Source organism: Cupressus sempervirens, chromosome 9, assembly GCF_028749045.1.
Source record: "Cupressus sempervirens isolate cs-2001-9-10 chromosome 9, ASM2874904v1, whole genome shotgun sequence".
Classification (NCBI taxonomy): domain Eukaryota; kingdom Viridiplantae; phylum Streptophyta; class Pinopsida; order Cupressales; family Cupressaceae; genus Cupressus; species Cupressus sempervirens.
In genome coordinates this window covers 103859515-104003693 of record NC_143126.1, presented here as the reverse complement: position 1 = coordinate 104003693, position 144179 = coordinate 103859515, and positions in this window count along the sequence as shown.

Sequence of the window (144179 nt, the reverse complement as noted above, 5' to 3'; positions counted from 1 at the left end):
TCCCTTAAATAGACTTTCCTAGAATTCATCAACGGTTGAGATCGATTTCAATCAACGGTCAGTATTAAAGGTGAAGTTCAGTCATAAAGGGAGATTTTTAAATTAAAGAGAGTTAACAAATTTAATTTTAGTAAAATAAGGAGTTAACTTATTCAATTTGATTAGAAAAAGGAGTTAACTGATTTAACTCATTTTTTATCAATAGTGAATTTTAAATTTCCTTTTTTGAACTGAAGAGAGATTTTGTTGAGATATTTAATTTAATAAAATGATATATGCTCTCATAGTTACTTTTTCTATTTAATTAAATAATCTTTAATTAATGAGGGACACTTTTCTTATTTAATTAAATAACTTCATTTAATTAATTAGGAATGGCTTCTCATTTAATTAAATAACTTTGTTTAATTAATTAGAAGTAAGTACTCCATTTAATTAAATAATTTCGTTTAATTATTTCAATTTTTTTTGAAACTAGTCAACTCAAGTCAACTGTGGTTAAATCTGGTCAACTTTTTGTCAAACTTGATCTTTGCGTATGTGAATATGAACAAATGTGAGTATGAATTCCAGCAAAAATTCGATGCAAATTCTCGTTTAACCTTTCAAAAAGAAGAGATGAGGGTCTCTTAAATAGACTTTCCTGAAATTCATCAACGGTTGAGATCGATTTCAATCAATGGTCAGGATTAAATTTGAAGTTCAATCATAAAGGGAGATTTCAAAATTAAAGGAAGTTAACAGATTTAATTTGAGTAAAATAAGGAGTTAACTGATTCAATTTGAGTAGAAAAAGGAGTTAACTGATTTAACTAATTTTTGATCAATAGTGAACCAAAAATTTTCCTTTTTGAACTAAAGAGAGATTTTGTTGAGATATTTAATTTAATAAAATGAGATATTCTCTCATAATTACTTTTTCTAATTAATTAAATAATCTTTAATTAATTAGAGACACTTTTCTTATTTAATTAAATAACTTTGTTTAATTAATTAGAAGTAAGTACTCCATTTAATTAAATAATTTTATTTAATTATTTTAAAATTCTTTTCGAAACTAGTCAACTCAAGTCAACCTTGGTTAAATCTAGTCAACTTTTGGTCCAACTTGATCTTTGCGTATGTGAATACCAGACAATGTGAGTATGAATTCCAGCAACAATTCGATGAAAATTCTCATTCAACCTTTCAAAATGAAGAGATGAGGGTCTCTTAAATAGACTTTCCTGGAATTCATCAATCGTTGGGATCGATTTCAATCAACGGTCAGGATTAAAGGTGAAGTTTAGTTATAAAGGAAGATTTCCAAATTAAAAGAAGTTAACAGATTTAATTTGAGTAAAATAAGGAGTTAACTGATTCAATTTGAGTAGAAAAAGGAGTTAACTAATTTAACTCATTTTTGATCAATAGTGAACTAAAAATTTCCCTTTTTGAACTGAAGAGAGATTTTGTTGAGATATTTAATTTATTAAAATGAGATATGCTCTCATAATTACTTTTTCGATTTAATTAAATAATCTTTAATTAATTAGAGACACTTTTCTTATTTAATTAAATAACTTCATTTAATTAATTAGGAATGGCTTCTCATTTAATTAAATAACTTTATTTAATTAATTAGAAGTAAGTACTCCATTTAATAAAATAATTTTGTTTAATTTTTTCAAAATTCTTTTCGAAAGTAGTCAACTCAAGTCAATCGTTGTTAAATCTAGTCAACTTTTGGTCAAACTTGATCTTTGCGTAGGTGAATATGAGCAAATGTGAGTATGAATTCCAGCAACAATTCGATGCAAATTCTCATTCAACCTTTCAAAATTAAGAGATGAGGGTCTCTTAAATGGACTTTCCTGGAATTCATCAATGGTTGAGTTCGATTTCAATCTACGGTCAGGATTAAAGTTGAAGCTCAGTCATCAAGGGAGATTTGCAAATTAAATGGAGTTAACAAATTTAATTTGAGTAAAATAAGGAGTTAACTGATTCAATTTGAGTAGAAAAAGGAGTTAACTGGTGTAGTTCCTACCCTCGTTCACATCTTTTCTGGACATTGTTATTATCTTCGGACTATGATAGACTAGTTTTATGTTGATGGATTAATGGTATTGTTTTGACACTATCAGACATTATGTTATGGATTCAGTGGTTATATGATGAGATCATTTAGATTTTACATTTCATGCGTACATGATGATCATTATACTTTTTTCGGTTATTATTGATGATTAGATCGATGGTTTATTATCTTATTTGTTTTATTGTGGATACTTACCCATACTTGCATGTGTATGGTGTGTGTGTTTTCTTATTGTATGGCATTTCTGATGTGGTTAGGGAAGGGAGTCGTAGTCACCTGCCTAGTTGGGATCTACACAATGCACCACTTCCTGCCATTGTCTGTTTAGCTTAGCATTATATATATTGTATGTAGATGCATAGTTTTCTTGCAAGTTGCAGGTATCGGGTACCGACTTTCCTGAATTGCCAGGATGAGCGTACCCTATTATACTATCTCAATGATAAGAGAAGGGAGGTAAATTCTCAAGTCCAAATCCCAAACCTTTAAACCAATTGTCCTAGTGAGGTAGGACAAGTATCTAGATATTTTACCCACCAAAGGTGTCAGATGACATGATTTGTGATTTTTAACCCTTTAGACTGATTTTGAGTGATTTTCTCTATGATGGGTTTTCATATTTTATCTTGGAGGTCTATGGTGAATTTTCTATTAATTAAGTCTTAATAAATGGATTTAATTAATAAATTAATTATTTGAGAAGATTAATATAAAATATCATGTTATTTGATATTTTGATTGTAATTAATTAAATGTGAATTATTGAGAAAAATGAATTAAATAAAATAAAATTAGAAATTAAAATTAATAATAATAATAAAATAATAATAAAGTAATAAATAAATAATAATAATAAAAGTTATAAAGTTAAAATGAAAGTTATAAATATTTAAATAAAAATTATATAAAAATTAATTGGAGTTATAAGCTTGCATGGGAATTAACACACTTCTCTATTTCTCAAGTGTCAACAACATGGGGGTTAGTGCATCAAGTAAGCACATGGTGTCTACAACCCTAAGGCTCATCTTGAAGGTTGGAAAAAACCCATGATTAGTTGGTGACACCTTCCAGCTATTTCTAGAAGCATTCTAGATGTTTCTTGAAAGCTCTTTATATTCAAGCATTCATAAAAGCTTAGACATAGCATTTGGAGAGCAATTGGAGCATTGGAGGACTCGAGCATTCTGAAGAAGGGAGGAGCTTGCTCTGCGGATTTTCTGAGGAAGAGCGATTTAGCATCAAAATCCGAGTAGATTCTTGTGATTTTACTTATGCTATTTTTGCATCATGCATTCCTTGTCTTCTTCGTGTCTTCCATATGTCTTCTGAGAAGTTTCATATTTATATGCATTCTCAATGTGGGTAGATTAATTTAATTGGAGAACTTTATATCCATTCTATAATGCAAATATCTTATTCTTAATTGTAGATATAATCTTTGTGAAAAACATACATGGTTATATATTCAGATCTGCATACATATACATATATATAAATATATATTTATATATATATGCATATGTATACATTTATTATGGATCTATTATAAAATTTGAATATACACACACACACACACACATGTGTGTGTGTGTGTGTGCGTGTGTGTATATACCTATGTATATTTATATATAATGCATCGAATTGAGCGATTGATTAAATCGCAGTGGAAAATTTATTAATTCGCATCACAATTTGTATCTCATGGAACAAAGTTTATATATTATATGTTGTGGGCACATTTCATACCCCGTGCCGGTGGAAGGCAGAGGCATGTCGTCACAGGTCTGTGGCGACAGGGGTACTACGTACCGGCTGTCGGCGCAGTGCCTGCGATTGCATGTACTGCGTACCACAGCAAGAGTTGGGGGGTTTTAATTGATGTTTATGTTATGCAAAAAAAAAATAATAATAATGTTTATGTTAAAATGTTTATATATAGTCGATTTCTCATTACTATGTAATATGAAGTCAATTGAAAATTGTTAATTCGATTTTATGAAAACACACACACACACACACACACACACACACACACACACACACACACACACACATATATATATATGTATGTAATATGTAAATATGTTATTCAAGTTATTATTTGATAATGACTTATATTGATGGTTTTTTTTCATAAAGGTGACTCTTTAATAATTTTCAACTATTTAATAATTTAAATGTTTTAAATTATTAAATAAGGAATTGATAGTTGAGTGGGGGATGTATCAAACAAATGTTATTAATTGGAAAATGGATACTTTTAGTTCTAATAAGGAAACTTTTATTTATCCAAAAACAATATATGTGTTCACCATTCATTCTTTAGACTTGGTAACTTAAACTGAGATCTCCACATTTAAATTCAAGTTGTAAAACCAAAACATGTGTTTACATCGCTTATTCTTTATGCTATTGTTATGGGTTTTTGGTTGACTAGTGTTGACCAGTATAGGATGTCTACCAGAGGCTTGGAGGTTATGTGATTGTGGTGACATGATGATGTTTTAATCTTGATCTTTATAAATCCAACCATGGTTATGTGATGGAATGCTCTATGTATTGGTTGTGATTCCTTATTTTTATAGTTGAGATTCTTATGTATGAGACACTTGACTTAACCATTATTTTTTGTCATCGATCAGTTATCCTTGGTTATTTTTCTAGTTGCCATGATGGGCTGTAATGTGGATTTATTTTGATGATGTCATGATTTGACTTGTTTGACTCAACCATTTTTGAAGTCTTCGATCAATTTGATTGAGATATATATATTTTGGTTATTGAGAACCATTGGATACTTTTGATTATCAGTGATACTTCAGTTGCCAATAGAGAGCTGTTGTGTTCATGATTTTCTATGGATGTTAGCTCATGGAGATTTGATGCTTTTGTGCATATTTGATGCTTTTTTTATGGATTATCTTTTTTGATTTTGTGATTTATGATTCCATGAGCATTAGGGTAGGAAATCTGCATGTAGTGACAGGAAGTGGCTTGCAATGGGGGTCGGGGCCCTAAGAGGCTGCCAGGGTAACTCATTGTAAGTTGGATTAATAAGTGATAACATTCACACCTAATACTAACTGAATGAACCTAAAAAGATAAGTGTTTTGTTCTCACCCATGTGTCGAGTGCTTGTACAAGCTAGGATGGGAGTAGTGAGATGCATGGTTGCGACCTTGCATTCTGTAGTATGCGTTGTTAGTATGAGAGGATACTAGTGGCTACATGAAATCAGTATGGACCGGTGGAGTTTAGCTAACTGCCAAGGTAAGTTGTATGTGATAATTGCGATGACACTTTCCCACTTGCTTAGTAGGTTCCTACATGTCATTGTGTGCCTCTAGAGATTAAATGTCAGATTTTGTGTTTGGAACCTTTGAGTTAGAATACTTTTAGGATTCCTGGACTTATAGAGATATGTGCTATTTGATTTTGATAGCCTTCTTGGGACTTGAGATTATCTCCATAGCACGGTGGGAGTGGACGACTTATGTACCACGCGGTCGAGTGGTAGTGTATTTTCCACTCTTATCATTTTGAAATTCATTGAGACATCGTGGCTGATGCATCCTTCATGATGGTGGATATGTATCTTTTTTCATGGATGATTAGCATATGTTAGATGATGTTATCTTATGCTTTTATTTGCATGCTAGATTACTTCTACATATGATATTGTATTTATTAGGAGTGACATTCATACTATGTAATACTGATGATCTCTTCAGTGATTTGGAATGTTATGCATGGAGGGTTGGCTAGGATCCACGATGGTCTAATGATACTATTGACGGTTGGGAGGAACCGTGCACTTAGTTTATTATGTTTGATCTTTATGATGGATGTATATGTTCTCTATTATGTTGTATCATGTGATTATCTCTACTTTGATATATCATGGATTAGAATAGGATGATGTACCTTATTCTATGTATGTATATTTTTGAGCTTTGCATGTATAGTGGATGAATGAGCATTTGAAATGTAATGTGTAAACATTAGACTTATCATTATTATTTCATGAGGATGTTGTACCAGATGGATTCATGTATGTAATTCAATGTTAAGGGATCTTAAAGAATGTAATCTGTTATTTATGTTATGTTTACTTTCAGATGGACAATGCTATTGCTTCCATTATTGTGCATAAGTTATATGTGATGTTTAGTATCATGAAAAAAAAATTTATTTCTAAAACTTAGTGAAATTCTAAGTTAATTCTTTGGATCCCTTGGCGGGGCATTACATTTGGTATCAGAGCCTGAGTTTCTACATTGGGAGCTCTAGGTATTTTGGAACAACTAGAACTTCAAACTATTAAGTATAACTTTCCAAACTTGATCTAGGTGAATTGAAATAGAACTCAAACTGTTACATGAGTATTTTTCATACTTCAACACTTAGTTTCAAAACTGGAAATTTTCCTTAAACCTAGACATAGAATTGAACTTAGTACCTTGTACTATTGTAGGATGGTATCTGGGACTAGGTCTTCTATTAGAGGCCATGGTAGAGGTCGTGGTCATGGCAGAACTATTAGTGTCCATGAGTCTGCCCATGAGGGATCGACTCATGTAGAGAGCAGGGAAGAGCACTCTAGTAGGCAGCAGGAAGAGAGCCATAGAGAGGACCAAGCTGAGTCTAAAGAGGTCAGTTTGAGGTAGATGATGTAGACTATTCTAGAATGTCTACCTCCTGTTCAAAAATAGCCCAAAGTGCATCAGATAGAACAAGAGCATAGACCCAGATCTAGAAGTCCTCGAAAGGAATGTCAGAGGTCCATTGTGTCCAATCAGATGAAGGATCTTTCAAGATCCAAGGTTAAACCTTTCAATGAACAAGGTTCTGGTTATGTGGCCGAGCAGTGGCTTATTTCTCTCGACAAGTTTTTTGCCATCCAGGAGTTCAACAGAAATGTTAAGGCAAGGTTTGCGATCACTAATTTAGAGAATTTTGGGGCCACTTGGTGGACGATTGAGGATAAGAAGTTGGGTATCGATATGAGCAGTGTTACATGGGAGTTATTCCTAGAGAGTTTTCGTGAATGATTCCTACCAGAGGAATGGAAACAACAAAGGGCTGATGAATTTCATAAACTCAGACAGTACACTTTGTCAGTGACCGAGTATGAGCGTAATTTTTATGAGCTCATGTCTTTTTTAGGGTTCAGTGAAAATTCAGCTCAATTGACACAACATTTTATTAGGGGTTTGAATAACCATATTATTGGGGGAGTTAAGATGTTTGAGCCAAAAACCCTCAAGGATGCGGTGCATTGAGCTATCCTTGTTGAGAAAAGTGTCAAGCTTGGTCAAGGTGGTTTTGTAGGAGCGCCAACGGCATCAGGATCTAAAAGCAACTACAATTCAGGTGGTAACAAGAAGTTTTCTTTCTCTAAGGGGAAATAGTATCAATAGCAGTCTCAACAGACACATCAATAGAAGGGCTCAAATTCTCAAGCTCAAGGCAGTGGCAAAGGTTCTAACAGCAAGAATAACCACAATGCTCAGCGCAATAAACAGAATCAGACCAATTAGCCAGCTCAGAGTAGCCAATCTTTTGTTAGCAGGACCAGTCGCCAACAATCTAATGTACCACCTATGGGAAGAGGTTCTGGCAGAAATACGAAATGTTTTTCATGTGGTCAGATTTGACATTATGCAGCTCAGTGTCCACAGTGAACACCTCAATTTTTAGGACCTAGAACTACAGTTTTAGAGCCTATAGTGGATGATGTAGGTAGAGCTCATAGAGTTTTTGTAGCAGTTGACCACCGTCAGGTAGATCATCAAGGAACAGTGGTTCAAAACACAGGTGCTATTAGAGGTATATCTCTTTCAGTATTGTTTGATTTAGGAGCTACAAATTCATTTATTTCACCATCTATAGTTTCTAAGTGTAAGTTGGATGTGGTGAAGCAAGACCATGGTTGGCAAGTGGAACTAGCGTCAGGCATTAAGGTTTCCACATATTCTGTAGTTCATAAGTGTGGGCTTAGTTTAGGAAGCTTCGATACAGCAATGGATCTTCGAGTCATACCCCTTGGTTCCTATGATGTGGTTCTAGGCATGGACTGGCTTGGATCTCATAGAGTTAGTATAGATTGCAGGAAGAAGATTATTATGTTCCAAGATGACCAAGGGAATGATGTGCAGATAGTTGGGATACCGAGGCCTATATCTCTGCAGACAATTTTTGCTATGCAATTGAAGCGAAGTTTTCATAAGGGATGTTAGATATTTGTTGTTATGGTAAATGATCTTGATGGAGAAGATCCCATGAGGGAGACTTTGGATCAGCTGATTTTGAAGGAGTATGTAGATGTTTTTCCAAGAGAGATTCCAGGCATGCCTCTGAAGAGAGGACATTGATTTTAGTATTGATCTAATTCCTGGAGTGGAGCCTATCTCTAAAGCTCCTTATTGCATGACTAATCATGAATTAGGTGAGCTACATCTTCAGCTAGAGGAACTTCTAGCCAAAGGGAGCATTCCACCTAGTGTATCACCATGGGGAGCTCCAGTGCTCTTTGTGAAGAAGAAAGATGGTTCTTTGCGCCTTTGTATTGACTATAGACAGTTGAATAAGGTGACTATTAAGAACAGGTATCCTTTCCTAAGATTGATGACTTATTTGATCAAATCAAGGGAGCTACAATATTCTCCAAGATTGACCTTAAGTCAGGATACCACCAACTTCACATTAAGGAAGCAGATATTCACAAGACTGCTTTTCAAACTCGTTATGGGCATTATGAGTTCACAGTGGTACCTTTTGGATTGACTAATGCTCCATCGATTTTCATGAGTTTGATGAATGGTGTGTTTCGATCTTATCTGGACAGGTTTGTACTCATGTTTTTTGATGACATATTGATATATTCTAGGACTCAACAGGAGCATGAGGAACACCTATGATTGGTTTTGCAGTGTTTAAGGGACAATCAGCTTTATGCTAATGCGGCTAAGTGTGAATTCTTCAAAATAGAGATTCAGTATTTAGGGCATGTTATTTTAGGTGATGGTATTTTAGTGGATCCTGCAAAGATTTAGGTGATAATAGATTGGCCGACACCGACTAATGTGTCAGAGATTCATAATTTCATGGATTTAGCTGGTTATTATTGCAGATTTGTCCAGAACTTCTCTCGGATAGCACATCCTATCACTTCTCTTCAAAGGAAAGGAAAGAATTTCGTATGGACAGAGAAATGTGAGGAAGCTTTCCAGAAGCTCAAGGAGCTTTTGACCAGTGTACCGATTCTAGTTGTACCTGATCCAGAAGTTGATTTCATGGTATGTACAGATGCTTCTCTTGAATGGATTGGGGTAGTATTAATGTAGAATGGACGGGTGATTGCATATGAATCACACAAGCTCAAGGATCAAGAGTTAAATTACCCTACAAATGATCTTTAGTTAGCAGCAGTAGTTCATGCCTTGACAAGGTGGAGACATTTCTTGTTGGAGCACAGACTTGAGCTACATAGTGATCATCATAGTCTTCAGTACATTTTTACTCAGCCTAATTTGAATGCTCGCCAGAGGCGATGGATGGAGTTTCTATGCGAGTATGATTTTGAGGTTAAGTGCATTCAGGGTAAGGAGAATGTGGTGGCAGATGCTTTGAGTCACAGGAGACATGTGTTATCATCGATGGCTCTTAGTGTGGATTTGAGGAGTCAGATTCTTCAGGCACTTCCTATGGATTCCTAGTATTAGGAAGTGTGCAGAGAGATTGATTCAAGAAGATCTTTGGAAGGAAAGTTTGCCAGTTATGTTCAAGAATTAGATGGTCTTTTGAGACATCTGGGGAGGATTTATGTGCCATTTTCGGATTAGCTTCGCACCTTGATACTGGCAGAAGCCCATCGTACACCTTACTTAGCACATCCAGGTGTCAAGAAGATGCATGCTGATTTGAGACATTTGTTCTTTTGGTCTGGGATGAAGTGAGATATTGCTGATTTTGTGGCTAGGTGCCTTGAGTGTCAGAGAGTTAAGGCAGAACATCAGCACCCGGCTGGACTTTTGCAGCCTAATCTCATTCCTTCTTGGAAGTGGGATATCATCTCCATGGATTTCATTGTGGGATTACCTATGACAGTTTGACGTCATGATGTTATCACGGTCACTGTTGATAAGTTGACTAAGGTGGCACATTTTTCATCGATTAGGTCTTCCTACACAATAACTTCTCTAGCTAATGTCTTTATGCATGATATTGTGATATTACATGGTATTCCTAGAAAGATCATTTTTGATAGAGATCCTATATTCACATCTGCATTCTGGACATCGCTGCAACATGAGCTTGGAGCGTAGTTAAACTTCAGTTTGGCATATCATCTAGAGACTAATAGTTAGACAGAGAGGGTGAATCAGGTTTTGGAGGATATGTTATGGATGTATGTGATGGATAGGCACACACATTGAGAGGATTATATCTACCTAGTGGAGTTTTCTTACAACAATGGATATCATAGTTCTATTGGTATGGCACCATTTCAGGCATTATATGGGAATCCTTGTCATACACCATTGAGTTGGGACAATCTTGAAAATCGCATCCTATTGGGTCCTGAGATGCTTCACGATATGGAGCAACAGGTAGTGCATATTCGTGAGCATTTGACTACAGCACAGGATAGGCAGAAGAAGTATGTCGATGCTCATAGGACAGATAAATAGTTTGCTATGGTAGATAAGGTTTTGTTGAGAGTACGACCGCGAAAGAGTCTGATCTGATATGAAAAGGGTTCTAAGCTAGCACCTCGCTTTGTGGGACCATTCGAGATTCTAGAGAGGATTGGCCCAGTTGCTTATCGTCTTGCTCTACTGCCCAACCTAGCTCGCATTCACGATGTTTTCCATGTTTCAGTGCTTCAGCAGTATATACCTGATATTGTACATGTTCCTGATTGGAATGCATTGCAGGTAGAGGAGGGGCAGCTGGCTTTGGAGCCGATTCGTATTTTAGAGTAGTGGGAGTTGACCCTTAGGGGTCGAACCATCGAGCAGGTAAGGGTCCAATGGGATCCTACTAATGATTCCTCAGCTACTTGGGAGGATGCAACTAGATTGAGGGAGTTATATCCCCACTTGTTTTTAGGCTTCCAGGAGTAAGCCTAACCCAAGGGGGGGTGGATGTAGTGCCTACGCTCATTCACATCTTTTCTGGACATTGTTGTTATTATCAGACTTTAATAGACTAGTTACCCCATACTTGCATACTTGCATGTGTATGGTGTGAGTGCTTTCTTATTGTATGGCGTTTCTGATGTGGTTAAGGAAGGGAGTCGTAGTCACCTGCTTAGTCAAGATCTACACGATGTACCACTTCTTGCCATTGTCTGTTTAGCTTAGCATTATATATATTGTATGTACATGCATGGTTTTTCTGTAGGTTGCAGGTATCGCGTATCGACTTCCCTAAATTGCCAGGTTGAGTGTACCCTATTATACTATCTCAATGATAAGAGAAGGGAGATAAATTCTCAAGTCCAAATCCCAAACCTTTAAACCAATTGTCCTAGTGAGGTAGGACAAGTATCTAGATATTTTACCCACCGAATGTGTTGGATGACATGATTCGTGATTTTTAACCCTTTAGACTGATTTTGAGTGATTTTCTCTATGATGGGTTTTCATATTTTATATTGGAGGTCTATGGTGAAGTTTCTATTAATTAAGTCTTAATAAATGAATTTAATTAATAAATTAATTATTTGAGAATATTAATATAAAATATCATGTTATTTGATATTTTGATTGTAATTAATTAAATGTGAATTATTGAGAAAAATGAATTAAATAAAAGAAAATTAGAAATTAAAATTAATAATAATAATAAAATAATAATAAAGTAATAAATAAATAATAATAATAAAAGTTATAAAGTTAAAATGAAAGTTATAAATATTTAAATAAAAATTATATAAAAAGTAATTGGAGTTATAAGCTTGCATGGGAATTAACGCACTTCTCTATTTCTTAAGTGTCAACAACACGGGGGTTAGTGCATCAATTAAGCACATGGTGTCTACAACCCTAAGGCTCATCTTGAAGGTTGGAAAAGACCCATGCTTAGTTGGTGACACCTTCCAGCTATTTCTAGAAGCATTCTAGATGTTTCCTGAAAGCTCTTTATATTCAGGCATTCATAGAAGCTTAGACATAGCGTTTGGAGAGCAATTGGAGCATTGGAGGACTCGAGCATTCTAAAGAAGGGAGGAGCTTGCTCTGCAAATTTTCTAAGGAAGAGCGATTTAGCATCAAAATTTGGGTAGATTCTTGTGATTTTACTTATGCTATTTTTGCATCATGCATTCCCTGTCTTCTTCGTGTCTTCCATATGTCTTCTGAGAAGTTTCATATTTATATGCATTCTCAATGTGGGTAGATTAATTTAATTGGAGAACTTTATATGCATTCTATAATGCAAATATCTTATTCTTAATTGGAGATATAATTTTTGTGAAAAAATACATGGTTATATATTCAGATCTGCATACATATACATATATATAAATATATATTTATATATATGCATATGTATACATTTATTATGGATCTATTATAAAATTTGAATATATACATACATACATATATATATATTGATATATATATATATATATATATATATATATGTATGTATGTATGTATGTATGTATGTATATTTATATATAATGCATCGAATTGAGCAATTGATTAAATCGTAGTGGAAAATTTATTAGTTCGCATCGCGATTTGTATCACATGGAACAGAGTATATATATTATATGCCGTGGGCACATTTCATGCCCTGCGCCGGCGGAAGGCAGAGGCCTGCCGTCACAAGTCTGTGGCGACAGGGATACTACATACCCGCTGTTAGCACAGTGTCTACGACCGTAGGTACTGCATACTGCAGCAAGAGTTGGGGGGGTTTTAATTGATGTTTATGTTATGCAAAAAAAAAAAAAATAACATTTATGTTAAAACATTTATATACAGTCGATTTCTCATTACTATGTAATATGAAGTCAATCGAAAATTGTTAATTTGATTTTATGAAAATGTATTTACATATATATGTATGTATATATATATTTATATATATATATATATATATATGTATATATGTATATGTGTATATGTAATATGTAAATATGTTATTTAAGTTATTATTTGATAATGACTTATATTGATGGTTTATTTTCATAAATGTGACTCTTTAATAATTTTCAACTATTTAATAATTTAAATGTTTTAAATTATTAAATAAGGAATTTATAGTTGAGTGGGGGATGTATCAAACAAATGTTATTAATTGGAAAATAGATTTTTTTAGTTCTAATAAGGAAACTTTTAATTATCCAAAAACAATATGTGTGTTCTCCATTCATTCTTCAGACTTGGTAACTTAAACTGAGATCTCCACATTTAAATTCAAGTTGTAAAACCAAAACATGTGTTTACATCGTGTATTCTTTATGCTATTGTTTTGGGTTTCGGGTTGACTAGTGTTGACCAGTATAGGACGTCTACCAGAGGCTTGGAGGTTATGTGATTGTGGTGACATGATGATGTTTTAATCTTGATCTTTATAAACCCAACCATGGTTATGTGATGGAATGCTCTATGTATTGGTTGTGATTACTGATTTTTATAGTTGAGATTCTTATGTATGAGACACTTGACTTAACCATTATTTTTGGTCATCAATAAGTTATCCTTGGTTATTTTTTTAGTCGCCATGATGGGACTGTAATGTGGATTTATTTTGATGATGTCATGATGTGACATGTTTGACTCAACCATTTTTGGAGTCTTCGATCGATTTGATTGAGATATATATATTTTGGTTATTGAGAACCATTGGATACTTTTGATTGTTAGTGATACTTTAGTTGCCAATAGAGAGCTGTTGTGTTCATGATTTTCTATGGATGTTAGCTCATGGAGATTTGATGCTTTTGTGCATATTTGATGATTTCATTATGGATTATCTTTTGTGATTTTGTGATTTATGATTCCATGAGCATTAGGGTAGGATATCTGCATGTAGTGATGGGAAGTGGCTTGCAATGGGGGCCGGGGCCCTAAGAGGCTTCCAGGGTAACTCATTGTAAGTTGGATTAATAAGTGATAACATTCACAGCTAATACTAACTGAATGAACCTGAAAAGATAAGTGTTTTGTTCTCGCCCATGCCTTGAGTGCTTGTACAGGCTAGGATGGGAGTAGTGAGATGCATGGTTGCGACCTTGCATTCCATAGGATGCCTCGTCAGTATGAGAGGATACTAGTGGCCGCATGAAATCAGTATGGACCCATGGAGTTTAGCTAACTACCAAGGTAACTTGTACATAATAATTGTGATGACACTTTCCCGCTTGCATAGTAGGTTCCTACATGTCATTGTGTGCCTCTAGAGATTAGATGTCAGATTTTGTGTTTGGAACCTTTGAGTTAGAATACTTTCAGGATTCCTAGACTTATAGAGATATGTGCTATGTGATTTTGATAGCCTGGTTGGGACTTGAGATGATCTCCTTAGCACGGTGGGAGTGGACCACTTATGTACCACGCGGTCGGGTGGTAGTGTATTTTCCACTCTTATCATTTTGAGATTCATTGAGACATCGTGGCTGATGCGTCCTTCATGATGGTGGATATGTATCCTTTTTCATTGATGATTAGCATATGTTAGATGATGTTATCTTATGCTTTTATTTGCATGCTAGATTAATTCTACATATGATATTGTATTTATTAGGAGTGACATTTCTACTATGTAATACCGATGATCTCTTCGGTGGTTTGGAATGTTACACACGGAGGGTTGGCTAGGATCCACGATGGTCTAATAATGCTATTGACGGTTGGGAGGAACCATGCACTTAGTTTATTATGTTTGATCTTTATGATGGATGTATATGTTCTCTATGATGTTGTATCATGTGATTATCTCTACTTTGATGTATCATGGATTAGAATAGGATGATGTACCTTATTCTGCATATGTATATTTTTGAGCTTGTCATGTATAGTGGATGAATGAGCATTTGAAATGTAATGTGTAAACATTGGACTTATCATTATTATTTCATGAGGATGTTGCACTAGATGTATTCATGTATGTAATTCAATGTTAAGGGATCCCTTCGCGGGGCATTACAACTGATTTAACTCATTTTTTATCAATAGTGAACTAAAAATTTCCATTTTTGAACTGAAGAGAGATTTTTTTGAGATATTTAATTTAATAAAATGAGATATGCTCTCATAATTACTTTTTCTATTTAATTAAATAATCTTTAATTAATTAGAGACACTTTTCTTATTTAATTATGTCATGCCCTTAATTTACCCTAAATGTACATTAAGCACAATTTTTTTTTTTAAATTATTATTATTATTATTCTTAATTAATTAATTTCATAAGCCTAAATAACCTCCAAAAGACATATGTGTGTTACAACTATATCATCACCGAGTTGGACATCCCTCTGACATCTCCTGGCCCAGGGTTTGGAAAGAGAATACTCATACCTACTACTTCAATCTGTACTCCACATTTCAAAGTTATCTTTACTAATTTTTCATATGAGTTAACATTTCTTCAATGCATGTAACCCTTGATTAACCATGCATTAGAACTATCATCAACTTTGATGCCAACTATGCTACTCTAGGCAATCGATTCAAATAACAATATATACATAATTAACACTTTTCTAGAGTATTTAAAATGTTCCCAAAATCAATGGGTGTATATTTTTATTTTTTCAACTTACATCTTTCATTGACATAGTTATTAAGATTGAATTATCTATTTATTATTTATATTATATCTCTAATGCATGTGACATCACATTTTAATATTAGGGTCAATACCTACTACAATTGAAATTGTAGTGAAAAGAATGATCAATTCATTTATATAAACATATATCATAAAAGAATGATTTTATAAGATTATCTATCCTTACTAATACTAAGGTAACAATATGAATGCATATGAACATATTAACTATCCATCTATCTAAAATACCCTATTAGTCATAGTCCATTAACTTGACCCCACTCACATTTCTTTTAAGAAGATGAAATACTTTTTCTCTAGCAAAGTTCTAAATCACCCTACTACCCACATGCTACTACCCCATAATCTTCTTCACTTACCCATAGACCAAGCAAATTCCTTGGGTTTCTCTCCATGGTGGACTCACTTACCAAATTTTTGGCCAAGACAAAGAATAGTCGCCTTTTCCATGAGTCAAATCCTATTAATTTTGAGGTAGAAGATATGCATTTCGAATTCCCATGTTAAATCGACTTGCTACTTGGTCCCATATTGTTGGCAGCATGGAGTTTATCCTAGTCTTAATTAGGTGGGTGAAGAAAGACATATAAAATGCCATAACTTCTTCCAAGGCAAATCAAGGCGTCAAGGACAAAATGGAAGCCATTCCCTCTTGTCATAATTATGTCATAAACTTGTACGGTACTCCCATATAATATTTGAACGAACAAAGCACCTAGGGAATAGGTGGATGAAATAATTCTTGGTCATGTCAGAGAAATTGAATATCTTGGTCTCCATAGTATATTAATTTTTTTTCTTATTCACCAACCCATGCTAGCCTAGGGTAGATAATATAGTAGGTTGTTTGTCACGCTATGTCTTGTTTAAAATATTACTTGGTGCTAGTTTAGGTTTGTTTAACATGAGCATTGTATATATATTTTTTTAAAAAGTTTCTTTTGATTTGATAGCGTGTTGACTCGAGTTATGTGTCTCATATGAGGTCCCTTCTAATGCAATTAATATGATGGTTAGTTTATTATGTTAAAATATGCTTTATAGGTTATAGGGTCCTAGGAGTCTAAGGAATACTCTTGAATATTTTAATGTCTGTATTAAGAGAAGAGATTTATTTTACTTTCTCATACATTTTCCAGAGGATAAAATGTGCACCTACAGCAAGCTTATGTCTTAAGTCTTGTATATTTTATATCATCACTTGATTTTCTTCTTCTGTAATCTAGGATATTCAAGGTAAGTTATTGCAAGGATAATTAGGAGATAATTATAAACTAAGTATAGTTTTAAAATTGTGATTCATTTAGCATTCAAAACATTAACTTAATCCAATAACTCAACATTTCATGACAAGACTTTATATGAAGATATCTGGATTATCCCTATCTATAATTATGAAATTTAGAAACCATTTTCTCAACATTATCTTCTTATGTAGATCTAGATTTGAATGTACATTCACAATTGGTAAACAATGGAACTAAAATGATAATAGCAATCCACTAGGATAATCCTTCCTATTAATATTATCTCTTCTATGATATCAAATTTCTTTTGCATTCCACTCAAGAGCATCAAGTAATTTGGATCTCTGATTGGTGTTATCATCCAATAAAACAACAATATTATTACAATGAATTATCTTCAGTGATACCCTCATGATACACAAAAAGGTGGTGAAGTCAACATATCATAATATACACAATGGAAAATACTTTTACTACACATGAGCACTCACAACCTTTCCATTGACAATCAAACCAAGATAGTAGCTTTCTCTTACAATACATTTAGGCTCACATAACAAAATGGAGTTTTTATCTCTATCTCATCTCAATGCAATATTGTCTTCTCCTCCTATGCACATGGAAGATAACAAGGACTCCAAGTTTCCAAGATTTTTCTCTATGAACTTGCAAATGCATCACAACAAAACAACAAGGACCATGGTTGCTTTCCACCCAACCATAGGCCTCAAAGAGACCACCCCCGCGCTAGGGGAACAAGGCTCAAAAAAAATCCACATACACACTTGTAAGAAACATATACACCACATAACAACACTGCAAGAAATCCCATCCCAAGGATATTTCACAAAGGCTCACCATTGGAACCTTGAACATAGGGTGAAGGTGGAAACACAAGGAGGTTTACCATTTCATATCATATTTTCCATAAAACTCATGCCCTTTGAGGGCTAAATCAACAAAATACAAGGCCCTTTCGGTGCTTCATAAACATCTTCCACCACACACACTACCAACACAACATCCTCCACCAGACACAACCAACAACTTTAGCTTCCTACAAATGCATACTTCAGTTACTTCCTTCCTCACCATTTTTTTTCTTTTTTTTTTTTCTTATCCTCCCCCAAGGAAAAATATGAATATGACAATGGTATACAATGGAGCCCATACTCCAAGGTCCTCAACTATGCAATCCAACTGCTGCCCATTCACCCTTGACTTCTCTTCCCTTCCCACAAGGGTGAGTGTAAGTCCCACACCCATAAGAACACTCAAGAAAAACAAGAAAATAAAACCAAGTAGCAATAAAACAAAAGATTTTCAAGAGCACATCACATTATCACAACACAATATCAACACCCATAATGCAACAAGGAAATAGAGGAAATCCAAACCTCATACTCACAACACTCCACACAATACAACAAGATGCACAATGGTGTCACACTAATCTACATGGAATGAACACCATTCAAACACTCACATGAATGCTACTCCAGAATGCTATGCAATGCATACTCCATTGATAAACTCCACACTTGTAGATTGGCTTAACCATGCTAAAAGAAAGAAAAAGGAAAGGAAGCAAGCTTGAGATACCAACCTTGGTCCAAGCTAGGGTAATGATAGTTGCAATAGAGCTCTCCTCCTCTCCCTCCAAAACCTAACTGTCTCTAAAATTAGAGAGTGGCCAAGTGGTTTCTCATTTAGCCATACCTCTATATATATATATCCTTCTCATTTTCGGATTCCATAAAGAATGTCATTTTCATGGGGTCTCCTAGGTCCACTAGACACCCTAGAGGTCATTAATAGCTCCATAGCCTATAGTACTAACATGGGTGGGGTTAATTTTAATCCCAACTTACCTTAAAGTTACTTTATGACCCTCCCAAAGCTAGGTGATTCAAATTTCAAATTCTCCAAGGTGATGACCTTGTCCTTTTACTGACTAAGGCAATAATCAAATTCCTCAATTGAGGCATTTATCACAGAATAAGGTGGCTAGATGATCCATTGACAAATAACATGTCATATCACATAACAAGCACAAGTGTCAAGTGACACACACAAAATATCACATTATATTAAAAAAAATGACTTGTTTTACAATAATACATGAACTAGGCTACTACGCACACATACAATTCACATATACGAAATAAAACACATTACAATTAGGTTTGAATCTTTTCCACTGATTCAACCTTGGTTATTTCATGTTTGTAGTAGTTTGAGCCTTAATTCCCCTTTAACCCATGGTCAAATTCCTGCACACTAAACTCAAGCATCATTAGTCCAAGAAAATCATATAAGCATATGTAAAATAAATCATTATCTCATTCAACATTAGACTTGCATATATTTCATCATCTCAAATTAACTTTCCCTTTCTTAATCATTTCAAATATAACCTTCAAAATATTAAAATATCAAAACTTACATATCACATTCGACATTTGAGTTACATACTTCATTACTTATAATTACATTACTTCTTCTAACAATTTCCATGTAAAATGTTCAAAATGCTATAAAACTAAACTTTACTTATCAACATAACATGGTCAATTTAATATTTTGAATAACTTCATATTCTATGACAAGATGCTGAATCCATAACTATTAAATCCCTAGGTATGCGGTTTAGATCTCGATGCATAACAAAATTTATCTTTTAACTCTAATTTCCACTTCAACATTACCTTCTTATATTACAAGCATTTCTACCATTCAAATTCAATTAAACCAATGTCAATAGCTTACAACATGAAATAGAATCATTAAATGCATCAATTAGGTCATAATATGCAGAGGTAATTATGGATCATCAAAATGCAAATATTAAAATGACATAACCATACAGTCTTAAAAGTGTATCAAACATAGGATTAAAATCACCGTAATGCAATTATCTCATTGGTACTATGATGAATTGGGTGAGGCCTCACAAATTAAATAACTTCATTTAATTAATTAGGAATGGCTTCTTATTTAATTAAATAACTTTATTTAATTAATTAGAAGTAAGTACTCCATTTAATTAAATAATTTCGTTTCATTATTTCAAAATTCTTTTCAAAACTAGTCAACTCAAGTCAACCGTGGTTAAATTTGGTCAACTTTTGGTCAAACATGATCTTTGCGTATGTGAATATGAGCAAATGTGAGAATGAATTCCAATAACAATTCGATGCAAATTCTCATTCAACCTTTCAAAATGAAGAGATGAGGGTCTCTTAAATAGAATTTCCTTGAATTCATCAACGGTTGAGATCGATTTCAATCAACGGTCAGGATTAAAGGTGAAGTTCAGTCATAAAGGGAGATTTCTAAATTAAAGGGAGTTAACAGATTTAATTTGAGTAAAATAAGGAGTTAACTGATTAAATTTGAGTAGAAAAAGGAGTTAACTAATTTAACTCATTTTTGATCAATAGTGAACTGGAAATTTCCCTTTTTTAACTGAAGAGAGATTTTGTTGAAATATTTAATTTAATGAAACGAGATATGCTCTCATAATTACTTTTTTTATTTAATTAAATAATCTTTAATTAATTAGAGACACTTTTCTTACTTAATTAAATAACTTCATTTAATTAATTAGGAATGGCTTATCATTTATTTAAATAACTTTGTTTAATTAATTAGAAGTAAGTACTCCATTTAATTAAATAATTTCGTTTAATTATTTCAAAATTCTTTTCGAAAATAGTCAACTCAAGTCAACTGTGGTTAAATTTGGTCAACTTTTGATCAAACTTGATCTTTGCATATGTGCATATGAGCAAATGTGAGTATGAATTCTAGCATCAAATCGATGCAAATTTTCATTCAACCTTTCAAAATGAAGAGATGAGGGTCTCTTAAATAGACTTTTCTGAAATTCATCAACGGTTGAGATCAATTTCAATCAACGGTCAAGATTAAAGGTGAAGTTCAGTCATAAAGGGAGATTTCCAAATTAAAGGGAGTTAATAGATTTAATTTGAGTAAAATAAGGAGTTAACTGATTCAATTTGAGCAGAAAAAGGAGTTAATTGATTTAACTAATTTTTGATCAATATTGAACTGAAAATTTCCCTTTTTGAAATGAAGAGAGATTTTGTTGAGATATTTAATTTAATAAAATCAGATATGCTCTCATAATTACTTTTTCTATTTAATTAACTAATCTTTAATTAATTAGAGACACTTCTCTTATTTAGTTAAATAACTTCATTTAATTAATTAGGAATGGCTTCCCATTTAATTAAATAACTTTGTTTAATTAATTAGAAGTAAGTACTCCATTTAATTAAATAATGTCGTTTAATTATCTCAAAATTCTTTTCGAAACTAGTCAACTCAAGTCAATCGTGGTTAAATCTGGTTAACTTTTGGTCAAACTTGATCTTTGCGTATATGAATATGAGAAAATGTGAGTATGAATTCTAGCAACAATTCGATCCAAATTCTCATTCAACCTTTGAAAATGAAGAGATGAGGGTCTCTTAAATAGACTTTCCTGGAATTCATTAATGGTTGAGATCGATTTCAATCAACGGTCAGGATTAAAGGTGAAGTTAGGTCATAAAGGGAGATTTCCAAATTAAAGGGAGTTAAAAGATTTAATTTGAGTGAAATAAGGAGTTAACTGAATCAATTTGAGTAGAAAAAGGTGTTAACTGATTTAACTCATTTTTGATCAATAGTGAACTGGAAATTTCCCATTTTGAACTAAAGAGAGATTTTGTTGAGATATTTAATTTAATAAAATGAGATATGCTCTCATAATTACTTTTTCTATTTAATTAAATAATCTTTAATTAATTAGAGACACTTTTCTTATTTAATTAAATAACTTCATTTAATTAATTAGGAATGGCTTCTCATTTAATTAAATAACTTTGTTTAATTAATTAGAAGTAAGTACATCATTTAATTAAATAATTTTGTTTAATTATTTTAAATTTTTTTTTGAAACTAGTCAACTCAAGTCAACCGTGGTTAAATTTGGTCAACTTATGGTCAAACTTGATCTTTGCGTATGTGAATATGACCAAATGTGAGTATGAATTCCAGCAAAAATTCGATGCAAATTCTCATTCAACCTTTAAAAATGAAGAGATGAGGGTCTCTTAAATAGACTTTCGTGGAATTCATCAATGGTCGAGATCGATTTCAATCAATGGTCAGGATTAAAGGTGAAGTTCAGTCATAAAGGGAGATTTCCAAATTAAATGGAGTTAACAGATTTAATTTGAGTAAAATAAGGAGTTAGATGATTCAATTTGAGTAGAAAAAGGAGTTAACAGATTTAACTCATTTTTGATCAATAGTGAACTGAAATTTTCCCTTTTTGAACTAAAGAAAGATTTTGTTGAGATATTTAATTTAATAAAATGAGATATGCTCTCATAATTACTTTTTCTATTTAATTAAATAATCTTTAAATAATTAGAGACACTTTTCTTATTTAATTAAATAACTTCATTTAATTAATTAGGAATGGCGTCTCATTTAATTAAATAACTTTTTTTAATTAATTAGAAGTAAGTACTCCATTTAATAAAATAATTTCATTTAATTATTTCAAAACAAAATTCGAAACTAGTCAACTCAAGTCAATTGTGGTTAAATCTGCTCAACTTTTGGTCAAACTTGATCTTTGCGAATGTAAATATGAGCAAATGTGAGTATGAATTTTAGCAACAATTCGATGCAAATTCTCATTCAACCTTTCAAAATGAAGAGATGAGGGTCTATTAAATAGCCTTTCTTGGAATTCATCAATGGTTGAGATCGATTTTAATCAACGGTCAGGATTAAAGGTGAAGTTCAGTCATAAAAGGAGATTTCCAAATTAAAGGGAGTTAATAGATTTAATATGACTAAAATAAAGAGTTAACTGATTCAATTTGAGTAGAAAAAGGAGTTAACTGATTTAACTCATTTTTGATCAATAGTGAACTAAAAATTTCTCATTTTGAACTGAAGAGAGATTTTGTTGAGATATTTAATTTAATAAAATGAGATATGCTCTCATAATTACTTTTTCTATTTAATTAAATAATCTTTAATTAATTAGAGACAATTATCTTATTTAATTAAATAACTCCATTTAATTAATTAAAAATGGCTTCTCATTTAATTAAATAATTTTGTTTAATTAATTAGAAGTAAGTACTCCATTTAATTAAATTATTTCGTTTCATTATTTCAAAATTCTTTTCGAAACTAGTCAACACAAGTCAACCGTGGTTAAATCTGGTCAACTTTTGGTCAAACCTGATCTTTGCGTATGTGAATATGAGCAAATGTGAGTATGAATTCCAGCAACAATTCGATGCAAATTCTCATTCAGCCTTTCAAAATGAAGAGATGAGGGTCTCTTAAATAGACTTTCCTTGAATTCATCAACGGTTGAGATCGATTTCAATCAACGGTCAGGATTAAAGGTGAAGTTCAGTCATAAAGGGAGATTTCCAAATTAAAAGGAGTTAACAGATTTAATTTGAGTAAAATAAGAAGTTAACTGATTAAATTTGAGTAGAAAAAGGAGTTAACTAATTTAACTCATTTTTGATCAATAGTAAACTGGAAATTTCTCTTTTTGAACTGAAGAGAGATTTTGTTGAAATATTTAATTTAATAAAGTGAGATATGCTCTCATAATTAGTTTTTTTATTTAATTAAGTAATCTTTAATTAATTAGAGACACTTTTCTTATTTAATTAAACAACTTCATTTAATTAATTAGGAATGGCTTCTCATTTATGTAAATAACTTTGTTTAATTAATTAGAAGTAAGTACTCCATTTAATTAAATAATTTCGTTTAATTATTTCAAAATACTTTTCGAAACTAGTCAACTCAAGTCAATCGTGGTTAAATTTGGTCAACTTTTGATCAAACTTGATCTTTGCATATGTGAATATGAGCAAATGTGAGTATGAATTCTAGTAACAATTCGATGCAAATTTTCATTCAACCTTTCAAAATGAAGAGATGAGGGTCTCTTAAATAGACTTTCCTGGAATTCATCAACGGTTGAGATTGATTTCAATCAACGGTCAAGATTAAAGGTGAAGTTCAGTCATAAAGGGAGATTTTCAAATTAAAGGGAGTTTACAGATTTAATTTGAGTAAAATAAGGAGTTAACTGATTCAATTTGAGTAGAAAAAGGAGTTAATTGATTTAACTCATTTTTGATCAATAGTGAATCGAAAATTTCCCTTTTTGAACTGAAGAGAGATTTTGTTGAGATATTTAGTTTAATAAAATGAGATATGCTTTCATAATTACTTTTTCTATTTAATTAAATAATCTTTAATTCATTAGAGACACTTTTCTTATTTAATTAAATAACTTCATTTCATTAATTGGGAATGGCTTCTCATTTAATTAAATAACTTTGTTTAATTAATTAGAAGTAAGTACTCCATTTAATTAAATAATTTTGTTTAATTATTTTAAAAAAAAATTTCAAAACTAGTCAACTCAAGTCAATCGTGGTTAAATCTGGTCAACTTTTGGTCAAACTTGATCTTTGCGTATGTGAATATGAGCAAATGTGAGTATGAATTTTAGCAACAATTTGATGCAAATTCTCATTCAACCTTTCAAAATGAAGAGATGAGGGTCTCTTAAATAGACTTTCGTGGAATTCACCAATGGTTGAGATCAATTTCAATCAACGGTCAGGATTAAAGGTGAAGTTCAGTCATAAAGGGAGATTTCAAAATTAAATGGAGTTAACTGATTTAATTTGAGTAAAATAAGGAGTTAACTGATTGAATTTGAGTAGAAAAAGGAGTTAACTGATTTAACTCATTTTTTATCAATACTGAACCGAAAATTTCCCTTTTTGAACTGAAGAGAGATTTTGTTGAGATATTTAATTTAATAAAATGAGATATGCTCTCATAATTACTTTTTCTATTTAATTAAATAATCTTTAATTAATTAGACACACTTTTCTTATTTAATTAAATAACTTCATTTAATTAATTAGGAATGGCTTCTCATTTAATTAAATAACTTTGTTTAATTAATTAGAAGTAAGTACTCCATTTAATTAAATAATTTTGTTTAATTATTTCAAATTTTTTTTTGAAACTAGTCAACTCAAGTTAATCGTGGTTAAATCTGGTCAACTTTTGGTCAAACTTGATCTTTGCATATGTGAATATGAGAAAATGTGAGTATGAATTTTAGCAACAATTCGATGCAAATTCTAATTCAACCTTTCAAAATGAAGAGATGAGGGTCTCTTAAATAGCCTTTCCTTGAATTCATCAACAGTTGAGATCGATTTTAATCAACGGTCAGGATTAAAGGTGAAGTTCAGTCATAAAAGGAGATTTCCATATTAAAGGGAGTTAATAGATTTAATATGAGTAAAATAAAGAGTTAACTGATTCAATTTGAGTAAAAAAAGGAGTTAACTGATTTATCTCATTTTTGATCAATAGTGAACTAAAAATTTCCCTTTTTGAACTGAAGAGAGATTTTGTTGAGATATTTAATTTAATAAAATGAGATATGCTCTCATAATTACTTTTTCTATTTAATTAAATAATCTTTAATTAATTAGAGACACTTATCTTATTTAATTAAATAACTCCATTTAGTTAATTAAGAATGGCTTCTAATTTAATTAAATAACTTTGTTTCATTAATTAGAAGTATGTACTCCATTTAATTAAATAATTTCGTTTAATTATTTCAAAATTCTTTTCAAAACTAGTCAACTCAAGTCGACCGTGGTTAAATCTGATCAACTTTTGGTCAAACTTGATCTTCGCGTATGTGAATATGAGCAAATGTGAGTATGAATTCTAACAACAATTCGATGCAAATTCTCATTCATCTTTTCAAAATGAAGAGATGAGAGTCTCTTAAATAGACTTTCCTGAAATTCATCGACGGTTGAGATCGATTTCAATCAACGGTCAGGATTAAAGGTGAAGTTCAGTCATAAAGGGAGATTTCCAAATTAAAGAGAATTAACAAATTTAATTTGAGTTAAATAAGGAGTTAACTAATTCAATTTGAGTAGAAAAAGGAGTTAACTCATTTAACTCATTTTTGATCAAAAGTGAACTTAAAATTTTCCTTTTTGAACTGAAGAGAGATTTTGTTGAGATATTTAATTTAATAAAATGAGATATGCTCTCTTAATTACTTTTTCTATTTAATTAAATAATCTTTAATTAATTAGAGACAGTTTTTTTATTTAATTAAATAACTTCATTTAATTAATTAGGAATGACTTTTCATTAAATTAAATAACTTTGTTTAATTAATTAGAAGTAAGAACTCCATTTAATTAAATAATTTTGTTTAATTATTTTGAAATTCTTTTCAAAACTAGTGAACTCAAGTGAACCATGGTTAAATCTGGTCAAGCTTTGGTCAAACTTGATCTTCGCGTATGTGAATATGAGCAAATGTGAGTATGAATTCCAGCAACAATTCGATACAAATTATCATTCAACTTTTGAAAATGAAGAGGTGAGGGTCTCTTAAATAGACTTTCCTAGAATTCATCAACGGTTGAGGTCGATTTCAATTAACGGTCAGGATTAAAGGGGAAGTTCAGTCATAAAAGGAGATTTCCAAATTAAAGGGAGTTAACAGATTTAATTTGAGTAAAATAAGGAGTTAACTAATTCAATTTGAGTAGAAAAAGGAGTTAACTGATTTAACTAATTTTTGATCAATAGTGAACTGGAAATTTCCCTTTTTGAACTAAAGAAAGATTTTGTTGAGATATTTAATTTAATAAAATGAGATATGCTCTCATAATTACTTTTTCTATTTAATTAAGTAATCTTTAATTAATTAGAGACATTTTTTTTATTTAATTAAATAACTTTATTTAATTAATTAGGAATGACTTCTCATTTAATTAAATAACTTTGTTTAATTAATTAGAAGTAAGTACTCCATTTAATTAAATAATTTCATTTAATTATTTCAAAACTCTTTTTGAAACTTGTCAACTCAAGTCAACTGTGGTTAAATCTGGTCAACTTTTTGTCAAACTTGATCTTTGCGTATGTGAATATGAGCAAATGTGTGTATGAATTCCATCAACAATTTGATGCAAATTCTCATTCAACCTTTCAAAATGAAAAGATGAGGGTCTCTTAAATAGACTTTTGTGGAATTCATCAACGGTTGTGATCGATTTCAATCAACGGTCAGGTTTAAAGGTGAAGTGCAGTCATAAAAGGAGATTTCCAAATAAAAGGAAGTTAACAGATTTAATTTGAGTGAAATAAGGAGTTAACTGATTTAATTTGAGTAGAAAAAGTAGTTAACTGATTTAACTCATTTTTGATGAATAGTGAACTGGAAATTTCCCTTTTTGAACTAAAGAGAGATTTTGTTGAGATATTTAATTTAATAATATGAGATATGCTCTCATAATTACTTTTTCTATTTATTTAAATAATCTTTAATTAATTAGAGACACTTTTCTTATTTAATTAAATGGAGTACTTACTTCTAATTAATTTTAAAAAATTATTTAATTAAATGGAAAGCCATACCTAATTAATTAATGAAGTTATTTAATTAAATAAGAAAAGTTCCTCTAATTAATTAAAGATTATTTAATTAAATAGAAAAAGTAATTATGAGAGCATATCTCATTTTATTAAATTAAATATTTCAAAAAAATCTCTCTTCAGTTCAAAAAGAGAAATTTTCAGTTTACTATTGATAAAAAACGAGTTAAATCAGTTAACTCCTTTTTCTACTCAAATTGAATTAGTTAACTCCTTATTTTACTCAAATTAAATTTGTTAACTCCCTTTAATTTAAAAATTTCCCTTTATGACTGATCTTCACCTTTAATCTTGATCGTTGATTGAAATCGATCTCAACCGTTGATGAATTTTAGGAAAGTCTATTTAAGAGACCCTCATCTCTTCATTTTGAAAGGTTGAATGAGAATTTGCATCGAATTGTTGCTATAATTCATACTCAAATTTGCTCATATTCACATACGCAAAGATCAACTTTGAGCAAAAGTTGACCAGATTTAACCGCAGTTGACTTGAGTTGACTAGTTTCGAAATTTTTTTTGAAATAATTAAATGAAATTATTTAATTAAATGGAGTACTTAATTCTAATTAATTAAACAAAGTTATTTAATTAAATGAGAAGCCATTCCTAATTTATTAAAAGAAGTTATTTAATTAAATAAGAAAAGTGCCTCTAATTAAGTAAAGATTATTTAATTAAATTGAAAAAGTAATTATGAGAGCATATCTCATTTTATTAAATTAAATATCTTAAAAAAATCTCTCTTTAGTTCAAAAAGGGAAATGTCCCATTCATTATTGATAAAAAATGAGTTAAATGAGTTAACTTCTTTTTTTACTCAAATTGAATCAGTTAACTCCTTATTTTACTCAAATTAAATCTGTTAACTCTCTTTAATTTAGAAATCACCCTTTATGACAGAACTTCACATTTAATCCTAACCGTTGATTGAAATTGATCTCAACCGTTGATGAATTCCAGGAAAGTCTATTTAAGAGACCCTCATCTCTTCATTTTGGAAGGTTGAATGAGAATTTGCATCGAATTGTTGCTGAAATTCATACTCACATTTGCTCATATTCATATACGCAAATATCCAATTTGACCAAAAGTTGACCAGATTTAACCACGGTTAACTTGAGTTGACTAATTTTAAAAAGAATTTATAAATAATTAAATGAAATTATTTAATTAAATGGAGTACTTACTTCTAATTAATTAAACAAAGTTATTTAATTAAATGAGAAGCCATTTCTAATTAATTAATTGAAGGTATTTAATTAAATAAGAAAAGTGTCTCTAATTAATTAAAATTTATTTAATTAAATAGAAAAAGTAATTATGAGAGCATATCTCATTTTATTAAATTAAATATCTCAACAAAATCTCTCTTCAATTCAAAAAGAGAAATTTTCAGTTCATTATTGATCAAAATGGAGTTAAATCAGTTAACTCCTTATTCTACTCAAATTGAATCAGTTAACTTCTTATTTTACTCAAATTAAATTTGTTAACTCCATTTAATTTGGAAATCTCCATTTATGACTGAACTTCACCTTTAATCCTGACCGTTGATTGAAATCGATCTCAACCGTTGATGAATTCCAAATAAAGTCTATTTAAGAGAGCCTCATCTCTTCATTTTGAAAGGTTGAATGAAAATTTGCATCAAATTGTTGCTGGAATTCATACTCACATTTGCTCATATTCAGATACGCAAAGATCAAGTTTGACGAAAAGTTGACCAGATTTAACCACGGTTGTCTTGAGTTGACTAGTTTCGAAAAGAATTTTAAAATAATTAAACAAAATTATTTAATTAAATGGAGTACTTAATTCTAATTAATTAAAAAAAGTTATTTAATTAAATGAGAAGTCATTTCTAATTAATTAAATGAAGTTATTTGTAATGCCCCGCCAAGGGATCCAAAGAATTAACCTAGAATTTTCACTAAGTTTAGAAATTTTTTTTTTTCATGATAGTAAACATCACATATAACTTATGCATAATAATAGAAGCAATAGCATTGTCCATCTGAAAGTAAACATAACATAAACAATAGATTACATTCTTTAAGATCCCTTAACATTGAATTACATACATGAATCCATTTAGTACAACATCCTCATGAAATGATAAGTCCAATGTTTATACATTACATTTCAAATGCTCATTCATCCACTGCACATGTCACAGGGTATGACAAGCTCAAAAATATTCACACATAGAATAAGGTACATCATCCTATTCTAATCCATGATACATCAAAATAGAGATAATCACATGATACAACATCATAGAGAACATATACATCCATCATAAAGATCAAACATAATAAAATAAGTGAATGGTTCCTCCCAACTGTCAATAGCATCATTAGACAATCGTGGATCCTAGCCAGCCCTCCGTGCGTAACATTCCAAATCACCGAAGAGATCATCGATATTACATAGTAGGAATGTCACTCCTAATAAATACATCATCATACGTAAAAGTAATTTAACATGCAAATAAAAGCATAAGATAATATCATCTAACATATGTTAATCATCAATGAAAAAGGATACACATCCACCATCATGAAGGATGCATCAGGCACGATGTCTCAATGAATCTCAAAATGATAAGAGTGGAAAATACACTACCACCCGACCGCGTAGTACCTAAGTGGTCCACTCCCACCGTGCTGAGGAGATAATCTCAAGTCCCAAACAAGCTATCAAAATCACATAGCACATATCTCTATAAGACCAGGAATCCTAAAAGTATACTAACTCAAAGGTTCCAAACACAAAATCTGACATCTAATTCCAGAGGCACACAATGACATGTAGGAACCTACTATGCAAGCGAGAAAGTATCACCACAATTATCACGTACAAGTTACCCTGGCAGTTAGCTAAACTCCACGAGTCCATACTGATTTCATGCAACCACTAGTATCCTCTCATACTGACAAGGCATACTACGAAATGCAAATTCGCAACCATGCGTCTCACTACTCCCATCCTAGCCTGTACAAGCACTCAAGGCATGGGCGAGAACAAAACACTTATCTTTTTAGGTTCATTTAGTTAGTATTAGGTGTGAATGTTATCACTTATTAATCCAACTTACAATGAGTTACCTTGGCAGCCTCTTAAGGCCCCTGCCCCCATTGCAAGCCACTTCCCGTCACTACATGCAGATATCCTACCCTAATGCTCATGGACTCATCAATCTCAAAATTACAAAAGATAATCCATAAAATCATCAAATAAAAGCATCAAATCTTCATGAACTAACATCCATAGAAAATCATGAACACAACAGCTCTCTATTGGCAACTAAAGTATCACTGATAATCAAATATCTAATGGTTCTCAATAACCAAAATATATATATCTCAGTCATACTAATCGAAGACTCGAAAAATGGTTGAGTCAAACATGTCACATCATGACATCATCAAAATAAATCCACATTACAGTCCCATCATGGCGACTAGAAAATAACCAAGGATAACTGATCAATGACCAAAATTATGGTTAAGTCAAGTGTCTCATACATAAGAATCTCAACTATAACAATCAATAATCACAACCAATACATAGAGCATTCCATCACATAACCATGGTTGGGTTTATAAAGATCGAGATTAAAATATCATCATGTCACCACAATCACATAACCCCCAAGCCTCTGGTAAATGTCCTATACTGGTCAACACTAGTCAACCCAAAACTCAAAACAGTATCATTAAGAATAGACAATGTAAACACACATTTTGGTTTGGCTAAGTTTGTTGAGAAAAGTCTGATGAAGGATTAGATGTGTTGAAGGAGTTGCAAAGTTGTATTTGATCAGTAAGGATTTAGTCAAGCATAATGCCCATAATGAGTTTGAAAAGAAGTCTTGTGAATATCTGCTTCCTTAACGCAAAGCTGGTTGTATTCTGACTTAAGATCAATCTTGGAGAATATTGTTGCTCCCTTGATCTGATCGAATAATTCATCAATCCTAGGTAATGGATACCTGTTCTTAATAGTCACCTTATTCAACTGTCTATAGTTAATACAAAGGCGCAAAGAACCGCCTTTCTTCTTCACAAAGAGCACTGGAGCTCCCCATGTGATACACTAGGTCAAATGCTCCCTTTGGCCAGAAGTTCCTCTACCTAAAGACATAGCTCACCCAATTCCTGAGTAGTCATCTGATAAGGAGCTTTAGAAATTGGCTCCGCTCCAGGAATCAGATCAATACTAAAGTCAATGTCCCTCTTCGGAGGCATGCCTGGAATCTCACTTGGAAAAACATCTGCGTACTCCTACAAAATTGGGTGATCCAAAGTCTTCCTCATGGAATATTCCTCATCAAGATCATTTACCATAACAACAAATATCTGACATCCCTTACGAAAACTTCGCTTCAATTGCATAGCAGAAATCATCCGCAGAGATATAGGCCTCGGTATCCCAACTATCTGCACATCATTCCCTTGGTCATCCTGGCACATAATAATCTTCTTCCTACAATCTATACTGGCTCTATGAGATCCAAGCCAGTCCATGCTTAAAACCACATCATAGGAACCAAGGGGTATGACTCGAAGATGCACTGCCATATCAAAGCTTCCTAAACTAAGCCCACACTTATGAACTACAGAATCTGTGAAAACCTTATTGCCTGAGGCTAATTCCACTTGCCAACCAGGATCTTGCTTCACCGCATCAAGCTTACACTTAGTAACTATAGATGGTGAAATAAATGAATCTGTAGCTCCTAAATCAAACAATACTACAAGAGATATACCTCTAATAGCTCCTGTGGTCTCAATGACTGTTCCCTGGTGATCTGCCTGGCGCTGCTCAACTACTGCAAAAACTCAATGAGCTCTACCTGGATCACCAACTGTAGGCTCTGAAACTATAGGTCTAGGACCTAAAAACTGAGGTGCTCACTGAGGACACTGGGCTGCATAATGTCCAATCTGACCACATGAAAAGTATTCTGTATTTTTGCCAAAACGTCTTCCCATAGGTGGTACATATTATTGCTGACGAATGTTCCTGCTTACAAAAGACTGGCTACTCTGAGCTGCCTGATTGGTATGGTTCTATTTATTGCATTGAGCATTGTGGTTTTTCTTGGTGTTAGAACCTTTGCCACCACCTTGAGCTTGAGAATTTGAGCCCTTCTATTGCCGTGTCTGTTGAGACTGCTGCTGATACTATTTCCCCTTAGAGAAAGAAAACTTCTTGTTACCACTTGAATTGTAGTTCCTTTTAGATCCTGATTGCTCAACAAGGATAGCTCAATGCACCGCATCCTTGAGGGTTTTTGGCTCAAATACCTTAACTCCCCCAATAATATAGTTATTCAAACCCCTAATAAAATGTTGTGTCAACTGAGCTGAATTTTCACTGAACCCTGAAAAAGGCATAAGCTCATAAAACTTATGCTCATACTCGATCACTGACAAAGTGTACTATCTGAGATTATGAAATTCATTAGCCTTTTTCTGTTTGCATTCCTCTGGTAGAAATCATTCATGGAAAATCTCTAGGAATAACTCCCATGTAGTACTTCTCATATTGATTCCCAACTTCTTCTCCTCTATCGTCCATCAAGTGGCCCCAAAATTCTGTAGATTAGTGATCGCAAACCTTGCCTTAACATTACTGTCAAACTCCTACATGGTAAAAATCCTGTGAAGAGAAATAAGCCACTGCTCGACCACATAACCAGAACCTTGCCCATTGAATGGCTTAACCTTGGATCTTGAAAGATCCTTCATCTGAGTGGACACAATGGGCCTCTAACGATCCTTCCAAGGACTTCTAGATCTGGGTCTATGCTCTTGTTCTGTCTGATGCACTTTAGGCTGTTGTTGAATAGGAGGTAGACATTCTAGAATAGTTTGCATCATCTATCTCAAACTGACCTCTTCAGACTCAGCTTGGTCCTCTCTACGGCTCTCTTCCTACTGCCTACTAGAGTTCTGTTCCCTACTCTCTACATGAGCCGATCCCTCATGGACAGACTCATGGACATCGATAGTTCTGACACAGCCATGACCTCTACCATGGCCTCTAATAGAAGACCTAGTCCCAGATACCATCCTACAACAGTACAAGGTACCAAGTTCAGTTCTATGTCTAGGTTTAAGTAAAATTTCCAATTTTGAAACTAAGTGTTGAAGTAAAAAATAAATACTCAAGTAACAGTTTGAGTCCTATTTTGTTTCAGTTCACCTAGATCAAGTTTAGAAAGTTATACTTAATAGTTCATAGTCCTAGTTGTTCCAAAATACCAAGAGCTCCCAATGTAGAAACTCAGGCTTTGATACCAAATGTAATGCCCCACCAAGGGATCCAAAGAATTAACCTATAATTTTCACTAAGTTTAGAAACAATTTTTTTTTTCATGATAGTAAACATCACATATAACTTATGCATAACAACAGAAGTAATAGCATTGTCCATCTGAAAATAAACATAACATAAACAACAGATTACATTCTTTAAGATCCCTTAATGTTGAATTACATACATGAATCCATCTAGTACAACATTCTCATGAAATGATAAGTCTAATTTTTATACATTACATTTCAAATGCTCATTCATCCACTGTACATGTCCGAGGGTATGAAAAGCTCAAAAATATTCATACATAGAATAAGGTGCATCATCCTATTCTAAGCCATTATACATCAAAATAGAGATAATCACATGATACAACATCGTAGAGAACATATACATCCATCATAAAGATCAAACATAATAAACTAAGTGCACGGTTCTTTACAACAGTCAATAGCATCATTAGACCATCGTGGATCCTAGCCATCCCTCCGTGCATAACATTCCAAATCACCGAAGAGATCATCAATATTATATAGTAGGAATGTCACTCCTAATAAATACATCATCATATGTAGAGCTAATCTAACATGCAAATAAAAGCATAAGATAACATCATCTAACATATGCTAATCATCAATGAAAAGGGATACATATCCACCATCATGAAGGATGCATCAGCCACGATGTCTCAATGAATCTCAAAATGATAAGAGTGGAAAATACACTACCACCGACCCTGTGGTACCTAAGTAGTCCACTCCCACTATGCTGAGGAGATAATCTCAAGTCCCAAACAAGCTATCAAAATCACATAGCACATATCTCTATAAGTCTAGGAATCCTAAAAGTATACTAACTCAAAGGTTCCAAACACAAAATCTGACATCTAATCCCAGAGGCATGCAATGACATGTAGGAACCTACTATGCAAGTGGGAAAGTGTCATCGCAATCATCACGCACAAGTTACCCTGGCAGTTAGCTAAACTCCATGGGTCCATACTGATTTCATGCGACCACTAGTATCCTCTCATATTGACGAGGCATACTACAGAATGCAAGGTCACAACCATGTGTATCACTACTCCCATCCTAGCCTCTACAAGCACTCAAGGCATGGGCGAGAGAAAAACACTTATCTTTTTAGGTTCATTTAGTTAGTATTAGGTGTGAATGTTATCACTTATTAATCCAACTTACAATGAGTTACCCTGGCAACCTCTTAGGGCCTCGACCCCCATTGCAAGGCACTTCCCATCACTAAATGGAGATATACTACCCTAATGCTCATGGACTCATAAATCTCAAAATTACAAAAGATAATCCATAAAATCATCAAATATGCATAAAAGCATCAAATCTCCATGAGCTAACATCCATAGAAAATCATGAACACAACCGCTCTCTATTGGCAACTAAAGTATCACTGATAATCAAATATCCAATGGTTCTCAATAACCAAAAAATATATATCTCAATCATACTGATTGAAGACTCCAAAAACGGTTGAGTCAAACATGTCACATCATCACATCATCAAAATAAATCCACATTACAGTCCCATCATGGCGACTAGAAAATAACCAAGGATAATTGATCGATGACCAAAATAATGGTTAAATCAAGTGTCTCATACATAAGAATCTCAACTATAACAATCAGTAATCACAACCAATACATAGAGCATTCCATCACATAACCATGGTTGGATTTATAAAGATCGAGATTAAAACATCATCATGTCACCACAATCACATAACCTCCAAGCCTCTGGTAAACGTCCTATACTGGTCAACACTAGTCAACCCAAAACCCAAAATAGTAGCATTAAGAATACACAATATAAACACATGTTTTGGTTTGGCTAAGTTCGTTGAGAAAAGTTTGATGAAGGATCAGATGTGTTGAAGGAGCTGCAAAGTTGTATTTGATCAGTAAGGATTCAGTCAAGCATAACAGAGATCTACAATCAGCAAAGATAAGTTGTACCTTATGTTAGGTCACTTCATTGTTGCTTTCTAACCATTGTAATAGTGTATTCAAAATCTCTTAACTAAGTTGGTTTAACAGCCATCCAATAAATCCTCTAACAAGGTGATAATTCAGTTGAATTGTTCTAAAGAGCTCTAGCAAGGCCACTCTTAACAGGGTGATTAAATCCTTTAATAGGGTCACACCTAACAGTGTGTTTTTGTAACCTTTAATAGGGTTGGCTCCTAACAGGGCTCACTTCAGAAGAGTGAAAAATAGTACCTCGTTAGATTGGTGGTTTTTCTCATATTGGGTTTTCATGTTAAATCTGGTTTCTCCTGCGTTCTTAATTGCTAAATTGCTTTGTGCATGATAACATATCAGTTCTTAATATTTGTCATTTGTTGCATTATAAAGTTTCAACATTTTATTAATCAGATCAAGGGTATATTCAGACATCTTAGGAACTGTGGAAAGTTTTTGGAATAATTGATTCACCCCCTCCCCCTCTCAGTTATTCTATTCTCATTTCCAACAATTGGTATCAGAGCTTTTGGTGCTTGCAAGAAAAGATTTCAAGGATCTAAGACAAAGATCAAGATGTCTTACAAAAGAGAAATTCCAAAACTCAACAGAGATAACTTCTCTGCATGGCAAGGATTAATGAGACTTCATCTGGCTACTTTTGGTGATACTGGACTAAAATACCTTGAAGAAAAATATGAAGAACCTCCTTGCACATTGTCCGTCAATGATATTGCTGAAAAGAAGACTCACAACAATATGATGATAGACATAGCATCCCTTCTTAGTTATGAAGAATTTGATGACATTAAGGACTGCACAACTACCTTTGAGATGTGGAACAAGCTAAAAGAGATCTATGGAGGAGATGATAATGTAAGAAGAGCAAAAGCAAAAAGTTTAAGAGGACGATTTGATCAAATGAGGATGAAAGAGGATGAAAATGTTGCAAAGTATGTTGAAAGAGTTAAAGCATGTGTGAGTGCAATCAGAGCATTTGGAGGTGATAGCAAAGGAGAAATAGTTATAAGCAAAGTTCTCAGAACCTTGCTTCCTATTTATGCAATCAGAGTTTCTGCAATTCAGGAAACAAGGTGTGAAGCAAATCATCAGATAAATCTTGAGGCCATAGTTGGAAGACTAACTGCATTTGAACTAGATAACTTTGATAACTATGTTCCAGCCTCCAAAAACATTGAATTAGCATTTCAAGCCAAGCTCTCACTCAAAGCGAAAAAAAAAAAGGAGAAGGAATCTTAGTCAGAAAGTGAAGATGAATCAAGCCAAAGTTCAGATAGTGACCTCGAAGTGATTGAAGCTCTACTAGAAAGGAAATACTCTAGAGGCAGGAGGAAAATACAAAGGTAAAGTTCCTGTAATCTATTTTTCTTGTGAAGAAATTGGTCATATTGCAGCAAGGTGTCCAAATAAGCAAAACAATGATGAAAAGAAAGATTACAAATGGAATGGAAAGAAAGACTTCAAATCATCCAAGAACAAAGGTAAGAAATCACGCTTCATGGCTGAAAATTCTAATTATTCTGATAATAGTGAGGATGAAATTGTTTATATTGCCATTAAGGATGATTCTGATAGTGATGAGGAAGATAAAATGGCACTTGTCTCTCATATAAGTAAGAATGATACATGGATTATAGACAGTGGCTGCTCACATCATATGAATGGTGATAAAACTAAGTTTGATCAGTTTGAAGACTATGATGGTGGCAGTGTAAGGTTTGGTAATAATGAACCTTGTTTCATAAAAGGAAGAGGAAGAATCTTTCTAACCAAAGAACTTGTATGTAATAATTCCTATTGGGTTGAAGGTCTTAAACATAATTTTCTAAGTGTGGCACAGTTACTCAATACTGGATTCAAGGTGGAATTCATGCATGGAAAGGCAAGACTGTTGAATGAGCAAGGAAAGCTGATAGAATCTTGCACCCAAACTAAAGGTAACTTGTTTTATCTAGAACTTGGTGAATGCTCATGTTTTATTGCTCAAATTGAAGAAATTTGGTTATGGCATAAAAGGTTGTGTCATGTCAATTTTGACAACCTAGTAAAAATAAGCAAATTCAAGAAAGTAAGAGGCATTCCTAACATTAAGAAACCTGAGGTTGGTCTGTGCGAGAATTGTCAGATTGGTAAAATGGGTAAGACTAGTTTTAAAAGTAAAAACTATCAGTCTGAAGATATATTAGAAATTGTGCATACTGATTTATGTGGACCCATTGGAATAGAAAGCTATACTGGAGAAAAGTTTTTTATTCTTTTTGTTGATGACTACTCAAGAATGATGACTGTCATGTATCTAAGGAATAAATCAGAAGCATTTGAGAAATTCAAATGGTATTTGGCAAGAGTAGAAAAAGAAACAGGAAAAAGACTAAAATGCTTAAGGTCAGATAGAGTTGGTGAATTCATCTCACTTGAATTCAATAACTTCTGCATTGAAAAAGGTATTAAAAGACAAGTCTCAGCACCAAGAACTCCTGAACAAAATGGAATAGCTGAAAGAAGAAACAGATCCATCATGGATTGTGCAAGAACCCTGATGATAGAAAAGAACATTGCTATCAAATACTGGAAGGAAGCCATTAGCACAGCAGTTCATACCTTAAACCGAGTACAGTTGAAGAAGGACTCATTCAAAACTCCCTATGAATTATGGTATGGCTACAAACCCAATGTAAGTTATCTGAAAGTATTTGGAAGAAAATGTTATATTTTGAAAGAATCTAGAAAAAGAAAATTTGATGTAAAAGGTGATCATTGGAGACAAATCTAAAGGAACCTTGACAAGAAGAAAGAAAAATACTTGTTTACTTGTTGATTTTGAACCTAGAAGCATTAAAGATGCATTGGCAAATGATAGTTGGATTGAGGCAATGAATGAGGAAATAGAACAGATAGAGAAGAACAAGTCATGGACTCTTGTACCCAGGCTTAAAAATAAGAATGTAATTGGAACCAAGTGGGTATTCAGAAACAAGTTGACTAAAGATGGTAAGGTATCCAGAAACAAAGCCAGATTAGTATGCAAAGGATACTCTCAAGAAGAAGGCATAGATTATGGAGAAACCTTTGCTCCTGTTGCAATATTGGAAGGAAGCAGAACCTTACTTGCATATGCTACTCACAAAGGATTTAAAGTTTATCAGTTGGATGTCAAGTCAGCATTCCTCAATGGAATACTAGATGAAGAGGTTTACATTGAACAACCCGAAGGCTTTGTTGATCCAGATAAAAGAAACATGGTCTGCAAATTACACAAGGCACTGTATGGTCTGAAACAAGCCCCTAGAGCATGGTATGAAAGATTGCATAACTATCTTATTCAGATTGGTTTTCAAAGAACTAATGATAATAGTATCTTGTATATAAAGGAAGGAACAGATAATAAGATTGTCCTGGAAGAAATATTTGTAGATGATACTATTTTCACAGGACATGATGATCTTTGCAAAGAATTTTCAGAACAAATGAACAACAAATTTGAAATGTCTATGTTTGGTGAAATAAAATTCTTTGTTGGTCTTCAAATTCAACAAAATAAGAATGGCATCTACATCACTCAATCAAAATACATCAAGGAGATATTGAAAAAGTTTGGTATGGAGGACTGTAAACCTGTTGGAACTCCAATGTGTACTGAATTGAAACTTACCAAAGATGATGAATCCAAAGAGGTAGATCAAACATTATATAGATCTATGATTGAAAAATTGCAATACGTAGTTCATACTAGGCCAGATATTGCCCTTGCAGTTGGTATTATTGCAAGATTTTCAGCAAAGCCAAGAGAAACTCACTTGATGGCAATCAAAAGAATAATGAGATATTTGAAAGGAATTGAAGATTATGGCTTATGGTACAAATTTGGAGGTAATTTGGATTTGAAAGTTTTTACTGATGCTGATTGGGCAGGAAACCTTGATGATAGAAAAAGCACAACTGGAGGAGCATTCTTTCTTGGAAAAAGATTGGTTTCTTGGACAAGCAAAAAGAAGAATTGTACATCCCAATCTACAATAGAGGTAGAGTATGTTGCTGCATCAGTAAACTATTCAAATATTGTTTGGTTTAAGAAATTATTGCAAGGAATGAAGATGGAAATCAAAGAACCAATCGTCATGTTCTGTGACAATACTAGTGCAATCAACATATCTAAGAATCCAGTGATGCATTCCAAGACCAAGCATATTGCAATAAAATATCATTTTGTCAGAGACTTGGTACAAGACAAGGAGATCAGATTGGAATATGTCCATACAAAAGAACAAATTTGCTGACATATTCACAAAGCCTTTACCTAAGGATGCTTTTTTGTATCTCAGAGGTAAGTTAGGGGTCATTCCCCTATCTGAAGTCCACTAGAAATAAGTTCTAGTAATGCATCAACGCATATAGGATTGAAAATCTATCTGTTGATGCAGTTTCATCAGAAATCATTGCATATGAATCAGTACTAAATGTATATTATAAATCACTTAACTTCTATTGTCTTTGGCATGTGTTGTCAAAGAGGGAGAGATTTTACTGTCATATCCTTCTGAAATTTGTGAAGTTTTGAAAAGTTTCCCATGAAGTCCCTTAACAGAGGGAGACTATTGAAAGAGGGAGAAGTCTGTTATCTTGTTGAACTTGTTTTCAAAATTTCATTTCTGTTATGACATGTTGTGTTGCCATCAATTCCAAAGAGGGAGATTGTTGAATATTGTTTTCTTTGATGTCACACAAATGTTATAGTAGTCATTAGTCTCAAGTTCACCGAGCTCAGATAGTCTACAATACAATTTACAGTGCCAACCCAGCTCACTCGGTCATCGAAGGAAATGTGGAAGACAGTGTCAACCGAGCTCACTCGGTCATCAAAGGAAAAGTGGAAGACAGTGTTAACCAAGCTAACTCGATCAACGAAAGAAATGTGAAAAGTCAGTGTTAACCGAATTTCACTCGGTCTCCAAAGGTTAGTTTCCATCGAGCTCACTCGGTCATCAAATGAATCATGGAAAATTCAGTGTTAACCAAGCTTCACTCAGTCTCCAAAGGATAGTTTCCACCAAGCTCACTCGGTCATCAAATGAATCATGGAAAAGTTAGTGTTAACCGAGCTTCACTCGGTCTCCAAAGTTTAGTTTCCAACCGAGCGCACTCGGTTATCTCAAGAAACTCAGTACTTATTGAGTTCTCCCAGTGATTGAAGGATTGTCATGAAGTTCACTGTATCAACCAAGCTCAGTCGGTTACACAAGAATTATTTTTTGAACAAAGTTCACCATGTAGGGTTGGCCAGTATAGGGTTTGCTAATTAATTACTTTTAGCCGACTGTTGTAATTGTTTGTTTTAGTCAGTGATTTGAGCCGACTAAGATAATTTGAAAGGTATATATGGTCATTCAAGTTATGAATTAAAGTGTGTGATTATTAAAAAAAAGGGGGGGAAGTTATGAATGCAAATTATAGTATGAAGAGGTGAATGTTGAGAAAAGTCTGATAAAGGATCAGATGTGTTGAAGGAGCATCAAAGTTGTATTTGATCAGTAAGGATTCAGTCAAGCATAACAGAGATCTACAATCAGCAAAGATAAGTTGTACCTTATGCTAGGTCACTTCATTGTTGTTTTCTAACCATTGTAACAATGTATTCAAAATCTCTTAACTGAGTTGGTTTAACAGCCATTCAATAAATCCTCTAACAAGGTGACAGTTTAGTGGAATTGTTCTAAAGACCTCTAGCAAGGCCACTCCTAATAGGGTGATTAAATCCTTTAACAGGGTCACACCTAACAGTGTGTTTTTGTAACCTTTAACAGGGTTGGCTCCTAACAGGGCTCACTTCAGAAGAGTGAAAAATAGTACCTAGTTACATTGGTGGTTTTTCCCATATTGGGTTTCCACGTTAAATCTGGTGTCTCCTGCATTCTTAATTGCTAAATTGCTTTGTGCATGATAACATATCAGTTCTTAATATTTGTCATTTGCTGCATTATAAAGTTTCAACATTTTATTAATCAGATCAAGGGTATATTCAGACATCTTAGGGACTGTGGAAAGTTTTTGGAATAACTGATTCACCCCCTCCCCCTCTCAGTTACTCTATTCTTATTTCGTACAAAGTTTACAACTTGAATTTAAATGTAGAGATCTCAATTTATGTTTCCAAGTTAAGAGAAAGAATTTGAAGGAACATTTATATATGAATACAAATCCATTCTCTAATTATATTTTCAATCCAAACATTCCCCTTCCAAATCCATTTTTAATAAAACAATTAATTTTAATCATGAGCCCTTGATATATACCAATTAACAAATTCATAATTATAAAACATATAATATACATACTTATATATATATATATATATATTTATTAAAATATATACATATAAATACATATATGAATATATAAATTATTTATCATTTAACAAAATCGATTTAATCAAATTCGATTAATGCCAAATCGAATATGGAAAATATTTTTTTTTTAAAAACAACACACACATTATTAATATAACCGTCGGTACGCAGGACCCTGCGGTTGCAGGGACTACGACATCAGTGGTACTGCATACCACTGCCGTCATAGTACTTGTGACGAGGTATGCTACATCCGCAGTGGGGTGCGGGTCTCGTCCTACCCTGACTCAATGCTTAAAAATGTTTATTCTTTTAACAATTGCTACACGATTTTTCATTTGCCAAAAATGTTTATTAGAACATTTCCACCCACCAGTATGTCATCTAGTTTTTTTAACAAACATATATATATATACACACACACATATATATATAAAGGTATATATATATATATATATATAGAAATAAAATATCACAGCATATGAGCGTATATATATATATATATATACAGAATTAAAATATCACAGCATATGAGCGTATATATATATATATATATATATATATATATATATATATATATAATTGCATATATATATATATATGTATGCATGTATGTATGTATGTATGTATGTATAAACAAATTGACAATATATGAATACAAACTTCAATTTTCAAAATTCCTCCTTAGACCTTTAATCTCCAAAAATTTCCAATAATTAATCTAATGGGTTTGACTTTAAATTTCAACCCTAGCCCCATGTTTTTTAAAAAAATCCATGCATATAAAAACTCTCAAATAAATTAATCTAGCCATATTGAGAATGCACAGTAAATTATGAAATTCTTCAGAAGACATATGGAAGACACGAAGAAGACAGGAAATGCATGATGCAGAAATAACATAAGTAAAAACATAAGAATCTACCCAGATTCTGATGCTAAATCACTCTTCCTCAGAAAACTCGCAAAGAAAGCTCCCTTCTTCAAAACTCTCGAATCCTCCAATGCTCTAATTGCACTCCAAATGCTCTCACTAAGCTTTTAGGAATGCCTGAATATAAAGAACTTTCAGGAAACATCTAGAATGCTTCTAGAAACAACTAGAAGGTGTTATCAATTAAGCATGGGTCTTTTCCAACCTTTTTGATGAGCCATAGGGTTGTAGACACCATGTTCTTAATTGATGCACTAACCTCCGTGTTTTTGACACATGAGAAATAGAGAAGTGCGCTAACTCCCATGCAACCTTATAACTTCAATTCACTTTTTATATAATTTCGATTTAAATATTTATAACTTTCATTTTAATTTTTATAACTTTTATTATTATTAATTATTTATTACTTTATTATTATTTTATTATTATTATTAATTTTAATTTTTTAATTTTCTTTTATTTAACTCATTTTTCCTCAATAATTCACATTTAATTTATTACAATCGTAATATCAAATAACATGATATTTTATATTAATTTTCTCAAATAATTAATTTATTAATTAAATCCATTTATTAAGACTTAATTAATAGACAATTCACCATAGACCTCCAAGATAAAATATGAAAACCCATCATAGAGAAAATCACTCAAAATCAGTCTAAAGGGTTAAAAATCACAAATAATGTCATCCGACACATTCGGTGGGTAAAATATCCAGATACTTGTCCTACCTCACTAGGACAATTGGCTTAAAGGTTTGAGATTTGGATTTGAGAATTTATCTCCCTTCTCTTATCATTGAGATAGTATAATAGGGTATGCTCATCCTGGCAATTCAGGGAAGTTGATACCCGGTACCTGAAACCTATAAAAAAACTATGCATGTACATACAATATATATATATATATATATATATATATATATATATATATATATATATATATATATATATATATATATATATATATATATATATATATATATATAATGCTAAGCTAAATAGACAATGGTAGAAAGTGGTGCATCGTGTAGATCCCGACTAAGCAGGTGACTACGACCCCCTTCCTTAATCACATCAGAAATGCCATACAATATGAAAACACACACACCATACACATGCAAGTATGGGGTAAGTATCCATAATAAAACACATAAGATAATAAACCAACCATCTAATCATCAATAATAACTGAAAACAGTATAATGATCATCATGTATGCATGAAATGTAAAATCTAAATGATCTCATCATATAACCACTTAATCCATAAAATAATGTCTGATAGTGTCAAAACAATACCACTAATCCATCAACATAAAACTAGTCTATTAAAGTCTGATAATAACAACAATGTCCAGAAAAGATGTGAACGAGGGTAGGCACTACATTATTTAATTAAATAAGAAAAGTTTCTCTAATTAATTAAATATTATTTAATTAAATAGAAAAAGTAATTATGAGAGCATATCTAATTTTATTAAATTAAATATCTCAACAAAATCTCTCTTCAGTTCAAAAAGGAAAATTTTCAGTTCACTATTGATCAAAAATGAGTTAAATGAGTTAACTCCTTTTTCTACTCAAATTGAATCAGTTAACTCTTTAGTTTACTCAAATTAAATCTGTTAACTCCCTTTAATTTGGAAATCTCCCTTTATGACTGAACTTCACCTTTAATCCTTACCGTTGATTGAAATCGATTTCAACCATTGATGAATTCTAGGAAAGTCTATTTAAGTGACCCTCATCTCTTCATTTTGAAAGGTTGAATGAGAATTTGCATCGAATTGTTGCTGTAATTCATACTCACATTTGCTCATATTCACATACGCAAAGATCAAGTTTGACCAAAAGCTGACCAAATTTAAACACAGTTGACCTGAGTTGACTAGCTTCGAAAAGAATTTTGAAATAATTAAACGAAATTATTTAATTAAATGGAGTACTTACTTCTAATTAATTCAACAAAGTTATTTAATTAAATGAGAAGCCATTCCTAATTAATTAAATGAAGTTATTTAATTAAATAAGAAAAGTGCCTCTAATTAATTAAAGATTATTTAATTAAATAGAAAAAGTAATTATGAGAGCATATCTCATTTTATTAAATTAAATATCTCAACAGAATCTCTCTTCAGTTCAAAAAGGGAAATTTCCAGTTCACTATTGATCAAAAATGAGTTAAATCAGTTAACTCCTTTTTCTACTCAAATTGAATCAGTTAACTCCTTATTTTATTCAAATTAAATCTGTTAACTCCCTTTAATTTGGAAATCACCCTTTATGACTGAACTTCACCTTTAATCCTGACCGTTGATTGAAATCGATCTCAACTGTTGATGAATTCCAGGAAAGTCTATTTAAGAGACCCTCATCTCTTCATTTTGAAAGGTTGAATGAGAATTTGTATCAAATTTTTTCTGGAATTCATACTCACATTTTCTCATATTCACATACGCAAAGATCAAGTTTGACCAAAAGTTGACCAGATTTAACCACGGTTGACTTGAGTTGACTAGTTTCGAAAAGAAATTTGAAATAATTAAATGAAATTATTTAATTAAATGGAGTACTTGCTTCTAATTAATTAAACAAAGTTATTTAATTAAATGAGAAGCCATTCCTAATTAATTAAATGAAGTTATTTAATTAAATAAGAAAAGTGCCTCTAATTAATTAAAGATTATATAATTAAATAGAAAAAGTAATTATGAGAGCATATCTCTTTTTATTAAATTAAATATCTCAACAAAATTTCTCTTGAGTTCAAAAAGGGAAATTTCCAGTTCACTATTGATCAAAAATAAGTTAAATCAGTTGACTCCTTTTTCTACTCAAATTGAATCAGTTAGCTCGTTATTTTACTCAAATTAAATCTATTAACTCCCTTTAATTTGGAAATCTCCCTTTATGACTGAACTTCACCTTTAATCCTGACCGTTGATTGAAATTGATCTCAACCGTTGATGAATTCCAGGAAAGTCTATTTAAGAGACCCTCATCTCTTCATTTTGAAAGGTTGAATGAGAATCTGCATCGAATTGTTGCTAGAATTCATACTCACATTTGATCATATTCACATACGCAAAGATCAAGTTTGACCAAAAGTTGACCAAATTTAACCACGGTTGACTTGAGTTGACTAGTTTCGAAAAGAATTTTGAAATAATTAAACGAAATTATTTAATTAACTGGAGTACTTGCTTCTAATTAATTAAACAAAGTTATTTAATTAAATGAGAAGCCATTCCTAATTAATTAAATGAAGTTATTTAATTAAATAAGAAAAGTGCCTCTAATTAATTAAAGATTATTTAATTAAATACAAAAAGTAATTATGAGAGCATATCTCTTTTTATTAAATTAAATATCTCAACAAAATCTCTCTTGAGTTCAAAAAGGGAAATTTCCAGTTCACTATTGATCAAAAATGAGTTAAATCAGTTGACTCCTTTTTCTACTCAAATTGAATCAGTTAACTCCTTATTTTACTCAAATTAAATCTGTTAACTCCCTTTAATTTGGAAATCTCAATTTAGGACTGAACTTCACCTTTAATCCTGACCGTTGATTGAAATCGATCTCAACCGTTGATGAATTCCAGGAAAGTCTATTTAAGAGACCCTCATCTCTTCATTTTGAAAGGTTGAATGAGAATTTGCATCGAATTGATGTTGGAATTCATACTCACATTTGTTCATATTCACATACGCAAAGATCAAGTTTGAACAAAAGTTGACCAGATTTAACCACGGTTGACTTGAGTTGACTAGCTTCGAAAATAATTTTGAAATAATTAAACGAAATTATTTAATTAAATGGAGTACTTACTTCTAATTAATTAAAAAAAGTTATTTAATTAAATGAGAAGCCATTCCTAATTAATTAAATGAAGTTATTTAATTAAATAAGAAAAGTGCCTCTAATTAATTAAAGATTATTTAATTAAATAGAAAAAGTAATTATGAGAGCATATGTTATTTTATTAAATTAAATATCTCAACAAAATCTCTCTTCAGTTCAAAAAGGGAAATTTCCAATTCACTATTGATCAAAAATGAGTTAAATCAGTTAACTCCTTTTTCTACTCAAATTGAATCAGTTAACTCCTTATTTTATTCAAATTAAATCTGTTAACTCCATTTAATTTGGTAATCTCCCTTTATGACTGAACTTCACCTTTAATCCTGACCGTTGATTGAAATCGATCTCAACTGTTGATGAATTCCAGGAAAGTCTATTTAAGAGACCCTTATCTCTTCATTTTGAAAGGTTGAGTGAGAATTTGCATCGAATTTTTGCTGGAATTCATACTCACATTTGCTCATAGTCACATACGCAAAGATCAAGTTTGACCAAAAGTTGACCAGATTTAACCACGGTTGACTTGAGTTGACTAGTTTCGAAAAGAATTTTTAAATAATTAAATGAAATTATTTAATTAAATGGTGTACTTGCTTCTAATTATTTAAACAAAGTTATTTAATTAAATGAGAAGCCATTCCTAATTAATTAAATGAAGTTATTTAATTAAATAAAAAAAGTGCCTCTAATTAATTAAAGATTATTTAATTAAATAGAAAAAGTAATTATGAAAGCATATCTCTTTTTATTAAATTAAATATCTCAACAAAATCTCTCTTCAGTTCAAAAAGGGAAATTTCCAGTTCACTATTGATCAAAAATGAGTTAAATCTGTTGACTCCTTTTTCTACTCAAATTGAATCAGTTAAGTCCTTAGTTTACTGAAATTAAATCTGTTAACTCCCTTTAATTTGGAAATCTCCCTTTATGACTGAACTTCACCTTTAATCCTGACCGTTGATTGAATTCGATCTCAACCGTTGATGAATTTTAGGAAAGTCTATCAAAGAGACCCTCATCTCTTCATTTTGAAAGGTTGAATGAGAATTTGCATCAAATTGTTGCTGGAATTCATACTCCTACATTGTGATCACCAAGCTAGTACATTCATTGTTAAGGCCCATTAGTAATACAATTGAATTTGATAAGAATTATTCATCACCTTTTTGAACTCTAAATTTAGGTTCATAATTCCTTGATAAGATTCACAAAGAACAAGAGCAATTTGATTAAGAGGTTTTAAATTTCTTGAATTTAAGTGAAGATGAAAGAATACATACCTTGTTATGATGACTATATATAAAAACTTACAACCTTGCCCTTAGAAGCCTTAAAATTCCCATGTCATATAGAATATTCCATGTAATATCCTTCCTTGCATTGCAAATTAAAAATCATTGTTAATTCATTTTATAATATAACTTTAATAAGTTTGAATATAAAGCATCTATATTATATATGTTAATGCTTTTAAAATTCATCTCTCAACTATAAAAATTTTGGCATTTAATTCTATAGAACTTTGATGCAAGTCGAATCATATAGAAACGATTAAAAATTAAAATTTGCACCCACCTGTTAGCAAGCACAGGGGGTCGACCCATCATGAGGGAGGGCAGAATTAGTTTAAAATCTCCTTCCATTTAATGCACGTCATGTCTTCTCCGTAATTAGCACTGACCTTGCTTCATTTAAAAGAGGGGGGGGGGGAGGGGGGGGGGGGGGGGGCAGGGATGTACTTACTCCTTGTCCCCCATCATCTTCCCCAACGCAAGGTCTTCCCCCTACGTCATGTCTTCCCACGTGGGACGGGGGACAGGCCTGCCACGGACAGGCTTTGGATCCACAAGGAATAGGCCTAGGGTGGGTGGGCATAGCCTGGGGTTAGCGTGGGTAGGCATAACCTGGGGTTAGCGTGGGGTAGGTGCAGTAGAGTCAGGTCTGCGCTGGAGTCTCAATCAACATGCAAGACAGCATGGGGCGACGTGTAGGGTACGTGTATGGACTTAGGGTGGCTAGGGTATAGTTTAGGCTAGGACAGTTTAGTTAGTATATTAGTTGTTTAGTTAGTATGTTAGTTTTCTTAGATGTTAGGTTAACATTATATTTATTAGTATTTGTTTTAGTTTATTTTTGTTTTTAGTTAAATTTATTATTTAAGATTAGATTAAATTGTTTCAATTTTAAGTATAATTAGGATAGTGTAAAATTTAATTTAAGTTAATTTATTTTTAGTAGTCAAGGTTCGTTCTAGCTAATGTTTATGTTTAGTTAAGTTATAGATTGGTCATTTTAAATTAAGAATGGCATTAATCGATAAACTAAAGTGTAATTTGATGGCATTAGGAGGTAATGTATTGATGTAAGAAATGATGTTAATATTAAATAAGTTATTTTAAAAGTTTTAACTTGGAAAATTGAATATAGTAATTTAAACAAATTTGATGTCTCATTAATTAGTTTTATTCTATTACGAGCTTCATTGATTAATTTTAATATAGACTTAAATTGTGATAATTTGAATAAAGCTTAGATTTAAAATATGTATTCATTGAGCATAGTCACCAACCTTAATACTGAACATTAAATTAATTAATTAGATCGATATGAGAATGAAGGAAATAAATTTGAAAATTTAAAATGTAGAAAGTAAAATCGTTAATGTTGTTATCTACTTGGTATGTACATAAAGGTTAGATGGATTCTGGTTTAAAATTTTAAAAAGTAATCTGAATGAAGTTGAAAGAAGTTAATTCACGACATTAAGCCTAGGGCAATGGATTAAAGATGTAACGACAATCAAGATATTCATTTAGTAGTAAGGGCCTAGTTAATTAGACCATCCTTAAGGTTGTAAAAATTGATCACGATTAGTTCCATTATAGTAAAACCCCTAAAACCTTTTTGACCACGTTGTCTTGCTTAATCTTAGTTAATCATAAGAACATTTGTGGACCCCATTATCTTAATTAGTTTTTAAAAAAAAATTGCATTTGTTTTTGTCCTTACTTTTTTGGGCATGACATTTTGGTATCAAAGCCCGTGTTTCAACACTAGGAACCTAAAACCATTATGCTTTTGAACTTAACTAAAAACTTTAATTGTGTAGGATGCCTCCTGTTACACGGAGCAACCGATGAGGTAGAGGTCATAGGGCGAGAGGTGGTAGAGCAAGACAGGAGGATGGACCTCCACCTCCACCACCACCTCCACCTCTGCCACCACCTCCACCTCCACCACCACCAAACCCGAAACAGGACATTATAGATGCACTTTAGACTTTGATCGGTGTAGTTTAGCAAAGTGTAGGACCTGTAGTTCAGCCACATCAGCAGATTCCAGTTGTGGAAGCAGAGGGACCCGGAGGAGGTGGACCCTGAGTTAGAGAGAGGACTAGGAGTCCCCCACTGAGACAATTAGAGGGACAGGGTGAGAACGAGGAAGAGTCAATACACCAGAGAGAACCCCCACATGACAGTCCTCCTAGACATCTAGGAGATGATATCAGGGAATTGATTCGACTTAGACCACCTTTACTTACTAGTTCCACTGAGGGGACAGTAGTAGAGGCATGGTTACAAAGCCTACAGCGGTGCTTTGGATTACGTCCATATGGGAGTAATCTAAAGGCACGACTAGCAGTTCATCAGTTGAGAGGTGATGCCTCCAATTGGTGGCATCAGGAGGAGACCATTGGAGGAGTGAGCATGGATACCCTCACCTGGGAGTCATTCCTAGAGAGGTTCAGGGAGAGGTACCTATTTGAGCATTTCAGGCAGAAGCAGATAGAGGAATTTCATTCACTACATCAGAGGGGTCTCACCGTGGCTCAGTATGAGAGAAAGTTTCTCGAGCTCCTTCCTTATGTCGAGTACATGAAAGATGAGAAACTGTGAGTGCATCGATTTATCATGGGCCTAAATTTTTCACTTCAAGGTCCAGTTCGCATGGCCTTTCCTACCACCTTCAGACAGGTTGTTGAGATGGAACTAGTGGCAGAGGACACTCGAGTTAGACAGGAGTCACGGGATCAGTTTCAGAACTAAAACTCTACCCAACAGAAATCCCCTTGGAAAGGGAATCAGAACTACACAGCAGGGTCCTCTAGGAGCCAACAGCCTCAGCAGCAAAAACCCCAGCAGTAGTAGCAGCAGAAACCCTCACAAGGTTATTAGGGCTCCAAGCCCAAGCAATGGCATTCACAGGGTTTGAGGCAGGATCAAAAAGTGCAGGACCCACAGTCACAGCTAGCGAAGACTCAACAGTCTTCTAGGGGTGGATTCAGTGGATCTAGTAGGTCAGGAGGCCCACAGCAGTCTGGATCATAGGGTGCCCAATCCTATACATGAGGACCATGTTACACTTGTGGTGGCATGGGGCATATTGCTAGAGAGTGTTCTCAGGGACAGTCCTCTAGTGGTCAGAGAGGGGCATTTTCAAAGTTGACAATTGGCGATGTAGGCAGATCCCACAGAGTTTTTGCAGCGGTTGACAACCGCCAAGCCGAGCATCAGGCCACGGTTATTGAGGCTACAAGTAGTATACGAGGTGGCATGGTTACTATTTTATTTGATTTTGGAGCTACTGATTCATTTATATCTCCTTTCATCATGGAGCATTGCGGGCTAGTGGTAGTTAGTTAGGATGTCCATTGGGAGGTAGAGTTAGCCTCAGGAGCTAGAGTGTCAGTTAGTTCCATGGTGCATAGTTGCCCGATTCAGATTGGAGACATGTCCACGATGTCGGATCTATGTATTACCCCTCTAGGTTCTTATGATGTTGTTCTTGGCATGGATTGGCTATATGCCCACAACGCCAAGATGGATTGTTGACAAAAGAGAGTGGAATGTGTGGATGAGTATGGTATCTCTAGAGTGATCCTTGGAGTTAAGAGACCCATATCCTTTCGTATGATTTCCACTATGTAGCTTAGACGGTACATGCGGAGGGGATGTTAGTTGCTCGCTATCACCATTAGCAACAGGGAGGAAGATCCAGAGGGGGAGCCATCCCTTGATGATTTTCCTATTTTGCAAGAGTTTGCAGATGTTTTTCCTTCAGAGCTCCCTAGTAGGCCTCCACCTAGAGCAATGGATTTTCATATTGATCTTGTGCCAGGAGCAGAGCCAGTTTCAAGAGCACCGTATAAGATGACTACTCATGAGCTTAGTGAACTTAAGTTTCAGTTGGAGGAACTCTTAGAGAAGGGGCATATTTGACCTAGTGTGTCACCTTGGGGTGCACCAGTGATCTTTGTTAAGAAGAAGGACGAGTCACTTAGGTTGTGTATTGATTATCAGTAATTGAACAAAGTAACCATCAAGAACTGATACCCTCTTCCTAGGATTGATGACCTCTTTGATCAGTTGCAGGGCACTCGAGTATTTTTGAAGATTGATCTCAAGTCAGGCTATCATCAGTTGAGGATTGTGGATAGTGATATTCCTAAGACTGCATTTCGTACTAGGTATGGTCACTACGAGTTCACTGTGGTACCATTTGGCCTCACGAATGCTCCAGCTGTATTCATGAGCCTCATGAATGGAGTATTTCGTACCTTTTTGGATAAGTTTGTGGTTGTTTTCTTGGATGACATCTTGATATATTCATGTGATGAGAAGGAGCACGAAGAGCACTTGAGACAGGTATTGTAGAAATTGAGGAAGAACCAGTTGTTTGGCAGCTTGTCGAAGTGTGCATTCTTTAGACCTAAGATACATTATTTGGGTCATGTCATATTAGGTGATGGTGTCTCAGTAGAGCCATCGAAGATTAGGGCTATCATGGATTGGATAACACCCACCAGTGTCACTGAGGTGAGGAGCTTTATGGGTCTAGCAGGGTATTATTGATGCTTCATTGCAGGATTCTCCAGATTGGCACACCCCATCACATCTCTTCAAAGGAAGGGAAAGAAGTATGAGTGGATCAAGAAGTGTGATAGAGCTTTTCAAGAGCTCAAGAGAGCTCTCACGAGTTCACCGATTCTTGTAGTACCATACCCATTTGCGGACTTCGTGGTGTGCACTGATGCATCTTTGGATGATATAGGGGTAGTTCTTATGCAGGATGGCTGATCTATTTCCTTCGAGTCTAGGAAGTTCAAGACTCATGAACTCAACTACCCTACTCACGACCTAGAAGTTGTGGTAGTAGTTCATGCCTTAGTGAGGTGGTGACACTTCCTACTGGGTCATAGATTTGAGCTTCATTTTGACCACCAGAGCTTACAGTACATATTCACACAGCCGAACCTTAATGCTAGGCAGAGAAGGTGGATGGAGTTCTTTTGTGAGTACGATTTTGATGTCCATTACATCAAGGGGAAGGAGAATGTAGTTTTAGATGCCTTAAGTAGAAGGTGCCATGAGTTATCATCTATGGCAACTTGTACTGATTTGAGGGTTAGGATTCTTTAGCACTTGCCAGTGGATGAGCTTTATACAGAGGTTAGTCAAGTGGTGCATTCTCAGAGACCCTTAGAAGGGAAGTATTTAGAGTATCCCTTGGAGTCCGACAGACTCTTGCACCATAGAGGACATATGTACGTACCTTCCACTGGGGGAATGTGTGAGTTCGTTATACTTGAGGCTCATAGAGCACCTTATGCAGCGCACCCCGGTGTTAAGAAGTTACATGCAGATTTGAGATAGTTATATTATTGGCCAGGCATGAGAGTGTAGATTGCTAACATAGTTGTGAGATGCCTCGAGTGCTAAAGGGTGAAGGCAGAGCATTGGCATCCTGATGGGCTCCTTCAACCTCACGAGATCGCTAAGTGGAAGTGGGATGTTATATCTATGGACTTTATTGTTGGTCTCCCCTTGTCGTCTCATTGCCATGATGCCATTTTGGTGATAGTTGACACATTGACCAAGGTTGCCCACTTCTCTCCCATGTGTACTATATATACAACACGGAACATAGCACAGGTATTTCTATGGGATATTGTCAGACTTCATGGCGTTCCCTATAAGATCATCTTCGATAGGGATTCCTTGTTCACCTCATCTTTTTCGAGAGAGTTGCAGTTAGCATTGGGCACTACGCTCAATTTTACTACAGTGTACCATCCTCAGACCGATGGGTAGACCAAGTGAGTGAATCAGGTTTTGGAGGACATGTTGCGCATGTACGTGATGGACCATCAGGTCAATTGGGAGGAATACCTACATCTTGTCGAGTTTGCCTATAATAATGGGCACCATTCTTCCATAGGTATGCCACCTTATGAGGCCTTGTACGGAAGACCTTGCAGGACATCGTTGAGTTGGGACAAGATCGAGGAACAAGTATCTATTGCCCGTCAGTTGGTTAAGGAGATGGAGCAGCAGGTGACTCTGATTAGACAATGCTTGAGAGAGGCACAGGATCGACAGAAGAAGTATGCAGATGTGAAGAGGATAGATCGAGAATATTAGATTGGCGATAGAGTTTTCTTGAGGGTGTGGCCACATAAGAGTCCAATTGATTTCGAAAAGGGCTCTAAGTTGGCACCCCGTTTCATTGGACCATTCGAGATCCTAAAGAGGATAGGACCAGTTTCTTACCGTTTAGCCTTGCCACCTAGCCTATCACGCATCCATGATGTGTTTCACATTTCCATACTTAGAGGATACATTTATGATGAGTCTCATATTATAGATTGGGATGCTTTGCAGGTGGAGTCAGACGACTAGTTAGCGCTACAGCCCATCCGTATTATTGCCCGATGGACCCTAGCACTTTGAGGTCGAGAGCTGGACCAGGTTAGAGTTCAGTGGGATTGCTACGATGAGGTTACGGCTTCTTGGGAGGATGCAGCGCATATGTGAGCATAGTACCCTTATATTTTTTATGAACTCTAGGAGGAAGTTCATGCCTAGTGGGGGAGGATGTGAGGCCTCGCCCCGACCCATCCTAGCACCGATGATACATTGTTATTTTCATACTCATGCTTGTTATGTCAGAACATTATTGGATACATTGAACATTGTTAAGCTATTTTTACGATGTGTGATGTTTACTTCAGTTATTTGATTTTGTCATTTAATGCTTCTAAATATGCATAACGATGAAGAAAATGTATGCAACACTAACACATTTGGTTATGCAAGTTGAAAGGTTAAAAATATGAGTAGAATTAGATAAACAACTATTTATTAAGAAATTGATGTTTTTATTCATATAATTCCTCTAATATGTAATTCACATTATGCATGTGGTTTTGGACCTACTGATGTGTGCAATGAGTGTGCAGGAAGAATTAGTCGAAACAACTCAACGGAAAAGCGGAGATAAACTACTTGTTAATTTTGTGCTAACTTTATATTGTAATTCTTTAAAGGTTGTAATTTGATCTTACTATTCTCCCAACCTTTAATTGTTCCAAATAAGCCTTTAAAGGCTTAGAAACATTAAATTTGAGCACCCCTATGGGTAAGGGTATGGGTGGGGGTACTTTCCAACCCTTCAGCCTCCTAGGTTGACTCTTAGGGTCTCCTAAAAACCCTATTATGGGCTGATTTCGAAAATGAGTTGCTTTTTACTTGGGTTAGTGAAACCAAACCTCCATCTTGAGTTACTTGAAGCTTAGTGGATTTAACTCCATTTAATTTTAAAATCTGCCTTTATGACTGAACTTCACCTTTAATCCTGACCGTTGATTGAAATCGATCTCAACCGTTGATGAATTCCAGGAAAGTCTATTTAAGAGACCCTCATCTCTTCATTTTGAAAGGTTGAATGAGAATTTGCATCGAATTGTTGTTGGAATTCATACTCACATTTTCTCATATTCACATATCCAAAGATCAAGTTTGACCAAAAGTTGACCAGATTTAACCACAGTTGACTTGAGTTGACTAGCTTTGAAAAGAATTTTGAAATAATTAAACGAAATTATTTAATTAAATGGAGTACTTACTTCTAATTAATTCAACAAAGTTATTTAATTAACTGAGAAGCCATTCCTAATTAATTAAATCAAGTTATTTAAATAAATAAGAAAAGTGTCTTTAATTAATTAAAGATTATTTAATTAAATAGAAAAAGTAATTATGAGAGCATATCTCATTTTATTAAATTAAATATCTCAACAAAATCTCTCTTCCGTTCAAAAAGGAAAATTTCCAGTTCACTATTAAACAAAAAAGAGTTAAATCAGTTAACTCCTTTTTCTACTCAAATTGAATCAGTTAACTCCTTATTTTACTCAAATTAAATCTGTTAAGTCCCTTTAATTTGGAAATCTCCCTTTATCACCGAACTTCACCATTAATCCTAACCATTGATTGAAATCGATCTCAACCGTTGATGAATTCAAGGAAAGTCTATTTAAGAGACCCTCATCTCTTCATTTTGAAAGGTTGAATGAGAATTTGCATCGAATTGTTGTTGGAATTCATACTCACATTTGCTCATATTCACATACGCAAAGATCAAGTTTGACCAAAAGTTGACCAGATTTAACCATGGTTGACTTGAGTTGACTAGTTTCGAAAAGAATTTTATAATAATTAAACGAAATTATTTAATTAAATGGAGTACTTACTTCTAATTAATTAAACAAAGTTATTTAATTAAATGAGAAGTCATTCCTAATTAATTAAATGGAGTTATTTAATTAAATAAGAAAAGTGCCTCTAATTAATTAAAGATTATTTAATTAAATAGAAAAAGTAATTATGAGAGCATATATCATTTTATTAAATTAAATATCTCAACAAAATCTCTCATCAGTTCAAAAAGGGAAATTTCCAATTCACTATTGATCAAAAATGAGTTAAATGAGTTAACTCTTTTTTCTACTCAAATTGAATTAGTTAACTCCTTATTTTACTCAAATTAAATCTGTTAACTCTCTTTAATTTGGAAATCTTCCTTTATTATTGAACTTCACCTTTAATCTTGACCGTTGATTGAAATTGATCTCAACCGTTGATGAATTCCAGGAAAGTCTATTTAAGAGACCCTCATCTCTTCATTTTGAAAGGTTGAATGAGAATTGCATCGAATTGTTGCTGGAATTCATACTCACATTTGCTCATATTCACATACGCAAAGATCAAGTTTGACCAAAAGTTGACTAGATTTAACCATGGTTGACTTGAGTTGACTAGTTTCGAAAATAATTTTGAAATAATTAAACAAAGTTATTTAATTAAATGAGAAGCCATTCCTAATTAATTAAATGAAGTTATTTAATTAAATAAGAAAAGTGTCCCTAATTAATTAAAGATTATTTAATTAAATAGAAAAAGTAATTATGAGAGAATATCTCCTTTTATTAAATTAAATATCTCAACAAAATCTCTCTTTAGTTCAAAAAGGGAAATTTCCAGTTCACTATTGATCAAAATTGAGTTAAATCAGTTGGCTCCTTTTTCTACTCAAATTGATCACTTAACTCCTTCTTTTACTCAAATTAAATCTGTTAACTCCCTTTAATTTGAAAATCTCCCTTTATGACTGAACTTCACCTTTAATCCTGACTGTTGATTGAAATCGATCTCAACCGTTGATGAATTCTAAGAAAATCTATCAAAGAGACCCTCATCTCTTCATTTTGAAAGGCTGAATGAGAATTTGCATCGAATTGTTGCCAGAATTCACACTCAAATTCACTCATATTCAAATATGCGAAAATTAAGTTTGACCAAAAGTTGACCAGATTTAACCACGGTTGACTTGAGTTGAGTAGTTTCAAAAAGAATTTTGAAATAATTAAACGAAATTGTTTAATTAAATGGAGTACTTACTTCTAATTAATTAAACAAAGTTATTTAATTAAATGAGAAGCCATTCCTAATTAATTAAATGAAGTTATTTAATTAAATAAGAAAAGTGTCTCTAATTAATTAAAGATTATTGAATTAAATAGAAAAAGTAATTATGAGAGCATATCTCATTTTATTAAATTAAATATCTAAACAAAATCTCTCTTCAATTAAGGAAGCGAAATTTTCAGTTCATTATTGATCAAAAATGAGTTAAATAGTTAACTCCTTTTTCTACTCAAATTGAATCAGTTAACTCCTTATTTTACTCAAATTATATCTGTTAACTCCCTTTAATTTGGAAATCTCCCTTTATGATTGAACTTCAACTTTAATCCTGATCATTGATTTAAATTGATGTCAACCATTGATAAATTTCAGAAAAGTTTATTTAAGAGACCCTCAACTCTTCATTTCGAAAGGTTGAATGAGAATTTGCATCGAATTGTTCCTGGAATTCATACTCACACTTGCTCATATTCACATACGCAAAGATCAAGTTTGACCAAAAGTTGACCAGATTTAACCACAGTCTACTTGAGTTGACTAGTTTCGAAAAGAATTATGAAATAATTAAACAAAATTATTTAATTAAATGGAGTAGTTACTTCTAATTAATTCAACAAAGTTATTTAATTAAATGAGAAGCCATTCCTAGTTAATTAAATGAAGTTATTTAATTAAATAAGAAAAGTGTCTCTAATTCATTAAAGATTATTTAATTAAATAGAAAAAGTAACTATGAGAGCATATCTCATTTTATTAAATTAAATATCTCAACAAAATCTCTCTTCAATTCAAAAAGGGAAATTTCCAGTTCACTATTGATCAAAAATGAGTTAAATCAGTTAGCTCATTTTTCTACTCAAATTGAATCAGTTAACTCCTTATTTTACTCAAATTAACTCTGTTAACTCCCTTTTATTTGAAAATCTTCCTTTATGACTGAACTTCACCTTTAATCCTGACCGTTGATTGAAATTGATCTCAACCGTTGATGAATACACAAAGATAAAGTTTGACAAAAAGTTGACCATATTTAATCATGATTGACTTGAGTTGACTAGTTTCGAAAAGAATTTTGAAATAATTAAACGAAATATTTTAATTAAATGGACTACTTACTTCTAATTAATTAAATAAATTTATTTAATTAAATGAGAAGCCATTCCTAATTAATTAAATGAAGTTATTTATTTAAATAAGAAAAAAGTCCCTAATTAATTAAAGATTGTTTAATTAAATAGAAAAAGTAATTATGAGAGCATATCTCATTTTATTAAATTAAATATCTGAACAAAATCTCTCTTCAGTTCAAAAAAGAAAATTTCCAGTTCACTATGGATCAAAATTGAGTTAAATCAGTTGGGTCCTTTTTCTACTCGAATTAAATCAGTTAACTCCTTATTTTACACAAATTAAATCTATTAACTCCTTTTAATTTGGAAATCTTCCTTTATGACTGGACTTCAACTTTAATCCTGACCGTTGATTGAAATCGATCTCAATCGTTCATGAATTCTAAGAAAGTCTATCAAAGAGACCCTCATCTCTTCATTTGAAAGGTTGAATGAGAATTTGCATCGAATTGTTGCAAGAATTCATACTCACATTTGCTCATATTCACATATGCAAAGATTAAGTTTGACTAAAAGTTAAACAAATTTAACCACAATTGACTTGAGTTGACTAGTTTCGAAAATAACATTGAATTAATTAAATGAAATTATTTAATTAAATGGAGTATTTACTTCTAATTAATTAAACAAAGTTATTTAATTAAATGAGAAGCCATTCCTAATTAATTAAATGAAGTTATTTAATTAAATAAGGAAAGTGTCTCAAATTAATAAAAGATTATTTAATTAAATATAAAATCAATTATGAGAGCATATCTAATTTTATTAAATTAAATATCTCAACAAAATCTCTCTTTAGTTCAAAAAGGGAAATTTCCAATTCACTATTGATTAAAAATGAGTTAAATCAGTTAACTCCTTTTTTCATTAAAATTGAATCAGTTAACTCCTTATTTTACTCAAATTAAATCTATTAACTCCCTATAATTTGAAAATCTCCCTTTATGACTGAACTTCACATTTAATCCTGACCGTTGATTGAAATCGATCTCAACCGTTGATGAATTCTAGAAAAGTCTATTTAAGAGACCCTCATCTCTTCATTTTGAAAGGTTGAATGAGAATTTGCATCGAATTGTTGCTAGAATTCATACTCACATTTTCTCATATTCACATACGTAAAGATCAATTTTGACCAAAAGTTGACTAGATTTAACCACAGTTGACTTGAGTTGACTAGTTTTAAAAAAAATTTGAATTAATTTAACAAAATTATTTAATTAAATGGAGTACTTACTTCTAATTAATTAAACAAAGTTATTTAATTAAATGAGAAGCCATTCCTAATTAATTAAATCAAGTTATTTAATTAAATAAGAAAATTTGTCTTTAATTAATTAAAGATTACTTAATTAAATAGAAAAAGTAATTATAAGAGCATATCTCATTTTATTAAGTTAAATATCTCAACAAAATCTCTTTTTAGTTTAAAAAGGGAAATTTTCAGTTCACTATTGATAAAAAATGAGTTAAATCAATTAACTCTTTTTTCTACTCAAATTGAGTCAGTAAACTCCTTATTTTACTCAAATTAAATCTGTTAACTCCCTTTAATTTGAAAATCTCCCCTTATGACTGAACTTCTTCTTTAATCCTGACCGCTGATTGAAATTGATCTCAACCATTGATCAATTCAAGGAAAGTCTATTTAAGAGACCCTCATCTCTTCATTTTGAAAGGTTGAAGGAGAATTTGCATCAAATTGTTGCTGAAATTCATACTCACATTTGCTCATATTCACATACGCAAAGATCAAGTTTGACCAAAAGTTGACCATATTTAAGCATAGTTGACTAGTTTCAAAAAGAATTATAAAATAATTAAACGAAATTATTTACCTAAATGGAGTACTTACTTCTAATTAATTAAATAAAGTTATTTAATTAAATGAGAAGCCATTCCTAATTAATTAAATGAAGTTATTTAATTAAATAAGAAAAGTGTCTCTAATTAATTAAAGATTATTTAATTAAATAGAAAAAGTAATTATGAAAGCATATCTCATTTTATTAAATTAAATATCTCAACAAAATCTCTTTTCAGTTCAAAAAGGGAAATTTCCAGCTCACTATTGATAAAAAATGTGTTAAATCCGTTAACTCCTTTTTCTACTCAAATTGAATCAGTTAACTCCTTATTTTACTCAAATTAAATCCATTAACTCCCTTGAATTTGAAAATCTCCCTTTATGACTAAACTTCACCTTTATTCCTGACCGCTGATTGAAATCGAATTCAATCGTTGATAAATTCCAAAAAAGTCTATTTAAGAGACCCTCATCTCTTCATTTTGAAAGGTTGAATGAGAATTTGCATCAAATTATTGCTGGAATTCATACTCACATTTGCTCATATTCACATATGCAAAGATCAAGTTTGACCAAAAATTGACCAGATTTAACCAGGATTGACTTGAGTTGACTAGTTTCGAAAATAATTTTGAAATAATTAAACAAAATTATTTAACTAAATGGAGTACTTACTTCTAATTAATTAAACAAAGTTATTTAATTAAATGAGAAGCCATTCTTAATTAATTAAATGAACTTATTTAATTAAATAAGAAAGGTGTCTCTAATTAATTAAAAATTACTTGATTAAATAGAAAAAGTAATTATGAGAGCATATTTCATTTTATTAAATTAAATATCTCAACAAAATATCTCTTCAGTTTCAAAAGGAAAATTTTCAGTTCACTATTGATCAAAAATTAGTTAAATTAGTTAACTCTTTTTTTCTACTCAAATTGAATCAGTTAACTCCTTATTTTACTCAAATTAAATCCGTTAACTCCCTTTAATTCAGAAATCTCCTTTATGACTAAACTTCACCTTTAATTTTGACCGTTGATTGAAATCGATCTCAACCGTTGATGAATTTAAGTAAAGTCTATTTAAGAGACCCTCATCTCTTCATTATGAATGGTTGAATGAGAATTTGCATCGAATTATTGCTGGAATTCATACTCACATTTGTTCATATTCACATATGCAAAGATCAAGTTTGACCAAAAGTTGACCAAATTTAACCATGGTTGACTTGAGTTGACTCGTTTCCAAAAGAATTTTGAAATAATTAAACGAAATTATTTAGTTAAATGGGGTAGTTACTTCTAATTAATTAAACAAAGTTATTTAATTAAATGAGAAGCCATTCCTAATTAATTAAATGAAGTTATTTAGTTAAATAAGAAAAGTGTCTGTAATTAATTAAAAATTACTTAATTAAATAGAAAAAGTAATTATGAGAGCATATCTCATTTTACTAAACTAAATATCTCAACAAAATCTCTCTTCAGTTCAAAAATAAATTTTTTTAGTTCACTATTGATCAAAAATGAGTTAAATCAGTTAACTCCTTTTTCTAATCAAATTGAATTAGTTAACTCCTTATTTTACTCAAATTAAATATGTTAACTCTCTTTAATTTAGAAATCTCCCTTTATAACTCAACTTCACATTTAATCCTGACTGTTGATTGAAATCAATCTCAACCATTGATGAATTCCAGAAAAGTCTATTTAAGAGACCCTCATCTCTTCATTTTGAAAGGTTGAATGAGAATTTGCATGAATTGTTGCTGGAATTCATACTCACATTTGCTCATATTCACATACGCAAAGAACAAGTTTGACCAAAAATTGACCAGATTTAACCACGGTTGACTTGAGTTGACTAGTTTTCAATTTTTTTTAAAAATAATTAAACGAAATTATTTAATTAAATGGAATACTTACTTTTAATTAATTAAAAAAAGTTATTTAATTAAATATGAAGCCATTCCTAATTAATTAAATGAAGTTATTTAATTAAATAAGAAAAGTGTCTCTAATTAATTAAAGATTACTTAATTAAATAGAAAAAGTAATTAGGAGAGTATATATCATTTTATTAAATTAAATATCTCAACAAAATCTCTCTTCAGTTCAAAAAAGGAAATTTCCAGTTCACTATTGACCAAAAATGAGTTAAATCAGTTAACTCCTTTTTCTACTCAAATAGAATCAGTTAACTCCTTCTTTTACTCAAATTAAATCTGTTAACTCCCTTTAATTTGAAAATCTCCCTTTATGACTGAACTTCACCTTTAATCCTGACTGCTGATTGAAATCGATCTCAACCATTGATGAATTCCAGAAAAGTCTATTTAAGAGACCCTCATCTCTTCATTTTGAAAGGTTGAATGAGAATTTGCATGAATTGTTGCTGAAATTCATACTCACATTTGCTCATATTCACATACGCAAAGATCAAGTTTGACCAAAAATTGACCAGATTTAACCACGGTTGACTTGAGTTGACTAGTTTTCAAAAAAAAATTTAAATAATTAAACAAAATTATTTAATTAAATGAAGTACTTACTTTTAATTAATTAAAAAAAGTTATTTAATTAAATATGAAGCCATTCCTAATTAATTAAATGAAGTTACTTAATTAAATAAGAAAAGTGTTTCTAATTAATTAAAGATTACTTAATTAAATAGAAAAAGTAATTAGGAGAGTATATATCATTTTATTAAATTAAATATCTCAACAAAATCTCTCTTCAGTTCAAAAAGGGAAATTTCCAGTTCACTATTGATCAAAAATGAGTTAAATCAGGTAACTCATTTTTCTACTCAAATAGAATCAGTTAACTCCTTCTTTTACTCAAATTAAATATGTTAACTCCCTTTAATTTGAAAATCTCCCTTTATGACTGAACTTCACCTTTAATCCTGATCGTTGATTGAAATCGATCTCAACCGTTGATGAATTATAGGAAAGTCTATTTAAGAGACCCTCATCTCTTCATTTTGAAAGGTTGAATGAGAATTTGCATCGAATTGTTGCTAGAATTCATACTCACATTTGTTCATATTCACATACACAAAGATCAAGTTTGACCAAAATTTGACCAGATTTAACCACAGTTGACTTGAGTTGACTAATTTAAAAAAAATTTTTGAAATAATTAAAAAAAATTATTTAAGTAAATGGAGTACTTACTTTTAATTAATTAAACAAAATTATTTAATTAAATGAGAAGCCATTACTAATTAATTAAATGAAGTTATTTAATTAAATAAGAAAATTGTCTATAATTAATTAAAGATTACTTAATTAAATAGAAAAAGTAATTATAAGAGCATATCTCATTTTATTAAATTAAATATCTTAACAAAATCTCTCTTTAGTTTAAAAAGGGAAATTTTCAGTTCACTATTGATCAAAAATGAGTTAAATCAATTAACTCCTTTTTCTACTCAAATTGAGTCAGTTAACTCCTTATTTTACTCAAATTAAATCTGTTAACTCCATTTAATTTTAAAATCTCCCTTTATGACTGAACTTCACCTTTAATCCTGACCGCTGATTGAAATCGATCTCAACTATTGATGAATTCAAGGAAAGTCTATTTAAGAGACCCTCATCTCTTTATTTTGAAAGGTTGAGTGAGAATTTGCATCAAATTTTTGCTGAAATTCATACTCACATTTGCTCATATTCACATACGCAAAGATCAAGTTTGACCAAAAGTTGACCATATTTAACCATAGTTGACTAGTTTTGAAAAGAATTTTAAAATAATTAAACAAAATTATTTAACTAAATGGAGTACTTACTTCTAATTAATTAAACAAAGTTATTTAATTAAATGAGAAGCCATTCCTAATTAATTAAATGAAGTTATTTAATTAAATAAGAAAAATGTCTCTAATTAATTAAAGATTATTTAATTAAATAGAAAAAGTAATTATGAAAGCATATTTCATTTTATTAAATTAAATATCTCAACAAAATCTCTTTTCAGTTGAAAAAGGGAAATTTCTAGCTCACTATTGATAAAAAATGTGTTAACTCCGTTAACTCCTTTTTCTACTCAACTTGAATCAGTTAACTCCTTATTTTACTCAAATTAAATCTGTTAACTCCCTTTAATTTGGAAATCTCCCTTTATGACTAAACTTCACCTTTAATCATGACCGTTGATTCAAATCGAATTCAACTGTTGATGAATTCCAAGAAAGTCTATTTAAGAGACCCTCATCTCTTCATTTTTAATGGTTGAATGAGAATTTGCATCAAATTATTGCTGGAATTCATACTCACATTTTCTCATATTCACATATGCAAATATCAAGTTTGATAAAAAGTTGACCAGATTTAACCACGGTTGACTTGAGTTGACTAGTTTCGAAAACAATTTTGAAATAATTAAACGAAATTATTTAATTAAATGGAGTACTTACTTTTAATTAATTAAACAAAGTTATTTAATTAAATGAGAAGTCATTCTTAATTAATTAAATGAAGTTATTTAATTAAATAAGAAATGTGTCTCTAATTAATTAAAGATTACTTAATTAAATAGAAAAAGTAATTATGAGAGCATATCTCATTTTATTAAATTAAATATCTCAACAAAATCACTCTTTTGTTCAAAAAGTTAAATTTCCAGTTCACTATTGATAAAAAATGAGTTAAATCAGTTAACTCCTTTTTCTACTCAAATTGAATCAGTTAACTCCTTATTTTATTCAAATTAAATCTATTAACTCCCTTTAATTTGGAAATCTCCCTTTATGACTAAACCACACCTTTAATCCTGACCGCTGATCGAGATCGATCTCAACCGTTTATGAATTCTAGGAAAGTCTATTTAAGAGACCCTCATCTCTTCATTTTTAAAGGTTGAATGAGAATTTGCATCGAATTGTTTCTAGAATTCATACTCACATTTTTTCATATTCACATACGCAAATATCAACTTTGACCAAAAGTTGATCAGATTTAACCACGGTTGACATGAGTTGACTATTTTTGAAAAGAATTTTGAAATAATTAAACGAAATTATTTAATTAAATGGAGTACTTAATTCTAATTAATTAAATGAAGTTATTTGTAATTCCCTGTCAAGGGATCCGAAGAATTAACTTAGAATTTTCACTAAGTTTAGAAATAAATTTTTTTTTCATGATAGTAAACATCACATATAACTTATGCATAATAACGGAAGCAATAGCATTGTCCATCTGAAAGTAAACATAACATAAACAATAGATTACATTCTTTAAGATCCCTTAACGTTGAATTACATACATGAATCCATCTAGTAAAACATCCTCATGAAATGATAAGTCCAATGTTTATACATTACATTTCAAATGCTCATTCATCCACTGTACATGTCACGGGGTATGACAAGCTCAAAAATATTCATACATAGAATAAGGTACATCATCCTATTCTAATCCATGATACATCAAAATAGAGATAATCACATGATACAACATCATAGAGAACATATACATCCATCATAAAGATCAAACATAATAAACTAAGTGCACTGTTCCTCCCAACCGTCAATAGCATCATTAGACAATTGCAGATCCTAGCCAACCCTCCATGCGTAACATTCTAAATCACTGAAGAGATCATCGATATTACATAGTAGGAATGTCACTCCTAATAAATACATCATCATACGTAGAAGTAATCTAACATGCAAATAAAAGCATAAGATAACATCATCTAACATATGCTAATCATCAATGAAAAATGATACATATCCACCATCATGAAGGATGCATCAGCTACGATGTCTCAATGAATCTCAAAATGATAAGAGTGGAAAATACACTACCACCCGATCACGTGGTACCTAAGTGGTCCACTCCCACCGTGCTGAGGAGATAATCTCAAGTCCCAAACAAGCTATCAAAATTACATAGCACATATCTCTATAAGTCCAGGAATCCTAAAAGTATACTAACTCAAAGGTTCCAAACACAAAATCTGACATCTAATTCCAGAGGCACACAATGACATGTAGGAACCTACTATGCAAGCGGGAAAGTGTCATCGCAATTATCACGTACAAGTTATCCTAGTAGTTAGCTAAACTCCACAGGTCCATACTAATTTCATGCGACCACTAGTTTCCTCTCATACTGATGAGGCATATTACAGAATGCAAAGTCGCAACCATGTGTCTCACTACTCCCATCCTAGCCTGTACAAGAACTCAAGGCATGGGCGAGAACAAAACACTTATCTTTTAGGTTCATTCAGTTAGTATTAGGTGTGAATGTTATCACTTATTAATCCAACTTACAATGAGTTAACCTGGCAGCCTCTTAGGGCCCCGGCCCCCATTGCAAGCCACTTCCCGTCACTACATGCAGATATCCTACCCTAATATATATATCTCAATCATACTGATCGACGACTCAAAAAATGGTTGAGTCAAACATGTCACATCATGACATCATCAAAATAAATCCACATTACAGTCCCATCATGGCGACTAGAAAATAACCAAGGATAACTGATTGATGACAAAAATAATGGTTAAGTCAAGTGTCTCATACATAAGAATCTCAACTATAACAATCAGTAATCACAACCAATACATAGAGCATTCCATCACATAACCATGGTTAGGTTTATAAAGATCGAGATTAAAACATCATCATGTCACCACAATCACATAACCCCCAAGCCTCTGGTAAACGTCCTATACTGGTCAACACTAGTCAATCCAAAACTCAAAACAGTAGCATTAAGAATACACAATGTAAACACAAGTTTTGGTTTGGCTAAGTTTACAACTTGAATTTAAATGTAGAGATCTCAATTTATGTTTCCAAGTTAAGAGAATGAATTTGAAGGAACATTTATATATGAATACAAATCCATTCTTTAATTATAATTTCAATACAAACGTTCCCCTTCCAAATCCATTTTTAATAAAACAATTAATTTTAATCATGAGCCCTTGATATATACCAATTAACAAATTCATAATTATAAAACATATAATTATATTTACATATTATATACATACTTATATATATATATATATATATATATATATATATATATATATATATATATATATATATATATATATATATATATATATATATATATATATATATATATATATATATATATATATATATATATATATATATATATATATATATATATATATATATATGAATATATAAATTAATTATCATTTAACAAAATTAATTTAATCAAATTCGATTAATGCCAAATCGAATATGGCAAACGTTTTAAAAAAAAAAATAACACACACATTATTAATATAATCGTCGGTACGCAGGACCCTGCGGTTGCAGGGACTGCGGCATCAGTGGTACTGCGTACCACTGCCATCACAGTACCTGCGACGGGGTACGCTACATCCGTAGTGGGGTGCGGGTCTCATCCCACCCCGACTAAATGCTTAAAAATGTTTATTCTTTTAAAAATTGCTACGCAATTTTTCATTTGCAAAAAATGTTTTTTAAAACATTTCTGCCCACAGGTATGTCATCTGATTTTTTTAACAAACATATATATATATATATGTATATATATAGATATATATACATATGTATATAATATATATATATATTATAAATATATGTATATATATCTATATACATATATATGTATATATATATATTATATACATATGTATATATATCTATATATATATATACATATATATATATGTATATGTATATAGATATATATACATATGTATATAATATATATATATATATTATATACATATGTATATATATCTATATACATATATATATATGTATATATATATTATATACATATGTATATATATCTATGTATATATATATATACATATAAAGGTATATGTATATATATATATATATATGTATGTATATATATATATACACACACACACACACACACACATATATATATACATATATATATATATATATATACATACATACATATATATATATATATATATATATATATATATATATATACATACATACATACATATATATATATACATACATATATATATATATATATATATACAGAATTAAAATATCACAGCATATGAGCATTTATATATATATATATATATATATGTATGTATGTATGTATGTATGTATGTATAAAAAAATTGACAATATATGAATACAAATTTCAATTTTCAGAATTCCTCCTTAGACCTTTAATCTCCAAAAATTTTCAATAATTAATCTAATGGGTTTGAGAATAAATTTCAACCCTAGCCCTATGTTTTTTTTTAGATCCATGCATATAAAAACTCTCAAATAAATTAATCTACCCATATTGAGAATGCACAGTAAATTATGAAATTCTTCAGAAGACATATGGAAAACACGAAGAAGACAGGAAATGCATGATGCAAAAGTAGCATAAGTAAAAACACAAGAATTTTCCCAGATTCTGATGCTAAATGGCTCTTCCTCAGAAAACTCGGAAAGCAAGCTTCCTTCTTCAAAATTCTCGAATCCTCCAATGCTCCAATTGCACTCCAAACGCACTCACTAAGCTTCTAGGAATGCCTGAATATAAAGAGCTTTCAGGAAACATCTAGAACGCTTTTAGAAATAGCTAGAAGGTGTCACCAACTAACCATGGGTCTTTTCCAACCTTTTTGATGAGCCATAGGGTTGTAGACACCATGTGCTTAATTGATGCACTAACCTCCGTGTTGTTGACACATGAGAAATAGAGAAGTGCACTAACTCCCATGCAAGCTTATAACTCCAATTCACTTTTTATATAATTTCCATTTAAATATTTATAACTTTCATTTTAATTTTTATAACTTTTATTATTATTATTTATTTATTACTTTATTATTACTTTATTATTATTATTAATTTTAATTTTCTAATTTTCTTTTATTTAATTCATTTTTCCTCAATAATTCACATTTAATTTATTACAATCATAATATCAAATAACATGATATTTTATATTAATTTTCTCAAATAATTAATTTATTAATTAAATCCATTTATTAAGACTTAATTAATAGACAATTCACCATAGACCTCCAAGATAAAATATGAAAACCCATCATAGAGAAAATCACTCAAAATCAGTCTAAAGAGTTAAAAATCACGAATCATGTCATCCGACACATTCAGTGGGTAAAATATCCAGATACTTGTCCTACCTCACTAGGACAATTGGCTTAAAGGTTTGGGATTTGGACTTGAAAATTTATCTCCCTTATCTTATCATTGAGATAGTATAATAGGGTACGCTCATCTTAGCAATTCAGGGAAGTCGATACCCGGTACTTGCAACCTGCAAAAAAATCATGCATGTACATACAATATATATATATATATATATATATATATATATATATATATATATATATATATATATATAATGCTAAGCTAAACACACAATGGCAGGAAGTGGTGCATCGTGTAGATCTCGACTAAGCAGGTGACTATGACTCCCTTCCTTAACCACATCAGAAACTGCATACAATATGAAAATACGTACACCATACACATGCAAGTATGTAGTAAGTATCCATAATAAAACACATAAGATAATAAACCAACCATCTAATCATCAATAATAACTGAAAATAGTATAATGATCATCATGTATGCATGAAATGTAAAACCTAAATGATCTCATCATATAACCACTGAATCCATAACATAATGTCTGATAGTGTCAAAACAATACCACTAATTCATCAACATAAAACTAGTCTATTAAAGTCTAATAATAACAACAATGTCCAAAAAAGATGTGAACGAGGGTAGGCACTACATCCACCCCCCCTTGGGTTAGGCTTACTCCTAGAAGCCTACAAACAAGTAGGGATATAACTCCTTCAATCTAGCTGCATCCTCCCAAGTAGCTGAAGAATCATCAGTAGGGTCCCATTGGACCCTTTCCTGCTTGATGGTTCAACCCCTGAGGGTCAACTCCTGCTGCTCCAGAATACGAACCGGCTCCAAAGCCAACTGCCTATCCTCTACCTACAACGCATTCCAATCAAGAACATGTAAAATATCAAGAATATACTGTCGAAGCACTAAAATATGGAAAACATCATGAATGCGAGATAGGCTGGGTGGTAGAGAAAGACGGTAAGCAACCGGGCCAATCCTCTCTAGAATCTTGAATGGTTTCACAAAATGAGGTGCTAGCTTAGAACCCTTTCCATATCGGATTGGATTCTTTCGCGGTCGCACTCTCAAGAAAATTTTATCACCCATAGCAAACTGCTTATCAATCTTATGAGCATCGGCATACTTCTTTTGCCTATCCTGTGTTGTAGTCAAGTGCTCACGGATACGCACTACCTGTTGCTCCATATCACGAAGCATCTCATGACCCAATAGGATGCGATCCTCAAGACTATCCCAACTCAATGGTGTACGACAAGGACGTCCATATAATGCCTAAAATGGTGCCATACCAATAGAACTATGATATCCATTGTTGTAATTAAACTCCTCTAGGTAGAGATAATCCTCCCAATGTGTCTACCTATCCATCACATACATCTGTAACATATCCTCCAAAACTTGATTCACCCTCTCTGTCTGACCATCAGTCTCTAGATGATATGCCGAACTGAAGTTTAACTGCGCTTGAAGCTCATACTACAACGATGTCCAGAATGCAGATGTGAATACAGGATCCCTCTTAGAAATGATCTTTCTAGGAATACCATGTAATCTCATAATATCACGCATAAAGACATTAGCTAGAGAAGTTGTTGTGTAGGAAGACCTAATCGGTGAAAAATGTGCCACCTTAGTCAATCGATCAATAGTGACCGTGATAGCATCATGACGTCGAACTGTCATAGGTAATCCCACAATGAAATCCATGGAGATGATATCCCACTTCCAAGAAGGAATGAGATTAGGCTGCAAAAGTCTAGCCGGGTGCTGATATTCTGCCTTAACTCTTTGGCACTTAAGGCACCTAGCCACAAAATTAGAAATATCTCACTTCATCCCAGACCAAAAGAACAAATGTCTCAAATCAACATGCATCTTCTTGACACCTGGATGTGCTGAGTAAGGTGTACGATGGACTTTCATGACTCAAAGCATCCGCCACCACATTCTCCTTACCCTAAATGTACTTAACCTCAAAATCATACTCGCATAGAAACTCCATCCATCGCCTCTGGCGAGCATTCAAATTAGGCTGAGTAAAAATGTACTGAAGACTATGATGATCACTATGTAGCTCAAATCTATGCCCTACCAAGAAATGTCTCCACCTTGTCAAAGCATGAACTACTACTGCTAACTCAAGATCATGTGTAGGATATTTTAACTCATGATCCTTGAGCTTGCGTGATTCATACGCAATCACCCATCCATTCTGCATCAATACTGCCCCAATCCCTTCAAGAGAAGCATCTGTACATACCATAAAATCACCTTCTGGATCAAGTACAACTAGAATCGGTACACTAGTCAAAAGCTCCTTGAGCTTCTGAAAAGCTTCTTCGCATTTCTCTATCCATACGAACTTTTTTCCTTTCCTTTGAAGAGAAGTGATAGGATGTGCTATCCTAGAGAAGTTCTGGACAAATCTGCGATAATAATCAGCTAAACCCATGAAACTATGAATCTTTGACACATTAGTTACTTTCGGCCAATCTATTATTGATTGAATCTTTGTAGGATCCACTGAAATACCATCACCTGAAATAACATGCCCTAAATACTAAATCTCTGATTTGAAGAATTCACACTTAGCTGCATTAGCATAAAGCTGATTGTCTCTGAAACACTGCAATACCAACCGCAGGTGTTCCTCATGCTCCTTCTGAGTCTTAGAATATATCAATATGTCATCAAGAAACACGAGTACAAACTTGTCCAGATAAGATCAAAACACACCATTCATCAAACTCATAAAAATTGATGGAGCATTAGTCAATCCAAAAGGTACCACTATGGACTCATAATACCCATAATGAGTTTAAAAAGCAGTCTTGTGAATATCTGCTTCCTTAATGCAAAGTTGGTGGTATCCTGACTTAAGATCAATCTTGGAGAATATTGTAGCTCCCTTGATCTGATCGAATAATTCATCAATCCTAGGTAAAGGATACCTGTTCTTGATAGTCACCTTATTCAACTGTCTATAGTCAATACAAAGGCACAAAGAACCGTCTTTCTTCTTCACAAAGAGTACTGGAGCTCCCCATGGTGATACACTAGGTTGAATGCTCCCTTTGGCCAGAAGTTCCTCTAGCTGAAGACATAGCTCAACCAATTCCTGAGTAGTCATGCGATAAGGAGCTTTAGAAATAGGCTCTGCTCTAGGAATCAGATCAATACTAAAGTCAATGTCCCTCTTCGGAGGAATGCCTAGAATCTCACTTGGAAAAACATCTGCGTACTCCTCCAAAATTGGGTGATCCAAAGTCTTCCTCATGGAATCTTCCTCATCAAGATCATTTACCATAACAAAAAATATTTGACATCCCTTACGAAAACTTCACTTCAATTGCATAGCAAAAATCATCTGTAGAGATATAGGCCTCGGTATCCCAACTATCTGCACATCATTCCCTTGGTCATCCTGGCACATAATAATCTTCTTTCGGCAATCTATACTGGCTATATGAGATCCAAGCCAGTCCATGCCTAAAACCACATCATAGGAACCAAGGGGTATGACTCAAAGATGCACTACCATATCAAAGCTTCCTAAACTAAGCCCACACTTATGAACTATAGAATCTGTGGAAACCTTATTGCCCGAGGCTAATTCCACTTGCCAACAATGATCTTGTTTCACCGCATCCAACTTACACTTAGTAACTATAGATGGTGAAATAAATGAATATGTAGCTCCTTAATCAAACAATACTACAAGAGATATACCTCTAATAGCTCCTGTGGTCTCAACCAGTGTTCCCTGGTGATCTGCCTGACACTGCTCAACTACTGCAAAAACTCTATGAGCTCTACCTGCATCACCAACTGTAGACTCTGAAACTATAGGTCTAGGACCTAAAAACTGAGGTGCTCGCTAAGGACATTGGGCTGCATAATGTCCAATCTGACCACATGAAAAGCATTTCTTATTTCTACCAGAACCTCTTCCCATAGGTGGTACATTTGATTGTTGACAACTATTCTTGCTTCTAAAAGACTGGCTACTATGAGCTGGTTGATTGGTCTAATTTTGTTTATTGCGTTGAGCATTGCGATTGTTCTTAGTGTTAGAACCTTTACCACCACCTTGAGCTTGAGAATTTGAGCCCTTCTATTGCTGTGTCTATTGAGACTGCTGCTGATACTATTTCCCCTTAGAGAAAGAAAACTTCTTGTTACCACCTGAATTGTAGTTGCCTCTAGATCCTAATGCCGCTGGCGCTCCTACAAAACTACCTTGACCAAGGTTGATACTTTGCTCAACAAGGATAGCTCAATGCACCGCATCCTTGAGGGTTTTTGGCTCAAATACCTTAACTCCCCCAATAATACAGTTATTCAAACCCCTAATAAAATGTTGTGTCAACTGAGTTGAATTTTCACTGAACCCTAAAAAAGGCATAAGCTCATAAAACTTATGCTCATACTCGGTCACTGACAAAGTGTACTATCTGAGATTATGAAATTCATCATCCCTTTATTGTTTCCATTCCTTTGGTAGGAATCATTCACAAAAACTCTCTAGGAATAACTCCCATGTAACACTGCTCATATCGATTCCCAAATTCTTCTCCTCTATCGTCCACCAAGTGGCCCCAAAATTTTGTAGATTAGTGATCGCAAACCTTGCCTTAACATTGTTGTCGAACTCCTGCATGGCAAAAATCTTGTCGAGAGAAATAAGCCACTGCTTGGCCACATAACCAGAACCTTGCCCATTGAATGGCTTAACCTTGGATCTTCAAAGATCATTCATCTGAGTGGACACAATGGACCTCTGATGATCCTTTCGAGGACTTCTAGATCTGGGTCTATGCTCTTGTTCTGTCTGATGCACTTTAGGTTGTTCTTGAATAGGAGGTAGATGTTCTAGAATAGTTTGCATCATCTATCTCAAACTGACCTCTTCAGACTCAGCTTGGTCCTCTCTATGGTTCTCTTCCTATTGCCTACTAGACTGCTCTTCCCTACTCTCTACATGAGCCGATCCCTCATGGGCAGACTCATGGACATCGATAGTTCTGCCATGACCACAGCCTCTACAATGGCCTCTAACAAAAGACCTAGTCCCTGATACCATCCTACAATAGTACAAGGTACTAAGTTCAGTTCTATGTCTAGGTTTAAGTAAAATTTCAAGCTTTGAAACTAAGTGTTGAAGTAAAAAAAATATACTCAAGTAATAGTTTGAGTTCTGTTTTGTTTCAGTTCACCTAGATCAAGTTTGAAAAGTTATACTTAATCGTTCATAGTCCTAGTTGTTCCAATATACCCAAAGCTCCCAATGTAGAAACTTAGGTTCTGATACCAAATGTAATGCCCCACCAAGGAATCCAAAGAATTAACCTAGAATTTTCACTAAGTTTAGAAATAATTTTTTTTTTCATGATAGTAAACATCACATATAACTTATGCATAATAACGGAAGCAATAACATTGTCCATCTGAAAGTAAACATAACATAAACAACATATTACATTCTTTAAGATCTCTTAACGTTGAATTACATACATGAATCCATCTAGTACAACATCCTCATGAAATGATAAGTCCAATGTTTATACATTACATTTCAAATTCTCATTTATCCACTATACATGTCATAGGGTATGAAAAGCTTAAAAATATTCATACATAAAATAAGGTACATCATCCTATTCTAATCCATGATACATCAAAATAGAGATAATCACATGATACAACATCATAAAGAACATATACATCCATCATAAAGATCAAACATAATAAACTAAGTGCACGGTTCCTCCCAACCGTCAATAGCATCATTAGACCATCGTGGATCCTAGCCAAACTTCCGTGCATAACATTCCAAATCACCGAAGAGATCACCGGTATTACATAGTAGGAATGTCACTCCTAATAAATACATCATCATATGTAGAACTAATCTAACATGCAAATAAAAGCATAAGATAACATCATCTAACATATGCTAATCATCAATGAAAAAGGATACATATCCACCATCATGAAGGACGCATCAGCCACAATGTCTCAATGAATCCCAAAATGATAAGAGTGGAAAATACACTACCACCCGACCGCATGGTACCTAAGTGGCCCACTCCCACTGTGCTGAGGAGATAATCTCAAGTCCCAAACAAGCTATCAAAATCATATACCACATATCTCTATAAGTCCAGGAATCCTAAAAGTATACTAACTCAAAGGTTCCGAACACAAAATCTGACATCTAATCCCAGAGGCACACAATGACATGTAGGAACCTACTATGCAAGCAGGAAAGTGTCATCGCAATTATCATGTACAAGTTACCCTAGCAATTAGCTAAACTCCACAGGTCCATACTGATTTGATGTGGCCACTAGTATCCTCTCATACTAATGAGGCATACTACAGAATGCAAGGTCACAACCATGCGTCTCACTACTCCCATCCTAGCCTGTACAAGCACTCAAGGCATGGGCAAGAACAAAACACTTATCTTTTTAGGTTCATTCAGTTAGTATTAGGTGTGAATGTTATCACTTATTAATCCAACTTACAATGAGTTACCTTGGCAGCCTCTTAGGGCCCCGACCCCCATTGCAAGCCACTTCCCGTCACTACATGCAAATATCCTACCCTAATGCTCATGGACTCATAAATCTCAAAATTACAAAAGATAATCCATAAAATCATCAAATATGCATAAAAGCATCAAATCTCCATGAGCTAACATCCATAGAAAATCATCAACACAACAGCTCTCTATTGGCAACTGAAGTATCACTGATAATCAAATATCCAATGGTTCTCAATAACCAAAATATATATATCTCAATCATACTGATCGAAGATTCTAAAAATGGTTGAGTCAAACATGTCACATCATGACATCATCAAAATAAATCCACATTATAGTCCCATCATGGTGACTAGAAAATAACCAAGGATAACTGATCGATGACCAAAATAATGGTTAAATCAAGTGTCTCATACATAAGAATCTCAACTATAACAATCAGTAATCACAACCAATACATAGAGCATTCCATCACATAACCATGGTTGGATTTATAAAGATCGAGATTAAAACATCATCATGTCACCATAATCACATAACCCCCAAGCCTTTGGTAAACATCCTATATTGGTCAACACTAGTCAACGAAAAACCCAAAATAGTAGCATTAAGAATACACAATGTAAACACACGTTTTGGTTTGGTTAAGTTTTTTGAGAAAAGTCTGATGAAGGATTAGATGTGTTGAAGGAGTTGCAAAGTTGTATTTGATCAGTAAAGATTCAGTCAAGCATAACAGAGATCTGCAATCAACAAAGATAAGTTGTACCTTATGTCAGGTCACTTCACTGTTGCTTTCTAACCATTGTAACAGTGTATTCAAAATCTCTTAACTGAGTTGGTTTAATAGCCATTCAATAAATCCTTTAACAAGGTGACAATTCAGTTGAATTGTTCTAAAGACCTCTAGCAAGGCCACTCCTAACAGGGTGATTAAATTATTTAACAGGGTCACACCTAACAGTGTGTTTTTGTAACCTTTAACAGGGTTGACTCCTAACAGGGCTCACTTTAGAAGAGTGAAAAACAGTACCTAGTTACATTGGTGGTTTTCCCCATATTGGGTTTCCACGTTAAATCTAGTGTCTCCTGCATTCTTAATTGCTAAATTGCTTTGTGCATGATAACATATCAGTTCTTAATATTTATCATTTGTTGCATTATCAAGTTTCAACATTTTATTAATCAGATCAAGGGTATATTCATACATCTTAAGGATTGTGGAAAGTTTTTGGAATAACTGATTCACCCCCTCCCCCTCTCAGTTATTCTATTCTCATTTCCAACAATTGGTATCAGAGCTTTTGGTGCTTGCAAGAAAAGATTTCAAGGATCTAAGACAAAGATCAAGATGTCTTACAAAAGAGAAATTCCAAAACTCAATAGAGATAACTTCTCCGCATGGCAAGGATTGATGAGACTTCATCTGGCTACTATTGGTGATACTGGACTAAAATACCTTGAAGAAAAATATGAAGAACCTCCTGGCACATTGTCTGTCAATGACATTGCTGAAAAGAAGACTCACAACAATATGATGATAGACATAGCATCCGCTCTCAGTTATGAAGAATTTGATGACATTAAGGACTGCACAACTGCCTTTGAGATGTGGAGCAAGCTAAAAGTGATCTATGGAGGAGATGATAATGTAAGAAGAGCAAAAGTAGAAAGTCTAAGAGGACAATTTGATCAAATAAGGATGAAAGAGGATTAAAATGTTGCAAAGTATGTTGAAAGAGTTAAAGCATGTGTGAGTGCAATCAGAGCATCTGGAGGTGATATCAAAGGAGAAACAGTTATAAGCAAAGTTCTCAGAACCTTGTCTCCTGTTTATGCAATCAGAGTTTCTGCAATTTAGGAAAGAAGGTGTGAAGAAAATCATCAGATAAATCTTGAGGCCATAGTTGGAAGACTATCTGCATTTGAACTAGATAACTTTGATAACTATGTTCTAGCCTCCAAAAATATTGAATCAACATTTCAAGCCAAGCTCTCACTTGAAGCGAAAAAAAAAAAGGAGAAGGAATCTCAGTCAGAAAGTGAAGATGAATCAAGCCAAAGTTCAGACAATGACCTCGAAGTGATTGAAGCCCTACTAGCAAGAAAATACTCTAGAGGCAGAGGAAAATAGAAAGGTAAAGTTCCTCTAATCTATTTTTCTTGTGAAGAAATTGGTCATATTGCAGCAAGGTGTCCAAACAAGAAAAACAATGATGAAAAGAAAGATTACAAATGGAATGGCAAAAAAGACTTCAAATCATCCAAGAACAAAGGTAAGAAATCATGCTTCATGGCTGAAAATTCTAAAGATTCTGATAATAGTGAGGATGAAATTGTTTATATTTCCATTAAAGATGATTCTGATAGTGATGAGGAAGATAAAATGGCACTTATCTCTCATATAAGTAAGAATGATACATGGATTATAGATAGTGGTTGCTCACATCATATGACTGGTGATAAAACTAAGTTTGATCAATTTGAAGACTATGATGGTGGCAGTGTAAGGTTTGGTAATAATGAACCTTGTTTCATAAAAAGAAGAGGAAGAATCTATCTAACCAAAGAACTTGTATGTAATAATGCCTATTGGGTTGAAGGTCTTAAACATAATTTGCTAAGTGTGGCACAGTTACTCAATACTGGATTCAAGGTGGAATTCATGCATGGAAAGGAAAGACTGTTGAATGAGCAAGGAAAGTTGATTGGATCTGGCACCCAAACTAAAGGTAACTTGTTTTTATCTAGAACTTGGTGAATGCTCATGTTTTATTGCTCAAATTGAAGAAAGTTGGTTATGGCATAAAAGGTTGTGTCATGTCAATTTTGATAACCTGGTAAAAATAAGCAAATTTAAGAAAGTAAGAGGCATTCCTAACATTAAGAAACCTGAGGTTGGTCTGTGCAAGAATTGTCAGATTGGTAAAATGGGTAAGACTAGTTTTAAAAGTAAAAACTATCAGTCTGAAGATATATTAGAAATTGTGCATACTGATTTATGTGGACCCATTGGAATAGAAAGCTATTCTAGAGAAAAAAATTTTATTCTTTTTGTTGATGACTACTCAAGAATGATGACTGTCATGTATCTAAGGAACAAATCAGAAGCATTTGAGAAATTCAAATGGTATTTGGCAAGAGTAGAAAAAGAAATAGGAAAAAGACTAAAATGCTTAAGGTCAGATAGAGGTGGTGAATTCATCTCACATGAATTCAACAACTTCTGCATTGAGAAAGGTATTAAAAGACAAGTTTCAGCACCAGAAACTCCTAAACAAAATGGAATAGCTAAAAGAAGAAACAGATCCATCATGGATTGTGCAAGAACCCTGATGATAGAAAAGAACATTGCTATCAATACTGGAAGGAAGCCATTAGCACAACAGTTCATACCTTAAACCAAGTACAGTTGAAGAAGGGCTCATTCAAAACTCCCTATGAATTATGGTATGGCTACAAACCCAATGTGATGCAGGAGCATCTTGCATGGAAAAATTATTGGCAAAAAAAAAAAAAAAAAAAAATTGGAGGAGAGAGAAAGTGACAAAAATTAGAGGAGAAATAATAAATAAATAAAAGAGGAAAAAGGAGAAAAGGAAAAAAAGGAGGAATTTCTATTTTCGAGGTGCATATGTGGCATAAAATAAAAAAATGAGAAATTAGTTGTCATTCCATTAATCAAGGTGTGTAGGTGGCATCTTAGAAGCTTGTCGAAAGTTTCTTAAATCTTGCATTTAATATTTGTTGTGATCCATAAAGGAAATATAATTTTCTAATTAGGCCACATGGTGGTGCTTAGTTGTAATTCTAGAAGGTTATGGAAGTTGTAGAAGGTTGTGGAGGAATTATAGAGGGTTGTGGATAAGTCATGCATGGGGTGGTAATTGCCTATTTAAGCAAGGCTTATTATCATTTGTGATCAAGTTTGAGAAGTAGAAGCTAGAAGGCATGAAGACTTCAAGGTGTGAAAACTCTAAAGGTGTAGCTCTTCAAGTAAAAGTTATTGGTGAAGCTCTTGGTGTGAAAACTCTTATTTAGGATTTCTCTTATGTTGAAGAAGTCATATCATCTTGTGGGTGTTGTAAGGATTTTTCAAGTATAATAAAATTATTTGTGAAGAATTTTTTTTTCTCTTAGTCTCCATATTGTTGCACTCTTGGTTGTGAGTTGTTAGAGTGGTGTGGCCCTCTATCAAGTGTTATCAGAGCAGGAGTTTCTGAGCATGTAAACAGATCACCGAAGCTAAGGTAGTTTGCACTAGGACCTTGCGAGGACATGCAGATTGATTTATTGATGCGAAGATGGAAGACTGAACTTGTTGAGTCATGATTGTGGAGAGTTGGTGGATTGCAAATCCGTTGTCCTAGACTTGTGATTTGGTTCTTGATTGTTCGTGCAAGATGACAAGTTGCGATCTGACTTGCAAACAATTCAAGGTTGTCACAAGGAGCGTGGGAAGGATTTGTTGTAGAGGGTTTATGAAGATCTTGGGAGATGGCTCCAAGAGGATTGGACCCTAGGATGATTGCAAAAATCCATGATATAGTGGAGAGGAATTTTTCTAAGATGATTTCTCGGTTGGATGCTAGATTGGCTAATCAAGCTAAGAAGGTCAAGGTGGAAGGGGATGGTTTTGCTGATCAGTTTGTGGAGCCTGATGTAGAACTTGTAAAGCAAATCGAGGTTGCTGCTAAGGATATTCCTAACCTTGTTGATGTTGGGACAAATGTTGGTTTTCATGATCAGTTGGTTGAGTTTGACATGGAGACTACAGAGCATTTGGTCGTGGATGATCCAGTTGATGTTGGTGATGACTTGTATGTTGTAGAGCACTTGGTCGTGGATGATCCAGTTGTTGTTGGAGGTGAGTTATGTATTGCAAAGCATCTTGTTGTGAGCAATGAGGTTGCTGGTGTTCAGAGTTTGGCATGTATTGATGGAGATCTACATGTTGGTACTGATATGGAGTTTGTTGTTGCTGATGCGGGGTTTGTTTCTACTGGTGTGGATTCACTAGTTGCTGATGTGAATGAGGGTTTGTTGATGAAGAATTATGTTCAATTTGTTCCTAGGAGTGAGCATATTGATTGGATGGTTGAGATTCTGGTGTTTGATAGAGTGATGCATATGTGGAGGATATGCATGATGGTTTTTTTGTCCCTATTGAGGTGGAAACCTTTGGTGAAGATGAAGATGGTGGTAGATCTTTCTTTTTGGTGTCAAAGTGTGGGACACACTTTTCTATCTACCGGGGGAGTCTGATACAGGAGCATCTTGCATGGAAAAATTATTGGCAAAAAAAAAAAAAAAAAAAATTTGGAGGAGAGAGAAAGTGACGAAAATTAGAGGAGAAATAATAAATAAATAAAAAAGGGAAAAGGAGAAAAAGAAAAAAAGGAGGAATTTCTATTTTCGAGGTGCATAGGTGGCATAAAATAAAAAAATGAGAAATTAGTTGTCATTCCATTAATCAAGGTGTCTAGGTGGCATCTTAGAAGCTTATGGAAAGTTTCTTAAATCTTGCATTTAATATTTGTTGTGATCCATAAAGGAAATATAATTTTCTAATTGGGCCACATGGTGGTGCTTAGTTGTAATTCTAGAAGGTTATGGAAGTTGTAGAAGGTTGTGGAGGAATTCTAGAGGGTTGTGGATAAGTCATGCATGGGGTGGTAATTGCCTATTTAAGCAAGGCTTATTATCATGTGTGATCAAGTTTGAGAAGTAGAAGCTAGAAGGCATGAAAACTCTAAAGGTGTAGCTCTTCAAGTAGAAGTTATTGGTGAAGCTCTCGGTGTGAAAACTCTTATTTAGGATTTCTCTTATGTTGAAGAAGTCATATCATCTTGTGGGTGTTGTAAAGATTTTTCAAGTATAATAAAATTATTTGTGAAGCATTTTTTTTTCTCTTGGTCTCCATATTGTTGCACTCTTGGTTGTGAGTTGTTAGAGTGGTGTGGCCCTCTATCACAATGTAAGTTATCTGAAAGTATTTGGAAGCAAATGTTATATTTTGAAAGAATCTAGAAAAGGAAAATTTGATGTAAAAGGTGATGAAGGAATATTTTTAGGATATTCGTGCAAAAGAAAAGCATATAGATGTTTAAATCTATCCACTCACAAAGTCATAGAAAGTGCACATGTGAAAGTTGATGAGTTTGCAGACAAATCTGAGGAAGAAAGCAAAAAGGTACCTGAAGATTACAAAAGATTTGTTTACATTGAACCAGATACTATACCAAGCATACAGTTCACTCAAGACTCATCAACTCCTGAGTCATCAATAACCGAGTTGCAAAAAGTTCAAACTGAGCCATAGCAACATTCAAACACTACCAAGCAAGTTTCTACCGAGTCTAAAGTGCCTGAGCCAATTCTTACCGAGCCAGAACAGCCTGAACATGAAATTGAAATAAAAGGAGATAGCAATGAAACTCATTCAAGAGGCAAAGAACCTGTGTTAGCTAAATATGTCAGAAGACATCATGCACCAGATCAGATCATTGGAGACAAATCTAAAGGAACCTTGACAAGAAGCAAGAAAAATACTTGTTTACTTGCTGATTTTGAACCTAGAAGCATTAAAGATGCATTGGCAAATGATAGTTGGATTGAGGCAATGAACGAGGAAATAGAACAGATAGAGAAGAACAAGACATGGACTCTTGTACCCAGGCTTAAAAATAAGAATGTAATTGGAACCAAGTGGGTATTCAGAAACAAGTTGACTGAAGATGGTAAGGTATCTAGAAACAAAGCCAGATTAGTATGCAAAGGATACTCTAAAGAAGAAGGCATAGATTATGGAGAAACCTTTGCTCCTGTTGCAAGATTGGAAGGAGTCAGAACCTTACTTGCATATGCTACTCACAAAGGATTCAAAGTTTATCAGTTGGATGTCAAGTCAGCATTCCTCAATGGAATACTAGATGAAGAGGTTTACATTGAACAACCTGAAGGCTTTGTTGATCCAGATAAAAGGAACATAGTCTGCAAATTACATAAGGCACTGTATGGTCTGAAACAAGCCCCTAGAGCATGGTATGAAAGATTGCATAACTAACTTATTCAGATTAGTTTTCAAAGAACTAATGATAACAGTAGCTTGTATATAAAGGAAGGAACAGATAATAAGATTGTCCTGGCAAAAATATTTGTAGATGATACTATTTTCATAGGACATAATAATCTTTGCAAAGAATTTTCAGAACAAATGAACAACGAATTTAAAATGTCTATGTTTGGTGAAATAAAATTCTTTGTTGGTCTTCAAATTCAACAAAATAAGAATGGCATCTACATCACTCAATCAAAATACATCAAGGAGATATTGAAAAAGTTTGGTATGGAAGACTGTAAACCTGTTGGAACTCCAATGTGTACTGGATTGAAACTTACCAAAGATGATGAATCCAAAGAGGTAGATCAAACATTATATAGATCTATGATTGGAAAATTGCAATACGTAGTTCATACTAGGCCAGATATTGCCCTTGCAGTTGGTATTATTGCAAGATTTTTAGTTAAGGCAAGAGAAACTCACTTGATGGCAATCAAAAGAATAATGAGATATTTGAAAGGAACCGAAGATTATGGCTTATGGTACAAATTTGGAGGTAATTTGAATTTGAAAGTGTTTACTGATGCTGATTGGGCAAGAAACCTTGATGACAGAAAAAGCACAAGTGGATGAGCATTCTTTCTTGGAAAAAGATTGGTTTCCTGGACAAGCAAAAAGTAGAATTGTACATCCCAATCTACAGCAGAGGCAAAGTATGTTGCTGCATCAGTAAATTGTTCAAATATTGTTTGGTTTAAGCAGTTATTGCAAGGAATGAAGATGGAAATCAAAGAACCAATCGTCATATTCTGTGACAATACTAGTGCAATCAACATATCTAAGAATCTAGTGATGCATTCCAACACCAAGAATATTGCAATAAAATATCATTTTGTCAAAGAGTTGGTACAAGTCAAGGAGATCAGATTGGAATATGTCAATACAAAAGAACAAATTGCTGACATATTCACAAAGCCTTTACCTAAGGATGCATTTTTGTATCTCAGAGGTAAGTTAGGGGTCATTCCCCTATCTAAAGTTCACTAGAAATAAGTTCTAGTAATGCATCAACACATGTAGGATTAAAAATCTATCTGTTGATGCAGTTTCATCAGAAATCATTGTATATGAATTAGTACTAAAGGTATATTATAAATCACTTAACTTCTATTGTCTTTGGCATGTGTTGTCAAAGAGGGAGAGATTTTACTGTCATATCCTTCTGAAATTTGTGAAGTTTTGAAAAATTTTCCATGAAGTCCCTTAATAGAGGGAGACTATTGAAAGAGGGAGAAGTCTGTTATCTTGTTGAACTTGTTTTCAAAATTTCATTTCTGTTATGACATGTTGTGTTGCCATCAATGCCAAAGAGGGAGATTGTTGAATAATGTTGTCCTTGATGTCACACAAATGTCATATCAGTCATTAGTCTCAAGTTTACTGAGCTCAGACAGTCTGCAATACAATTTACAGTGCCAACCGAGCTCACTCGGTCATCGAAGGAAATGTGGAAGACAGTGTCAATCGAGCTCACTTAGTCATCAAAGGAAATGTGGAAAACAGTGTTAACCAAGCTAACTCGGTCAATGAAGGAAATGTGAAAAGTCAGTGTTAACCAAATTTCACTCGGTCTCCAAAGGTTAGTTTCCACCGAGCTCACTCAGTCATCAAATGAATCATGGAAAAATTAGTGTTAACTGAGCTTCACTCGGTCTCCAAAGGTCAGTTTCCACCAAGCTCACTCAGTCATCAAATGAATCATGGAAAAGTCAGTGTTAACCGAGCTTCACTCGGTCTCCAAAGGTTAGTTTCCAATCGAGCTCACTCGGTTATCTTAGAAAACTCGGTACTTACTGAGTTCTCCCAGCGATTGAAGGATTGTCACGAAGTTCGTTGTATCAATCGAGCTCAGTCGGTTAACACTGGAATTATTTTCTGAACAAAGTTCACCATGTAGGGTCGGCCAGTATAGGGATTTGCTAATTAATTACTTTTAGCTGACTGTTGTAACTGTTTGTTTTAGTCAATGATTTGAGCCGACTAAGATAATCTGAAAGGTATATATGGTCATTCAAGTTATGAATTAAAGTGTGTGATTATTAAAAAAAAAGGGGAAAGTTATGAATGCGAATTATAGTATGAAGAGACGAATGTTGAGAAAAGTCTGATGAAGGATTAGACGTGTTGAAGGAGCTGCAAAGTTGTATTTGATTAGTAAGGATTCAGTCAAGCATAACAGAGATCTGCAATTAGCAAAGATAAGTTGTACCTTATGTCAGGTCACTTCATTGTTGCTTTCTAACCATTGTAACAATGTATTCAAAATCTCTTAACTGAGTTGGTTTAACAACCATTCAATAAATCTTCTAACAAGGTGACAGTTCAGTTGAATTTTTCTAAAGACCTCTAGCAAGGCCACTCCTAACAGGGTGATTAAATCCTTTAATAGGGTCACACCTAACAGTGGGTTTTTGTAACCTTTAACAGGGTTGGCTCCTAACAGGGCTCACTTCAGAAGAGTGAAAAATAGTACCTAGTTACATTGGTGATTTTTTCCATATTGGGTTTCCACGTTAAATCTGGTGTCTCCTGCTTTCTTAATTACTAAATTGTTTTGTGCATGATAACATATCAGTTCTTAATATTTGTGATTTGCTGCATTATCAAGTTTCAACATTTTATTAATCAGATCAAGGGTATATTCAGACATCTTAGGGACTGTGGAAAGTTTTTGGAATAACTGATTCTCCCCCTCCCCCTCTAAGTTACTCTATTCTCATTTCCAACAAAGTTTACAACTTGAATTTAAATGTAGAGATCTCAATTTATGTTTCCAAGTTAAGAGAAAGAATTTGAAGAAACATTTATATATGAATACAAATCCATTCTTTAATTATAATTTCAATCCAAATGTTCTCCTTCCAAATCCATTTTTAATAAAACAATTAATTTTAATCATGAGCCCTTGATATATACCAATTAACAAATTCATAATTATAAAACATATAATTATATTTACATATTATATACATACTTATATATATATTTATTAAAATATATACATATAAATACATATATGAATATATAAATTATTTATCATTTAACAAAATTGATCTAATCAAATTCGATTAATGCCAAATCGAATATGGCAAACATTTTTTTTAAAAAAAACAACACACACATTATTAATATAACCACCGGTACGCAGGACCCTACAGTTGCAGGGACTGTGACGGGGTACGCTACGTTTAGATCCCCATGTTTTTTTTTAGATCCATGCATATAAAAAATCTCAAATAAATTAATCTACCCATATTGAGAATGTACAGTAAATTATGAAATTCTTCAGAAGACATATGGAAGACACGAAGAAGACAGGAAATGCATGATGCGAAAATAGCATAAGTAAAAACACAAGAATCTATCTAGATTCTGATGCTAAATCGCTCTTCCTCAGAAAAAACACAAAGCAAGCTCCCTTCTTCAAATTTCTCGAATCCTCCAATGCTCTAATTGCACTCCAAACGCTCTCACTAAGCTTCTAGGAATGCCTGAATATAAAGAGCTTTCGGGAAATATCTAGAATGCTTCTAGAAACAACTAGAAGGTGTCACCAACTAAGCATGGGTCTTTTCCAACCTTTTTGATGAGCCATAGGGTTGTAGACACCATGTGCTTAATTGATGCACTAACCTCTGTGTTGTTGACACATGAGAAATAGAGAAGTGCGCTAACTCCCATGTAAGCTTATAACTCCAATTCACTATTTAAATAATTTCCATTTAAATATTTATAACTTTCATTTTAATTTTTATAACTTTTATTATTATTATTTATTTATTACTTTATTATTGTTTTATTATTATTATTAATTTTAATTTTTTAATTTTCTTTTATTTAATTCATTTTTCCTGAATAATTCACATTTAATTTATTACAATCATAATATCAATAACATGATATTTTATATTAATTTTCTCAAATAATTAATTTATTAATTAAATCCATTTATTAAGACTTAATTAATAGATAATTCACAAAGACCTCCAAGATAAAATATGAAAACTCATCATAGAGCAAATCACTCAAAATCAGTCTAAAGGGTTAAAAATCACGAATCATGTCATCCGACACATTCAGTGGGTAAAATATTCAGATACTTGTCCTACCTCACTAGGACAATTGGCTTAAAGGTTTGGGATTTGGACTTGAGAATTTCTCTCCCTTATCTTATCATTGAGATAGTATAATAGGGTACGCTCATCCTGGCAATTCAGGAAAGTCGATACCCGGTACCTGCAACCTACAGAAAAACTATGAATGTACATACAATATATATATAATGCTAAGCTAAAAAAATAATAGCAGGAAGTGGTGCATCGTGTAGATCCCGACTAAGCAGGTGACTATGGCTCCCTTCCATAACCACATCAGAAACGCCATACAATATGAAAACATGCACACCATACACATGCAAGTATGGGGTAAGTATCCATAATAAAACACATAAGATAATAAATCAACCATCTAATCATCAATAATAACTGAAAATAGTATAATGATCATCATGTATGCATAAAATGTAAAATCTAAATGATTTCATCATATAACCACTAAATCCATAACATAATGTTTGATAGTGTCAAAACAATACCACTAATCCATCAACATAAAACTAGTCTATTAAAGTCTAATAATAACAACAATGTCCAGAAAAGATGTGAATGAGGGTAGGCACTACATTATTTAATTAAATAAGAAAAGTGTCTCTAATTAATTAAAAAAAGTTTAATTAAATAGAAAAAGTAATTATGAGAGCATATCTCATTTTACTAAATTAAATATCTCAACAAAATCTCTCTTCAGTTCAAAAAGGGAAATTTCCAGTTCACTATTGTTTAAAAATGAGTTAAATTAGTAAACTCCTTTTTCTACTCAAATTGAATCAGTTAACTCCTTATTTTACTCAAATTAATTCTGTTAACTCCCTTTAATTTGAAAATCTCCCTTTATGACTGAACTTCACCTTTAATCCTGACCGTTGATTGAAATCGATCTCAACCATTGATGAATTACAGGAAAGTCTATTTAAGAGACCCTCATCTCTTCATTTTGAAAGGTTCAATGAGAATTTGCATCGAATTGTTACTGGAATTCATACTCACATTTGCTCATATTCACATACGCAAACATCAAGTTTGACCAAAAGTTGATCAGATTTAACAACGGTTGACTTGAGTTGACTAGTTTCAAAAAGAATTTTGAAATAATTAAACAAAATTATTTAATTAAATGGAGTACTTACTTCTGATTAATTAAACAAAGTTATTTAATTAAATGAGAAGTCATTCCTAATTAATTAAATGAAGTTATTTAATTAAATAAGAAAAGTGTCTCTAATTAATTAAAGATTGTTTAATTAAACAAAAAAATTAATTATGAGAGCATATCTCATTTTATTAAATTAAATATCTCAACAAAATCTCTCTTCAGTTTAAAAAGGGAAATTTCCAGTTCACTATTGATCAAAACTGAGTTAAATCAGTTAACTTCTTTTCCTACTCAAATTGAATCAGTTAACTTCTTATTTTACTCAAATTAAATCTGTTAACTCCCTTTAATTTGTAAATCTCCCTTTATGACTGAACTTCACTTTTAATCCTGACCATTGATTGAAATCGATCTCAACTATTGATGAATTCCAAGAAAGTCTATTTAAGAGACCCTCATCTCTTCATTTTGAAAGGTTGAATGAGAATTTTAATCGAATTGTTGCTGGAATTCATAGTCACATTTTCTCATATTCAAATACGCAACGGTTAAGTTTGACCAAAAGTTGACCAGATTTAACCACGGTTAACTTGACTTGACTAATTTCGAAAAGAACTTTTAAATAATTAAATGAAATTATTTAATTAAATGGAGTACTTCTAATTAATTCAACAAAGTTATTTAATTAAATGAGAAGCCATTCATAATTAACTAAATGAAGTTATTTAATTAAATGAGAAAAGTGACTCTAATTAATTAAAGATTATTTAATTAAATAGAAAAAGTAATTATGAGAGCATATCTCATTTTATTAAATTAAATATCTCAACAAAATCTCTCTTCAGTTCAAAAAGGGAAATTTCGAGTTCACTATTCATATAAAATTAGTTAAATCAGTCGACTCCTTTTTCTACTCAAATTGAATTAGTTAACTCCTTATTTTACTCAAATTAAATCTGTTAACTCCCTTTAATTTCAAAATCTCCCTTTATGACTGAACTTCACCTTTAATCCTGACCGTTGATTGAAATCGATCTCAACCATTGATGAATTCCAGGAAAGTCTATCAAAAAGACCCTCATCTCTTCATTTTGAAAGGTGGAATGAGAATTTGCATCGAATTGTTGCTGGAATTCATACTCACATTTGCTCATATTCACATATGAAAATATCAAGTTTGACCAAAAGTTGACCAGATTTAACTACGGTTGGCTTGACTTGATTAGTTTTAAAAAGAATTTTGAAATTATTAAATGAAATTATTTAATTAAATGGAGAATTTATTTCTAATTAATTAAAAAAAGTTATTTAATTAAATGAGAAGCCATTCCTAATTAATTAAAGAAAGTTATTTAATTAAATAAGAAAAGTGTCTCTAATTAATTAAAGATTATTTAATTAATTAGAAAAAGTAATTATGACAGCATATCTCATTTTATTAAATTAAATATCTCAACAAAATCTCTCTTCAGGTCAAAAAGGGAAATTTCTAGTTCACTATTGATCAAAAATGAGTTAAATCAGTTAACTCCTTTTTCTACTCAAATTGAATCAGTTAACTCATTATTTTACTCAAATTATATCTGTTAACTCCTTTTAATTTGGAAATCTTCCTTTATGATTGAACTTCACCTTTAATCCTGACCGTTGATTGAAATCAATCTCAACCGTTGATGAATTCCATGAAAGTCTATTTAAGAGACCATCATCTCTTCATTTTGAAAGGTTGAATGAGAATTTGTATCGAATTGTTGTTGGAATTCATACTCACATTTTCTCATATTCACATACGCAAAGAGCAAGTTTCACCAAAAGTTAACTAGATTTAACCACGATTGACTTGAGTTGACTAGTTTCGAAGAGAATTTTGAAATAATTAAACGAAATTATTTAATTAAATGGAGTACTTACTTCTAATTAATTAATCAAAGTTATTTAATTAAATGAGAAGCCATTCATAATTAATTAAATGAAGTTATTTAATTAAATAAGAAAAGTGCCTCTAATTAACTAAAGATTATTTAATTAAATAGAAAAAGTAATTATGAGACCATATCTCATTTTATTAAATTATATATTTCAACAAAATCTCTCTTCAGTTCAAAAAGCAAAATTTTCAGTTCACTATTGATAAAAAATGAGTTAAATCAGTTAACTCCTTTTTCTACTCAAATTGAATTAGTTAACTCCTTATTTTACTCAAATTAAATCTGTTAACTCTCTTTAATTTGGAAATCTTCCTTTATGATTGAACTTCACCTTTAATCATGACCGTTGATTGAAATCGATCTCAACCGTTGATGAATTCCAGGAAAGTCTATTTAAGAGACCCTCATCTCTTCATTTTGAAAAATTCAATGAGAATTTGCATCGAATTGTTGCTAGAATTCATATTCACATTTGCTCATATTGACATATGCAAACATAAAGTTTGACCAAAAGTTGACCATATTTAACCACGGTTGACTTGAGTTGACTAGTTTCGAATTTTTTTTTGAAATAATTAAACAAATTTATTTAATTAAATGAGAAGCATATCTCATTTTATTAAATTAAATATCTCAACAAAATCTCTCTTCAGTTTAAAACGGAAAATTTCCAGTTCACTATTGATCAAAAATGAGTTAAATTAGTTAACTCCTTTTTCTACTCAAATTGAATCAGTTAACTCATTATTTTACTCAAATTATATTTGTTAACTCCCTTTAATTTGGAAATCTTCCTTTATGACTGAACTTCATCTTTAATACTGACCGTTGATTGAAATCGATCTCAACCGTTGATGGATTCAAGGAAAGTCTATTTAAGAGACCCTCATCTCTTCATTTTCAAAGGTTGAATGAGAATTTGCATCGAATTGTTGCTAGAATTCATACTCACATTTACTCATATTTAAATACGCAAAGATCAAGTTCGACCAAAAGTTGACCAGATTTAAGGACGGTTGACTTGAGTTCAATAGTTTTGAATTTTTTTTTAAATAATTAAACAAAATTATTTAATTAAATAGAGTACTTACTTATAATTAATTAAACAAAGTTATTTAATTAAATGACAAGCCATTCCTAATTAATTAAATGAAGTTATTTAATTAAATAAGAAAAGTGCCTCTAATTAATTAAAGATTATTTAATCAAATAGAAAAAGTAATTATGAGAGCATATCTCATTTTATTAAATTGAATATCTCAACAAAATCTCTCTTGAGTTCAAAAGGAAAATTTCCAGTTCATTATTGATCAAAAATAAGTGAAATCAGTTAACTCCTTTTTCTACACAAATTGAATCAGTTAACTCCTTATTTTACTCAAATTAAATCTATTAATTCTTTTAATTTGGAAATCTCCGTTTATGATTGAACTTCACTTTTAATCCTGACCGTTGATTGAAATCGATATCAACCGTTGATGAATTCCAGGAAGGTCTATTTAAGAGACCCTCATCTCTTCATTTTGAAAGATTGAATGAGAATTTGTATCGAATTGTTGCTGGAATTCATACTCACATTTGCTCATATTCACATACGCAAAGATCAAGTTTGACCAAAAGTTGACCAAATTTAGCCACGATTGACTTGAGTTGACTAGTTTCGAAAAGAATTTTGAAATAATTAAACGAAATTATTTAATTAAATGGAGTACTTACTTCTAATTAATTAAACAAAGTTATTTAATTAAATGGAAAGCTATTCCTAATTAATTCAATAAAGGTATTTAATTAAATAAGAAAAGTGTCTCTAATTAATTAAAGATTGTTTAATTAAATATAAATAGTAATTGTGAGAGCATATTTCATTTTATTAAATTAAATATCTAAACAAAATCTCTCTTCAATTAAAAAAGGAAAATTTTCAGTTCACTATTGATAAAAAATAAGTTAAATTAGTTACCTCCTTTTTCTACTGAAATTGAATCAGTTAACATCTTATTTTACTCAAACTAAATCTGTTAACTCAGTTTAATTTGGAAATCTCCTTTTATGACTGAACTTCACCTTTAATCCTGACCGTTGATTGAAATCATTCTCAACTGTTGATGAATTCTAGCAAAGTCTATTTAAGAGACTCTCACCTCTTCATTTTGAAAGGTTGAATGACAATTTGCATCAAATTGTTGCTGGAATTCATACTCACATTTGCTTATATTCACATACGCAAAGATCAATTTTGACCAAAAGTTGACCAAATTTAATTAAATGAGAAGCCATTCCTAATTAATTAAATAAAGTTATTTAATTAAATATGAAAAGTGTCTCTAATTAATTAAAGATTACTTTATTAAATAGAAAAAGTAATTATGAGAGCATATCTCATTTTATTAAATTAAATAGCTCAACAAAATCACTCTTCAATTCAAAAAAAAAAATTTCCAGTTCACTATTGATAAAAAATGAATTAAATCAGTTAATTCCTTTTTCTACTCAAATTGAATCAATTAACTCCTTATTTTACTCAAATTAAATATGTTAACTCCCTTTAATTTGGAAATCTCCCTTTATGACTGAACCTCACCTTTAATCCTGACCACTGATTTAAATCGATCTCAACCATTGATGAATTCCTGTAAAGTCTATTTAAGAGACCCTCATCTCTTCACTTTGAAAGGTTGAATGAGAATTTGTATCGAATTTTTGCTGGAATTCATACTCACATTTGCTCATATTCACATACGCAAAGATCAAGTTTGACCAAAAGTTGACTAGATTAATCTATGGTTGACTTGAGTTGACTATTTTTGAAAATAATTTTAAAATAATTTAAAAAAATTATTTAACTGAATGGAGTACTTAGTTCTAATTAATTAAACTAAGTTATTTAATTAAATGAGAATCCATTCCTAATTAATTAAGTAAAGTTATTTAATTAAATAAGAAAAGTGTCTCTAAATAATTAAAGATTACGTAATTAAATTGAAAAAGTAATTGGGAGAACATATCTCATTTTATTAAATTAAATATCTCAACCAAATCTATCTTCAGTTTAAAAAGTGAAATTTCCAGTTCATTATTGATCAAAAATGAGTTAAATGAGTTAAATCCATTTTTTACTCAAATTGAATTAGTTAACTCATTATTTTACTCAAATTAAATCTGTTAACTCCCTTTAATTTTAAAATCTCCCTTTATGACTGAACTTCACCTTTAATTCTGACCGTTGATTGAAATCGAATTCAACCATTGATGAATTCCAAGAAAGTCTATTTAAGAGACCCTCATCTCTTCATTTTGAAAGGTTGAATGAGAATTTGCATCGAGTTATTGCTAGAATTCATACTTACATTTGCTCATATTCACATACGCAAAGATCAACTTTGACCAAAAGTTGACCAGATTTAACCACGATTGACTTCAGTTGACTAGTTTAGAAATTTTTTTAAAATAATTAAACGAAATTATTTAATTAAATGGAGTACTTACTTCTAATTAATTAAACAAAGTTATTTAATTAAAAGAGAAGCCATTCCTAATTAATTAAATGAAGTTATTTAATTAAATAAGAAAAGTGTCTCTAATTAACTAAAGATTACTTAATTAAATAGAAAAGGTAATTATGGGAGCATATCTCATTTTATTTAATTAAATATGTCAACAAAATCTTTTGTCAGTTCAAAAATGGAAATTTTCAGTTTCTCTATTAATCAAAAATGAGTTAAATCAGTTAACTCCTTTTTCTGATCAAATTGAATCAGTTAACTCCTTATTTTACTCAAATTAAATCTGTTAACTCCTTTTAATTTGGAAATCTCCCTTTGCGACTGAACTTCACCTTTAATCCTGACCGTTGATTAAAATTGATCTCAACCGTTGATGAATTTCAGAAAAGTCTATTTAAGAGACCCTCATCTCTTCATTTTGAAAGGTTGAATGGGAATTTGCATCGAATTGTTGCTGGAATTCATACTCACATTTGCTCATATTCACATATGCAAAGATGAAGTTTGACCAAAAGTTGACTAGATTTAACCACGGTTGACTTGATTTGACTAGTTTCAAATTTTTTTTTTGAAATAATTAAACAAAATTATTTAATTAAATAGAGTACTTATTTTTAATTAATTAAAGAAAGTTATTTAATTAAATGAGAAGCCATTCCTAATTATTTAAATGAAGTGATTTAATTAAATAAGAAAAGTGTCTCTAATTAATTAAAGATTATTCAAATAATTAGAAAAAGTAATTATGAGAGCATATCTCATTTTATTAAATTAAATATCTCAACAAAATCTCTTTTCAGTTCAAAAAGGGAAATTTCAAGTTCACTATTCATCAAAAATGAGTTAAATCATATAACTCCTTTTTCTACTAAAATTGAATCAGTTAACTCCTTGTTTTACTCAAATTAAATCCGTTAACTCCCTTTAATTTGAAAATTTTCCTTTATGATTGAATTTCACCTTTAATCCTAATGGTTGATTGAAATCGATGTCAACCATTGATGAATTCTAAGAAATTATATTTAAGAGACCCTCATATCTTCATGTTGAAATGTTGAATGAGAATTTGCATCGAATTGTTGCTGGAATTCATACTCACATTTGCTCATATTCACATACGCAAAGATCAAGTTTGACCTAAAGTTGACCAAATTTAACTACGGTTGACTTGAGTTGCCTAGTTTCGAATTTTTTTTGAAACAATTAAACAAAATTATTTAATTTAATGGAGTACTTACTTCTAATTAATTAAACAAATTTATTTAATTAAATGAGAAGCCATTCCTAATTAAATAAATGAAGTTATTTGATTAAATAAGAAAAGTGTCTCTAATTAATTAAAGATTATTTAATTAAATAGAAAAAGTAATTATGAGAGCATATCTCATTTTATTAAACTAAATATCTCAACAAAAATTTTGTTCAGTTCAAAAAGAGAAATTTTCAGTTCACTATTGATAAAAAATGAGTTAAATTATTTAACTCCTTTTTCTACTCAAATTGAAACAGTTAACTCCTTATTTTACTCAAATTAAATCTGTTAACTCTCTCAAATTTGGAAATCTCCCTTTTTGACTGAACTTCACCTTTAATCCTGACCGTTGATTGAAATCGATCTCAACCATTGATGAATTTCAGGAAAGTCTATTTAAGAGACCCTCATCTCTTCATTTTGAAAGGTTGAATGAGAATTTGCATCGAATTGTTGCTGGAATTCATACTCACATTTGCTCATATTCACATACGTAAAGATCAAGTTTGACCAAAAGTTGACTAGATTTAACCATGATTTACTTGAGTTGACTAGTTTCAAAATTAATTTTGAAATAATTAAATAAAATTATTTAATTAAATGGAGTACTTACTTCTAATTAAATAAACAAAGTTATTTAATTAAATGAGAAGCCATTCCTAATTAATTAAGTGAAGTTATTTAATTAATTAAGAAAAGTGTCTCTAATTAATTTAAGATTACTTAATTAAATAGAAAAAGTAATTATGAGAGCATATCTCATTTTATTAAATTAAATATCTTAACAAAATCTCTCTTCAGTTCAAAAAGAAAAATTTTCAGTTCACTATTGATTAAAAAATAGTTAAATCAGTTAACTCCTTTTTCTACTCAAATTGAATTAGTTAACTTCTTATTTTACTCAAATTAAATCTGTTAATTTCTTTTAATTTTAAAATCTCCCTTTATGACTGAACTTCACTTTTAATCCTGACCGTTGATTGAAATCGATCTCAACCATTGATGAATTGTAGGAAAGTCTATTTAAGAGACCCTCATCTCTTCATTTTGAAAGGTTATATGAGAATTTGCATTGAATTGTTGCTAGAATTCATATTAACATTTGCTCATATTCACATACGCAAAGATCAAGCTTGACCAAAAGTTGATCAGATTTAACCACGGTTGACTTGAGTTGACTAGTTTCGAATAGAATTTTGAAATAATTTAAAAAAATTATTTAATTAAATGGAGTACTTACTTCTAATTAAATAAACAAAGTTATTTAATTAAATGAGAAGCCATTCCTAATTAATTATATGAAGTTATTTAATTAAATAAGAAAAGTGTCTTTAATTAAATAAAGATTAATTAATTAAATAGAAAAAGTACCTATAAGAGCATATCTCATTTTATTAAATTAAATACGTCAACAAAATCTCTCTTCAGTTCAAAAAGGGTAATTTTCAGTTCACTATTGATTGAAAATGAGTTAAATCAGTTAACTCCTTTCTCTACTCAAATTGAATTAGTTAACTCCTTATTTTACTCAAATTAAATCTGTTAACTCCCTTTAATTTGGAAATATTCGTTTATGATTGAATTTCACCTTTAATCCTGACGGTTGATTGAAATCGATCTCAACCGTTGATGAATTCTAGAAAATTCTATTTAAGAAACCCTCATATCTTCATTTTGAAAAGTTGAATGAGAATTTGCATGGAATTGTTGCTGGAATTCATACTCACATTTTCTCGTATTCACATATGCAAAGATCAAGTTTGACCAAAAGTTGACCAAATTTAACCACAGTTGACTTGAGTTCCCTAGTTTCAAAATTTTTTTCAAACAATTAAAAAAAATTTATTTAATTAAATGGAGTTCTTAGTTCTAATTAATTAAACAAATTCATTTAATTCAATGAGAAGCCATTCCTAATTAAATAAATGAAGTTATTTGATTAAATAAGAAAAGTGTCTCTAATTAATTAAAGATTATTTAATTAAATAGAAAAAGTAATTATGAGAGCATATCTCATTTTATTAAATTAAATATCTCAACAAAATTTTTGTTTAGTTCAAAAAGAGAAATTTTCAGTTCACTATTGATCAAAAATGAGTTAAATTATTTAACTCCTTTTTCTACTCAAATTGAATCAGTTAACTCCTTATTTTACACAAATTAAATCTGTTAACTTTCTTAAATTTGGAAATCTCCCTTTATGACTGAACTTCACCTTTAATCATGACCATTGATTGAAGTCGATCTCAACCATTGATGAACTCCAGGAAAGTCTATTTAAGAGACCCTCACTCTTGATTTTGAAAGGTTAAATGAGAATTTGCATCGAATTGTTGCTAGAATTCATACTCACATTTGCTCATATTCACATACGTAAAGATCAAGTTTGACCAAAAGTTGACCAGATTTAACCATGATTGACTCGAGTTGACTAGTTTCAAAATAAAATTTTCAATAATTAAATGAAATTATTTAATTAAATGGAGTACTTACTTCTAATTAAATAAACAAAGTTATTTAATTAAATGAGAAGCCATTCCTAATTAATTAAGTGAACTTATTTAATTAAATAAGAAAAGTGTCTCTAATTAATTAAAGATTACTTAATTAAATAGAAAAAGTAATTATGAAAGCATAACTCATTTTATTAAATTAAATATCTTAACAAAATCTCTCTTCAGTTCAAAAAGAAAAATTTTCAGTTCACTATTGATCAAAAAATAGTTAAATCAGTTAACTCCTTTTTCTACTCAAATTGAATTAGTTAACTTCTTATTTTACTCAAATTAAATCTGTTAACTCCCTTTAATTTTAAAATCTCCCTTTATGACTGAACTTCACTTTTAATCCTGACCGTTGATTGAAATCGATCTCAACCGTTGATGAATTCTAGGAAAGTCTATTTAAGAGACCCTCATCTCTTCATTTTGAAAGGTTATATGAGAATTTGCATTGAATTGTTGCTAGAATTCATATTAACGTTTGCTCATATTCACATACGCAACGATCAAGTTTGACCAAAAATTGATCAGATTTAACCACGGTTGACTTGAGTTGACTAGTTTCGAAAAGAATTTTGAAATAATTAAAGGAAATTATTTAATTAAATGGAGTACTTGTAATTAAATAAACAAATTTATTTAATTAAATGAGAAGCCATTACTAATTAATTAAATGAAGTTATTTAATTAAATAAGAAAAGTGTCTCTAATTAATTAAAGATTACTTAATTAAATAGAAAAAGTAATTATAAGAGCATATCTCATTTTATTAAATTAAATATGTCAAAAAAATCTCTCTTCAGTTCAAAAAGAGTAATTTCTAGTTCACTATTGATCGAAAATGAGTTAAATCAGTTAACTCCTTTTTCTACTCAAATTGAATCAGTTAACTCCTTATTTTACTCAAATTAAATCTGTTAACTCTCTTTAATTTGGAAATCTCTCTTTATGACTGAACTTCACCTTTAATCCTGACCGTTGATTAAAACTGATCTCAACCGTTGATGAATTCCAATAAAGTCTATTTAAGAGACCCTCATCTCTTCATTTTGAAAGGTTAAATGAGAATTTGCATCGAATTGTTACTGGAATTCATACTCACATTTGCTCATAGTCAGCTACGCAAATATCAAGTTTCACAAAAAGTTGACCAGATTTAACCACGGTTAATTTGAGTTGACTAATTTCGAAAAGAATTTCGAAATAATTAAACTAAATTATTTAATTAAATCGAGTGCTTACTTCTAAATAATTAAACAAAGTTATTTAATTAAATGAGAAGCCATTCCTAATTAATTAAATGAAGTTATTTAACTAAATAAGAAAAGTGTCTCTAATTAATTAAAGATTACCTAATTAAATAGAAAAGTAATTATGAGAGCATATCTAATTTTATTAAATTAAATATCTCAACAAAATCTCTCTTCAGTTCAAAAAGGGAAATTTCCAGTTCACTATTGATAAAAAACGAGTTAAATCAGTTAACTCTTTTTTCTACTCAAATAGAATCAATTAACTCTTTATTTTACTCAAATTAAATCCGTTAACTCTCTTTAATTTGAAAATCTCCCTTTATGATTGAACTTCATCTTTAATCCTGACCATTGATCGAAATCAATCTCAACCGTTGATGAATTCTAGGAATGTCTATTTAAGAAACCCTCATCTCTCCATTTTGAAAGGGTGAATGAGAATTTGCATCGAATTGTTGCTAGAATGCATACTCACATTTGCTCATATCACATACGCAAAGATCAAGTTTGACTAAAAGTTGACTAGATTTAACCACGGTCGACTTGAGTTGACCAATTTCGAAAAGAATTTAGAAATAATTAAACGAAATTATTTAATTAAATGGCATACTTAGTTCTAATTAATTAAACAAAGTTATTTAATTAAATGAGAAGCCATTCCTAATTAATTAAATAAAGTTATTTAATTAAATAAAAAAAGTGTGTCTAATTAATTAAAGATTACTTAATTAAATAGAAAAAGTAATTGAGTTAACTCTTTTTTCTATTCAAATTGAATCAGTTAACTCCTTATTTTACTAAAATTAAATCTATTAACTCCCTTTAATTTGGAAATATCCCTTTATGACTAAACTTCACTTTTAATCCTGACCACTGATTGAAATTGATCTCAACCGTTGAGGAATTTCTAGAAAGTCTATTTAAGAGACCCTCATCTCTTCATTTTGAAAGGTTGAATGAGAATTTGCATCGAATTGTTGCTGGAATTCATACTCACATTTGCACATATTCACAAACGCAAGGATCAAGTTTGACCAAAAGTTGACCAGATTTAACCACAGTTGACTTGAGTTGAGTAGTTTTGAAAAGAATTTTGAAATAATTAAACCAAATTATTTAATTAAATGGAGTACTTACTTCTAATTAATTAAACAAATTTATTTAATTAAATGAGAAGCCATTCCTAATTAATTAAATGAAGTTGTTTAGTTAAATAAGAAAAAGTTATTGATAAAAAATGAGTTAAATCAGTTAATTCCTTTTTCTACTCAAATTGAATCAGTTAACTCCTTATTTTAGTCAAATTAAATCTTTTAACTCCCTTTAATTTGGAAATCTCCCTTTATGACTGAATTTCACCTTTAATCCTGACTGCTGGTTGAAATCGATCTCAACCGTTGTTGAATTCCATGAAAGTCTATATAAGAGACCCTCATCTGCTCATTTTGAAAGGTTGGATGAGAATTTGCATCGAATTGTTGTTAGAATTCATACTCACATTTGCTCATATTCACATACGCAAAGATCAAATTTGACCAAAAGTTGACCAGATTTAAGCACAGTTGACTTGAGTTGACTAATTTCTAAATTTTTTTGAAATAATTAAACAAAATTATTTAATTAAATGGAGTACTTACTTCTACTTAATTAAATAAGAATCCATTCCTAAGTAATTAAATGAAGTTATTTAATTAAATAAGAAAAGTGTCTCTAATTAATTGAAGATTATTTAATTAAATAGAAAAAGTAATTATGAGAGCATATCTCATTTTATTAAATTAAATATCTTAACAAAATCACTCTTTAGTTCAAAAAGTGAAATTTTCAGTTCACTATTGATAAAAAATGAGTTAAATCAGTTAACTCCTTTTTATACTCGAATTGAATCAGTTAACTTCTTATTTTAGTCAAATTAAATCTGTTAACTCCCTTTAATTTGGAAATCTCCCTTTATGACTGAATTTCACGTTTAATCCTGACTGCTGATTGAAATCGATCTCAACCGTTGATGAATTCCAGGAAAGTCTATTTAAGAGACCCTCATCTCTTTATTTTGAAACGTTGACTAAGAATTTGCATCGAATTGTTGCTAGAATTCATACTCACATTTGCTCATATTCACATACGCAAAGATCAAGTTTGACCAAAAGTTGACCAGATTTAACTACGGTTGACTAGTTTCGAAAAGAATTTTTAAATAATTAAACGAAATTATTTAATTAAATGGATTACTTACTTCTAATTAATCAAACAAAGTTATTTAATTAAATGAGAAGCCATTCCTAATTAATTAAATGAAGTTATTTAATTAAATAAGAAATGTGTTTCTAATTAATTGAAGATTATTTAATTAAATAGAAAAAGTAATTATTAGAGCATATCTCATTTTATTAAATTAAATATCTCAACAAAATCTCTCTTCAGTTCAAAAAGTAAAATTTTCAGTTCACTATTGATCAAAAAATGAGTTAAATTGATTAACTCTTTTTTTTACTCAAATTGAATCAGTTAACTCCTTATTTTACTCAAATTAAATCTATTAACTCCCTTTAATTTGGAAATCTTCCTTTATGATTGAACTTCACCTTTAATCCTAACCGTTGATTGAAATCGATCTCAACCGTTCATGAATTTCAGAAAAGTCTATTTAAGAGACCCTCATCTCTTCATTTTGAAAGGTTGAATGAGAATTTGCATCAAATTGTTGCTGAAATTCATACTCACATTTGCTCATATTCACATACGCAAACATCAAGTTTGACCAAAAGTTGACCAGATTTAACTATAGTTGACAAGAGTTGACTAGTTTCGAAAAGAATTTTGAAAAAATTAAATGAAAATACTTAATTAAATGGAGTACTTACTTCTAATCAATTAAACAAAGTTATTTAATTAAATGGGAAGCAATTCCTGAATAATTAAATGAAGTTATTTATTTAAATAAGAAAAGCGTCTCTAATTAATTAAAGACTATTTAATTAAATAGAAAAAGTAATTATGAGAGCATATCTCATTTTATAATATTAAATATCTCAAAAAAATCTCTCTTCAGTTCAAAAAGGGAAATTTCAACTTCACCATTGATAAAAAATGAGTTAAATAAGTTAACTCCTTTTTCTTCTGAAATTGAATCAGTTAACTCCCTATTTTGCTCAAATTAAATCTGTTAACTCACTTTAATTTGGAAATCTCCCTTTATGACTGAACTTCACCTTTAATCCTGACCGTTGATTGAAATCAATCTCAACCGTTGATGAATCCCAAGAAACTCTATTTAAGAGACCCTCATCTCTTCATTTTGAGAGGTTGAATGAGAATTTGCATCGAATTGTTGCTGGAATTCATACTCATATTTGCTCATATTCACATATGCAAAGGTCAAGTTTGACCAAAAGTTGACCATATTTAACCATGGTTGACAAGTTTCGAAAAGAATTTTGAAATAATTAAATGAAATTATTTAATTAATTGGAGTACTTACTTCTAATTAATTAAACAAAGTTATTTAATTAAATGAAAAGCCATTCCTAATTAATTAAATGAAGTTATTTAATTAAATAAGATATGTGTCTCTAATTAAATAAAGATTATTTAATTAAATTGAAAAAGTAATTACGAGAGCATATCTCATTTTATTAAATTAAATATCTCAACAAAATCTCTCTTCAGTTCAAAATTGGAAATTCTCAATTCACTATTGATCAAAAAAGAGTTAAATCAGTTAACTCTTTTTTCTACTCAAATTGAATCATTTAACTCATTATTTTACTAAAATTAAATCTGTTAACTCCTTTTTCTACTCAAATTGAATCCGTTAACTCCGTATTTTGCTCAAATTAAATCTATTAACTCCCTTTAATTTGGAAATCTCCCTTTACGACTGAACTTCACCTTTAATCTTGACCGTTGATTGAAATCGATCTCAACCGTTGATGAGTTCCAGGAAAGTCTATTTAAGAGACCCTCATCTCTTCATTTTGAAAGGTTGAATGAGAATTTGCAACGAATTGTTGCTGGAATTCATACTCACATTTGCTCATATTCACATCTGCAAAGATCAAGTTTGACCAAAAGTTGACAAGATTTAACAACAGTTGATTTCAGTTGATTAGTTTCGAAAAGAATTTTGAAATAGTTAAATGAAATTACTTAATTAAATAGAGTACTTACTTCTAATTAATTAAACAAATTTATTTAATTAAATGGGAAGCAATTCTCAAATAATTAAATGAAGTTATTTAATTAAATAAGAAAAGTGTCTCTAATTAATTAAAGACTATTTAATTAAATAGAAAAAGTAATTATGAGAGCATATCTCATTTTATTAAATTAAATATCTTAACAAAATCTCTCTTTAGTTCAAAAAGGGAAATTTCCAGTTCACCATTGATCAAAAATGAGTTAAATCAGTGAACTCCTTTTTCTTCTCAAATTGAATCAGTTAACTCCTTATTTTACTCAAATTAAATCTGTTAACTCATTTTAATTTTGAAATATCTCTTTATGACTGAACTTGACCTTTAATCCTGACCGTTGATTGAAATCGATCTCAACCGTTGATGAATTCTAGGAAAGTCTATTTAAGAGACCCTCATCTCTTCATTTTGAAAGGTTGAATGAGAATTTGCATCGAATCGCTGCTGGAATTCATACTCACATTTGATCATATTCACATACGCAAAGATCAAGTTTGACCAAAAGTTGACCATATTTAACCAGGGTTGACTAGTTTCGAAAAGAATTTTGAAATAATTAAATGAAATTATTTAATTAAATGGAGTACTTACTTCTAATTAATTAAACAAAGTTATTTAATTAAATGAGAAGCCATTCCTAATTAATTAAAAGAAGTTATTTAATTAAATAAGAAATGTGTCTATAATTAATTAAAGATTATTTAATTAAATAGAAAAAGTAATTACTAGAGCATATCTAATTTTATTAAATTAAATATCTCAACAAAATCTCTCTTCATTTCAAAAATGGAAATTTTCAGTTCACTATTGATCAAAAATGAGTTAAATCAGTTAACTCCTTTTTCTACTCAAATTGAATCAGTTAACTCATTATTTTACTATAATTAAATCTGTTAACTCCTTTTTCTACTCAAATTGAATCCGTTAACTTCTTATTTTACTCAAATTAAACCTGTTAACTCCCTTTAATTTGGAAATCTCCCTTTATGTCTGAACTTCACCTTTAATCCTGACCGTTGATTGAAATCGATCTCAACCATTGATGAATTCTAGGAACGTTTATTTAAGAGACCCACATCTCTTCATTTTGAAAGGTTGAATGAGAATTTGCATCGAATTGTTGCTGGAATTCATACTCAAATTTTCTCATATACACATACGCAAAGATCAAGATTGACCAAAAGTTGACCAGATTTAACCATAGTTGACTTGAGTTGACTAGTTTTGTAATTTTTTTTGAAATAATTAAACAAAATTATTTAATTAAGTGGAGTATTTACTTCTAATAAATTAAACAAACTTATTTAATTAAATGAGAAGCCATTCCTATTTAATCAAATGAAGTTATTTAATTAAATAAGAAAAGTGTCTTTAAGTAATTAAAGATTATTTAATTAAATAGAAAAAGTAATTATGAGAGCATATCTCATTTTATTAAATTAAATATCTTAACAAAATCTCTCTTCAGTTCAAAAAGGGAAATTTTTAGTTCACTATTGATCAAAAATGAGTTAAATCAGTTAACTCCTTTTTCTACTCAAATTGAATCAGTTAACTCCTTATTTGACTCAAATTAAATCTGTTAACTCCCTTTAATTTGGAAATCTACCTTTATGACTGAACTTCACCTTTAATCCTGACCGTTGATTGAAATCGATCTCAACCGTTGATGAATTCTAGGAAAGTCTATTTAAGAGACCCTCATCTCTTTATTTTGAAAGGTTGAATGAGAATTTGCATCGAATCACTGCTGGAATTCATACTCACATTTGATCATATTCACATACGCAAAGATCAAGTTTGACCAAAAGTTGACCATATTTAACCAGGGTTGACTAGTTTCAAAAAGAATTTTGAAATAATTAAATGAAATTATTTAATTAAATGGAGTACTTACTTCTAATTAATTAAACAAAGTTATTTAATTAAATGAGAAGCCATTCCTAATTAATTAAAAGAAGTTATTTAATTAAATAAGAAATGTGTCTCTAATTAATTAAAGATTATTTAATTAAATAGAAAAAGTAATTACTAGAGCATATCTAATTTTATTAAATTAAATATCTCAACAAAATCTCTCTTCATTTCAAAAATGGAAATTTTCTGTTCACTATTGATCAAAAATGAGTTAAATCAGTTAACTCCTTTTTCTACTCAAATTGAATAAGTTAACTCATTATTTTACTATAATTAAATCTGTTAACTCCTTTTTCTACTCAAATTGAATCCGTTAACTTCTTATTTTACTCAAATTAAACCTGTTAACTCCCTTTAATTTGGAAATCTCCCTTTATGTCTGAACTTCACCTTTAATCCTGACCGTTGATTGAAATCGATCTCAACCATTGATGAATTTTAGGAACGTTTATTTAAGAGACCCACATCTCTTCATTTTGAAAGGTTGAATGAGAATTTGCATCGAATTGTTGCTGGAATTCATACTCAAATTTTCTCATATACACATACGCAAAGATCAAGATTGACCAAAAGTTGACCAGATTTAACCATGGTTGAGTTGAGTTGACTAGTTTTGTAATTTTTTTTGAAATAATTAAACAAAATTATTTAATTAAGTGGAGTATTTACTTCTAATAAATTAAACAAACTTATTTAATTAAATGAGAAGCCATTCCTATTTAATCAAATGAAGTTATTTAATTAAATAAGAAAAGTGTCTTTAATTAATTAAAAATTATTTAATTAAATAGAAAAAGTAATTATGAGAGCATATCTCATTTTATTAAATTAAATATCTTAACAAAATCTCTCTTCAGTTCAAAAAGGGAAATTTTTAGTTCACTATTGATCAAAAATGAGTTAAATCAGTTAACTCCTTTTTCTACTCAAATTGAATCAGTTAACTCCTTATTTGACTCAAATTAAATCTGTTAACTCCCTTTAATTTGGAAATCTACCTTTATGACTGAACTTCACCTTTAATCCTGACCGTTGATTGAAATCGATCTCAACCGTTGATGAATTCTAGGAAAGTCTATTTAAGAGACCCTCATCTCTTCATTTTGAAAGGTTGAATGAGAATTTGCATCGAATCGCTGCTGGAATTCATACTCACATTTGATCATATTCACATACGCAAAGATCAAGTTTGACCAAAAGTTGACCATATTTAACCAGGGTTGACTAGTTTCGAAAAGAATTTTGAAATAATTAAATGAAATTATTTGATTAAATGGAGTACTTACTTCTAATTAATTAAACAAAGTTATTTAATTAAATGAGAAGCCATTCCTAATTAATTAAAAGAAGTTATTTAATTAAATAAGAAATGTGTCTCTAATTAATTAAAGATTATTTAATTAAATAGAAAAAGTAATTACTAGAGCATATCTAATTTTATTAAATTAAATATCTCAACAAAATCTCTCTTCATTTCAAAAATGGAAATTTTTAGTTCACTATTGATCAAAAATGAGTTAAATCAGTTAACTCCTTTTTCTACTCAAATTGAATCAGTTAACTCATTATTTTACTATAATTAAATCTGTTAACTCCTTTTTCTACTCAAATTGAATCCGTTAACTTCTTATTTTACTCAAATTAAACCTGTTAACTCCCTTTAATGTGGAAATCTCCCTTTATGTCTGAACTTCACCTTTAATCCTGACCGTTGATTGAAATCGATCTCAACCATTGATGAATTCTAGGAACGTTTATTTAAGAGACCCACATCTCTTCATTTTGAAAGGTTGAATGAGAATTTGCATCGAATTGTTGCTAGAATTCATACTCAAATTTTCTCATATACACATACGCAAAGATCAAGATTGACCAAAAGTTGACCAGATTTAACCATGGTTGACTTGAGTTGACTAGTTTTGTAATTTTTTTTGAAATAATTAAACAAAATTATTTAATTAAGTGGAGTATTTACTTCTAATAAATTAAACAAACTTATTCAATTAAATGAGAAGCCATTCCTATTTAATCAAATGAAGTTATTTAATTAAATAAGAAAAGTGTCTTTAATTAATTAAAGATTATTTAATTAAATAGAAAAAGTAATTATGAGAGCATATCTCATTTTATTAAATTAAATATCTTAACAAAATCTCTCTTCAGTTCAAAAAGGGAAATTTTTAGTTCACTATTGATCAAAAATGAGTTAAATCAGTTAACTCCTTTTTCTACTCAAATTGAATCAGTTAACTCCTTATTTGACTCAAATTAAATCTGTTAACTCCCTTTAATTTGGAAATCTACCTTTATGACTGAACTTCACCTTTAATCCTGACCGTTGATTGAAATCGATCTCAACCGTTGATGAATTCCAGAAAAGTCTATTTAAGAGACCCTCATCTCTTCATTTTGAAAGGTTGAATGAGAATTTGAATCGAATTGTTGTTGGAATTCATACTCACATTTGCTCATATTCACATACGCAAAGATCAAGCTTGACCAAAAGTTGACCAGATTTAACTACGATTGACTTGAGTTGACTAGTTTCAAAAAGAATTTTTAAATAATCAAACAAAATTATTTAATTAAATGGAGTACTTACTTCTAATTAATTAAACAAAGTTATTTAATTATTTGAGAAGCCATTCTTAATTAATTAAATGAAGTTATTTAATTAAATAAGACAAGTGTCTCTAATTAATTAAAGATTATTTAATTAAATAGAAAAAGTAATTACGAGAGCATATCTCATTTTATTAAATTAAATATCTTAACAAAATCTCTCTTCAATTCAAAAAGGGAAATTTTCAGTTCACTATTGATAAAAAATGAGATAAATCAGTTAACTCCTTTTTCTACTCAAATTGAATCAGTTAACTCCTTATTTTACTCAAATTAAATCTGTTAACTCCCTTTAATTTGGAAATCTACCTTTATGACTGAACTTCACCTTTAATCCTGGCCGTTGATTGAAATCAGTCTCAACCATTGATGAATTCAAGAAAAGTCTATTTAAGAGACCCTCATCTCTTCATTTTGAAAGGTTGAATGAGAATTTGCATCGAATTGTTGTTGGAATTCATACTCACATTTGCTCATATTCACATACGCAAAGATCAAGTTTGACCAAAAGTTGACCAAATTTAACCACGGTTGACTTGAGTTGACTAGTTTCGAAAAAAAATTGAAATAATTAAACGAAATTATTTAATTAAATGGAGTACTTACTTCTAATTAATTAAAAAAAGTTGTTTAATTAAATGAGAAGCCATTTGAAATGAAGAATGGTTGGGAGAATGTGGAGAAGCATTGGCTGCCGGCTGGGCTAGGGTTTTTCCCCTAGCCTGTTCTTGGTGTTTGATCTTTACTATTTTTCTATTTTGTTTGGATTGCTAGCTACTAAACATAATTTGTGTTAGTGTTTTTGGAAATCTTCTGCAGTCAATTTTGGATTGGGGTTTTATGGTTTGCATGGCAGGGCCTAGGATTTCTTCTCCGTTGGTGAGAACAGATGGTTCTTCTCCAACTATGCGTGCAATGTGATCGGAATCGTTTTATTCAGGGGAGAGCTCCAAGCTGAAAAAAGTTAATGGTTGTTTTCCGCATAGCCATGATCGCCTTGTTCTAGTTATTCCTCCAACGACTGTAATGGAGGACATTGATTATTGGACCAAACATGCTTTGATATGCAAGTTTCTTGGAATTCGGATTTCCCTATCCGCTCCTGAGGCATGGATCCGCCGCTCATGGCAGGTGGAAGGCGATATGGAGATTATGTTGGTGGGGAATAGTTATTTTTTGTTATATTCTCTTGCATGTCTGATCGGGATCGTGTTTTTGAAAGTGGCCCTTATTTCTACAACCATGTGGGGTTATTTGTCAAACCTTGGCATTTAGGTTTTAATTTTGCAAAGGATCTCCCTTCAACAGTACCAGTTTGGGTTTGCTTGCCTCGTCTTCCCTTGGAATTTTGGCATGAAGACATCCTTTGACAAATTGCTGCTTTGTTGGGGAAGCCAGCTGCGATCGCACATCAATCCCTTGATAAAAAGGTTATTTCTTATGGTAGAATTTCTATTGAAATTAATTTGAATAACCCATTACCAGATTCTTTTGAAATTTGTATGGGGGATTTTTCTTGGGTGCAGTAGTTAGATTATGAATCTCTCCCTTTCCATTGCCGAATTTTTCATGAGTATGGTCATTTACAGTGTCAGTGCCCTCATAACTCAAGTTTCAAAGGAGTGGACGGTTCTACAACTGGAAATACTGGAGGTTTGGCAGATACTACAAAGAAAGGACAATCTCAAATGGCTAATACTACCAAGGGGATGAATCTGCAAGATGCTATAGGTAAGGGTAAGGCTCAAATGCAGGATAAGGATGGATTTACCCCTGTTCGCCCTCAAGCTAAGGGATGTGGTCAAAAGAGGCCTTTGAAAGAAAGATTATCTGATTTAGGTTTTAACCACTTTGAGGTGCTGGATAATATGGTTCTAGAGGAGGGTATTCCTCCTCCTATCTCTTCTGATCCAGTTTGCCCAGATGAGATATCTATTCCTAATGATGCTTGTGGGGCATCCCAAGTTGTAGTATGTCAGAATTGTGAGGTCCCTGTAGCTCCTGTGACAGAGGCTCTGGTGACTCCTATAGCATTGGAGGATAATGATGTTGTTTTAGCTGACTTGGTTAAGGATGTGCTACCATCAGGTAAGGGCAAGGGTTCTCCTCTCCCCTTAGGGTTGATGCCTCGACCCTTTAAGCGAGCTTCTTCTAGTCCCCCTCTAAGGAGTGCGCGCAAAAAAAACCAAGAGAAGATTAAACTCACAAGAGATATATTGATTGAGTCTGGTTCAGTGAAACCTTTGGATTCTCATTTTCCTAATTCTACCCAATGATGATTATTCTCTCATGGAATGTAAAGGGGTTGAATAGCATCCCTAGACAAAAGGCTATTCATAACTTGGTGGTTGATCATAGCCCTGACGTTTTTTGTATCCAAGAGACTAAGCTCTCTGTGGAGTCTATGGTCCAACATGATTCTAGTATTTGGTCTCGTGGCCAATGCCAGTGTGTTGGGGCAACAGGAAGTGCGGGTGGTTTAGCTATATTTTGGGATCCTCAAAAAATTTATCCTCTTGGTTGGATGTCTTCTCGCTCAGCTCTCTCTATGGTAGCTTCTGCTCTAGACTCAGGAGAGGTAATCATGGTTACTAATGTGTATGCACCTGTTGATCTTCTGGTAAAGGAGGAACTTTGGGAACATATTCAATATGTTAGAAATTTTCATCCTTATCATCCTTGGGTGGTAGCAGGGGACTTCAATTCAGTTTTAAGTCTAGAGGAGAAGCATGGTGGTTTGGCTAGATTGGGGCCTTCTTCTGCTCTTCTTCAACAACATATATCTCTTTTGCATCTCTTTGATGTTAAGCCTTCTAATGGTCTCTATACCTGGAATAATCGTAGGACTGGTGTTGCTGCTATCTCAGAACGTCTAGATAGATTTCTTGTTTCTTGCTTCTGGGTTAGTGGCACCCTTACTATCTCTTCAGAAATCCTTGATTGAAGGGGTTCAAATTATTGGCCAATCAAATTTTCCGCTATAGGGGCTTATGTTCTGAAGCATCCTCCTTTTAAGTTCCAGTTGATGTGGCTTCGGGACTCCTCTCTTCATGATTTTGTTTTCTATTGGTGGAAAGATGGTGCTCCTACATATGGTACTTCAATGTTCTCATTTTCTAAAAGGCTTCAATATGATAAAAGGCAGCTCAAGATATGGAATAGGGAATGCTTTGGGAACCTTCACTTGATGAAGAGGCTTGCTCAAGAAGATCTTGATGTCATCACAAGGGAGATTAGAGATCAAGGTTTCTTAGAGGATCTTGGCAAGGCTGAATCCCTTGCTTCTAGAGCTCTAGAAGAATGGGAACTTTGAGAGAAAATTTTTTGGAAGCAAAAGGCTAGAGTTGATTGGCTCCAGGAAGGTGATCATAACACTGCCTTTTTCCATAAAACAGTGCAATCTTGCCAGAATCAAAGCACTATCTCTTCTTTGGTTAATTCTCAAGGTGTCCAAATGAATTCCTTGCAAGCTTTGTTCCAGGAGGCTATTTGATACTTCTCTACCCTCTTCTTTGAGGACTCTCCTCCTGCTGATAACGAAGAAAATCTTATTTTGTTTTGTATTCCTTCCCTTATCACTCAGGAAATGAATGATTATCTCATGCATCCTATTTCTTTGGAAGAGCTGGAGGAGGTGGTCTTTGGCATGCCTAAGGGGAAGGCTCCTGGTCCTGATGGCTTTGTAGTTGAATTCTTTCAGAAATTTTGGGACATCATTAATCATGATTTGTTGGAGGTGGTTAAAGAATCCTATGCTAGCAAGCAGATGCTTCGAGCTTTGAACTCTACATTCTTGACTCTTATTCCTAAGAGAGGGGGTGCTAATCAATTGGAGTTTTTTAGACCAATTGCCTTATGTAATGTGGTTTACAAAGTTATTACTAAGTTGATTGCTGAGAGATTGAAAAGGTGGCTTCCCATTATTATCTCAGAAGAACAAGGTGGTTTTTTTGCTGGCAGACAAATTTTGGATGGGGTGGTTATTGCTATTGAGGCTATTCACTCTATGGCTACTTCAAGGCAGAGAGCCATGTTTGTTAAGCTGGATATGGCTAAGGCCTACGATAGAGTTAAATGGAGCTTCCTAAGGAGTATTCTTCTTTCTTTTGGATTTAGCTCTGACTGGGTGAGTTGGATTATGAGTTGTGTTACTTCTGCCTCTTTTTCTGTTCTTAGTAATGGTCAACCTTCTCAACTATTTGGTGCTTCTAGAGGCCTCCACCAGGGTGACCCTCTCTCTCCATATCTATTCATCATCATGGCTGAAGGCTTGGGAAGATTCATTAAGCATCAGGTGTCCCAGAATTCTATTCAAGGCTGGTGGTGGGGTAATGGCTTACCTTCTCTTTCCCATCTTCAATTTGTTGATGATTCTACTCTTGTTGGTCTTGCTAGGATCAAGGAAGCTAAAGCCTTTCGACATGCTTTGGACGTTTATTTGGCAGGTTCAGGCCAGAAAGTTAATGAGCAAAAATCTTCCATTTACTTTTTTAACACTCCTGATTCTATTTAGCACAGGATTGTTGGTATCCTATGGTTTCAGATAGGATCACTTCCTTTGACTTATCTTGGCATCCCTATTGCTATTTCTAGGAAGCCACATCTCTTCTTGCAAAATTTGATTACCAAGCTTCAAGATAAGGTAAATCATTGGACTCATAGATGGCTTTCTACTACTGCCCGGGTTATTCTTCTTCAAGCTATTATCCAAGCTCTTCCTATTTATCGAAGCATGGTTCACGCTGCACCTATTTACTTTCTCAAGGAGTTTGATGCTCTTTCTCGACAATTCCTTTGGAGTGGTAATTTGTGTAGTACTAAATGGAGCTTGGTTAATTGGGAAACTGTTTGTAGGCCTAAAAAGGAGGGTGGTCTTGGTCTTCGATCTGCTCTATTGAGTAGTCAAGCTTTGGCTGCTAAACTTTATTGGCGATGGTGGTCTAGAAAACATCAACTTTGGGCTCGTATTATCACTCATAAATATTTTCATGGTGCTGATCCTTGCTCTATTTCTACACTTCCTCTTGAAGGTCGTGACTCAATGGTTTGGCATACTTTGAAGACAGGTGCGATGTTGGTAAAGAGGGGTCTGTTTTGGATATGTAAAGGAGGTTCTCAGGCTTTGTTTTGGTCTGATGCTTTGGATGGATTCCCTTCCATTTTATCCATATACCCTCATCTTAGCCTCTTTGTGACTCTTTTCTTACTGCTGGATGGGATAAAGTGGCTCATTATAAGACTCCTTATCAATTGGGACCTGTTGTTGGTTACAGATGGAAGCATTCTTCTGATTGGCCTACTGGAGGTATAGACATGGATCGTCAAGAGCTTTCTCAAATTCTAGCCTCTAGAGAGTGTTCTTCTTTGCTTGGTCTAGATGTTTTGGCTTGGGGCGGTACCTTGTCTGGTAAATATCATGTCTCTGTTGGGTATCAAGAGATAACTAGACAATTATTTGGGGATGCTGAGGTCCCTTGGTGGAAGCAAGTTTGGAATAAAGTTTCTTGGTCCAAGTGAAATTTTTTTATGTGGCTAGTGGCTCACAACCGTTGTCTTACCTGGGATAATCTTTGTAAACGTGGATTTCAGGGCCCCTCTTATTGTGTTTTGTGTGGTAATGGAGAGGAGTCTATCTCTCATCTGTTCTTCCATTGCTCCTATTCTACTCAGATATGGCACCTTTGGTGGAGCACTTGGGCTTTGTCTTGTAGGCATGCTTCCTCTTTGCCCGAGTTCTGGGCCCACTTGGGTACTGCTCCCTCCAAGTCTTCTTTTCTCCATGCTGCTTGGATTGCTGGCCCATCTTTAATGCTTTGGCATATCTGGTTAGAGAGAAATCGTCACATATTCCAAGATGTTCAGCTTGGTGTTTTGCATCTTTGGTAGAAAATATCACATTCTCTTCAGGAAACTATTCTTGTGAAGTGTGAGCTTGATGGGGGTATGGATCCGGTTGATCTTGCTATCTGTAATCACCTCAATTTTCATCTGCAGGATGGGGTTGCTACTCATAGGTTTCCTTCTATGTCCAGGCAGCTTCACCATCAGAGGAAGGGTCATGTTAACCTGGATGGGCACTGGACTCCTCCTCGCTGTGGAGTTCTGAAAATTAACACTGATGGTTCTTCCCGTGGGAATCCTGGTCCGGCTAGTATTGGCAAAGTGGCTAGTTGTAGTTCTGGGGATGTTAAATTTTTCTTCTCAGTTCATAAGGGTGATTATACTAACAATCTCATGGAAGCTCAGGCTATTTTATATGCTATGGAGCAGTGTTTCTTGCGGGGTGGAGTAAGATTATCTGTGAGTTTGATTCCCAGGTGGTGGTGAACATGCTTTCTTCGCAAGAGCTTGAGGATGTTAGTTGGCAGTTGGCCACTATTGTTAAGCAGATTCTTTTCTTCTCTTCCTCTTTTCAGTTCATTAGGTTCACATATATTCCTCGTGAATGGAATAGAACTGTTGATTGTTTAGCCAAATCATATGTAGAAAGTAATCTAACATGAAAAGATAAGCATAAGATAACATCATCTAACATATGCTAATCATCAATGAAAGGATAAATATCCACCATCACAAAGGATGCATCAGTCACGATGTCTCAATGAGTCTCAAATGATAAGAGTGAAAAATACACTACCACCCGACCGCGTGGTACCAAAGTGGTCCACTCCCACCGTGCTAAGGAGATAATCTCAAGTCCCAAACAGGCTATCAAAATCACATAGCACATATCTCTATAAGTCCAAGAATCCTAAAAGTATACTAACTCAAAGGTTCCAATCACAAAACTGACATCTACTTCCTAGAGGCACACAATGACATGTAGGAACCTAATATGCAAGCGAGAAAGTGTCATCACATTTATCACGTACAAGTTACCCTAGCAGTTAGCTTATCTCCACGGGTCCATACTAATCTCATGCGGCCACTAGTATCCTCTCATACTGACAAGGCATACTATGGAATGCAAGGTCGCAACCATGCGTCTCACTACTCCCATCCTAGCCTGTATAAGCACTCAAGGCATGGGTGAGAACAAAACGCTTATCTTTTTAGGTTCATTCAGTTAGTATTAGCTGTGAATGTTATCACTTATTAATCCAACTTACAATGAGTTACCCTGGCAGCCTCTTAGGAGGATGCAGGGTACCCGCGACAGGTATGATCGTACGTCATTGATGGCGATTCAAACATATAAATTACTTTCGGCTTTGGTTATAAATTGTGATCGATTTTTATATAATTTTAAAAAAAAGTTATTATCAATTGATATTAATATATAAATATGTATATATGTGTGTGTGTGTGTGTGTGTGTGTGTGTGTGTAAGTATATGTATAATAGTTATAAATAATTATCTTATTTAATGATTTATATAGATGGATCATTTTGTAAAGATAAAAGATTAAAAGAATATGATTAATAATTATAATGAGGAGATAATAATAATTAACTTAATTTAGTTAATTAAGGTTAATTATTAGAATGTGATATAAGTTTTGATATATGCAAATTTTGTTCAATGGAAATGTCATTTTTCAAACAAAGATTATATGAATAAAATATTATTAGATCAATTAGAAAATTGAGTCTAATGGAGAAACTTTTATCTATCAAATAAATACATGGGTTAAAAAAAATGTGAAATTTTTCCACTTGATATAGTTTTGAAAAACATAAACTGAGACTTTTAAATTCAAATTTGAAAACTTAGCAAAACCAAAATATGTGTTTACATTGTGTATTCTTTATGCTATTGTTTTGGATTTTGGGTTGACTAGTGTTGACCAGTTATAGGACGTCTACCAGAGGCTTGGGGGTTATGTGATTGTGATGTCATGATGATGTTTTAATCTCGATCTTTATAAATCCAACCATGGTTTGTGATGGAATGCTCTATGTATTGGATGTGACTACTGATTGTTATAGTTGAGATTCTTGTGTATGAGACACCTGACCTAACCATTATTTTGGTCATCGATCAGTTATCCTTGATTATTTTCTAGTCGCCATGATGGGACTGAGATGTGGACTTATTCTTGATGATGTCATGTTGTGACATGTTTGACTCAACCATTTTTGGAGTCTTCGATCAGTATGATTGAGATATATTTTGGTTATTGAGAACCATTGGATATTTGATTATCAGTGAAACTTCAGTTGCCAATAGAGAGCTGTTGTGGTCATGATTTTCTATGGATGTTTGCTCATGGAGATTTGATGCTTTTATGCATATTTGATGATTTTATTATGGATAATCTTTTTTGATTATGAGATTTATGATTCCATGAGCATTAGGGTAGGATATCTGCATGTAGTGACAGGAAGTGGCTTGCAATGGGGGCCGGGGTCCTAAGAGGCTACCAAGGTAACTCATTGTAAGTTGAATTAATAATTGATAACATTCACACCTAATACTAACTGAATGAACCTAAAAAGATAAGTGTTTTGTTCTCGCCCATGATTTGAGTGCTTGTACAGGCTAGGATGGGAGTAGTGAGAAGCATTGTTACGACCTTGCATTCCATAGTATGCCTTGTCAGTATGAGAGGATACTAGTGGCCGCATGAGATCAGTATGGACTCGTGGAGTTTAGCTAACTGCCAGGGTAAGTTTTACGTGATAAATGCGATGACACTTTCCCGCTTGCATAGTAGGTTCCTACATGTCATTGTGTGCCTCTGGGAAGTAGATGTCAGTTTTGTGATTGGACCCTTTGAGTTAGTATACTTTTATGATTCCTAGACTTATAGAGATATGTGCTATGTGATTTTGATAGCCTGTTTGGGACTTGAGATTATCTCCTTAGCATGGTGGGAGTGGATCACTTTGGTATCATGCGATCGGGAGGTAGTGTATTTTCCACTCTTATCATTTGAAATTCATTAAGACATCGTGGTTGATGCATCCTTCGTGATTGTGGATATGTATCCTTTCATTGATGATTAGCATATGTTAGACGATGTTATCTTATGCTTATATTTGCATGTTAGATTACTTTCTACATATGATGTTGTATATGTTAGGAGTGATAGTCCTACTATGTTAATACCGATGATCTCTTCGGTGATTTGGGATGTTACGCATAGAGGGATGGCTAAGATCCATGATGGTCTAATGATGCTATTAACAGTTGGGAGGAACTGTGCACTTAGTTTATTTCGTTTGATATTTATGATGGATGTATATGTCTTCTATGATGATGTATCATGTGATTGTTATCTCTACTTTGATGTATCATGGATTGGAATAGGATGATGTACACCTTATTCTACATATGTATATTCTTTGAGCTTGTCACACCCTATGACATGTACAGAAGATGATTGAGCATTTAGAAATGTAATGTTTAAAGATTGGATTTATCATTATTATTTCATGTGGATGTTGTACTAGATGGATTCTTGTATGTAATTCAACGTTAAGGGATCTTTAAAGAATGTAATCTGTTATGTATGTTATGTTTACTTTCAGATGGAGATTGCTATTGCTTCCATTATTGTCAATAAGTTATGTATGGTATTTACTTTCATGTAAAAAAAAAATGTTACAAAACTTAGAGAAACTCTACGTTAATTCTTTGGATCCCTTGGTGGGGCATTACAATTAAACAAAGTTATTTAATTAAATGAGAAGCCATTCCTAATTAATTAAATGAAGTTATTTAATTAAATAAGAAAAGTGTCTCTAATTAATTAAAAATTATTTAATTAAATAGAAAAAGTAATTACGAGAGCATATCTCATTTTATTAAATTAAATATCTCAACAAAATCTCTCTTTAGTTCAAAAAGGGAAATTTTTAGTTCACTATTGATAACAAATGAGTTAAATTAGTTAACTCCTTTTCCTACTCAAATTGAATCAGTTAACTTCTTATTTTACTCAAATTAAATCATTTAACTCCCTTTAATTTGGAAATCTCCCTTTATGACTGAACTTCACCTTTAATCCTGACCGTTGATTGAAATCGATCTCAGCTGTTGATGAATTCCAAGAATGTCTATTTAAGAGACCCTCATCTCTTCATTTTGAAAGGTTGAATGATAATTTGCATCGAATTGTTGTTAGAATTCATACTCACATTTGCTCATATTCACATACGCAAAGATCAAGTTTGAAAAAAAGTTGACCAGATTTAACCATGGTTGACTTGAGTTGACTAGTTTCGAAAATAATTTTGAAATAATTAAACAAAATTATTTAATTAAATGGAGTACTTACTTCTAATTAATTAAACAAAGTTATTTAATTAAATGAGAAGCCATGCTTAATTAATTAAATGAAGTTATTTAATTAAATAAAAAAAGTGTCTCTCATTAATTAAAGATTATTTCATTAAATAGAAAAAGTAATTACAGCAACATATCTCATTTTATTAAATTAAATATCTCAACAAAATCTCTCCTCAATTCAAAAAGGGAAATTTTTAGTTCACTATTGATCAAAAATGAAATAAATTAGTTAACTCCTTTTTCTACTCAAATTGAATCAGTTAACTCCTTATTTTACTCAAATTAAATCTGTTAACTCCCTTTAATTTAGAAATCTCCCTTTATGACTAAACTTCACCTTTAATTCTGACCATTGATTGAAATCGATCTCAACCGTTGATGAATTCAAAAGAAGTCTATTTAAGAGACCCTCATCTCTTTATTTTGAAAGGTTGAATGAGAATTTGCATCAAATTGTTGCTAGAATTCATACTCACATTTGCTCATATTCACATACGCAAAGATCAAGTTTCAGCAAAAGTTGACTAGATTTAACCACGGTTGACTTGAGTTGACTAGTTTCAAAAAGAATTTTAAAATAATTAAACGAAATTATTTAATTAAATGGAGTACTTACTTCTAATTAATTGAACAAAGTTATTTGATTAAATGAGAAGCCATTCCTAATTAATTAAATGAAGTTATTTAATTAAATAAGAAAAGTGTCTCTAACTAATTAAAGATATTTTAATTAAATAAAAAAAGTAATTATCAGAGCATATCTCATTTTATTAAATTAAATATCTCAACAAAATATCTCTTCAGTTCAAAAAGGGAAATTTTCAGTTCACTATTGATAAAAAATGAGTTAAATTAATTAACTCCTTTTTCTACTCAAATTGAATCAATTAACTTATTATTTTACTCAAATTAAATCTGTTAACTCCTTTTAATTTGGAAATCTCCCTTTATGACTGAACTTCACCTTTAATCCTGACCCTTGATTGAAATCGATCTCAATCGTTGATGAATTCCAGAAAAGTCTATTTAAGAGACCCTCATGTCTTCATTTTGAAAGGTTGAATGAGAATTTGCATCGAATTGTTGCTGGAATTCATACTCACATTTGCTCATATTCACATATGCAAAGATCAAGTTTGACCAAAAGTTGACCAGATTTAACCCTGGTTGACATAAGTTGACTAGTTTCGAATTTTTTTTTGAAATAATTAAATGAAATTATTTAATTAAATGAAGTACTTACTTCTAATTAATTAAACTAAGTTATTTAATTAAATGAGAAGCCATTCCTAATTAATTAAATGACGTTATTTAATTAAATAAGAAAAGTGTCTCTAATTAGTTAAAGATTATTTAATTAAATAGAAAAAGTAATTACGAGAGCATATCTCATTTTATTAAATTAAATATCTCAACAAAATCTCTCTTCAGTTAAAAAAAGAAAATTTCCAGTTCACTATTGATCAAAAATGAGTTAAATCAGTTAACTCTTTTTTCTACTCAAATTGAATCAATTAACTCCTTATTTTACTCAAATTCAATCTGTTAACTCCCTTTAATTTAGAAATCTCCCTTTATGACTGAACTTAACCTTTAATCCTGACCGTTGACTGAAATTGATCTCAACCGTTGATGAATTCCAGGAAAGTCTATTTAAGAGACCCTCATCTCTTCATTTTGAAAGGTTGAATGAAAATTTGCATCGAATTGTTGCTGGAATTCATACTCACATTTGCTCATATTCACATACGCAAAGATCAAGTTTGACCAAAAGTTGACCAGATTTAACCACGGTTGACTTGAGCTGACTAGTTTCGAAAAGAATTTTAAAATAATTAAATGAAATTATTTAATTAAATGGAGTACTTACTTCTAATTAATTAAACAAAGTTATTTAATTAAATGAGAAGCGATTCCTAAATAATTAAATGAAGTTATTTAATTAAATAAGAAAAGTGTCTCTAATTAATTAAAAATTATTTAATTAAATAGAAAAAGTAATTACGAGAGCATATCTCATTTTATTAAATTAAATATCTTAACAAAATCTCTCTTCAGTTCAAAAAAGAAAATTTTCAGTTCACTATTGATCAAAAATGAGTTAAATTAGTTAACTTCTTTTTCTACTCAAATTGAATCAGTTAACTCCTTATTTTACTCAAATTAAATCTGTTGACTCCCTTTAATTTGAAAATCTCCCTTTATGACTGAACTTCACGTCTAATCCTGACCGTTGATTGAAATTGATCTCAACCGTTGATGAATTCTAGGAAAGTCTATTTAAGGGATCCTCATCTCTTCATTTTGAAAGGTTGAATGAAAATTTGCACCAAATTGTTGCTGAAATTCATACTCACAGTTGCTCATATTCACATAAGCAAAGATCAAGTTTGACCAAAAGTTGACCAGATTTAACCATGGTTGACTTGAGTTGACTAGTTTCGAAAAGAATTTAGAAATAATTAAACGAAATTATTTAATTAAATGGATTACTTACTTGTAATTAATTAAACAAAGTTATTTAATTAAATGAGAAGCCATTCCTAATTGATTAAATGAAGTTATTTAATTAAATAAGAAAAGTGTCTCTAATTAATTAAAGATTATTTAATTAAATAGAAAAAGTAATTACGAGAGCATATCTAATTTTATTAAATTAAATATCTCAACAAAATCTCTCTTCAGTTCAAAAAGAGAAATTTTCAGTTCACTATTGATAAAAAATGAGTTAAATTAGTAAACTCCTTTTTCTACTGAAATTGAATTGGTTAACTCCTTATTTTACTCAAATTAAATCTTTTAACTCCCTTTAAGTTGAAAATCTCCCTTTATGACTGAACTTCACCTTTAATCCTGACCGTTGATTGAAATCAATCTCAACAGTTGATGAATTCCAGGAAAGTCTATTTAATAAACCCTCGTCTCTTCCTTTTGAAAGGTTGAATGAGAATTTGCATCGAATTGTTGTTGGAATTCATACTCACATTTGCTCATATTCACATCCGCAAACATCAAATTTGACTAAAAGTTGACCAGATTTCACCATGGTTGACTTGAGTTGCCTAGTTTTGAAAAGAATTTTGAAATAATTAAACAAAATTATTTAATTAAATGGAGTACTTACTTCTAATTAATTAAACAAAGTTATTTAATTAAATGAGAAGCCATTCCTAATTAATTAAATAAAGTTATTTAATTAAATAAGAAAAGTGTCTATAATTAATTAAAGATTATTTAATTAAATAGAAAAAGTAATTACGAGAGCACATCTCATTTTATTAAATTAAATTTCTCAACAAAATCTCTCTTCAGTTCAAAAAGGGAAATTTCTAGTTCACTATTGATAAAAAATGAATTAAATCAGTTAACTCCTTTTTCTACTCAAATTGAATCAGTTAACTCATTATTTTACTCAAATTAAATCTTTTAACTCCCTTTAATTTGGAAATCTCCCTTTATGACTGAACTTCACCTTTAATCCTGACCGTTGATTGAAATCGATCTCAACCGTTGATGAATTTTAGAAAAGTCTATTTAAGAGACCCTCATCTCTTCATTTTGAAAGGTTGAATGAGAATTTGCATCGAATTGATGCTAAAATTCATACTCACATTTGCTCATATTCACATATGCAAAGATCAAGTTTGACAAAAAGTTGACCAAATTTAACCACGGTTGACTTAAGTTGACTAGTTTCGAAAAGAAGTTTGAAATAATTAAACGAAATTATTTAATTAAATGGAGTACTTACTTATAATTAATTAAACAAAGTTATTTAATTAAATAAGAAGCCATTCCTAATTAATTAAATGAAGTTATTTAATTAATTAAGAAAAGTGTTCCTAATTAATTAAAGATTATTTAATTAAATAGAAAAAGTAATTATGAGAGCATATCTCATTTTATTAAATTACATATCTCAAAAAAATCTCTCTTCAGTTCAAAAAGGAAAATTTCTAATTCACTATTGATCAAAAATGAGTTAAATCAGTTAACTCCTTTTTCTACTCAAATTGAATCAGTTAACTTGTTATTTTAGTCAAATTAAATATGTTAACTCCCTTTAATTTGGAAATCTTCCTTGATGACTGAAGTTCACCTTTAATCCTGACCGTTGACTGAAATTGATCTCAACCATTGATGAATTTCGCGAAAGTCTATTTAAAAGACCCTTATCTATTCATTTTGAAAGGTTGAATGAAAATGTTCATCGAATTGTTGCTAGAATTCATACTCACATTTACTCATATTCACATACGCAAAGATCAAGTTCGAAAAGAGTGAAGAGATTTAACCATGGTTGACTTGAGTTGACTAGTTTCGAAAAAAAGTTTGAAATAATTAAATGAAATTATTTATTTAAATGGAGTACTTGCTTCTAATTAATTAAACAAAGTTATTTAATTAAGTGAGAAGCCATTCCTAATTAATTAAATGAAGTTATTTAATTAAATAAGAAAAGTGTCTCTAATTAATTAAATATTATTTAATTAAATAGAAAAAGTAATTATGAGAGCATATCTCATTTTATTAAATTACATATCTCAACAAAATCTCTCTTCAGTTCAAAAAGGAAAATTTCCAGTTCACTCTTGATCAAAAATGAGTTAAATCAGTTAACTCCTTTTTCTACTCAAATTGAATCAGTTAACTCCTTATTTTACTCAAATTAAATCTGTTAACTCCCTTTAATTTGGAAATCTCCCTTTATGACTGAACTTCACATTTAATCCTGACCATTGATTGAAATCGATCTCAACCGTTGATGAATTCCAGGAAAGTCTATTTAAGAGACCCTCATCTCTTAATTTTGAAAGGTTGAATGAGAATTTGTATTGAATTGTTGTTGGAATTCGTACTCACATTTGCTCATATTCACATACGCAAAGATCAAGTTTGACCAAGAGTTGACCAGATTTAACCACGGTTGACTTGAGTTGACTAGTTTCGAAAATAATTTTAATATAATTAAACAAAATCATTTAATTAAATGGAGTACTTACTTCTAATTGATTAGATAAAATTATTTAATTAAATGAAGTTATTTAATTAAATAGAAAAAGTAATTATGAGAGCATATCTCATTTTATTAAATTAAATATCTCAACAAAATCTCTCTTCAGTTCAAAAAGGAAAATTTTTAGTTCACTATTGATAAAAAATGAGTTAAATTAGTTAACTTCTTTTTCTACTCAAATTGAATCAGTTTGTAGTGTCTGGCCCTAGTTGGCATTTTGCTAACATTGTTGAACTCTTTTAGAGCTAGTTTAATGTTGTTGGTTAGCAGCATTCTTTTAAGATTATCAGATATTGTGCTATGGATTCAGTTTATTATGTGATGAGATTACTTAGATTCTACATTTCATGTATGTATGATGATTATTTTTAGTGTTCTCAATTATTGATGATGATTATTACATTGCTTTCAGTTATTAATGATGATTAGTAAGATAATTTATTATCATATGTGTTTTCTTATGGATACTTACCCCATACTTGCATGTGTATGGTGTGCGTGTTTGCTTTGTGTGTTTTCTTTTGTATGGTGTGTCTGATGTGGTTAAAGAAGGGAGTCGTAGTCACCTGCTAGTTGGGATCTACACGATGCACCACTTCCTACCAATTTCTGTTTAGTTTAGTATATATTGTGTTTGTACATGCATAGTTTTTATGCAAGATGCAGGTACCGGGTATCAACTTCCCTGAATTGTCAGGATGAGCGTACCCTATCACATTATCTCAATGATAAGAGAGGGGAGATAAATTCTCAAGTCCAAATCCCAACCCTTTAAGCCATTTGTCCTAATTGAAAAATTAGGAAAAGTATCTAAGTTGAGTACCCTACGAATACGTTGCATAACGTAATTCGTGATATAAACCCTTGGTTTGATTTTGTATGTATTTTGGTTGTGATGGATTTTCATATTTTTACCTTATGAGTCTTTGATGTATTTTCTATTAATTAAGCCTAATTAAAAGATTTAATTAATGGTTTAATTAAATAAAAAATAATATGATATTTAAATATTTATTTTACTTTATTAATTGAGAAATTAATTAAATTAAATAATTAAATTTAAAAATAAAAAGTTAAAAGTTTAAATTTGGAATGTGACAATATTTATTTTAATAATAATATATTTGGAGTTCATTTTTAAATAAATGACTAAATAATAATATTATTAAAGCTAATAAATATTTTAGCAATTAAGTTTTGGGAAATGAAATTTAAAAGTGGAAAATATTTTTAAAATTATTAAAAGATTCTAGATTTCATGTGATTATAATATAAATATATTAAAATTGAAAAGTGAAATTATTAAAGTTAGTGCATGAGATTTAATAAATAATTAAATAAAATTGGAAAGGGTTAAGTAAATATTATATTAATGATTGTGCATTATTTTAATATTGAGGAGTTTACAAATTCTCGAGAGTTGTCATGTAGACAACACAGAAGTTTGCACTCTAAGAATGCACTAGTTGTCTATACTTAGGAGTTAGCATTTTATTTGAGCACATGGTGTCTACAACCTTAAGACTCAATTAGAAAGTTGGAGAAGACCCATGCTTGGTTGTCATGCTTATCTTCTAGTTGTTTCTAAAGACACTCTAGATGCATCTTAGAGGCCTTTAAATAGAAGCTCTCCTAGTGTGTTTGGACAAGCTTAATGGAAGCTACAAGCTAAAAGCTAAATTGGAAGCTTCAAATCTTACATGCATTGGAGAAGCTCATATGCTCATATGTTTCTACATGCTACTATGCTCCTTCTAGCACTTCTAGTCACTTGGAGGTTTTCAGTTGGCTTGGATCTTGGAGGAACTACGAATGATGGAGAAGGAAAAGATTTTCTATGGACTTCTGAAGCATGGCAAAATTAGCATCAGTGTCCAGGTGCACTCATGATATTCGCATATTCTCTTTGCACTATTTCTCTTCTTGTCTTCATCGTGTTTGTTATATGTGTCTGATTATATTTCATGAATGAATTTGCAATTTAAATTGGAACCTAGATGTTTTATTTGGTTGAAAAGAAAACAATAGAAAACACTAAATCCAATTGAGGAAGAAATTAGATCTTAAACGGGTTTGGGTTCGAATTTATATTAATTTACAAAGACAAGATTTGGAATTAAAATAGAAATTTTATGGTCAAAATTCGAATGGTTAGATGTAATCTTTCTATCAAATTATATTTTTAGATGTGTATGAAGAAACCCTTTAATTTAATGATTAAATTTAGAGAACAATTATTTTTTTAAAAAAAAATTAATTCATCACAAACTGCCCTGTTGCTGCCCCTTGGATAGACCCAAACTCAATCATTCATAACTTTTTATTATGATCGAATTTATTCAATCGCTCTAGTCAGAATTTGCCCAACTTGGCCCTCTCCAACATATTTCAATTTTAGTTTGATCTAACGGTTCACAGGGAGATATGACCGTCGTACTGAGACTATTTTATTCAAGGACAGATATTTTTCAATTTCACATAATCAAGAGTTCTTTATGCTTAAACTTCACAAAAATAATATATCAAAGCATGGAATGAATTAAAGATATTATTGCAATCTTCCCTTATTAGAATCTTATTAAAATGCATTAGTTTTATATGATTTATTATCTAATCTAATTAAATCAAATTTAATTAAGATTATTTAATAGTAGAAAAAGTGTAATTAATTATAAGTTTATTTAATAGTAGAAAAAGTGTAATTAATTATTAGTCAATCTAAGTAAATTGATTTTTAAATGAGAGAAAATTAAAAGAAAATATATTTTAATATAGTTTATATAGTGGACTTTTTATAATGTATATTAAGTACTATTTAATATATATTAAATAGTTAAGAGGTGATAATTATAAAGATGTTTAATGATGATTATTAAGAGACACAAATTTTAATGATATTGGACAATGGGTCATTGTTACATTTTGACCTTGTTATAACATAGCTACAATTTGAATTATTGTTATGATTAATACATTATGTATTATTGATATACCTTAATGGTATTAAGAGTTAGTTAATGAAATTTATGTAAAGGTTCTCTAGATCGATTATTTATAGTTTTGATGAGTTTATTATTTATTAATGTTTGTTGGGTCTAACAAATTATTAATAAATAATAATATAAATGGTTTAAATAGCTATCAATTAATTCGATTAGAGTAATCTAGTAGAAATTATTTATTAATTAAAATTTGTAAAAGATAATAATTTTTGGATTTGGATTATAATTGATTTTAATCAATTAATGTTCATTGAGTTGACAATATGATTATATGCGATAGAGTTTTAACTTGAAACGATTATCATGATGAATGTGATCTATTAATAAGATTCTCAATATAGCTTGTTATTAATATTAACAAGTTATTATTATTGAATTATTAATATGATCATTTAAGTATTGAATTATAGTTGACTTTTAACTTACAGAATTCTAGTTAGTTATTAGTCAACTGATGTTAATTGGAACGTTTCTATGGTTATGCAATTATTAATTAAATCAATTAATGAGAGTTCATTAGATTTAATTAATAATTAAGTTATGTAATGAAGATTTAATTGATATAATTCTTTTAATGAAATACTGATATCAAAATTGATAGGTCTTATTCCGATGACTTGAATAACGACTTTAGATATTATAATGGTGAGGACTTAGTAATATATCATTGAGAATTATTAGAATGATAAAAGGTCAAGGATTGTGAGCCGATATTAATTGATCATTCTAATAAAGTTATGATCTCTTATTCGAAGAATGATAAATGGTCCTCTTATAATATAACGAATAATGATCCTAGAAAAGTTGAAACGTTAATCAATTAGAATATGGATCATGGTTAATATAGAGGACAATTTAATTAAAGGTCAGTGATGATTAGTTTAGTGAATATTTATCCTTAAGTTATGCTTAGAATGTAATTCTTAATAATGGAAGGATAATGCTATCGGGGAACAATTAGGTTGACTTATAGGTCAAATGATGAAACTTAAGACACTTGAAAGTATACTTGCAAACAGAAAACTGGAAACCCCTACACATTATTCAACTATGTGAATTTAGTAAACCAAAACATGTTTTTGCATTGTGTTTTCTATAAGCTTCTTGTTTTGGGTTTTTGGGTTGACTAGTGCTGACCAGTCTTAGGTTGTTACCAGAGGCTCGAGGGTTATGAGATGTGATGGCATGTTGGTTTTATTTGGTCTCGATCTTTATAAACCCAACCATGGTAATGTGATAATGTGCTCTATGAAATATTTGTATTTATTGATTGTTATTGTTCATCAGTCTTCATGTGTGAAGCTGAGATGTATATGTATCTGAGACAATTGAGCTAATCATTTTTGAGTCATCGATCAGTTATCCTTGGATTACTTTCTAGTCGCCATGATGGGACTGAAATGTTGGCTTATTTCTTGATGATGTCATGTTGTGACATGTTTGACTCAACCATTTTGGAGTCTTTGATTAGTATGATTTTGAGATATTCTTGGTTGCTTGTTGAGAACCAATGGATATTGTGATTTATTTTGAGATATATTTCGGTTATTAAGAATCAATGGATACTTATGATTGTCAGTGATGCTTTCAGTTGTTAATAGAGAATTGTTGTGGTCATGATTTTCTATGGATTTTTTTCCAGATGCTCATGGAGATTTGATGATTCTTATCTTGGAGATTTGATGATTCTTATTATGGATATTTTATGCTTTTATCATGGATATTTGATGATTCTTTTTTATGGATTATCTTTTGGATTTTCTTTACAGTCGCTTGTACAGGACTGTGGTGATTTATGATTCCATGAGCTTAGGGTAGGTAATCTACTTGTAGTGTCGAGAAGTGGCTCGCAATGGGGGTTGGGGCCCTAAGTGGCTGCTAGGGTAGCTCATTGTAAGTTTTGTTAATAAGTGATAACATTTACACACTAAATGGGGATTAAATGAACCTAAAAAGATAATTGTTTTGATGTTCTCGCCCATTCCTTGAGTGCTTGTATAGGCTAGGATAGGAGTAGTGAGAACGCATGGTTGCGACCGTGCATTCCGTAGTATGCCTCGTCAGTATGAGAGGATACTAGTGGCCGCATAAGATCAGTATGGACCCGTGGAGTTTAGCTAACTGCCATGGTAACTTGTACGTGTTAAATACGATGACACTTTTCCGTTTGCAGAGTAGGTTTCTTGCATGTCATTGTGTGTATCTGAGAATTAGATGTCAGTTTTGTGTGATTGGAACCTTTGAGTTAGTATACTTTTAGGATTCTTGGACTTATAGAAATTTATGCTTTGTGATTTTGATAACCTATTTGGGACTTGAGATTATCTCCTTAGCACGGTGGGAGTGGACCACTTAGGTTCCACGCAGTCGGGTGGTAGTTTATTTTCTACTCTTATCATTTGAGATCCATCTAAGACACCATGGCTGGAGTATTCTTGGTTGGTATTTATCTTCATCATTATGATAGATGATATACCCTATGATGGATGTATTTACTGATATGTTTCTTATATTGATGATTTTCATATGTTAGATGACGGTATCCTATGCTTTCCTTTGCATGTTAGTAGGATGTTTTTAGGAGTGACATTCCTACTATGATAATACTGATGATCTTTTTGGTGCTTTGGAATGTTACGCACAGAGGGATGGCTAGGATCCACGATAGTTTAATGATGCTATTTACAGTTGGAAGGAACCGTGCACTTAGTATTTATGTTTGTGATATATGGTTATCTTTTATGATGGATGTTTACATCTTTTGTGATGTTGTATCATGTATGATATGTGGTTTCATTTATGTTATTGCATCATGGATTAATATTGGATGATGATGTTCTTTATTTATATAGATGTATGTTCATTTAAGCTTTTCATACCATGTGTCATGTACAGTGGATGATTGAGCAATTGAAATGTAATTTATGAATATTGGATGTATCATTATTATTTCATAAGGATGTGATGTTAGATGAATGGTTGATTTAGATGTAATTCAACGTTAAGGGATCTTTAAAGAATGTAATCTGTTATGTATGTTATATTTTACGTTCAGTTGGATGTTCTATTGCTTCCGCGAATGTTATGAATGGTTTATCTTTCATGTTTTAAAAAAAAAAAAGTTTTTTAGCAAATTTAGTGAAATTCTTTGGATCCCTTGGTGGGGCATTACATAGTTAACTCCTTATTTAACTCAAATTAAATCCGTTAACTCACTTTAATTTGGAAATCTCCATTTATGACTGAACTTCACCTTTAATCCTGACCGTTGATTGAAATCGATCTCAACCGTTGATGAATTCCAAGACAGTCTATTTAAGAGACCCTTGTCTCTTTATTTTGAAAGGTTGAATGACAATTTGCATCGAATTGTTGCTGAAAGTCATACTCACATTTGCTCATATTCACATACGCAAAGATCAAGTTTGACCAAAAGTTGACCAAATTTAACCACGGTTAACTTGAGTTTACTACTTTTGAAAAGAATTTTGAAATAATTAAACGAAATTATTTAATTAAATAGAGTACTTACTTCTAATTAATTAAAAAAAGTTATTTAATTAAATGAGAAGCCATTCCTAATTAATTAAATAAGAAAAGTGTCTCCAATTAATTAAAGATTATTTAATTAAATAGAAAAAGTAATTATGAGAGAATATTTCATTTTATTAAATTAAATATCTCAACAAAATCTCTCTAGTTCAAAAAAAAAATATTTCAGTTCACTATTGATAAAAAATGAGTTAAATCAGTTAACTCCTTTTTCTACTCAAATTGAATTAGTTAACTCCTTATTTTACTCAAATTAAATCTATTAACTCCCTTTAATTTGGAAATATCCCTTTATGACTGAACTTCACCTTTAATCCTGACCGTTGATTGAAATCGATCTCAACCGTTGATGAATTCCAGGAAAGTGTAGTTAACAGACCCTCATCTCTTCATTTTGAAAGGTTGAATGACAATTTGCATCGAATTGTTGCTGGAATTCATACTCACATTTTCTCATATTCGCATACGCAAAGATCAAGTTTGACCAAAAGTTGACAAGATTTAACCACGACTGACTTGAGTTGACTAGTTTCGAAAAGAATTTTGAAATAATTAAACGAAATTATTTAATTAAATGGAGTACTTACTTCTAATTAATTAAACAAAGTTATTTAATTAAATGAGAAGCCATTCCTAACTAACCAAATGAAGTTATTTAATTAAATAAGAAAAGTGCCTCTAATTAATTAAAGATTATTTAATTAAATAGAAAAAGTAATTATGAGACCATATCTCATTTTATTAAATTAAATATCTCAACAAAATCTCTCTTTAGTTCAAAAAGAGAAATTTCCAGCTCACTATTGATGAAAAATGAGTTAAATCAGTTAACTCCTTTTTCTACTCAAATTGAATCAGTTAACTCCTTATTTTACTCAAATTAAATCTGTTAACTTCCTTTAATTTGAAAATCTCCCTTTATGACTGAACTTCACCTTTAATCCTGACTGTTGATTGAAAACCATCTCAACCGTTGATGAATTCCAGGAAAGTCTATTTAAGAGACCCTCATTTTTTCGTTTTGAAAGGTTGAATGAGAATTTGCATCGAATTTTTGCTGGAATTCATACTCACATTTGCTCATATTCACATACGCAAAGATCAAGTTTGATGAAAATTTAACTAGATTTAACCATAGTTGACTTGAGTTGACTAGTTTTGAAAAGAATTTTGAAATAATTAAACGAAATTATGAGAGCGTATCTCATTTTATTAAATTAAATATCTCAACAAAATATCTCTTCAGTTCAAAAAGGGAAATTTTCAATTCACTATTTACCAAAAATGAGTTAAATCAGTTAACTCATTTTTCTACTTAAATTGAATCAGTTAACTCCTTATTTTACTCAAATTAAATCTGTTAGCTCTCTTTAATTTTGAAATATCCATTTATCACTGAACTTTACCTTTAATCCTTACCGTTGATTGAAATCGATCTCAATCGTTGATGAATTCTAAGAAAGTCTATTTAAGAGACCATCATCTCTTCATTTTGAGAGGTTGAATGACAATTTGCATCGAATTGTTGCAGGAATTCATACTCAGATTTGCTCATATTCACATACGCAAATATCAAGTTTGACAAAAAGTTGACCAGATTTAACCACGGTTGACTTGAGTTGACTAGTTTCAAAAAGAAATTTGAAATAATTAAACAAAATTATTTAATTAAATGGAGTACTTACTTCTAATTAATTAAACAAAGTTATTTAATTAAATGAGAAGACATTCCTAATTAATTAAATAAAGTTATTTAATTAAATAAGAAAAGTGTCTCTAATTAATTAAAGATTATTTAATTAAATAGAAAAAGTAATTATGAGAGCATATCTTATTTTCTTAAATTAAATATCTCAACAAAATCTCTCTTCAGTTCAAAAAGGGAAAATTCCAGTTCACTATTGATCAAAAATGAGTTAAATCAGTTAACCCCTTTTTCTACTCAAATTGAATCTGTTAACTCCTTATTTTACTTAAATTAAATCTGTTAACTCCATTTAATTTTGAAATTTACCTTTATGACTGAACTTCACCTTTAATGCCGACCGTTGATTGAAATCGATCTCAACTGTTGATGAATTCTAGGAAAGTCTATTTAAGAGACCCCCATCTCTTCATTTTGAAAGGTTGAATGAGAATTTGCATCAAATTGTTGCTGGAATTCATACTCACATTTGCTTATATTCACATACGCAAAGATCAAGTTTGACCAAAAGTTGACCAAATTTAACCATGGTTGACTTGAGTTGACTAGTTTCGAAAAGAATTTTGAAATAATTAAATGAAATTATTTAATTAAACGGAGTACTTACTTCTAATTAATTAAACAAAGTTATTTAATTAAATGAGAAGCCATTCCTAATTAATTAAATAAAATTATTTAATTAAATAAGAAAAGTGTCTCTGATTAATTAAAGATTATTTAATTAAATAAAAAAAGTAATAATGAGAGCATGTCTCATTTTATTAAATTAAATATCTCAACAAAATCTCTCTTCAATTCAAAAAGGGAAATTTCCAATTCACTATTGATCAAAAGTGAGTTAAATTAGTTAACTCCTTTCTCTACTCAAATTGAATCAGTTAACTCCTTATTTTACTCAAATTAAATATGTTAACTCCTTTTAATTTGGAAATCTCCCTTTATGACTGAACCTCACCTTTAATGCTAACCATTGATTGAAATCGATCTCAGCCATTGATGAATTCTAGGAAAGTCTATTTAAGAGACCCTCATCTCTTCATTTTGAAAGGTTGAATGAGAATTTGCATCGAATTGTTGCTGGAATTCATACTCACATTTGCTCAGATTCACGTACGCAAAAATCAAGTTTAACCAAAAGTTGACCAAATTTAACTACGGTTTACTTGAGTTGACTAATTTCAAAAAGAATTTTGAAATAATTCAACAAAATTATTTAATTAAATAGAGTACTTACTTCTAATTAATTAAACAAAGTTATTTAATTAAATGAGAAGCCATTCCTAATTAATTAAATGAAGTTATTTAATTAAATAAAAAAAGTGTCTTTAATTAATTAAAGATTATTTAATTAAATAGAAAAAGTAATTATGAGAGCATATATCATTTTATTAAATTAAATATCTTAACAAAATCTCTCTTCATTTCAAAAAGGGAAATTTCCATTTCACTATAGATCAAAAATGAGTTAGATCAGTTAACTCCTTTTTCTATTCAAATTGAATCAGTGAACTCCTTATTTTACTCAAATTAAATCTGTTAACTCCCTTTAATTTGAAAATCTCCCTTTATGACTAAACTTCAACTTCAATACTGACCATTGATTGAAATCGATGTCAACCGTTGATGAATTCCAAGAAAGTCTATTTGAGAGATCCTCATCTCTTCATTTTGAAAGGTTGAATGAGAATTTGCATCAAATTGTTGCTGGAATTCATACTCACATTTGCTTATATTCACATACGCAAAGATCAAGTTTGACCAAAAGTTGACCAGATTTAACCACGGTTGACTTGACTTAACAAGTTTCGAAAAGAATTTTGAAATAATTAACCGAACTTATTTAATTAAATGGAGTACTTACTTATAATTAATTAAACAAAGTTATTTAATTAAATGAGAAGCCATTCCTAATTATTTAAATGAAGTTATTTAATTAAATAAGAAAATTGTCTCTAATTAATTAAAGATTATTTAATTAAATAGAAAAAGTAATTATGAGATCATATCTCATTTTATTAAATTAAATATCTCAACAAAATTTCTCTTCAGTTCAAAAAGGGAAATTTTTAGTTCATTATTGATAAAAAATGAGTTAAATCATTTAACTCCTTTTTCTACTCTAATTGAATCAGTTAACTCCTTATTTTACTCAAATTAAATTTGTTAACTCCCTTTAATTTAGAAATCTCCCTTTATGACTGAACTTTACCTTTAATCCTGACCGCTGATTGAAATCGATCTCAATCATTTATGAATTCCAGGAGAGTCTATTTAAGAGACCCTCATCTCTTCATTTTGAAAGGTTGAATGAGAATTTTCATCGAATTGTTGCTGAAATTCATAATCACATTTGCTCATATTCACATATGCAAAGATCAAGTTTGACCAAAAGTTGACCAGATTCAACCATGGTTGACTAGTTTTGAAAAGAATTTTGAAATACTTAAATGAAATTATTTAATTAAATGGAGTACTTACTTCTAATTAATTAAACAAAGTTATTTTATTAAATGAGAAGCCATTCTTAATTAATTAAATGAAGTTATTTAATTAAATAAGAAAAGTGCCTCTACTTAATTAAAGATTATTTAATTAAATAGAAAAAGTAATTATAAGAGCATATCTCATTTTAATAAATTAAATATCTCAACAAAATCTCTCTTCCGTTGAAAAAGGGAAATTTCCAGTTCACTATTGATCAAAAATGAGTTAAATCAGTTAACTTCTTTTCCTACTCAAATTGAATCAGTTAACCATTTATTTTACTCAAATTAAATCTGTTAACTCCCTTTAATTCGAAAATTTCTATTTATGACTGAACTTCATCGTTAATTGAAATCGATCTAGACCGTTGATGAATTTCATGAAAGTCTATTTAAGGGACCCTCATCTCTTCATTTTGGAAGGTTGAATGAGAATTTGCATCGAATTGTTGTTGGTATTCATACTCACATTTGCTTATATTCACATACGCAAAGAACAAATTTGACCTAAAGTTGACTAGATTTAACAACGGTTGACTTGAGTTGACTAGTTTCGAAAAGAATTTTGAAATAATTTTTTAAAAATTATTTAATTAAATTGAGTATTTAATTCTAATTAATTAAACAAAGTTATTTAATTAAATGAGAAGCCATTCCTAATTAATTAAATTAAGTTATTTCATTAAATAAGAAAAGTGCCTCTAATTAATTAAAGATTATTTAATTAAATAGAAAAAGTAATTATGAGAGCATATCCCATTTTATTAAATTAAATATCTCAACAAAATCTCTCTTCAATTCAAAAAGGGAAATTTCTAGTTAACTATTGATCAAAAATGAGTTAAATCAATTAACTCCTTTTTCTACTCAAGTTAAATCAGTTAACTCTTTAGTTTACTCAAATTAAATCTGTTAACTCACTTTAAATTGAAAATCTCCCTTTATGACTGAATTTCACCTTTAATCCTGACCGCTGATTGAAATCAATCTCAACCGTTGATGAATTCAAGGAAAGTCTATTTAAGAGACCCTCACCTCTTCATTTTGAAAGGTTGAATGAGAATTTGGATCGAATTGTTGCTGGAATTCATACTCACATTTGCTGATATTCACATACGCAAAGATCAAGTTTGACCAAAAGTTTACCAGATTTAACCACGGTTGACTTGAGTTGACTAGTTTTGAAAAGAATTTTGAAATAATTAAACGAAATTATTTAATAAAATGGAGCAATTTCTTCTAGTTAATTAAACAAAGTTATTTAATTAAATGAGAAGCCATTCCTAATTAATTAAATGAAGTTTTTTAATTAAATAAGAAAAGTGTCTCTAATTAATTAAAGATTATTTAATTAAATAGAAAAAGTAATTATGAGAGCATATCTCATTTTATTAAATAAAATATCTCAACAAAATCTCTCTTCAGTTCAAAAATTGAAATTTCCAATTCACTATTGATCAAAAGTGAGTTAAATCAGTTAACTCCTTTCTCTACTCAAATTGATTCAGTTAACTCCTTATTTTACTCAAATTAAATCTGTTAACTCCATTTAATTTGGAAATCTCCCTTTATGACTGAACCTCACCTTTAATCTTGACCGTTGATTTAAATCGATCTTAACCGTTGATAAATTTCAGGAAAGTCTATTTAAGAGACCCTCATCTCTTCATTTTGAAAGTTTGAATGAGAATTTGCATCAAATTGTTGCTGGAATTCATACTCACATTTACTCAGATTCACATACGCAAAGATCAAGTTTGACCAAAAGTTGACCAGATTTAACCACGGTTGACTTGAGTTGACTAGTTTCAAAAAGAATTTTTAAATAATTAAACAAAATTATTTAATTAAATGCAGTACTTACTTCTAATTAATTAAACAAAGTTATTTAATTAAATGAGAAGCCATTCCTAATTAATTAAATAAAATTATTTAATTAAATAAGAAAAGTGTCTCTAATTAATTAAAGATTATTTAATTAAATAGAAAAAGTTATTAGTAGAGCATATCTCATTTTATTAAATTAAATATCTCAACAAGATCTCTTCAATTCAAAAAGAGAAATTTCTAGTTCACTATTGATAAAAAATGAGTTAAATCAGTTAACTCCTTTTTCTACTCAAATTGAATCAGTTAACTCCTTATTTTACTCAAATTAAATCTGTTAACTCTCTTTAATTTGAAAATCTCACTTTATAACTGAACTTCACCTTCAATCCTGACCATTGATTGAAATCGATCTCAACCGTTGATGAACTCCAAGAAAGTCTAATTAAGAGACCCTCATCTCTTCATTTTGAAAGGTTGAACGAGAATTTGCATCGAATTGTTATTGGAATTCATACTCACATTTGCTCATATACACATACGTAAAGATCAAGTTTGACAAAAAGTTGACTAGATTTAACCACGGTTGACTTGAGTTGACGAGTTTCGAAAATAATTTTGAAATAATTAAGCGAAATTATTTAATTAAATGGAGTACTTACTTATAATTAATTAAACAAAGTCATTTAATTAACTGAGAAGCCATTCCTAATTAATTAAATGAAGTTATTTAATTAAATAAGAAAAGTGTCTCTAATTAATTAAAGATTATTTAATTAAATAGAAAATGTAATTATGAGAGCATATCTCATTTTATTAAATTAAATATCTCAACAAAATCTCTCTTGACTTGAAAAAGGAAAATTTCTAGTTCATTATTGATCAAAAATGAGTTATATCAGTTGACTCCTTTTTCTACTCAAATTGAATCAGTTAACTCCTTATTTTACTCAAATTAAATCTGTTAACTCCATTTAATTTGGATATCTCCCTTTATGACTGAACTTCGCCTTTAATCTTGAGCATTGATTGAAATTGATCTCAACCGTTGATGAATTCCAGGAAAGTCTATTTAAGAGACCCTCATCTCTTCATTTTGAAAGGTTGAATCAGAATTTTTATCGATTTTTTGCTTGAATTCATACTCACATTTGCTTATATTCACATACACAACGATCAAGCTTGACCAAAAGTTGATCAGATTTAACCACGGTTAACTTGAGTTGACTAGTTTTGAAAAGAATTTTGAAATAATTAAACAAAATTATTTAATTAAATGGAGTACTTACTTCTAATAAATTAAAAAAAATTATTTAATTAAATGAGAAGCCATTCCTAATTAATTACATAAAGTTATTTAATTAAATAAAAAAAGTAATTATGAGAGCATATCTCATTTTATTAAATTGAATATCTCACCAAAATCTCTCTTCAGTTCAAAAAGGGAAATTTTCATTTCACTATTGATCAAAAATGAGTTAAATTAGTTAACTTCGTTTTCTACTCAAATTGAATTAGTTAACTCGTTATTTTACTCAAATTAAATCTATTAACTCCCTTTAATTTGGACATCTCCCTTTATCACTGAACTTCACCTTTAATCCTGACCGTTGATTGAAATCGATCTCAACCATTTATGAATTCCAGAAAAGTCTATTTAAGAGACCCTCATCTCTTCATTTTGAAAGGTTTAAGGAGAATTTGCATCGAGTTGTTGCTGGAATTCATACTCACATTTACTCATATTCACATACGCAAAGATCAAGTTTGACCAAAAGTTGACCAGATTTAACCACGGTTGACTTGAGTTGAGTAGTTTCAAAAAGAATTTTAAAATAATTAAACGAAATTATTTAATTAGATGGAGTACTTACTTCTAACTAATTAAAAAAAGTTATTTAATTAAATGAGAAGTCATTCCTAATTAATTAAATGAAGTTATTTAATTAAATAAGAAAAGTGTCTCTAATTAATTAAATAGAAAAAGTAATTATGAGAGCATATCTCATTTTATTAAATTAAATATCTCAACAAAATGTCTCTTCAGGTGGAAAAGGGAAATTTCTAGTTTACTATTGATAAAAAATGAGTTAGATCAGTTAACTCCTATTTCTACTCAAATTGAATCAGTTAACTCCTTATTTTACTCAAATTAAATCTGTTAACTTTCTTTAATTTGGAAATCTCCCTTTATGACTAAACTTCACCTTTAATCCTAACTGTTTGTAATGCCCCGCCAAGGGATCCAAAGAATTAACCTAGAATTTCACTAAGTTTAGTAGGATTTTTTTTTTCATGAAAGTAAACATCACATATAACTTATGCACCATAACGGAAGCAATAGCATTGTCCATTTGAAAGTAAACATAACATAAAAAAAAAATTACATTCTTTAAGATCTATTAACGTTGAATTACATACATGAATCCATCTAGTACAACATCCTCATGAAATAATAATGATAAGTCCAATGTTTACGCATTACATTTCAAACGCTCATTCATCCACTGTATGTGTCACAGGGTATGACAAACTAAAAAATATACATACATAGAATAAGGTACATCATCCTATTCTAATCCATGATACATCAGAGTAGAGATAATCTCATGATACAACATCATAGACAACATAAAAATCCATCATAAAGATCAAACATAACCAACTAAGTGCACAGTTCCTCCCAACCGTCAATAGCATAATTAGACAATCGTGGATCCTAGCGATCCCTCCATGCATAACATTCCAAATCACCAAAGAGATCATTGATATTACATAGTAGGAATGTCACTCCTAATAAATCAAACATCATATGTAGAAGTAATCTAGCATGCAAATAAAAGCATAGGATAACATCGTCTAACATATCCCAATCATCAATGAAAAAAGATACATATCTATCATCATGAATGATGCATCAGCCATGATGTCTCAATGAATATCAAAATGATAAGAGTGGAAAATACACTACCACTTGACCACATGGTACCTAAGTGGTCCACTCCCACCGTGCTAAGGAGATAATCTCAATTCCCAAGAAGGCTATCAAAATCACATAGCACATATCTCTATAAGTCCAAAAATTCTAAAAGTATTTTAACTCAAAGGTTCCAAACACAAAATTCGACATCTAATCTCCAGAGGCACACAATGACATGTAGGAACCTACTATGCAAGCGGGAAAGTGTCATCGCAATTATCACGTAAAAGTTACCCTGGCAGTTAGCTAAACTCCACGGGTCCATACTGATTTCATGTGGCCACTAGTATCCTCTCATACTGATGAGGCATACTACAGAATGCAAGGTCTCAACCATGCGTCTCACTACTCCCATCCTAGCCTATACAAGAACTCAATGCATGGGCGAGAACAAAACACTTATCTTTTTAGGTTCATTCAGTTAATATTAGGTGTGAATGTTATCACTTATTAATCCAACTTACAATGAGTTACCCTGGCAGCCTCTTAGGGCCCTGACCCCCATTGCAAACCACTTCCCATCACTACATGCATATATCCTACCCTAATGCTCATGGAATCATAAATCACAAAATCACAAAAGATAATCCATAAAAAAATCATCAAATATGCATAAAAGCATCAAATCTCCATGAGCTAACATCCAAAAATCATGAACACAAAAACTCTCTATTGGCAACTAAAGTATCACTGATAATCAAAAGTATCCAATGGTTCTCAATAACCAAAATATATATATCTCAATCAAATTGATCGAAGACTCCAAAAATGGTTGAGTCAAACATGTCACATCATGACATCATCAAAATAAATCCACATTACAGTCCCATCATGGTGACTATAAAAATAACCAAGGATAACTGATCGATGACCAAAACTAATGGTTAAGTCAAGTGTCTCATACATAAGAATCTCAACTATAACAATCAGTAATCACCACCGATACATAGAGCATTCCATCACATAACCATGGTTGGGTTTATAAAGATCGAGATTAAAACATCATCATGTCAGCACAATCACATAACCCCCAAGCCTTTGGTAGATGTCCTATACTGGTCAACACTAGTGAACCCAAAACCCAAAACAATAGCATAAAGAATACACGATGTAAACACATGTTATGTTTTTACAACTTGAATTTAAATGTGGAGATCTCAGTTTAAGTTTTCAAGTTTGAAGAATGAATGGAGGAACACATATATTGTTTTGAATAAAAGTTTTCCTTATTAGAACTAAAAAAAAAATCCATTTTCCAATTAATAACATTTGTTTGATACATCCCCCACTCAACTATCAATTCTTTATTTAATAATTTGAAACATTTAAATAGTTGAAAATTATTAAAGAGTCACCTTTATGAAAATAAACCATCAATATAAGTCATTATCAAATAATAACTTAAATTTATAAATAACATATATACATATATACATACATATATATATATATATATATATATATATATATATATATATATATATATATATATATATATATATATATATATATATATATATATATGTAAATACGTTTTCATAAAATCAAATTGACAATTTTTGATTGACTTCATATTACATAGTAATGAGAAATTGACTGTATATAAACATTTTAACATAAACGTTATTATTATTTTTTTCTTAACATAAACATCAATTAAAACCCCTCCAACTCTTGTTGCGGTACGTAGTACCTGTAGTCACAGGAACTGTGCCGACAGTGGGTACGTAGTAACCCTGTCACCACAGACCTGCGACGGCAGGCCTCTGCCTTCCATTTGTGCGGGGTACGAAATGTGCCCATAGCATATAATATATATAAACTTTGTTCCATGCGATATAAATTACGATGTGAATTAATAAATTTTCCATTGCGATTTAATCAATCATTCAATTTGATGCATTATATATAAATATACATAGGTAAGTATAGATATATATATATATCAGTATATATATATATATATATCTATATATATATATATATGTACGTATGTATGTAAGTATGTATGTATGTATGTATATGTATGTATGTATATATATATTCAAATTTTATAATAGATCCATAATAAATGTATACATATGCATATATATAAATATATATCTATATATATGTATATGTATGCAGATCTGAATATATAACCATGTATGTTTTTCAAAAAGCTTATATCTACAATTAAGAATAAGATATTTGCATTATAAAATGAATATAAAGTTCTCCAATTAAATTAATCTACCCACATTGAGAATGCATATAAATATGAAACTTCTCAGAGACATATGGAAGAGACAAAGAAGATAGAGAATGCATGATGCAAAAATAGCATAAGTAAAATCACAAGAATCTACCTAGATTCTGATGCTAAATCGCTCTTCTTCAGAAAATTCGCAGAGAAAGCTCCTCCCTTCTTCAGAATGCTCGAGTCCTCCAATGCTCCAATTGCTCTCCAAATGCAATGTCTAAGCTTCTATGAATGCCTGAATATAAAGAGCTTTCAAGAAATATCTAGAATGCTTTTAGAAATAGCTGGAAGGTGTCACCAACTAAGCATGGGTGTTTTCCAACCTTCAAGATGAGCCTTAGGGTTGTAGACACCATGTGCTTAATCGATGCACTAACCCCCATGATATTGACACTTGATAAATAGAGAAGTGCATTAATTTCCATGCAAGCTTATAACTCCAATTACTTTTTATATAATTTTTATTTAAATATTTATAACTTTCATTTTAACTTTATAACTTTTTTTATTATTATTTATTTATTACTTTATTATTATTTTATTATTATTATTAATTTTAATTTCTAATTTTTTTTTTATTTAATTCATTTATCCTCAATTAATTCCATTCAAATTATTATAATCAAAATATCAAATAACATGATATTTTATATTAATCTTCTCAAATAATTAATTTATTAATTAAATCCATTTATTAAGACTTATTTAATAGAAAATTCACCATAGACCTCCAAGATAAAATATGAAAACCCATCATAGAGCAAATCACTCAAAATTAGTCTAAAGGGTTAAAAATCACGAATCATGTCATTTGACACATTCGGTGGGTAGAATATCCATATACTTGTCCTACCTCACTAGGACAATTGGTTTAAAGGTTTGGGATTTGGACTTGAAAATTTATCTCCCTTCTCTTATCATTGAGATAATATAATAGGGTACGCTCATCCTGGCAATTTAGGGAAGTCGATACCCGATACCTACAACCTGCAAAAAAACTATGCATGTATATACAATATATATAATGCTAAGCTAAACAGACAATGGCAGGAAGTGGTTCATTGTGTAGATCCTGACTAAGCAGGTGACTACAACTCCCTTCCTTAACCACATCAGAAACGCCATACAATAAAAAATACGCACACCATACACATGCAAGTATGGGGTAAGTATCCATAATAAAACACATAAGATAATAAACCATCCATCTAATCATCGATAATAACTAAAAATAGTATAATGATCATCATGTATGCATGAAATGTAAAATCTAAATGATCTCATCATATAACCACTAAATTCATAACATAATGTCTGATAGTGTCAAAACAATACCACTAATCCATCAACATAAAACTAGTCTATCATAGTCTGAAAATAATAACAATGTCCTGAAAAGATGTGAACGAGGGTAGGCACTACATCCACCCCCCCTTGGGTTAGGCTTACTCCTGGAAGCCTACAAACAAGTAGGGATATAACTCCCTCAATTTAGCTGCATCCTCCTAAATAGCTAAAGAATCATCAGTAGGGTCTCATTGGACCCTTACCTGCTTGATGGTTCGACCCCTGAGGGTCAACTCTCGTTGCTCCAGAATACGAACCGGCTCCAAAGCTAGTTGCCCATCCTCTACCTGCAATGCATTCCAATCAAGAACATGTACAATATTAGGTATATACTATCAAAGTACTGAAACATGGAAAACATCATGAATGCGATCTAGGCTAGGCGGTAGAGCGAGACAGTAAGCGATCGGGCCAATCCTCTCTAGAATCTCGAATGGTAGTTTAGAACCCTTTCCATATCAGATCGGACTCTTTCGTGGTCACACTCTCAAGAAAACCTTATCTCCCACAGCAAATTGCTTATCAGTCTTATGAGCATCGGCATACTTCTTCTGCCTATCCTATGTTGTAGTCAAATGCTCACGAATACGCACTACCTATTGCTCCATATCGCGAAGCATCTCAGGACCCAACAGGATGTGATCCTCAAGACTATCCCAACTCAATGTTATACAATAAGGACACCCATATAATGCTTGAAATGGTGCCATACCAGTAGAACTATGATACCCGTTGTTGTAAGCAAACTCCACTAGGTAGAGATAATCCTCCCAACGTGTCTGCCTATCCATCACATACATCCATAACATATCCTCCAAAACCTAATTCACCCTCTCTATCTAACCATCAGTCTCTAGATGATATGCCGAACTAAAGCTTAACTATGCTCCAAGCTCATGCTGCAACGATGTCCAGAATGCAGATGTGAATACAGGATCCCTGTCAGAAATGATCTTTCTAGGAATACCATGTAATCTCACAATATCATGCATAAAGACATTAGCTACATAAGCTGCTATGTAGGAAGACCTAATCGGTGAAAAATATGCCACCTTAGTAAATCGATCAATGGTGACCATGATAGCATCATGACATCGAACTATCATAGGTAATCCCACAATTAAATCCATGGAGATGATATCCCACTTCCAAGAAGGAATGAGATTTGGCTGCAAAAGTCCAGGCGGGTGCTGATGTTCTACCTTAACTCTCTGATACTCAAGGCACCTAGCCACAAAATCAACAATATCTTGCTTCATCCCAGACCAAAAGAACAAATGTCTCAAATCAGCATGCATCTTCTTGACACCTAGATGTGTTGAGTAAGGTGTACGATGGGTTTCTACCAGTATCAAGGTGCAAAGCTCATCCTAAAATGGCACATAAATCCTCCCCAAATGTCTCAAAAGACCATCTAACTCTCAAACGTAACCTGCAAACTTACCTTCCAAAGATCTTCTTGAATCAATCTCTCTGCACACTTCCTGATACCAGGAATCCATAGGAAGTGTCTGAAGAATTTGAATCCTCAAATCCACTCTAAGAGTCATCGATGATAACACATGTCTCCTACGACTCAAAGCATCTGCCACCACATTCTCCTTACCCTAAATGTACTTAACCTCAAAATCATACTCCCATAGAAACTCCATCCGTCACCTCTGGCGAGCATT